The sequence below is a fragment of the Equus quagga genome, chromosome 8 (assembly GCF_021613505.1).
Source record: "Equus quagga isolate Etosha38 chromosome 8, UCLA_HA_Equagga_1.0, whole genome shotgun sequence".
NCBI lineage: Eukaryota > Metazoa > Chordata > Mammalia > Perissodactyla > Equidae > Equus > Equus quagga.
This window is the reverse complement of record NC_060274.1, coordinates 70340931-70485109: the sequence shown is the minus strand read 5'-3', so window position 1 is coordinate 70485109 and position 144179 is coordinate 70340931. Positions and strand designations below refer to the sequence as shown.

At 38.2% G+C, this 144179-nt stretch overlaps 2 protein-coding genes across 5 annotated transcripts; both read right to left on the bottom strand.

The window, feature by feature from the left end:
• Positions 1-7413: 7413 nt before the first annotated feature.
• ARL4A (ADP ribosylation factor like GTPase 4A) lies at positions 7414-9750 on the bottom strand. Of its 4 annotated transcripts, none has more exons than XM_046670529.1 (2): positions 9552-9750; positions 7414-8419 (listed from the first exon to the last, which is right to left on the bottom strand). In XM_046670529.1, exon 2 carries the CDS (start codon positions 8328-8330, stop codon positions 7728-7730), a length of 603 nt encoding a protein of 200 aa, XP_046526485.1. In that variant the 5' UTR covers positions 8331-8419; positions 9552-9750; the 3' UTR covers positions 7414-7727. The 4 variants fall into 4 exon arrangements, with proteins under 4 accessions (XP_046526485.1, XP_046526486.1, XP_046526483.1 ...); XM_046670530.1 differs by having other exon boundaries at positions 7414-8416; XM_046670527.1 differs by lacking the exon at positions 9552-9750 and adding an exon at positions 8883-9037 and having other exon boundaries at positions 7414-8416.
• Positions 9751-56971: 47221 nt separating this feature from the next.
• Positions 56972-126892, bottom strand: SCIN (scinderin). The gene is made up of 16 exons (XM_046670709.1): positions 126601-126892; positions 121393-121547; positions 117125-117286; positions 104693-104842; positions 85001-85093; positions 82633-82765; positions 82130-82218; positions 81088-81303; positions 78345-78466; positions 72166-72256; positions 68237-68407; positions 63820-63997; positions 63425-63546; positions 60588-60665; positions 58422-58482; positions 56972-57804 (listed from the first exon to the last, which is right to left on the bottom strand). The coding sequence occupies exons 1-16, from the start codon at positions 126797-126799 to the stop codon at positions 57680-57682; spliced, it is 2145 nt and encodes a 714-aa protein (XP_046526665.1). The 5' UTR covers positions 126800-126892; the 3' UTR covers positions 56972-57679.
• Positions 126893-144179: the final 17287 nt, after the last annotated feature.

Below are 144179 nucleotides of genomic sequence, written 5' to 3'. Positions count from 1 at the left end.
AGATTTAATTCAAAATGTCTGAGATAGAATCTAGGGATTGTAAAAAGCTCCTTAAGCCATTCTGAAGTATAACAGTTTGGAAAAATGTTGTTCTAGAGAACTCCATTTTGCCATTGACCCATTTCAGGGTATCTCCAGATAGATGACCGATTAAGGGGAAGAAGCACTTCTTGTTTTAATATTTAAAAAATACATTGGTCCACTGGATGTCCATGGTTTCTAATCACTTGCTGTTTAGTTATTCATTTTCTGCATTAAAAAGAAAGAACAAAATGACTACTGATATTCTTGTTGACATTACACGGAGCTGCTGTAAGAAGACGGAGAGCCCTTTTTCAACCACAGACTGTTCTATATCAGATGTCTTCCAATGCAAACTACATGGACTTACATTTTCACAAAACAGCTCTACTACAATAATGATTCTCAAATTAAAACTCGAAAAAAAATTGCCTAGAAAAAAATTCTCGATTGTAGCAAATAATCATGCAGTTCAGTTTATTAAAAAAAGCTCTTTAAGCCATTCTGAAGTATGGTATGTAAATTTTTTTTAATCTCAAGTTGAATATTTTAAATATATTGGCAGAACTGTATCTTAAATACCAGATTCAACATTTCTATAATGCAAATAAAAGATTTTGTGAAACAAATATACCTAAACACATACCAGTTTATGACATAATCACACATAAAAAATAATTAAAACACAAGAATCTGACTGCATATCCCTACCAAGTATAACCTAAGGACAAAAGGAACCATTGTCAAACCACTCATGGTACTCATACTGTTGGGAGTAGTAGGGGATCGTTTTGAGGCTACAGTGAGAACAGAGTGGAATAAAGCAAAGGAGTAAGTGTGTGCTGCTGACAACTAGGATTCGGGGCGTAGTGGAAAAGAGACAGTAGGTAGTATCACTGAGGTTACATAGAAACCCTACGATTCTGAATTTTAAGCTTTCAATTGGACATAGTAATGTGAATTAATGATGAATCTTTATTACAAAAAAAGTCCTAGTTCCATTCACTGAAAAGGTCTAGAAACAATGACAAATCGAGTAGTCTATAGTACCGGGGTCTCTACATACCATTTCCCATGAAATGGAACCTGGGATTCAAGAAAAACAACAGGTCTGGGGCAAGAAATGTACAAGGTAAGGTAGGAACTTTCTGTAAAACCATAAAGAAAAGAAACCATCAAACATTACCAGGATTATGTCAAAAGGACTCAGTTCTCTAAAGATGGGACAATCTAAGCTGAATGAGGATAATGAACTACAAAAGGTTGAAATATATCAAGCATGTTTAAATGTATAAGGTTATAATGATACGCAAAACAAAACAAACCTTATTGGTCGCCTTGGGAGAGTGCTAAGGAACCAACTCATTTTGAAAATTTGTAAATCAAGAGAAACAAGCATTTACTTTGCCTTTCCTTTAAGAATTGAACCTCAGAATAAATGTAGCATTGCTGGGAGGAAGTTTCTTATTAGAGAAATACTCTAGCTCACAAATGAAGATGGTAGAATATAAAATGTCACTATTTTGCAACTCTGATTGAATTAATGAATCTAGCCAGCCCTGTCCAATGCATTAGTCATATCCACCTATGGCTATTTAATTAAAATTAAATAAAATTTAAAGTTACATTTCTCAGTCACACTACCCACATTTCAAGCACTCGGTAACCACATGTGGTTAGTGGCTACCATATTAGTGTAGACACAGAACATTTCCATCATTGCAGACAGTTTTGTTAGATGTCACTGATTAAGACAATGACAATGAAGGACTGCAAACATCACAAAAAGACAACCAGACATAGTCCCTATGGATGGAAGTATAAAACACCACTACCCCTGAAACAGTCTTGGGGGAAAAAAAGAAAATTAAGAGTACAATGAAATATCTTAAGCACCACAGGGAAATGCGTTCAGCAAGATGCAGAGTGTAGGATACTATACAAAAATAAGTTGCAATAAAAGAGAGAACGGGAAGGGAGTGAAAGGAAGAGCCAGGGAGAGAGAGAGGAAGAGAACCTATAAAGACACATATATCAACCAGCCACAAAGTATGGCCTATTACTAGTTGGATCTTGATTCCAAAAATCTTTTTTAAATAACCAGGGAAATCTAAACACTGAATGGATATTTGATCATTTTGAAGAAGCATTATTAATTTGTTACGTGATGATATTGAGACTGTCTTTTAAAAGAGTGCTTATCTTTTAGAGACACATATCAAAATATTTATAAGTAAAATGTAAGTTCTAGGACTCACTTAAAAATAATACAGGAGTAGTGGGGAGAGGAAAGGTAGCAGAAAGGAAATGGATGGGAATATAGAGAAAACCAGATTGGCTACGAGTTGATAATTACTGAAACTAGATGAGAGATTCTTGGATGTTCATTATGCTATCCTACTTTTGTATGGGTTTGAAATGTGTCATAATAAAAAGTTGATTTTTATTTAAAACTAGAGCATTATTGAAATGAATCAACTTCAACATCTCTCTTTAACCACTCATTTTTAGAATGCTACACATTTTAGGATATTTAGCACAGTTCACAAGCAAAGCTCCCTTCTTTTGTGTATATGTATACATAAAAAATTTATAAGATATGACACTGAGAAGATAGTGTTTCTATTGGCATCAAAGTTCATTCAACAAGGTTTTACTGGATGGCTATTATAAGGCAAACATTGTGCTTTTTCAGCACTTTAAAATAAGGCCTGAATTTTATAGTATTGGAATTATTTAAAAGTTTACCTTAATTCAATTTTTTTTAAGCATGATAAATGACTGGATTTTCTTTTAGTTGTCAACTTCTAGTAATTATCAGAATCATCCAGAGGGCTTGTGAGAACACAGACTGCCAGGCCTAACCCCAAACTTTCATATCCTTAGGTCTGGAGTGGAGCCTGAGAATTTGCAATTCTAGAAAGTTCCTTGGTCATGCTGATGCTTCTGGTCCAGGAACCACACTTTGAGAACCACTGTGTTGACCCATACCAGTTCCAATCATTTAGAACAAGTAGTACAGTATATATCTAAACTGCATTACCTGAGTTAGTCTTCAAAGAGGAAGAGAAGGGATGAGGGACGATGATACTCCAGGTAATACTTCTGTTTTGGCACTGCTTTAACTTCTTCCTTCTTAAATACCCAGGGAAGAGAGGGCCCAAGAAAGATAGACGTTTATTTTGGCCAATATCCCAGTATTTTCTACTCAACTTGTTTATAACCCAATGCCTAATATGGGTAATCTCAACTCCAGCAAAACATAAGCAGAAGATACAAAAACAAGACCAAAAACTGAAAGTAGTTGGAAAATAACACAGCACACATAACTGCCCCACAAACACAAACCACCATCATCATCTCTGTCTGATGTGCCCACAAATAACGCAGGTTTCCATAGAAGGGTCAGCATATAGACCCCTACTTAACCATTAGATAAAATTTGTGAATTGACTGGTAACAATCTTGAGGCATTTTGAAGAACCACAAGTACAGACAGTTGCAGATTTTTAACTTCTGCAAAGTGAAGTATTCTATTTTGCCTTACATCTATATCGGAAAATAACCATGATTTTAAATTTAGTTTCGTACAGGGCAAGGTGAGATTATATTGTGCTAAAAGATTGGCGCTTTAGATGTCTAAGGAAATGACCCAGGCATCAAAAAAATTCAGGATGTTTAGTCTTTCCCAAGTTCCACCAAGCTCCCATTTTGTGCTATGCTACATGAGAGCTAAGAAAAACAAATTAAGAGCTTTTTCTACATATTCCCCTTCAAAATAAGTTTTCTTTAAATACATTTGCCAGAAAATATTCTGGCTATTAATAACAACTATCCATTAAATCTTTACCATGTGTCAAGTACTCTGCTAAATATCATACGTTGTTTCATTTAATCCTTTTAATCAATTAAACCCAAATGGTAGGTATACACCTCAGTTTACCAATGGAGAAACTAAGGCTGAGAGTGGTTAAATAAATTGTCTAAGATTAAACTAGTAAGCGGTGGATCCAGGGTTCAGATCTAGATTTGTATGGCCATTATCGACTTTACCGCAATGCCTCTCTACACATATGGATTCAACTGGTTAACAATAATAGCTACCACTTACCGAGTTCTTATCAAATGCTTGTGATGAACTAAATAGTTTATCTTATTTCATTCAATCCTCTGAGAATTGTGACAGTCTTCATTTGACCGGAAGGGCATTCACATCATGAGAAGTTTCAAGGAAATCACCAAAAGGTCACATGTGTAAGAGGGGGACAGCCAGGGTTTGAACTCTGAGCTGCCTCCAAAGCTCATGGTGTTTTTAGCTAATACACTTAACATCCTCCTCAACTAGCCCCCTGTATAGGTATTCCTACATTTCTAACTTGTATGTACAGAATTTGATACACACTCCAACTGTGGGTTGTTGAGACTATTATCTCTGATTGTCATCTTAATACTAACTTTATGATTATTAGTTTAGCATGTTCTATTGGTTCAATACTAAGCGTTAAACAGCCCAGTATTCCATATAATTTGTAAATAAATCTGGTCTCTAAATCAGGTTGCCCTCGCTTTACTCTTATCTGATTCTTTGAAACTGAAAGTACACTTAATACTCTTAAGTTTTCTTATTGTGATAAAATATACATAAAATTTACTATTTTTAGATGTATAATTCAGTGGCATTAAGTACATTCACAATGTTGCACAACAACCCCCACTACTCATTTACAGAATGTTCTGCTAAATTTAAACCTTAAATGTAAAATTTCAACCTCAAATGACGGTATACTCAAGATTTCAACTTGTATTAGCTAAATGTTGAGTGTTTCATCATCAAAAGTGTGAAGAAACTTTTTTCGTGTCTTTGTCATTGCTGATAAAACCACTGTGTTTATGTTACTGATGAAATTGCTGTATTAAAAAGAACCCTGACACATGCTACCACAGACCTCCTTCCAGGTCAACACAAATAATTAATGAAACACTCTTTAAGTGTCAAATGCCTTGTCCAAACAATAACAGTCTGAGTCCACGCCTTTCCCTCTGTTCAGAAACCACCATTCTTCAACAGACCAGTAAGCCTCTCTCTACGTATATATATTTATACTAATAACTTCACTTTTTGGCTTCCAACGATCTATTCCTTTTCCCATGGTTAATTCTTAGTGAACTTACTCTGGCTACTTATATAACTTTTTTCCTAAATGTTTATAATCCATCTAGAATAACTCTGGACATTTAACTTTTACATCTCTTTAAATATCAAAACTTTATCTTTGTAATCTTTGTTCTTTGATAATAGTCTGAATTTAGAGTTGTCCAGTCTTTGCTTAGTATTTGGTATTAAAATAACATCAAATATAAGAAAATATTTTAGAAATATACTTTAGAAAAGGTGTACTTTAATAAAAAATCAGATATAAAAGCATTGCCTAAACTCTTCAGGGTTCACTTTGAGAGTCATTATCCTACTATCTCTGAATGGCTCGAATAGGCAGTGGGGGAACTTGAACTTAGCAAACTGGTAAATCTTAAGACAAGTTTTGTAGTTGAAAATCTGTTTTATAAATAAAAGCTTTTACAGTGTTGACACTATTTTCTCTTTTTTGTTGCTGTTTACTAAGTACGCAACACCTAGATAACATGGATTTGCTTACCAAATTCCTAGGCTACAAAAGAAGAGTCAACGCACAAACTTTCACGAGATAAATAGTTAAAACAGTACTATTTTATCCAGCAAGTATGTAAAAAGTACAGGAAGGCTGAAAATCTAAATTGATTCACAGATTTTTGTCAGTGAGCTTTATTAATCCATCACCAATCTAGTGACGTTTGGAGTATATACACCGTGATTTCATATAGTGAGGGGTAAAAAAAGGGTTCTTCCAGAAAACAGCCTTCGGTGCCTCTGTCATACTTGAGCAGAACCAAACTACTAGAGGACCACGTATGTAACCAGCTGCCAAAGTTGTCTGCACACACCAAATTAAAAGCTTCAGCCAAAGTAGAAATACATTAAAACTCAAACACTGTTCTCCTAGTGGCTCAAGTAGTTTATTGGCAGTTATTATCCACATTTCTATAAATATAAACATTCTAAGTGACTATCACTAGTGCAGGTACATTTAACATATGAAAGCTCCACAGGAAGCTACTTTATTTTGTGTGTAACAAGAATCAAGTTTCCAAAAACTCAATTGTGCCACTAAAAAAAAACAAAAAACCCCAAACCAAAGCAAATCTCTGCTAGCAAAGTGCATTTCTCTTGGTATAGTCAGAACAAACAGGTGCTGGCTTTACACACAGAAATTATGTTGATTTGCTAAGACATGATCACTGGAAAGAAGTCTTTTCTTATAGATGAGAATTGGGTAAAGGTTTTTCCTCCTTTTAATCTCAACGGTTTTTTGGATTCCATTGTAAACAGCATCAATGAACTTTCACAAAACATAGCTTTGCTACTTTCTCCTTCATTTTCTATAATCGTAATTCTTATCTGAAGTACTGTATCATTTCTTCCTACCTTATCATCAGGACTGGATGGCCTGTGTAACACTGTTCCGTTTGTAAACAAGAAATTAAAGCTCAGAGAACATATAGAATAGCTCTTACATTTTCACTCCACAGTGCATTGTGTTGTTTATAAAGCTTTTGCTCCTCTCAAAACACTACAAAAATATATGAAATACTACTTCTGTGTTCAGCCAGCAAATATAAACAAAACAAATATTTTACAACTGGAATCCTTTAGAGACCATGTATGGTAATTACGTCCTCTTGACTGAAGTCATCAATTGCTTTCTTCATAAATCCATACATATCCCCAAGCATATGCATTTATGATTAGTCTACATGCCTAAATTTACTATATAAAAGAGTTAAGTAAATCTCAGGTTCTTCAAGTGAAAGTGCTTTTGACAACAACTATTTCTACAACAGCCCTAAATCCCAAAAAAGGTGTTTTAAACCTGACCGTGTAGAAAGATGCATAGCTATTTCTAAAAAGTAAAAGATTAACACACCAAAACATGCTTTATCGGGAAAACTAATCCATGCATTTGAATGTGTCCCAAATACCTTATTTTTATTATTTTAAGTTATATCAACTTAAACATTGTCTAGGATTAAGGTACAGCATTACATTACTTGAATCCAAAAAATGTCAAAATTCATTTGGCCAAAACTTAAAAGACCAAACACTTGTTCCTTGTCCCTTACTGGTTGGACCAATGTGATCAATACAACTGTGTGTGTATATATATATATATATATATATATAAAATCTACCTTAACATTTCCATTTATTAGCATTTTATCTTAACATACAAAGTTTTGTACGCAATCTCCTTGCAAAGGCTTCCCCCCAAAAGATATAAGCACAAAACACTAGGCAGACACTCTTCAAAGTTTTATTTCACTAACTTCAGGTCAAATTTCCACAACAGTTTTCTGGCCAACACTATCCCTGCTTGGCTTCCCAAAATGGTAGTACCAAGATTTGTGGGGTAGGGAGAAGAGACCATTTTAAGAAGGAATGCATTTACTCATCTTCCACAAGGCAACAGAGTTGGGCATCTGATTGTTCAACAAAACACAGCTTAAACAGCATCCAGGAGGGCAGGCAGGCAAACCAGACTGTAGACACGCTTCCATTTGTCAAAATCAGACCAGAGAAAAGCTACTCCACACAGATATAAAGGCATCGCCATTCATCTCTTCTTTTTCTGTTGCCGCAACATTTTTCTTCTTTTAATGATCATATCATGTAGTTTCTCAAGTCCTTCCTTCAGTCCATCTCCTATGATTGCACAGGTGGGCTGCAAGTGCCAGGGAGTCAATGAGCTCAGTTCACTCATTGCTAACAATTTCTCAATTTCTGAGAGAGACAATGAGTTCCTCAGGTCTTGTTTGTTAGCAACTATAAGTACAGGGACTCCTTGATTTTCTGATATCCTAGTTATCTTGTGAAGTTCAGTTTTGGCTTCTTCCATCCTTTCAACATCAACAGAGTCCACAACAAACACAATGCCATCTGTGCATCTGGTATATGACTTCCACAGTGGCCTCAATTTCTCCTGACCACCTACATCCCAGAAGTGGAAAGTGACTGTTTTAGAATTTCCCAAGGTTACCTTAATTTTTTCAGTGTTAAATCCCTTGGTAGGTACAGTATTTACAAATTCATTGAACCGCAGCCTGTATAATACAGTTGTCTTTCCAGCACAGTCCAAACCCAGAATAACAATGTGGAAGGACTGAAACGAAGGCAGGCCGGACAGGATAGAAGTCTGGTCTGACAGCCCATTCCCCATTGCCAGCTGCAAATAAATGTTCCAAATTGAAATGCTTTCTTCTTACTGCTTTAGAACTTCTCTTCCTAGGGGATCCAGCTACAAGACTGCTGAGAAGGAAAATGAATAAGTTATTCCTGTGAAATAATGTACTACAACGGTTTTTCTCTCTTTCTGCTAAAATAAGCAACACAAGGAACTTGATAAATAAAACTTGCTTTAGTAAACAAACCAAACGCGATATGAAACGTACACAATCCGAGGCAAAACAACAGAATACTCATTGTGATTGAAATTCTTTAACATTCACTGAAATTGCAGTGATACGTACTTTTCTCTACTACCCTGGGTCCCCAAACCTCGAAGACTTCATTCCGGACACAACCGAGTCACCAGTATCTGGTCCAACTCGCAGTAACCACACACGTATCTCTTCTGGCAGAAAACTCGTAACACATAATCCTATCTTGGGGATCTAATACCACATGCTTAACAGCAGACTACTACTCAAGGTCACTATTATCCTCCCTGCTCCACCCCTTGCCCCGCAAAAAAACCCGACAATGCTCTCACCTCCCGAATTGGAGTCTGGGTCCAAAGGAGAAAGCATTGGGAGGCGGTTCTACGCGACGGGGAAGCGCCCCACGGCCGCCCAGCTTAGCTCTCCACGCAGCTCTGGCAGCTGGGGCACTAGAGAGCGCGGCTTCAGGCTCTGGCCACGCCCACCCCTCACGGCCCACCCCTGAGGCCAAATCCCATTGGTCACCCGCATCAGCGCGTCCCTGCTGCCCCGCCCCTGCGCCCTAATTGGCGAGAGTAACCGCCGCTCCCAGCGAGGCCGAGCTGGGCTCTCCCTTGGTCCACAGGCACCACCTGTTGCCCTCAAGTTGGAAAACCAGGCTCCGGCGGAGGGAGCCGAGCGGCCCCTGCAGGGCCGGGGAGTCTCGGCCGGCCGGTCGGTCAGGTGGCTGCCGGCCCGCTCTCTCCGCCCGCGCCGGCGCACCTGCAGCGCAGCCCGCGGACGCCGGCCGGCGGCTCCCACATCCGGGGCCCGCGGTCACTGCCGGCGCCTTAACCCTTGGTCCACCGGCCTCCGTGCGTGGACGATGCGACCTGCGGCCCCCGCCAAGGCAGGCGCGCCGTCTCCGCTGCACGATGCCTCCGCCTCGCCCCTCCGCAGCCGGCCGGCCGGTCTCCCTGGCAGGGCGTGGCCATGCCAGCTGCCCGCCCGCTGCGGCTCACCTGACTAGCCGTCCTTCCCTCGTTCTGACCCCGCGTCGCTCACGGCCCTCGCGAGCGCGCTACTCCCTGCCGGAGGGCACAGCGAGGCGTGGGCGCCGGCAGGAGCCGAGACGCAGCTTCCAGGGGCGCCGGGTGGGCGCCGCGCGCCAGTCTGCCCTAACGGTGCGCGGCCGACCGCTCCCCTGCCTGCCGCGGCCCCGCCCCTCCCTTCGCTCCCGCGGGCGCTGGCCAGTGGGGGGCGTGCGGGAGCCGCGTCGCCTAGCAACGGCAAAACAAGGTCAAGTTCGAGCCGGCCCGGCGCTGGCTGGCGGTTGGCGAGCTCAGGCGGGGCTTCCGGCCTCGGCCCCGGGAGCCCCGGGAGCCGTTGCCGTCTCGGGCGTTTTCTGCAGCCGGCGGCTGGCCTCGGGCAGGTCCCACCCTGCACCGTCTATCCTCACGCCACTCAGGGCGTCCTCTGGGCGGTGGCGGGTGACGTAGGGTCAGGGATTTCAGAGGACATCCGACGGGCGGGCCCCTTATATAACGGGATGACGTGGTTGCGCCTCAGTGGTTGCCTTCAGTTGCCTGGGCCGGACTGGTATCTCAGTGCATCTTCGTTTTGCAAAGCAAAGAAGTGCTCCCTCTCCCACGTGAGCTTAGCAACATCCCCGTGAGGCGGCGACAAATAGAAATATCTTGGTTTTACAGATGAGGAAATACACTGGAAGATTAAATGGCTGTTTCTAATGACCCAAGGAAAATTAGTGGTGGTCTAGAACTTAAAGTCTACTAGTCATTAAATGCATGATAACTTTCTATTGGATAATTCTGACTCTCAATGCAGCAAATATTTACTGAACACCTCATGGACAGTAGGCACAATGCTTTGTTCTTGGAGATAGAATGGTGAGCAAATCAGCCACTGGCCCTGCTCTCGTGGTAAATCGGTCTCATGGGAGGAAAAGAGAGTAACCAAATTGCCACGTGAATAAATTTAATTACAAAATGCGATCAGTGATCATTTCAGGGTACTTATGACCACATAGAAGGAGGAGTACTGACTTAAAGTTCTGGAAAAGTGTCAATGAAGAAACATCTTTATGATGTAGGCTATAAGAGATTGGATCTTGGAAAAATATGGTGCACTTTTAAAAAAAATTGCTCTTTTTAAATATGGATTGAAATTTCCTCGGTTTTCTCAACACCATTATTGCTAGTGACATTTGTCTCCTTTATGACTAGCATGGGAACGGTACTTGTCAGACTAGATTTTTAAAAGTAACTGACATAAAACCTAAGGACTACGCACAAAGCATACTTTCAAGATGGCAACACTAATTTTGGAAATAAAGCTGGAAGTCTCAAATGGCATATTCTATCAAGTTATTTACTGAACCTATTATAGGTTAAGGCTTGCCTTATTAGTTATAATTGTGAAATCTCATTAGCCATTTAAATAATCAACAAGTGATAAAGGGCTCAGTGCAATGACTAGTCTTCTTAGAAATTTAACAGGAATTCTTTATTACACTGGAAAGACTTGCAAATTCTCATTAAATCAAGAATTAAGAGCAAGATTCCATGACAGCCTTCTGTTTACAACAGCTTTGAAATCAAGTGGGCCCTTCTCACATTAGTGGCAAGGGAGTGTTCCTGCCTAGATTTCCCTGGAGTAAAAAGGATGAAATAGAAAAATACTGAGAGCTTCCAGCTTTGCAGAATCACCTTCACTGAATTGCACTTTAGTATTACATATTAGGGTTATAACTAGAACAGGGGTTGACAAACTACAGCCTGTGGGCCAAATTCAAGAGCTTAAGAATGGTTTTAACATGTTTAAAGGGCTGCAACAGAAAAGATAAGATAAGAATATGCAATGTAAACCATCTGTGGCCAACAAAACCTAAAATATTTGCTCTCTGGCACTTTATAGGAAAATAATACTCCTAGTCTACCAGCAATAACAATGGTATGAAATTACAACAAATGGTATAAAAAGTGATGCAATTCATGGAATACTCTGTCTACTTGGTTGCACCATATTCCTATAGAAGGAATTCTGGTATTTTATTTTAGATATGCGAGAAAAATGTTCCCTCAGGCTGTAGTTCATAAACAGTGTTCTGAGCTGCTCTGGGGTGCCTCAGGGAGCTCCTGGGGGTTCTGTGAGGTATTTTAACTTTTTGGGGAGACACAGTGCCATCTGTTGGACCCTATTTAAAACTACAACTGTTAAGTTGTCTGGGTCTATACTTCATTGAACTTCAGGGTGTTTCTTTGGCCTGAGGCACCATGAAAAAATTACTAAGTCACTAGGGGCTCTGTGACCCACATAACCGAGAAGGGGTTAATATCTAAAACATACAACGAACTCATACAGCTCAGTAGCAAAAACACAAAAAGATCTGATTTAAAAATGGGCAAGGGACCTGAACAGATATTTTTCCAAAGAAGACATACAAATGGCCAACAGGTACATGAAAAGGTACTCGGCATCACTAATCATCAGGGAAATGCAAACCAAAACCACAGTGAGATATCACCTCACACCTGTTCGAATGTCTATTGTTGAAAAGACAAGAGATAACAAGTGTTGACAAAGTTGTGGAGAAAAGGGAACGCTTGTGCACTGTTTTGGGGAATAGAAATTAGTACAGCCATTGTGGAAAACAGTATGAAGGTTTCTCAACATATTAAAAGTACAACTACCGTATGATCCAGCAATCCTACTTCTGGGTATTTATCTAGAGGAAATGAGATCACTATCTTTTTTTTTTCTTTTTGTTGAGGAAGATTGGACCAGAGCTAACATATGTTGCCAATCTTCCTCTTTTTTTTTCCTCCCCAAAGCCCCAGTACAGAGTTGTATATCCTAGTTGTAAGTCCTTCTAGTTCTTCTATGTGGGACACTTCCACAGCATGCCTTGTTGAGCGGCACATAGGTCTGCATCCAGGATCCAAACTAGTGAACCCTGGGCCTCCAAAGCAGAGCATGCAAATTTTAACACTTGGCCACGGGGCCGAACCCCTGAAATCACTATCTTAAAGAGATATCACACCCCCTTTTACTGTAGCATTATTCACAGTAGCCAAGATGTGGAAACAACCTATGTGTCTGTCAACTGATGAACAGATAAATAAAACGTGGAGTACATATGTAATATATATATTACATATATACACAATGGAATATTATTCAGCCTTAAAAAAGAAGTTAATTCTGCCATTTGCAGCAACATGGATGAATCCAGAGGGCATTTTGCTAAGTGAGATAAGTGCGAGAAAGATACACGCTATATGATCTCACTTCTCTGTGAATCTTAAAAAGTTGAACTCAGAAACAGGAGGTAGATTGGTGGTTGCCAAGGCTGGGGGAAGGGGAGGATGGAGAGACGCTAGTCAAAGGAAACAAACTTCTAGTTGTAACAGGAATGAGATCCAAGGATCTAATGTACAGCATGGTGACTACAGTTAACAATACTGTATTATATACTTGAAAGTTGCTAAGAGAATAGATCTTAAATGTTCTCACCACACACACACACACACACACATACACACGGTAACTCACGGTATGTGAGATGATGGATGTTTTAACTAACTTTCTTGTAGTAATCATTTCACGACATAGACACATATCAAATCATAACATTGTGCACCTTAAACTTACACAATGTTCTATGTCTATTGTATCTCAATAAAGCTGGGAAAAAAAGATGTGTTAGAACAAGGATATTTTCCTGAGCTCTAAATGGCAAAAGAAAAATGGACGCATTTTATGTCCCTGAAGTTTATCAATATCATTCATACTCATGGTAATTTATTAATGCATCATAACCTTATTGTCTGAAAGCTTTTTTGAGCTAGACTCCATTTCCAATTGCATCTTCAACTCCTCTGCCAGATACCCAACATGTTCAAAACTTAATTATCATCTCATTATCACTCTTGCTGTCACATGGCCCTCCTCTTTTAGTCCCTGTTTTGGTTGATGGTAATTCATCTAATATCCCTGGGTAGAAATCTCAGAGTCATTTAAAAAATTCTCCTGTGCCCTCCTTTTGATTTAGCCCCAATGTCTCTTTAATCCATTTCTTTCTTTGCATTCCGTTTCCACTACTTACATTTCGTTCTCACAATGTCTCTCCCAAACTCATTGTTTCACCTCCTGACTGATTTTTCAGTTAATAGGCAATGGCACTGGGATCTGTCCCCTATGTCTGGCGTCAGAGGCTGTTCTTTTATTCTTTACACTCTAGGGAGTCCATATTTAGGTTAATTCACTTTGATCCACCATAGCATAAAGCTAGGGTACAGTTTTTGACAAGACTTTAAAAAGAGGATGTCAGAAGGGAAGTACAACGCAAAATTCACTTAGAATGATTCCTAGATAAGAATTCACTGGACCCAGAGGTCCAAAACCCGGCTCATGAGCTTCTTTTATGGGCAGCTTCAAGATCTAGCTCCACCCAATTTCAAGTCACAGGATATTTTGCCCCTGCTGTGGGAGAGACTTCATGGGCCTCTGGATACCTCATCCAGGCCCAACTGCCAAGAGGCCCAGTGGTAGAAAGGTGTCGTGTCACACCACATACATGGCCTACTTTCTATGTTCCTATTCCCTGGCGTTGGCCCTGCCTCTTCTGGGATGATTGACAGTGAGAATGTCCAGTCCACCAGGGCCCCAATAAAGCTATCATATCAGAAGAGGTGAGTCCTCCTTCTTCCAAGTTTTAGCTAACACTCTGTGTTATATTTGATTGCAACAGTCCAGTTCTGTCCAGTCCCTTTTACATTTCCATCTTCTATCATGAACATTTTAATCCTCTCTGTCACAGATTTCATGTCCTCTTCTTGGAGTGCTCCAAGGCTTAGTCCTTAGGTCTTTCTCCTTAGGTAATCTCATCTAGTGTCAGAGCTTGAATTACTCTCTGTTCTCCCAAATTTGTCTCCAACCTGGACCTCTTCCCTGACCTCCACAACTGAGATGAATATAAGCATCTCAAACAAGCCCTAACCCTACTTCTCATACTCAGCATTTCTCATTCTATTCATTGGTAACCAATTTACCTACTTGTTTAGATCAAGAACCTAGGAGTCATCTTCAGACATCACATCTAATCCATCAGCAAGTCCTGTGAACACATACATCCAAACCTGACCACTTCTTACCACTCCACTCCTGTCATTCTAGTTCACATCCATCGTGTCCCTGGTCGTCTCAAGTAGTCTCTCTGCATCTGCGGAAAGCTCTTCTCTCAGGCTCAAATGTCACCTTCTGAGAAAGACCTTTCCTGAACACCTTATCTAAAGTATCTTCCCTGCCCTCCCCTCCCTGCCACCACTCTTTATCCCTTACTCTGTTTGATTTCTTCTTCCTGGCACTTGTCACCACCTGGCATAATTTTTATTTGTCTATTGTGTGCCCTCACCAACTGCCCCTTCTTTTCCATTATAAGTTCTAGAAGAAAGGATAATGTCAATCTTACATGCCACTCTGTCCCAGTGTCTACTGCAGTGTCTGGCACATAATGGGATCTCGGTGAATTCATTGAGTGAATGTTTAATATCCTAAGAATACCTGCTCAGACAGGAACCCACAGATCTCCACAAAAACAGGGGATAAGTTTAAAGGCACAGCTCCATACGGAGAAAAAAAGAAAACAAAACAAATGACTTGTACTCATTTATTCTTAAATAGGCAACAGATCCTGTAGAAACAGCTTTGAATGCACCATAATTACAAAATAGAGTGCTTAGCTTCTCAGTGTAAAGTATCTGCATTAATAGTTATTTCAGTATTCCTGAGACTAATCGTCAGGTACCTACTATGTTTTTATAACTAATGGACCCATTCAAGAGGTTTTCTCAATCCCAAAGGAGGGATTGAGCAGGAGGACCCAAAGGGGTGTTCACATCTTTACAATTTTTGAGGCAGAAATTAATTACAATTTTGAGAACAGTAATTTTCCTCTATGTTTAAACTATTCATTTTCAAGTATTTTAGCTGAAGTTTCAGGCAGATTTTTCTGTTTTAAGCTTTTCCAGTTTTTGCTTTCTTTTCACCCAATATTTGCTACTTTGTTTTATTAGTGGTGGTCATCCTGTGGTGGGGGTAGGGGCACTTATCAGAGTACATGATTAACATGATCACACTGTTCTCCTTGGATAAGAAGTGAAAAACATTATCACCACAAGTCAAGAACAGACAGGAGTTCCTCTTTTCAATTCCGCAAAATGTATCCTATACTTCTAATGTCAAGGGTTCAGCATGCTCGTATAAAATATGTAGCAATCACTCTTACAATAACTGTTTAGAACAACCATGTATAATCCCAAGTGCTCCCTCTTTTGTCAAACACAGAATAATGGGATTAGATACCTAATTTCAAATTCTCTCATATAAACCAAACATCTGAATAGTCAGTGAAAGAAATTTGGTTATTACTCAAAATAGAATTGATATCATAGCACTTTCGGATGTTTTAAATAAGACAAAACAACATTTTAATATCTAATGATATGGTACATAATAGAAATATTGCCTCAAATAGTCTCCCATTATTAAAGAATTCCTAACAACTTAAAGTATCTTTAAATGAGCTTTGTGAATGCTTATAAAACAGATAAACAATAGATTAGTTCTCTTTGCAAGGAGCTACTTACGAAATAATTTTATTAGAACAGTTCAAAAGGACTATGACCTAATATCCTAGGGAAAATAATGAGAAGAGAAAGTTCTGTTACATTTCTCTTTAGCACCTTTTATTTATCTATTAATTCACCTACTTAAAAACAAATTCCACAAACATTTTATGGAGCAGTCGGCTAGTACAGATCTTTAGAAACCTACAACTTGATCTTTCCCCAAATGAGTGCATGCGTGTGTGTTTCTCTGTGTGTTTGTGAGTGTGTGTGTGTAATGGTGTTGCAGGAGTCGGCCAGGTGAGGCAGGTGCTAATTTGGAAGAAAGACAAAGGTTAAGTCAAGTAATTCAATATGAGTTACTAATCCTGAGGAAGGAATAACTAACTTATGTTGGTAAACAGACTAATAAACTACTTTTTTATGTCTTACGTTTAGAATTTAAAGGCAGCTTGAACTTTGGTTCATTTTAGAATTATGTCAGGCGGAATCTTTGCTTCCATTCTATGAGTTCTCAAGTACTGATGAAAAACAACATGCTTTACTGGAAAATTTGTTCTCGACAGATGTTAAGAAAAGATTATTGAATTAAAAACAAGATGACAGTTAAGGTATGTCACGCATGTTTGAATATCAATATATCTCTCATTCTATAAATAATATATTTTAGTTGCCTATGAAGAATATTACAAAACTTAAAATGAACTTTCTGTTTTGATGTAAAAGCTATAATTAAAGTCTAACCCAATAAACCATTAATATAAAGAACCTTCTATATTTTATTTTAAATTTCTATCCTTATTTTATGTTTCAGTTTACATTGAGGAAATCTTTGATCCCATCTGAGATGTATATTGAATGCTTCAATGCTTCCATATGTATGACATTAGTCATTTCAATTTAATGTTCAAGTTGCTGGGCGTAGAAAAAATGTTTTTGGTTAAAAATATAAGTCATGGTTGATAAAATGACATGTACAAAATATCATGGTTAATCCTTGAGATGATATTTTGATAGTAAGTGGGTATAAAATGATTCATAACTAAACCTGTCTTCAACAAACTTATTCTAGTAAAGTTGAGATAATAATCCAATGGGGAAAGAGGCAAGGGCTCGGCAGGGGCACACATAACTCTGGGGCAGTGTCTGAAGACATGCACTCACTTCCACTCAGGAGGAGTGGACCAGCGTCATGGAAAAGGTGATGTTGAAGCTGGGTCCTAAAAAAAATGCTTTGAGCCTGTGTGTGCTGGGGGAAGGCAGGGCAAAGGACTGGGAGACAACTGCATTCCAGGTAGAAGGAAACAGGATAAGCGAAGGCACAGAAGGAGAGAGTCAGCAGGTGTTCCAACGAAATAGCAAGTCACTTAGCAGTTAACAAGAATATAGGATTGTGTGACATGAGGCAAATTCAGAAAGAAAGAAAAAAAAAGGCCCCTGATAGTGGAGTGTCTGTGAGCCGCAGAGTCTAGCTCAATGCTTGTACAGAGTTTATCATAGCAAGGTGACTTATTAGACCAGAATCACCTGGTGAGATTGTTTGTTTAATTAAATTTCTGTTAGGGTTGAAAATTTTAGATTACAGCTGGATATATCATGATTGATTAAGTAGGCAACACATTTTGATTTACTCACACTGCTACAAACTGCTGTCGATTACAATACTATTCAAGAGCAGAACGTAGCAGGAAAATAATGATTGGAAACCAGCAGTAGGCATTAAAATCAAAACTGTCTTCTTGAGCAGCAATTGCTGTGTGTGGCTTTGTACCTCTTATGTCAATAATTTTTAAAAGTGGTAAGTTGCACATAAGAATTCCAGTGCTAATGAGGGACCTGGCAGAAAGGAGGGACAACAAGAGGCACATCTATATAAAAGCAAATCTAGATTTGCTTGATTTTGTATCTATTTTATGGCCAGACTCATATTGCCATTTAAAAAATAGATGCAGGAGAAACTACTTTTCTATATGACTAAAACTTAGCTTCCAACTTTCCTTTTTATTTTTCATTGAAATATTTGTTTTAATAGGACACGTCATGATAACGCTTGGTCTGTTAGGAATACAAATCTAATGTATGGTCAAAAGATTTTATAGTTTTCCCACCCAGATCTATTGAATCACACTCCCTCGGGGTAAGGTCTTTAAAAACTTCTGGAATAAGAAGTAACTGGAAATCATTGACTAGAGTTGAGGGCAGAAGTCAGTGCAGGATAAATTTCCAGAATTTCTGGAGTAGATGCAAGATAGGTGTGATTAGTACTAGAGAAGAGGGGAGGACAGAAACTTGGAGGAAAGCCTGTGTTTTCACATGTATAGCAACTTTTAAAATTGCATTACTTTATGTTATTGTTCAACTGTCAGGAGGTCAGAAGGGATGGTGCCAGAAGAGATGGGAGTCAGAAGAAAAGATGTGTTTGCTCTGGCAGAGGAGACTGCTTCTCTATTATGCGTACAATCCAGACCAGTGTGTATCAATATTGTGATCTTTGTGTACCGAACTAAAAGAGGGCTGGGCCGAGGCTGAGGAAGGAGTTGCTACAGTTCAACTACATTGAATCAGTACTGCTAAGATACATGGGTCTTCCTTTCTCTAGAAGGAAATGTAGGTCATCTCCCTCACAGAAGGCTGTACTGTCAAAGCTTACGGGGAAGATCGGAGATAGGAGTGGGAAGGGTGCCCTCTGTAGATGGCACAGATCAAAGGAAGAATCAAATAGAACCTTAGTTCTGGTAAATTCTTTAACTCGTCCCACACTGGTACTTGCCCTGATATCAGTCTCCCTACATTAAACCCAGCGTATTTGGGGTTAAAACAAAAACGCTCATTCCCTGCTTACTCCCTGGCTTCCTGGCTCCAAAATCCATTATCCTCCATGGAGACAGACACAGCCAAGAATAACCACCTGGATTCATTATCTCCTCCTCCTCCTCCTCGCAGCAAAGGAGCCACAGGCTGGTGGGAAAGCTGCTGACCAGCAAAGTCACAGGATCCCTCCTCTCTGCAAGTAGTCTCAAGGCCACACACAGGCTGGTGAAAAGTTCCTACGAGCAAGGCCATATGCTCACCTCCCCCCCACACACACACACCTAAAACCTCAAACTAAAACCCTTCCTTTTAGCTTTTCCGGGAGGTTGGGATTTCAATGTTAGCTGCCCTTTCTCCTTGCTCAGTGCTGTGCAATAATAAAATTCCTACTTTCTTCCACTACACCCTGTGTCAGAGATTGGCTTGCTGCACAACGGGTGAGCAAACTCACTTCAGGTTCGATATGAACACCTGGAAACTGACAGACATTTAGAAAATATTCATAGAACAAATAAATGAGCAAATTAAGTGTGCCTTAAAATTTCTGTGCCTCATTTCCTCCTTGGGGTTTTTCTGGGGGCATTGAATAAGATTACTCTATGCATAACACCAATAATTGTTCAATAAAATAGTACTTTATTGATGTGATTACTTTTATTTTTTAGCTTCCTGAAGGTCACAAAATTTAGTAATTAAACAGCATTTTAGTCATAAGTAATTAGGATTTAAAAACTATTCTAAGCTACTGAAATTCTTTGTTGTGAAACAGAGAAACTGAGCAAAGATGTTTCATAATTTCTGAACTTCCATTGAAGAGAAAGATAAAATTGCTGTCTATTTTCAAGTAATTTAATAAGCAAACTGAACCCTAAAGTTGATATTTGAGAAGTCATTTGCATTTTTATAGGAATAAATATTTGTTTAATAAGTGAATGAAGAGCAGTTACAGTTTACAAAGTTGTTTAAAAAGGAGTTTTCCATATTTATCACTTATCCTCTAAGCTGCCTAATAAAGCAAGCAAGATCTGTGTGCGTTATATCCTGATTTTATAAATGAAGACGCCAAGGCTCCATGAGGTTAAGTGATATATTTGCTGCAGGTCTCTAGGCTAGTGTTTGGAACTGTAATGTGGCTGATTCTAGGTTAGAGCTCTGCCTGTGACCACAGGCTGACTTGCTTTAGGACGTGGAATGCGAGGGAGGGATGAAGCTTCTTTCAGAAAGTTTCCACTGTAACAGACTGGGGCAGCGAAAAAATATGGAAGATCAATTGTCCTTGTTTTGAAAGTACATTTCCTGTTTTGAGTACAGTAATCCCTCAGTATGCTTCACTTATCATGAGGATATGATATTTAAGGATTAATAACTATCAGTCTGGAATCTATTGAGACTTGGCAGCAAATTTATGATGTTCTCAATCCAAAAGGATTTTATGGTCTTAAGACATATCCAGATGTAGTTTCAAAATCAGGAAATGAAATCAAGTTTAACTCATACAGAAACAACTAGTGTTGGGGGACTGTCCTGCTATCTTCCATTTAACGATAACTCTGCCTTTTAATAGAAAATTGAAGGTTTTCTTAATGACCTGTGTGTTACCTTACATTAAAGACCAATTGGTCTTTATATTTTCTTTAGAAGTAACTCTCTGTGATATAAATTGAAAGTATGCTGGATGGCTTATTAAACTTAGAGTTAATATGCTTCTTCAGGGATCTCAAAATTAAATCATCCCAAATACTCAGACTGAGAAACCACTTCTGTTATAAATCATAGCCTAAGACATCTAGATAGATATGTTGTACCGAGCCAGGTTCTCAAACATTTCTATAAATCTGAGATTAAACTTGTCTCCATGATACCTAAAGCATAATAAGGCAATATTGTGTTTCAGGAAAAATCTGAAATATTAAGAATCTGTATATTGAATTACTACGAAGATAAGTTTAATTCAATTTGAAATCCTGCTTTATATACAATAGTTTGTGATATGGACCACAAATAGAATTCAATCCTACTGTTTTTTGTCTCACACTGGAAAAAATATTATTCATTCTAAAACAGAAGTATAGAGAAAGTATAAATGATCCACCAAAATAATATCTTGGGATGACTGCTGACCTCAGTGCATGTGTGTGTTAAAATCTGACCATAACAATAGCTGCTAAACTACTAGTATCAGAAGATCAATTTAGAAATGTAATGTTTGTATCGAAGAAAAATGTAGTATTTTGTACCTAAGAGTAAAATTATAATTATTTCTTAGTTCACATATATAAATGGTAAACATATCTGGAAAATATTAAGAATTTTGTATATTCTATTAGAAAAGGAAATTATAGGGGCTTGCCCAGTGCCATAGTGGTTAAGTTCGTGTGCTCTGCTTTGGTGGACCGGGTTTCACAGGTTCGAATTCTGGGCATGGACCTACACACCACTCATCAAGCCATGCTGTGGCAGAGTCCCACATACAAAGTAGAGGAAGATTGGCACAAATGTTAGCTCAGGGTCAATCTTCCTCACCATAAATAAATAAATAAATAAAAGGAAATTATAAATGATGGACATGGTTAATATTTTCTACTTTCTGTTGGTAAATGGTTTTTCCATTTATTTAGTCAGAGGTTAGAGGAAGGCATTAGATTAGTTTGTAATTCAGAAATGAAGGATAGACTGTAATTGGATCTTCTGAAGTTCATATACAATTTGTAAACTCACAAAATATAATTATATGTAAATAAAGCAAAAAAATATTTTCCCTTCTTTGAAGAAATGGATATTAAAATCAGGCTTCGAAAATCAATTACCATTTAATATTTTGGGTCCAAAACTATAATTTCCAAACAATAAAAAATTCTATTTGTTTAAATTTTACTCAAATATTAAAGAGTATTATATTATTCAATGTTGAAATTCAAAGTTTTAATAAATTCCAAGAATATAAAAATATTTTGATATTAAAAAATCATATGCAACTGCTGATGGGAACACAAAATGGTACAGCTGCTTTGGAAAACTGTTTGGCAGTTCCCCAAAAGGCTAAACATAGAATTATCATATAAGCCAGCAATTCCACCCCTCAGTGTATACCCAAGAGAAATCAAAACATATGTCCACACAAAAAAATGTCCACAGCAGTGTTATTCATAATAGACAAAAAGTGGAAACAACCTAAGTGTCCATCAAATGATGAACTGATAAAACGTGGTGTATCCATACAAAGTAATATTACTTGGTAATAAGAATAAGAGAAATGTGAATGCATGCTATAGCATGGATGAACCTGAAAACATTATGCTAAATGGATGAAAGAAGTGAGTTCCAAATCACCGAATAGTGTATGTTTCCACGTAGATGAAATGTTCAGCACACGCAAATCTACAGCGACAGAAAGTGTATTGGTAATTGCCTAGGGGAGGAAGGGGGAGGATTGGGGAAAAATAAGAAGTAACTGCTAATGGGTGTGGGGTTTCTTTTCAGGGTGATAAAAGTGCCCTAACACTGATTTTGATGATGGTTGTACAACTGTGAATATACCAAACATCATTGAACTGGTAAACAAGGGAACAAAAAAGGGCACTAGCAATCTCTCAAAAATGAATCAGTTTGTGCAAGTAAATCATGTGTCTTTTAAAAAGATTTGCACACTTGTCCAGATACAAGGATGCTTAAATCTAGCATATTTATAGAGGTAAAAAAAATCATTTGCAATACTTCAGGTTTGCAGGATAGGCATGTAGGTTAAGGCATGTAGGCTATTACTCATGTAGTGTTCAGAAGAACTAACATTTTGACTGAATTCATTACAGTTCTTTTACTTCAAAGGGAAAATATCATCAGTCTTTAATAGATCTCCTGAGGGGGCTAGCCCAGTGGCATAGTGGTTAAGTTTGTGCAGTCTACTTTGGTGGTCTGAGGCCCGTCAGTTCAGATCCTGGATGCGGACCTAAACACCACTCATCAAGCCATGCTGTGGCATCATCCCACACAGAAGAACTAGAAGAACTTACCACTAAGATATACAACTATGTACTGAGGCTTTGGGGAGGAAAAAAAAAAGATTAGCAACAGATGTTAGCTCAGGGCCAATCTTCCTCACCAAAATAAAAGCATACCTTAATAGATCTCCTGAGTTTTTCAAAGATCAAATCAAAATATCCAGTCATCTAAAGAACAACTGGCTGACAAGCGAATAACTAGATGCACTCGCTGCCTATCTTCAGTTACATATGCAAGACTTCACAAAACAACAGAACGCCTTTGAGGGGTTCAGTTTAGGATTGTGTCATTACGTGCTTTCATCTCACAGATAATCCATTCCAAATAAAGTATAAAAATTGCACTGCTACAACATCAAAGAAGAGGACTAAACAAAGATTAAGCAAAGGTATTTGGCAATCCATTGTGCCAGTGCATAGAGACACAAATCTCAGTTTTGGCAGCTGTGTTTGTACACATTCTAATCCAGGCTGAACATTTGGACTCCTTACCAAGTTGAACACTCATGCGACTGGTACAACTTTGACATAAACTCAGACAGTGTTATGTATATGAATTTCTTTTGCAGCATGCTATTTATGTCTTGGAAATTGAACATGCATTTGTGGAAAGACAGAACATATCAATACAGATGTATGATATTTATAGATTGCCTTCTTGCCAACTCTGTACTAGGCTCTGGGGAAATAAAATGCATGATAATACTTTTTTTTTAAAGATTTTATTTTTCCTTTTTCTCCCCAAAACCCCCTGGTACACAGTTGTGTACTTTTAGCTGTGGGTTCTTCTAGCTGTGGCATGTGGGATGCCACCTCAGCATGGCTTGATGAGTGATGTCATGTTTACACCCAGGATCTGAACTGGCAAAACCCTGGGCCGCTGAAGCAGAGCTCGTGAACTTAACCACTCAGCCATGGAGCAGGCCCCTTCATGGCAATACTTATTTATAAAAAACATGAAAAAGAAATACAGTATGTTCTTTAACCATTGTTATAATAGATATCACCATATATTATTTTCCATCATGATTTTAGCCCTAAATACACTGTAAATTGTTTAATCAAATACATAGAACACTAAAATTTAAATTTGCTTTGTTTTCCCCTGTTGCCTCATCTATGCACTTAACTTTCAGTGACTTAAAAGGAATCAGAATGCCAGACTTCTCTTTCTGCATCCTGAAGAGCTCTGACAACAAATCATTTCACACATGGAAGGAAGAAACTGTTGGTTCTTTCTCAGATTTTTGAGATATCTGAAATTATCCACTAACCCAACTCTGGGGACTTCTGAGATCATGGAACCTTCTGCATTATCTATTAATATTCTGGAACCACAGCCCTGACTGAGGTCAGAATTAGCGGTGACTACATCGGAAGATCATATTTTCTTTCCAGAAACCCTCAACTCCAACACTTTGCTCTGCATGTAGCAGTCAGGGTTCTTAGCTGCCAACAAATGAAATCAGTTCTAGTTAGTTAAGAAGAAAGGGAATCTATAAAAACGTTAGGTAGCTCTGAATCTGCAGGAAGGCAAGAGAGCTGGTTTAGAGGCTGCACAGTCAAGAACCATGCCAAACTTCTTTCAAGAGTTTCCTGTACCGGGGTCGGCTGATGACGTAATGGTTGAGTTTGTGTGCTCTGCTTCAGTGGCCCAGGGTTCACAGGTTCGGATCCCAGGTGCAGACCCGGCACCACTTGTCAAGCCATGCTATGGCAACATCCCACATAAAATAGAGGAAGATTGGCACAGATGTTAGCTCAGGGCCAATCTTACACACACACACACACACAGAGTTTCCTGTACTAGCTCTGTTACCTGAGATCCCACTGTAACTGCTCTCACAGAAGTCAGCAAAGTGTGTTAGAGCTGAATCTAACAGATACTTCCTGGATTTTATTCTCCTTGATCACTCAGCAGCTTTGAGACTGTTGACACCTCCTCTCCCCAGATTTCTCTCTCTCTCTCTTTTTAAATAAAACAACAGCATAAGCATTTTATTTTTTCATTAAGCTTCTTAGTTTCTTAGTATCAAATGGAATGATGAGAATACAAGAACAAAAAAGACTATGAGTATGCAAATCTCTGACAAAGAGCAGAGACATCAAGGCAATTGTGTATTGTAGTCTTTCCCTCCTCTCCTCTCCTTCTTTGGCCTCTTCTCAGGCTCCTTGGAAGGCTTTATTTTCCCTACTGTCTGTCTCTTAGATGTTATTATTCCCCAGCCTCCGTCTTGACCTCAACTTTTCTTTCTCACTCTGCCTTGGGCTTCTGCATTTCCTCTCATGATTCCAGACATCATCTGGATAATGACGACTTCCAAATCTATGTCCTCTACCTAGACACATAGCCTAAACTCAGACCTCTGTTTCTAACACTTTAACCCACATAGCCTCAGGGACATCCCATAGGATCCCAAACACAGAATGCTCAACACTGAGCTTAGAGTTCCTCCCTCAAGGCTTGCTGTTCTCCTGTCCTGACTCTCTGTCCTGAATGACAACACCATCCTCCCTGCTGACTGAGTCAGAAAACTGCCACCACTCTTCACTCATTTATTTTTCTCACCCTTTATATCCAGCCACTTGCAAAGATCTTTCTACTGATTTACCACTTTAATATCTCTCCAAAATATTCGCTTCACTCCATCCCTGAAGCTACTCCTCTAGTTTATGGTGTTACTATTTCATGTCTGGATGGTTGCCCAGCTTCAGTGGTCTTATCTCCATTCTTGCCTCCTCCAGTCCATTCTCTACACTATAGCCAAGGTGAACTTTTTAATATGCAAATTTGGCTACTGGCTTCTTTATCTAAAATCTTTACTGGTATCTCACAGGCTCCAAGGATAAAGTCTAAACTCTTTAACATCTTTTAAAGTCTTTCATTGACCTTGAACTTGTCTGCTTTGTCAGCCTTAATCTTCACACACAGTGCACCAGTTATATGCACTGGATGAGATTACATCCAGCCACATGTAAATGGTGACCTGAACACCTGAATTTGGTGGTGTGTGTGTGTGTGTGTGTGTGTGACTAATAATTATTATTATTAGGTATCATATAAAGAAATCCAGCAGTAGACAGTTCAGGGCTAGAACAGTGGCTCCATGATATCATCAACCTCTCAAGCTCCTTATTATATCCTTCTACACTACCACTCACAGCTCATGGCTTTCCCTTTTATGGTCACTTCATGGTTACAAGATGGCTGCTCTACCTCTAGGAACACATTCACATTCCAGATAGAAGGTGAAGGAGGAGGGGACAAGGAAGAAGAGATAACACTTATACCAAGAAAACAATCAATAATGTGGGCTCCCCCCCCAACCCCATCAGGGTACTGACATTACTCTTCCCTGGGCCACTTGCTTATCCTTCTCAAGTATATCATCCTTAAAATATTGGTATATATAAAACAGATCAATGAGATTCAAAAGAGCTAGTTACTTTGAAGAAATGAAGGACTAGTACAAGGATCAAGATTAAAGAATATACAAAGTAATGGATCAAAGAAGAGATTCTAATATTTCTCTCTTTGACCTTGGCAATGAAAACTCTCTAATTAGAACAAAATAGTTTTATTTCCACTTTATGAAGTCTTACTCATGTTTTAAACTGACTTTCAAATGTTATTACATATCCTCTCACACTTTCCAATGTCTTAGCACTTAGCAGATACTAAATAAATCTTTGTTGGATTAAACATGTGCAGGGAAACTGGCTAGATATGTATGTCATTGTTCCTCATATTAGGAGAAAAATGGTGGAGACTGATAAAACTTGGCTCAGAAAATCTTTTCTATGGATTTTCATATTGTATTCTATAGAAGGCTAGAGACTCCATGCAGGTTTCTCAGGCCTAATTTTTTCTCAGTGCAGAATTCTGTAGTTCTTTGCTAAGCATTCTCTTATGACAGGTACTGATGGTTTAACACAGAAATCCTCACTCTTGGCTAAACATGGGCTTAAAGTCTAGATAAATTATTTATGAATTAATGCTTTCTGAAAATTAAAGAAAAATTGAAATATAAACTGAAAATTAAGATTCAAGAAGAATTTATATCTGTTAATTTCATTCTAAGTGAGACAGCCATCAGAGAATATGCTTTGGGAAAACAAGCCATATCTCTGAATAAAATGTACAATTTAAAGTTTCACTAATATGAATAATGTAAAGCACTGAGTGATGACATCACCTGTGGAGAAGCATTTATATTTTCAGTGAGCTATCAAAAGATTGTGAGAACATGATGAGAAAATTAAATAAAGAATGACTTCAAGAGAGTGACATCAGCATCATGGTGGAGTAAGCTGTTCTCTTAGCACCCCCCTGCAAGTTACAACCAAACAGACATTCATTGACCAATGATGGATTCCTTACAAAGCACAAGAGGACATCTGAGAGATCCATGCAGCCATACATCTGAAGGTGGGGTACTGGATCCCCAGGAAGCAGTGGAAGGAGGTAAGAGGATTCTCACCCACCACCCCCAGTGGCAGTGATTGAGGTTGTGCGTCCTCATGCAGCAGCCAGTGAATGACTGTAAGAGGAGGCTGGGGATAAAGCAGGCTGTGTGTGAACACTTTCACTTTCAGAGTTGCAGTCCAGCCTGCAGGAACACTCCACACCGAGTGGCATGGCTCAGCCACCACATGGGCATTCCTACCAAGCCCAGAAGCCCAGGTGAACATCCCATGAGTGCAGAGGGGGCCCATGCACATACAAAGGAAAGAAGCCCCCACCCCCAAGATCCCTGGCTAGCACACCAGCTTGACTGGTCCCAGCCAAGGCAGCACATCTGCACCAGAGTGCCTGCATGTGTGTGTGTGACCTGCCACATGGCTGCAGCCAGTTGGCAAAAGCAGATGAACCCTATAGGCATAACTTCCAGCAGACACAGTGGGCTCAGACAACACAGCTCCTGCCCCATCGCAGTGGTGGCACATGGAATCTGCAATCCGATACTACCACTATGCACCAGCAAAGGATCACTTCATCAAACTCGATGAAGAACTACAGTAACACTCCAGAGCAGAAGAAAAATGACAAGTTTCCAGAAACCAATCCTGAAGTCACAGAAATTTACAATCTAAATGACAGATTAGTCAAAATAGTTGTTACAAACTCAACGAGTTGCAAGAAAACTCAGAAAGACAGTTCAATGACCTCAGGAATAAAATTAAAGAGCAAGAGGAATTCTTCACAAAAGAGATCAAAAGTCTAAAAAAAATACCAAATACAAATTCTGGAGATGAAAAACACAATGAACGAGATAAAAAACCATCTAGAAACCTTAAAAAACAGAGCAGACATTATGGAGGACAGAATTAGTAACTCAGAGGACAGATATATAGAAATGCTTCAGGTGGAGGAGAGAGAACTAAGACTTTAAAAAAATGAAGAAATTCTTTGAGAAATATCTGACTCAATTAGGAAGTGCGACATAAGGATTATAGGTATTACAGAAGTGAAGAGAGGGAGAAAAGAGCAAAGAGCTTGTTCAAAGAAATAATAGCTGAGAACTTCCCAAACCTGGGGAAAGAACTGGACTTACAAGTTCATGAAGCCAATAGAACGCCTAATTACATCAGAGCAAAAAGACCTTCTCCAAGGCACATTTTGGTAAAACTGGCAAAAGTCAATGACAAAGAAAAAATCTTAAGGGCAGCAAGGCAGAACAGAATAATCCACAAAGGAACCCCTACCAAGCTTTCAGCGGATTTCTCAGCAGAAATCTTACAGGCTAGGAGAGAATGGAATGATATATTCAAAATGCTAAAAGACAAAAACTTTCAGCCAAGAATACTCTATCCAGTAAAACTATCCTCCAGATACAATAGAGAAATAAAAACTTTGCCAGATAAACAAAACCTGAGGGAGTTCATCACCACTAGACCTCCTCTACAAGAAATGATCAAGGATACCCTCATACCTGAAACAAAAAGGCAAAAGTTTACAAATCTTTGAGCAAGGAGACAAATAGACAAAATCAGAAAATTGCTGCTCTCCATCAGAACAGGTTAGCAAACAATTATAGCATAAAAGATAAAGGGAAGGAAAGCATCAAAAATAATGACAAACACTTCATTTTAATCACAAACTCAGAACACAAAACAGAATAATTTGTGACAACAATAACTTAGATGAGGAAGAGGAAAAGGATGGAACCTGCTTAGGCTAATGGAGATAAGAGGCTATCAGAAAATGGATTATTTCATCCATGAGATCTTTTATACAAACCTCGTGGTAACCACTCAACAAAAAATAAGAACAGAGAAACAAATCATAAATAAAGAGAAAACTGAGAAAACAACCACAGAAAACCACCAAACTGAAATGACAGCCAGAAATATAAGGGAAGAGAAACAAGAGAAATATAGAACAACTTGAAAACAAGAGATAAAATGGCAATATTAAGCTCTCACATATCAATAATCACTCTAAATGTAAACGGATTGAATTCTCCATTCAAAAGACACAGAATGGTGGGATGGATTCATAAACAAGACCCAATAATATGCTGCCTCCAGGAAACACATCTCATCTCTAAAGACAACACAGTCTCAGAGTGAAGGGATGGAAGACAATACTCCAAGCAAATGGCAAGCAAAAGAAAGCAGGTGTTGCCATACTTATATCAGACAAAGCAGACTTCAAGATAAAAAAGACAATGAGAGACAAAGAGGAGCAATATATAATGATAAAAGAGAGATTCCACCAAGAGGACACAACACCTACGAATATATATGCACCTAACACAGAGCACCAAAGTATATAAAGCAACTATTAACAGACCTAAAAGGAGAAATTAACAGCAACACAATAATAGGGGACCTGAACACCTGGCATACAACAATGGATACATCATCCAGACAGAAAACCCACAAGTAAATAGTAGACTTAAACAAAAAACTAGACCAAATGGACTTAATAGATATACATAGAACACTCTATCCAAAAACAGCAGAATACACATTCTTCTCAAGTGCACATGGAATATTCTCAAATATAGATCATATGTTAGGAAACAAGGCAAGCCTCAATAAATTTAAGAAGACCAAAATCATATCAAGCATCTTTTCTGACCACAATACTATGAAACTAGAAATCAACTGCAAGAAAAAAGTTGGGAAAGTCACAAATATGTGGAGACTAAATAGCATGCTGCTAAACAACCATTGGATCAATGAAGAAATCAAAGGAGAAATTACAAAATGCCTGGAGACAAATGAAAATGAAAAAACTTCATACCAACTCTTACGGGATGCAGCAAAAGTGGTTCTAAGAGGGAAATCATAGCAATACAGGCCCACCTCAATGAACAAGAAAAATCTCAAATAAGTAGTCTTAAACTACACCTAACATAACTAGAAAAAGAAGAACAAACAAAGCCCAAAGACAGCAGAAAAAGGGACATAATAAAAATTAGAGCAGAAATAAACAAAATAGAGATTAAGAAAACAGAAGAAAGGATCAAAAAAACTAAGTGCTGGTTCTTTGAGAAGATAAACAAAATTGACAAACCCTTAGCCAGACTCACTAAAAATAAAGAGAGAGAAAGCTCAAACAAAATTAGAAGTGAAAGAGGAGAAATTACAGTGGATACCACAGAAATACAAAGGATTATGAGAGAACACTATGAAAAACTATATGCCAGCAAATTGGATAACCTAGAGGAAACGGATAAATTTTTAGACTCATACAACCTCCAAAAACTGAATCAAGAGAAATGGAGAATCTGAATAGAACAATCACAAGGGATTGAAACAGTAACCAAAAACCTCCCAAAAAACACAAGTCCAGGACCAGATGGCTTCTCTGGAGAATTCTACCAAACATTCAAAGAAGATTTAAACTTATCCTTCTCAAATTATTCCAAAAAGTTGAAGAAGGTGGAATGCTTCCTAACTCATTCTACAATGCCAACATCACCCTGATCCCAAAGCCAGACAAGGACAACAGCAGGTGGGAAAATTACAGGTCAATATTGCTGATGAACATAGATGCAAAAATCCTCAACAAAACATTGGCAAACCGAATACAGCAATACATTAAAAGGATCATACCTCATGATTAAGTGGGATTTATGCCAGGGACACAAGGATGGTTCAACATCTGCAAATCAATCAATGTGATACACCACATTAACAAATTGAGGAATAAAAACCACATCAACAGCTCAATAGGTGCAGAGAATACATTTGATAAGATCCGACACCCATTTATGATAAAAAACTCAATAAAATGCCTATAGAAAGAAAGTACCTCAACATAAAGGAAGCCATATATGAGAAACCCACAGCTGACATCATACTCAACTGGGAAAAACTGAAAGCCATCCCTCTGAGAACAAGAACAAGACAAAGGTGCCCACTCTTGCCTCTTCTATTCAACACAGTACTGGAGGTTTTGGCCAGAACAATTAGGCAAGACAAAGAAATAAATTGTATGCAAATTGGAAAGGAAGAAGTGAAACTCTTGCTGTTTACAGATGACATGATCCTATAAATTGAGAACTCTAAAGAATCCACCAGAAAACTATTAAAAATAATCGACAACTACAGCCAAGTTGCAGGGTACAAAATCAACTTACAAAAATCCGTTGCATTTCTATACACTATTAATGAACTAGCAGAAAGAGAACTCAAGAATATAATTGCATTTACAATCGCAAAAAAAGAATAAAATTTCCGGGAATAAATTTAACTAAGAAGGTGAAAGGCCTATACATTGAAAACATGAGACATTATTGAAAGAAATCAAAGATGACATAAAGAACTAGAAAGATATTCCATGCACATGGATTGGAAGAATAAACTTAATTAAAATGTCCATATCACCTAAAGCAATATACAGATTCAATGATATCCCAATTAGAATCCCAAAGACATTCCTCATGGAAATAGAACAAAGAATCCTCAAATTTATATGGAACAGCAAAAGACCCCGAATAGTGAAAGCAATCCTGAGAAAAAAGAACAAAGCTGGAGGCACCACAATCCCTGACTTCAAAATATACTAGAAAGCTATATGAATCAAAACAGGATGGTTCTGGCACAAAAACGGACACCCAGATCAATGGAACAGAATTGAGAGCCCAGAAATAAAACCACACATCTATGGACAGCTAACCTTCAACAAAGGAGCCAAGAACATACAATGGAGAAAGGCAAGTCTCTTCAATAAATTGTGTTGGGAAAGCTAGACAGCCACATACTAAAGAATGAAGGTAGACCATCATCTTACACCACACATAAAAATTAGCTCAAAATGGATTAAGGACTTGAATGTAAGAACTGAAACCACAAAACTCCTATAAGAAAATATACGCAGTACACTCTTTGACACTGATCTCAGCAGTACCTTTTCAAATACCATGTCTATTCAGGCATGATAAATAAAAGAAAAAATAAACAAATGGGACTACATCGGACTAAAGAGCTTCTGAAAGGCAAAGGAAACCATGAACAAAAAGAAAAGACAACCCAAAAACTGGGAGAAAATATTTGCAAATCATATATCCAACAAGGGATTAATTTCCAAAATATATAAACCAGTCATACAACTCAACAACAAAAAAACAAACAACCCAATCATAAAATGGGCAAAGGATATGAACAGACATTTTTCCAAAGAAAATATACAAATGGCCCACAGATACATGAAAAGATGTTGAACATCACTAGTTATTAGGGAAATACAAATCAAAACTATAATGAGATATCACCTTACACCTGTCAGAATGGTTATAATCACCAAGACAAAAAATAGAAAGTGCTGGAGAAGATGTGGAGAAAAGGGAACCCTCATACACTGCTGGTGGGAATGCAAACTGGTGCAGCCACTATGGAAAACAGTATGGAAATTTCTCAAAAGTTAAAAACAGGAATACCATATGACCCAGCTATCCCACTACTGGGTATTATCTAAAGAACTTGAAATCAACAATTCAAAGAGATTTATGCACCACTATGTTCATTGCAGCATTATTCACAACAGCCAGGTTTTGGAAGCAACCCAAGTGCCCATCAACTGAAGAATGGACAAAGAAGATGGGGTATACTACTCACCATAAAAAAAGACAAAATCATCCTATTTGCAACAACGTGGATGGACCTTGAGAGTATGATGTTAAGTGAAATAAGCCAGACAGAGAAAGATAAACATCATATCATTTCACTCATATAAGGGAGATAAACAAACACACAGATAAAGAGAACAGATTAGTGGTTACCAGAGAGGAGGAGTGTGGAGTGGGTGAAAGGGTAAAGCGCCATATATATATGGTGATGGATAAAAATTAGATTACTGGTGGTGAGCACAATGTAGTCTTTACAGAAACTGATAAATAATAATGTCCCAGAGTACATCTGAAATTACACAATGTTATAAACCATTATGACCTCAATAAAATAATCAAAAAAAAAAAGAGAGAATGACTTCAAGTTATAAGTGAAGTTAAAAGTCATCTTGTAAATAAACTGTTACTTTAGCATTCTACTGAGAAGAGATTTTCACATTTTGAGGTTTATGGAATAAATATTCAGGTTCAAAACTGATTTGGCTTGAACTGAAGAAGCCTGAATTATGGCCTATCAAACATACATTGTACATCTGTTTTAACCATTGAAGTAAAGAACACATTCTCTTAAGAATGCATACTTCTCTGCCTACACCCTATTGGTAAAACCCTATTGATAACACCTGTTTTAGTTCCTTTCCCAACATCAGGGTCATGTTGGCCTACTCATTTTCAAATAAATGCCTCTTTGAAACTTTGAAAATGTATCCTGGGTGTCTTTATTTAATTTATTTGTTTATTTTTGCTGAGGAAGACTAGCCCTGAGCTAACATCTGTGCCAATCTTCCTCCACTTTTGTTTATATGTGGGTTGCTGCCACAGCATGGCTAACAAGTGGTGTTGGTCTGCACCCACATCCAAACCCACGAACCCGGGCTGCTGAAGCAGAGCGTACTTAGCCTAATCACTATGCCATGGGGCCAGCCCCGAGCATCCCGGGTGTGTTTAACATATGTTCTTTGTTCTAAAATGCTGTAAGACTGTACTGAAAACCATGCTTCTCTGGAACACTTTCTAAGGCCATGAGGGGTTATAACCCTCACTCCGGCTCAAGTAAAACTCACCTTATTTCTCTTCTCTATCAAATGGTTATTGGTTATTTTGCATTGACAGATATAAGGGAGGTCTCCTGGATTTTGCTCTGGAAATCTTTGTTCCCTAACCTAGAACAAATATTTCCCTTTTTTTCCCTTTCTTATTTTATTTTCTCCCCTCAGCTTTTAAGATATAGTTGACACACAACATTGTGTAAGTTTAAGGTGTACATGTTGATTGATACATTTGTGTATTGCAAAGTGATCACCGCCATAGCATTAGTTACTCCAACCTGTCACATAATTACCATTTGTATTTTGTGGTGAAAGCATGTAAGATCTACTCTCTTAGTAACATGCAAGTATATACTAGAGTATTATTAGCTATAATCAGCGTGCTGTATATTAGATCCCCAGAACTTCTCAACCTCATAACTGGAAGTTTTCACCCTTTGACAAATATCTCCCCATTTCTCCTACCCAGACCCTGGTAACCACCACTCTACTTTGTTTCTTTTTTTGGACTCCACAAATAGGAGATATTATACAGTATTTATCTTTCTCTGTCTGACTTATTTCAATTAGCATAGTGTCCTCAAGGTAGAACCAATATTTTTTAAAGAAATCATTTTGTGCGTTCTTTAGGGAATAACCTTCATTTCATAACTTCAGTGGATTTCTCCCAAAAAATGATAAAGAAAGCAATTTTTCTGATTTATGCAAAGCTGATACACTCTGTTTAATGGTTCTATTTTGTTTATCAGAAATTGTTTGAATGAATGTCCAAAAAATTTCTGAACAAGTAAATTCCTATATAATAGATAGTTGCCAAAGAGAAGTTCACATGAGAAAAAGAAAAAAACAAGGAGAAAAAGGAAGAAGCAAGGAAGGAAGCAAGAAAGAAAGCAAGGAAGGAAGGGAGGAGGGAAGGAAGGAAGAAATGCTTTTTCCAAAAGTGAACTATTTCTGATGACCTTGCTACTCAATTCATTTCTAGAATTTGTAGCTTATCCTGAGTCTGAGCCAGCATTTGGAAAGATGATAGGAGTTCAAATGAGAGCAAGGTCTAAACAGCCGCAGGAAATGCTGAGAAAATTAGAAAGTAGTAGCTACATAGATTGATTCCCACTTCTTCTCTTATAAAAATCTCTCTATTCTAGTAGAGTTTAGCTTTTCTTTGTTTCTGCGCCATTTTAGTGGGCTATCTACAAGCAAGCTCAGAGCCCCTACCGGCTCCACTGGCCACCAACAGTCAGTGGAGGGTCTGCCTTCCACGCACACCATTGCTTCCACGTAGAACTTAGACTCTGCTAGCAGAATTATTTTGGGGGCCTTTCTTGTTCTTTAATCAACACTTTGCTTTGGATGCTGTTTTTTCTCTTGGTCTTCAGTCCGCCATCTAATTCTGCTTATAACATGACACTTCCAGTTCAACTTCCAGGCTGGGCTGTGCTTCCCAACTGCAAGCAGTTTTCTGTCAAGGTATGAAGAACTTCGATGTTAGTTTCCCCACGCTTACACTCTCATACTGTGTGATGTCTTTCAAAGGGTGCAGAGGCTAGCAGGACCTTGCTCCATTATTTGTTAACAAAAGACCAAGTTATCGGTAAAGGTGGCAGTTTTTCCTCTCATTATCCAAAATGCTTTACTTCTTCCAGTCCAAATAAACTCCTTCTTTTATAACTGATTCTCCCTCAAAAGATTTGCCATTGATAACACACAAGAGCCTTCCTTTTTCCTCTTTAGGTGTTCTTGCAACACAACACGTAACCCAGACTTATCTCTGGAGGAGAAGGTAGAGCAACGTGTAGCAGACCCCCTTCACCCAGGCTGCTTACTGCTCAACAGCACCCCTGGCCTCCCAGAAGCACTGAGCCGTGTGTTCAGCAAGATACAGTCACCAAAGCTCTAAAGGATGCTGAGCCATTCTCACTCTTCACCTTGATCACAATCTCCCTTCTTAGAAGATTTCAAGGGCGTCCTTCCTGTTGAACTGCTACAAGGTCACAATCTTCCTAACTTCTAAGAGATAAACACGTAGATGGTCCATTGTTGATGTGCTCAGGATTTCTCAAGGTGCCCAAACAAGTCCTCTCCTCTCCTCTCCTGGCAACAGGGAAAGGGGCAGTGGTACAATCTTAGTCCTGGCAAATTGAAACTATCTTGATACAGGAAGACCTCCCATCTTTCAACTCCTCCTCTGAACCATATTCTGTATTTCAACTATGGAAAAGCTGCTTCAAGTTCTAGCGGAGGTCTGAGTAGGGATTTTCACTAACAGTGGAAGCAATTATACAGTCAGGAGCATTGGATAATGAAGGGGCATAGAGGGTAGGAGTATAGGCTGTGGAGCCAAGCTACTTGCATTCACATCACAGCTCAGCCAATGGTACTAGCCTGCACTCTAGACTAGATCAGGGAACATAACAAGGGAAGATATACATCCATCTAGGCTTTTACTCTGTGCAGAGTTATACCAGGAAATTTGAGTTGTAGTGTTAATTTGTACCTGTGAATGTGAATTCATTTAGAAAAAGGGTTTTTGCAGATAAAATAAAGGATCTTGAGATTAGATCATCCTGGATTAACTGGATGGGCTCTAAATCCAAAGACAAGTGTCTTTACAAGAAGAGGAGAAGACAGCGAAAGAGGCCATTAAAGGAGTCAGAGATTGGAGTTACACTGCCACGAGCTGAGGAGTGCCTGGAGCCACCAGAATCTGAAAGAGGCAAAGAATGATTCTCCCCTCTAGCCTTCGTAGCGAGCACGACCCGAAGGACACCTTGATTTTGGACTTCTGGCCTCCAGAACGGTGAGGGAATAAATTCCTGTTGTTTTAAGCCCCTAAATTTGTGGTAATTTTTATGGCAGCCTTAGGAAACTAATACAGCTTGTAGAATCTTTGTGACAGCAATAAAAGAAATACAATTAAATTATAAGTTTTGCAATCTTCTCCACGTCCCCTCCTTTCTAAGGAGGCAAGCATCTTTTGCCAGTTCGGCCAGCTACTGTTTGCTTATTGGTGTTGTTTTGTGCTTGACCATGTTGAGGGTTGGAAAAGAAAGTGACACTAACAGCAGGAATTGGGCTGGAAGCTGAGCACAGACAGTGGGAAGAGAACGAGAAAAAGTAGGAAAAATGAGCAGCTTCTGTGAAGAGTAGGAGATTTGGGGGAAGGTTTGCTCTATGTTCTAAAATATTAATCCTCCTTTTGTCGACTTTTTCTCAAGAGAACTTTAATAAACCCTGGAACTGCTTCAGAAACTCTCTGGAGCTAGCTCATTGTTTCCTTAAGATGCATTACATTGATTAGCATTGCTAAGGTCAGCAAGGCACTGGGGAGCATTTAAATTAGGTTGCATTTAATAATCAATAAAATAAAGATAGTTTCCCTTTGACAAAACAAGATGTGTAGGGGTGTGTGTGTGTGTGTGTGTGTGTGTGTGTGTGTACACTAGGGTACTCTTGATATCTCATATTCAGACATGACTACAGATGTTTGTGAAAATGAAAGATTCCTTACTTCTGTCCAGACCCAAGGGCACCCTGATCCATCCCAGACTTACACCGTCACGACCTATGCTTCCAGTTGGACAACAGATGTTTTCTCTTAGTTTTGAGAACTTTTATCCCTGCACGATTTGCCTGGGAAACTGACCCCAGAAGTATTACTCCCTCATCTAAAAATGGAAATTACTCGTCAAATCTGCCTTCTGGGCTCTGTAGTACTAATCCAGTTATAATCCACTATAGCCTGGCAGCTGCAGATAACCCAGAAACTCCTCCTTCTTTGGCCCCATAGCTGGCATATTTTAACACTGGAAGTACCGTATTCTACACACAGGGCACTCCCAAAACAACAGCAGCAGCAACAGCAATATCGTGGAACCCTCTGGAACCCCAGTAGCCAGTTTAGTAGGGAGTAATAGATGAGGCCCAAACATGAGAATACCTCTGCTCTGAAAACTTTGTTTTTGTTGGTTTCTGTTTGATACTGAATAAATAAGGCCATCATAAGCATAAAATACCTACATGCAGCAGTCTACATATCTGAAAACTCCAAACCACCTGTGGTGCACTCTCTGTAAAGTGTGGGACTATATATTCTGCATGGGTCAGCCTGTGGCCAGGACTTGTCACTGTGCCATTTTAACCAGCCACGGTGGCTCTATCAACATATTAAATGAGGTTCAGAATGGGGTCAGTGATTTGTATTATGTTTACTTGTGATATCTGTCTCCAGGTTAAATAGTAGTAAAATGGATTATTTAAACCATTTTCTTCCCTTGGATGACCATAGGGACACTTATTCTGGGTTTTCTCTCTTTTATTAATACAAAGCTATCATGGTGGTGTTATATACCCCGCCAAAATGGCACACAATCTCTAGCCCACCTCTTAACTCCCCTCCAGGCATCACCAGTTCAGGGAATCTCCTGCCTGTACGGGCAGGTCTAACTACCTGATTTATGGCTTCTGATTTTTAAAGGTTGTGTTCGAATAGAGCCAAGTCTGTACTTACCTGTCCCTTGTTTAAAGACAAAGCATATGTAGCAGTTGCCCATGTTCATCCCACTGAATTAAAAAGTACAACAGCTCCACCCAGAATGCTTTATAGCAATTTCAGTTTCTATTCCTCCTATTTCATGAGTTTCCCCACTTCACTGATACCCCTGAGGCAATCCATATCTAAAAGAAGGATAGGATAGACATGAATACCTCCAGTGCTCCTTTCCACAGGCAAAGCTAGAGAGAGCTCGAACTGGTGAGTCCCGGCATCACCTTTCATGACAATCACTCTTTCCAAGCTCCTGGCCCCTCTAAAGTGATAAAGACAATCAACTTTACTTCAGTTGCCTCCCTTCCTTGTCTCTTCTTATCCTCTGAACTCTGTCCACCTTCAGTTTCATTATACATGCCAAACCCTAAAAAGTGGAGCTAGACTATTTTTCAGAAGGTATTGTGTTACTGAGGACTCCATACTCAGCTGGTATTTTCAGTTCATTAGCAAGAGAATGGATCAGGAGAAATTTGCACCTCCATAGCATCTTTGGTAGGTCAATGCTCCAGTGAAAACTTGTGCACTTTCATCTTTTCCTCTGACCATTCTAAGGAGTTAAAGGCCATCCCTGTTGTTCTCACTCTGTTCCAGTAAGGGTTCATCAGTCCCCTGGGAGGAAAGATCTGACAAAATATATTCCAGCTATAGACCTAACACAAGCTAATGCCAGTGTCAGATAATTAGGAAAACTGAAATTAGCTCCCTTTTCTTTACTTGTGTATTTAGGAGCTGGCATTAGCCAGAATGATTTGGAGAACATCAACATTAATCTTAATTCATGAATTATTAAAACCTCAGGTTGAGTCATAGTAAATTTGCAGGAATAATATTTTAATTTAATACTATTTTCAATCAGTGCAGAAATAATGGAAATGCATTTTATGATCAAGCATTTTTAGTAAAGATGTTATTGTTATCATAGTAACATTAAAAATAATCCCTTTAGGTGCTGGCCCCGTGGCCGAGTGGTTAAGTTCGCGCGCTCCGCTGCAGGCGGCCCAGTGTTTCGTTAGTTCGAATCCTGGGCGCGGACATGGCACTGCTCGTCAGACCACGCTGAGGCAGCGTCCCACATGCCACAACTAGAAGAACCCACAACAAAGAATACACAACTATGTACCGGGGGGGCTTTGGGGATAAAAAGGAAAAAATAAAATCTTTAAAAAAAAATAATAATAATAATAATCCCTTTAAATAAGATAGACTTGGTCATATTAACTAAATTAAAAGATCTGTTTTTCACAGGGAACAGAAAACATTATGACTACCAAGTTCTTATTCCTGCATTAGGAGAAAAATGTATTAGAAATCATCATTCTGAAAAGATGGAGACCTGATGAATATATGCAAATATCATAGTCAATTATATATTGAAAATGACATCTTACTACAAGACTGATGTCAAATAACAGTCAGCTGCTTTTCACATCAGCATGAAAGAGAAACACAACACAAGTTGCAAAGTACAAGGAAAAATAATACCTCTGATTTGTCTTCCACTGATTGCGTTACACAGGGAAATTGCTACTCAGTATCTTCATTTCTTTGCCAATGCAACAAAGAAATTTATCACTTAAAAATTCAGTTATATTCTTGGATGCATTTCTGTTGGGTATATATTATGGAGTCGAGTTTCTGGGTCATAGGGTATGTATATGTTCATTTTCATAGAAAGTGAAAGTTTTAAAAAACCAATGTATCAGTTCATACTTTCGCCAACAGTGGATGAGAGTTCCACTTGTACCACATCCTCACCAGTATTTTTACATGGTATTGCCAAGTAAAATATTTGATTTTAGCCATTCCCTAATGAATAGTTAGGTTGAACCATTTTTTAGAGATTTAATCACTTTTTATATAATTCTTTGTTATGTGGATTTACAAGCCTTTTTTTTTCTCTTTCAGTTTGTTTGTCTTACCAGGGACAAAGAAAACTGAAATGAATGGTCATTGTGCATATGCTGGGCATATGTAGGCTTTTAAATTCAAATCCAGTTCAAACACATTAGGCTTAAAATAAATATTAGATTTTTTTCCTTTTAATTCAAAGTAAGTCTCAACTTTTTTTTAAGTAGAAGTCTAGTATCTCTATACAACAATATACATTTACGGTGTGTAGCTTTGGAAAATGATTGATACGAAAACTGATACTTGGCTAAATATGAACCAGTTGGACAGATGCTTAATGTCTAAATCTATATTGGGTTCCTGACCCTTTTTGGAGGCCAGATAGTACTACAAATACAACGTGGAGGCAATTCTCTTTCCCAGGACTGTAGAAATAAGTGGTGTGAAAAATTAGTTGATAAGCCATTTGAGATAGGAGATGAGAGCACTGAGAATTAAGCTTGAGTAGATAAAGGTGATCTCTAAATGCCTCTCCAAGGCAGAGGGTAATTGTAAGACTTCTGATTGACTGAGTCGAGAATGCACTTTTGGGAGCAGAGAGGAGAAATGAGAGTGACCTGTGCTAATAGCAGATCTGGATCCTTCCACCCTTCCTGCCTCTGATTAAATATTAGACAAATGTGCCAAAATATCAGTTTAAAGGAACAGCAACATATTAGCTCGCTTGGGAACACACACATCCCGCTCTCTTCCATAGGTGTCTGTTCTAACGTCCTTGATTTAGATTAGTGCATATTAGTGCAATGTTTCAGGTGAATTTTCTTTTTACAAAAATAACACTGTGCTATAGATCAAAAAGTTTTGAGCAATTTATATACCCATTAACAGTGTGTTTGTGAGCCCGTGTCCCTACAGTCTGATGACCGCTAACATTTTGATATTTAAACATTTACCTATTTGGTAGATAGACAAAAATATGATTCTTCTGTCTTATTTTGAATTATTAAATTATGAGTGTCATAGAAACCTTTTCAATATCTATTGGTCATTTTCATTCTTTTCTGTGAACTGTCTCTTCATTGTCTTTGACTGTTTTTCTACTGGGTTGTTGACTCTATTGATTTGTAAGCATTCCTTTTCAGTGAAAGAAATTAGTATTTATGTAGCTATAATTGTTACCGCCAAAAAAGGGGGTTCTTCTCTCCTCCGCAAGACAAGCCAACTGTCAAGAGGCAAGGTGGTAGGAGAGAAAGAGTTTTTATTACGACTTGCTAGCATGGTGGAAGGTGGTGGGGGGGAGGACCAATGTCCAAAAGAACCATCTTACTGAACAAAGACTATGGGCCAGTTAATATAGGGGCTGGTTTCCAAGTGGGACAGACATCCGGTCTTAGTTCCTGATAATCTTTTGTTTTACTGGATATGCATCAGAGACCAGAGCAATGCTCTATACCTTGATTTAGTTCAAAGATAATAAGAACAAGAACTTCAATATGTATAGTAAAGATTGTTGTTTACATGAGTTGTGCCTACATAATGTTAGCAGTATGTATACACATTAATATCTAAGTTTCTTGTCTGTTTTTGGCACTATGTGTGTTTTATATTTTCATGTAATAAAATGTATCATATTTTGCTTTTAAGCCTTCTGAGTGCATATGTTTTTGCTGTGATGCATTTAGAAATTATATAGCTGCGTTTTCATCTCTCTCCTTTTGGGCAAGCTAAAACTCTCTGCAATAGAATTGAATAATCATATCAGGCTCTCACAACATTCTACCGTATCATCTTGCCACCTATCCCATTTTTGAGATTGCCATTCAATAAATATTAATTGAGACCCTCCTATATGCCTAGCCTGTGCCAGAAATAGGAGATGAGAAAAGCCACTAGCTAAACTACAGAAACACAGTCAAATACAAATGCAATTCAAAGAACTACTAACCTTGCTCTTTACTAATTCTGTGAGAAAGTATTCTTTGAACACCTCTTTCTCACTAGCCTTAAACAAGTATAACATTAAGCTTGTCTCATAAGATGTTAATAAATATAATTTTGATTATTTGTGATCCATTATTATTCCTAGAAATAGTTAAATGCCTTCCTATATCATTCTTGTTGAATGCCGAAGAAGTGCTACCTTTATTAGTGTACAGGTTAAGCTGTTGTAGCAAGAAGATTCCTTTTTAGGTAAATGTCCTCTTAGGTAAAATGTCAGTACTGAGTCACATGGCCACAATCAGCTCTAAGTGAGGCTGAGAAATTTCATCTCTACCTGGACATATTTGCTAAAATTTTGGTGGGTTCTATGATTAGAAGGAATTAAGGGATTTTGAATACTAGAGCACACTCAGCAGCTTCTACCGTAACCCATTTGTATGGCAACTCAATTATCTCTTGTTTCTTTTGTCCCACATGAAGGGCACACCTCTATTCCAAGGGGGGACAATGTATAGTCCAATCCAGTTTAGCTTAAATCTAGAATCTCTCCATGGTGCAAGCTCTTTCCATGAGTTCTGATGAGGCTTCTTCTGGTTCTGTGACATAAAAACTAGTAGATAATTTCACTGCTACTCCCCCTAGCCCCCACACCCCCACAAACACAAATACACAAATACACTGATATACAGCGGTGGAATAGAACCAGGATAACTGCAGTAAAAATTCCTATTTGGAAAAGAGAAGAATAGGAAACACACAGAACAACTTTTTTATAGCAATGCTGAAATCTTGCTTGGAAGAAATTGCAAAGACTCCCCTTATTAGCAGTAGAGTAAGTTCCTTGATGAAATCCTGGCTCTGCTTTCTGGGAAACAACATGTCCATTGTCCTCTTGGTCTCCTGACTTTGTCCTTTGGAAAATTCTTCTCTGTCCATAACCCCCTGGGACATAGCTACTATGCATGTTGGAAAGCATAACTTTTGTTCTACCTTAAACGTGACAATGGACAAGAAGTTCTAGGCTTTGAGGTGAACGCAGCACAAGTTTCTCAATTGTCTGCTCATGCAGCACTAGGATCTCAGGAGGTGCTTTTTATGGTCAAACAATCACGAACTTTTGTAGAATAGACTTGTAAGTTCTTTGGCAATGTAGTTTGCTCAAAAACATAGTTGACTTCTTGTCTGTTTGGTTCCAGATAGTTGTATACGAAAGAAACCACAGCCAAAGGCTTTATCCAGATATAATCCTGACAATGCTAACATCCCTCTCTCCCTTGAATTAACAGCAGCTACACTGGGTGGGAAAACAACACCTTTAATCTGATTTTGGATTGGCTTGTATTCCTGGTTGAGAACACTCAAGAGAAGGCTCTTGAGGAGGTTCCAAGTGACGACTTTATCTAATGTCATTTTGTTTACAGAAATAGTTGACTTTTCCAAGTTGCTAATCCCTTAGTCAATTTAGATTAAAGGCCATCTGCTGAGAATAGAGCAGAGTTATATCCCCTTTCATCTCTGCTTTAAACTGACTAATTCTTGTCTGACTTCATCTCTCTCTTGTAGTACATTGCTAAAAGTTGCAGGGAACAGCCAATGCACACTAACATTCTGAATTTCCCTAACTCCTTTTCTAGGAGGTTTCAGGCTTGATAGGCATATGGTCTGCTTTCTTAGTTACCACTGGTAACAGTTTTATGTAATGTTTTACCATAAAAAGGACTACTGGCTTCCCAGCCCACAATATCTATTTACTCACTCTTAGCAAGTCTACCATTATGACAGGGCCACATATGTTTGATTATTTTTATGTTAAACTTCATTTCTAACACCAGTTTTTATATTAATTAGGATATAGGCTGAACTACTTGAAAAAGAGACTCCAAAATACTGCAGTTCAGATAAGATAGAATGTCCTTTCTTTGCATCTATCAGCCTTAAAATAAGCAGATTCAGTCATAGTAGGGAAGGTCAGCCATCCTATGTGAGGAACACACCTCTTTTCCAAGGTGAACAATGTCGAGTTCAATCCAACTGCATGGAAACGTGCTTTCTATCCCTGGGCCCAAGGTGGCTATTCAAATTCTCATTGTTTCCTAGCCAGTAGAAAAGAGGGTAGAAAAGTAAAGGAGAAAGAGCTCCCTTTTTAAGGAAGTGACTAGAAATCTGCCTTTATAACTCAAAGAACTTTTGCTCATGTCATTGGCCAGAACTTGGTCAGATGACCACACCGTACTGCCAGGGACAGAAGAAAGTGCCCTAAGTCAGGGAGGTAGGTTTTCATTACTAAAAGGGAAAAGGGAAGAATGGATAATAGAGACCAATTAGCAGATACAGATATCACATTAATATATTTTGTTCTTTTTTTGCTTGTTTTTGTTTTTTTGACATCACTTTGGGGGAAATATGAATATTTAGAAACAATATTTTTTGCTCCAAAGTTACATACAAAATTACATATTTTCCATCTAGATTTCATATCTTTCGAATATTCGGACTGTTTACCAGCACCAAGTCACTAATCAATAAAAATATTTTTTCTTTGCCAGTACATTCTGCTTTTTCATTGTTCTTTGTGCTTTAAGTTGCACTGTTTTTTCAGAGCTAGAGAGAATCTCTCTCTAAACTCCTACCTTCTACTTTCTGAAATGTTCAATAAAATTGAAATTTCTTACCGATATGTTCGATGGTAGGGAACTATATATGGGTAAATGCAAAAGGTGAGTGAACACATAAAATGGCTACCCATATTCTTATAAGAGGTAGGTTTTATCCTTCAAAAACGGAGAAATTTCCCCTACCTTCTGCATAGATGTAGTTCTTATATTTTTTTACTTTCTCCTTTGCATATATAACAAATCTCATTAAACACAAAGTACTTCAAATTAGTTATAGTTTCTGGCATTGAGTTTTTCTCACCATCACCCCACCTTCAGCACCATTACTGTTTTATTGATTCTACTCAATTCTTGAGCTTTTCTCAATATCTCTTCCTTTTATCACTAAGGTTTCCATGAGTAGTTGAACAGTTATGCTTATAAATTGCTTCCTCAGCATATCCACTTTTGGCCCTATCAGTGTATTTTGGTTTCGTTCAGACAGTCTTTCTGTCTTCACCATATTCTGTAGGTCCTGAGACTGTGCCACGCTCTCCTTAACCTCCTCCTTCTATGCTCATTTGGCTTAACTTGAGCCAGCAGGTGGAGGGCCTCCTCCTGACTCCCAGCACCCACACTAACCAGTGGAGGCTACCTAACACGTGGATGTAAGGCGAGCAGGCAGGCAAACGCATGCTTAACTATTAGAGAAACTGAGGTTAAAAAGTGATTAAGTGATTTACCCAATACACCCAGCCCAGCTAATCATGGTTAAGCCAAGATTCTTCCCAGTGTCTTTTAATTAAAGAACCCATCGAGGCACCACGCAGTGTTCTTTAGTATTGCACTGTTACTGTAATCAACCACACCGCTTTCAGACAAAGCAAAGGCAGTCTAACAGCATCAGTAATCTGTCAGTCATATTTGGCTATGAGGTGTCATCATGGGGGTGCCCAGGAGGGGATCTGGTGCTGCCAACAGTGAACAGTTTACTTTCTGAGGGTAGAACCACGCATAGAAAATTGATTGAAATTATACCCTTTTCTTTTTGGTCTCACTTAACAATCATCTTAAAAGCCAACAAGCACAAAATACATTTTTTAAAAACCCGTAGAGCTGCATATTTTTGGATCATAGAACATTTTAACAAACTACAGGGTACCTGTAACTCTTATTAGGAAATAGAACATAATTTCTGTATTTTTTGTGGCTAAATCTTTTTTCATTAAAAATTGGGGAATCATTATTCTGTGACTATTTTTGCCTACACATTCTTCTGAGCTTGTGGCAGCTTTGGTGCTGAAATATGGAATGATTTGCTCCTGTGTATCATTTATGAAATTCCTTGAGAAATATATTGTGTTTGGCAGCGACCTCTTCTCTTAAGGAATGTCATCAAGAGAATGTAACAGGGTTATGATAATGTTATGTGAATTCTAAAGGGACAGTTAAGCATTATATCAATTTTCAGCTTTGAGTAACTGATGATCTCTCGGGGTCTGAAACATTACAAAGGAAAGAATAAAATGCAGACTCAAATGAGCAGCAACTGATTCAAGGATTGTAAAAAAAGATGTTATCTCTGGTCTCCCCTATAAAAATTCATGTAAAATAATACCTGACCTTATAAAATATGACGTTTTTTGAAGTACTTTTACATTCAGGAGTTAAAATCTCAAATAACGATTCTTCTCATTCAAGCCTGGGTTGAATGCTACATACCATTAGAAGCCTGTTGGCTAACCTCACTGATGACCTGCGGAGAATATTATCATCCTAGCAATGTCCCTACTGGCTCTTTAAATACATAAAATTCACAGGTGTCCTGTGACTAAGAATAGAAAAACACAACTCTCAAAATCACAGCCCCAAATCATCTTATTAAATTAGATCTTTAGTTATTCAAGATATTTTGGTTTTTGTTAAACTTAAATGAAATATCCTACCCACTCCCTTATCTCCATAATTGTCCCACATATATTTTTGCCTTTCAAGTAGTGTTACTGTCATTGTGTAGACAGCCACTTCCTTATGTGAACCTGCCATGAGAGATTTCTTTCTGCCCCCATTTATAAGGTTATCAGGTTAGAACAAGAACAGCACCTTTACAAGGATTAGGAAAGAGATGAAATGTTGACTAGATTTCCCAGCTATGATTATATTTGTTTTCTATTTTAGAAATAAGGGTTTAGGCTGAAGGTAGAATTGATGGAAGAGAGTGGGAAAATCTACCAGCTTCCCAGGTTATTAGCTTTTCCTTTCTACCGTGTGGTAGGCAGAAGAACAGCCCTCCCAAAGATGACCACATCCTGTCCAGAACATGTGAATAGGTCACCTTACATGGCAAAGGGACTTTACAGATATGATTACGTTAAGAATCTTGAAAAATATAGGCGGTACACTCTGACATTGGTCTTAGCAGCATCTTTTCAAATACCATGTCTACTCAGGCAAGGGAAACAAAAGAAGAAAATAAACAAATGGGTCTACATCAGACTAAAGAGCTGATGCAAGGCAAAAGAAACCATGAACAAAAAGAACAGACAATCCATCAACTGGAAGAAAATATTTGCAAATCATATATCCAAGAAGGGATTAATTTCCAAAATATATAAAGTACCCATACAATTCAACAACAAAAAAACAAACAACGCAATCAAAAATGGGCACAGGAAATGAACAGATATTTTTCCAGAGAAGATATACAGATGGCCAACAGGCACATGAAAAGATGTTTAACATCACTAGTTACTAGGGAAATGCAAATCAAAACTACAATGACATAACACCTTACACCTTTCAGAATGGCTATAATTACCAAGACAAAAAAAATTACCAAGTGTTGGAGAAGTTGTGGAGAAAAGGGAACCCTCATACACTGCCGATGGGAATGCAAACTGGTGCAGCCACTATGGAAAACAGTATGGAGATTTCTCAAAAATTAAAAACAGGAAGACCATATGACCCAGCTATCCCACTACTGGGTATTATCTAAAGAACTTGAAATCAACAATCCAAAGAGACTTATGCACCCCTGTGTTCATTGTGGCATTATTCACAATAGCCAAGACTTGGAAGCAACCCAAGTGCCCATCGACTGCTTAATAGATAAAGAAGATGTGGTTTACATATACAACGGAATACTACTCAACCATAAAAAAAGGCAAAATCATCCCATTTGCAACAACCTGGATGGATCTTGAGGATATTACGTTAAGTGAAATAAGCCAGACAGAGAAAGACAAACACTGTATGATTTCACTCATATATGGAAGATAAACACAAGGATAAAGAGAACAGATTGGTGGTTACCGGGGGAGTGGGGGCTGGAGGGCTGGCCAAAGGGGTAAAGGGGCACATATTATGGTGACAAATAAAAATTAGACTACAGGTGGTGAGCACGATGTAGTCTATACAGAAAATGATAAATAATAATGTACACCTGAAATTACACAATGTTATAAACCATTATGACCTCAATAAAATAACTGAAAAAAAATTAAGAATCTTGAGGTAGGCAGATTATACGAGATTATCCAGGTGGGACCAGTGTAATTACAAGGGTCCTTCTAAGTAATGGAAGGAGGCAGAAAAGTCAGAGTTAGAGGAGATGTGACTTGTGGTAACATAGCAGAGGTCAGAGAGGGAGAGAGAGAGAGATTTTTGAAGATGCTACTCTGCTAGCTGTAAAGATGGAAGTGGTCACAAGCTGAGGAATTCAGAGGCCACTAGAACCTGGAAAAGGCGAGGAAAGTGATTCTTCCCGCAGAGCCTCCAGAAGGAACACAACCCTGTTAACCCATTTTGGAATTCTGAGCTCCAGACTGCAAGACAATATATTTGTGGTGGCTGAAGCCACTAAATTTGTGATAATCTTTTATAGCAGCAACAGAAAATGAATACACTATGATTCAACATCAATTTTAAATATAGAATATCAAAATTGTAGTGTTTAAAAATTATTTTAAATACGACCTTATACACATAACTGTATCCATATATTTTATATCTGTTAAACTCTAGGTCTTAGGTAGGGTCTCTATTTCAAGATGATAAGAATACGGCAAATTCAGTTAATTAATTCAGAGACCTTATCTGGTCCTTTATAAGAAACCCATGGGAAAAAATGAAGCAGCTGTCTTATCATGTGGTATCATCTCATTTTAGCTTGGTTCCTTATAATTTCTCTGTAGTAATATACTGCTTTACTTGCATTTTGAAATGCATTTTCTCTAGGTTACGGAGTCTCAGCCTTGGCACCATGGACATTTTGGACTAGATAATTCTTTACTGTGAGAGGCTTTCCTGTGTATTATAGGATGTTTTATTAGGAAATTATCAAAAAAGCATAGGTTGCTGTTTCCTTAAAATTCACACGTTTATAACTAAAGGAAGTTGACAACCTCAGCAAATAATTCTCTCATGGACATTCTTGGCTATCTTCTTGCCTCACTGGCATCTTTTCTCCTTCTCTTTGCTGACTGCTCCTCACCTCCTGCACCTCTACCTGTTGGAACATCCTAGGACTCAGTTATCCTCTCAGATGTCTTCTTCACCTACACTCACATCCAAGGGCATCACATCCACTCCTATGTCTTAAATGTATCTATACACTGACTCATAGCAAATGTATGTCCCTGGCCATGAATTCTCTGTTGAACTTGAACAGCCTACTCAACACTTTCAATTGACTGTCCAATAGGATAACCATCTCAAAAATTAACATGATCAACTCCTGTTTCCTAGGTCAAAGCTTCTCCTACCACAATGTTTCCCAGCTCAGTAAATGGCAGCTCTTCTAAGAGGTGATTTCACTCATTTTCTCACACTCACTATCAATTCCATTATCCTCCTATTGGCTTCACATTCAGATCATATCAGAATCCACTCACTCCTCGCCACCACCACCATCAGCTCTGGCCTGGATTATAAACAAAGCTTCCTAACAAGACTTCCTTCCAGGCTTGCCATCCTCTAGTCTCTTCTCAACTCAGCGGCCAGAGTGAGTTTTTCAAAATGTGAGACAAATCATGTCACTTCACCATCTCACTCAGAGGGAAAATAAAAGTTTCACAGGCTCTATGTGATCTATGCTTCCACTCACTTTCTCACCTCAACTCCCACACTTTCTCCATCTCTCTCGTTGCACTGTAGCCACGCTGGCTTCCTCACAATTCCTTGAACAAGCCACACAGCTTCTCCCTCTGCTTGAAAGGCTCTGCCCATCTCCACCCAGAGACATACCCAGGCTCTGTATTAGTCACTAGGGCTCTCCAGAGAAACAAAACCCACTACAAATACATATATACACACCTATACACATGCATATATATATTTATATAAAATGAGATTTATTATAAGGAAATGGCTCACATTATTATGGTGGCTGAGAAGTCCGACAATATGCCTTCTGCAAGCTGAAGACTCAGGAAAGCTGGTGGTGTAAATTCCAGTCCGAGTCCAATTGCCTGAGAACCAGGAGCACTGATTGTGTGAGTCCTAGTCCAATGGCAGGAGAAGACCGGTGTCTCAGCTCAAGCTGTTAGGCATAGACAGCCAATTCACCCTTCCTTTGCCTCCTTGTTCTATTCAGGCCCTCAACAGATTGGATGATGCTGGACCCTATTGGCGAGGGCCATCTGCTTTACTCAGTCCTCCAATTCAAATGCTACCTTTCAGAAACACCTCCTCACACATCCAGAAATAACGTTTAACCAGATATCTGGGCATCTCATGGCCCAGTCAAGGTGACACAAAAAATTAACCATCACACACACAAACCTTCCCTTCCTTCAGGTCTCTGCCCAAATGTCACCTTGGAGAGCGCTTCCTTGTTCCCTCTATTTAAAATAGAATCCTTCATCTCACAATCCCTATCCCTTTCTCCAGCCTTATTTTTCTTCATAACATTTATTGCTGCATGGCAGGATATGTATTGAATTTTTGCTCCTTTTCTGTCTCCACCCATGATCTGCTCTCTGCTGTATCTCCAGCACCCGGACAGCCTGGCATGTAGCAAATACATAATCAATTGCACTTATTTGCACTTTATTGAACCTCAAAATTGGAAAACGGTATAAAATGCTTCTAGACGAGGAGCACAACCACGTTTGACCTGCCTAGAAGCACTACGCTTTTCAAACTAAAATATAAGTCAATATGATTGTATTTCTCAGTGTTTTCAGGAACTAGTGATCTTTCTTTATAACATAGACAAAGAGTGCCCTCTCCTGTGTTGTTTAGATATACACATCTCCGAAGGTTTTTAAAAAATTTCTTAATTTTTGTTTTAATCATGCAGAACACTGTTTTAATGAACTTGAAGAGACAAATAGATAATTTCCATCCTTAACGCTTTAAAATCAAAATCTATTTCCAGAGTAAACAGAAAGTAAATCTTATGTTGTTGACTGGTGTAGATTTTTTTAACAGAATATTCACTACCTCAGATTTGATTTGAGACAGAGGTGGCACACGGGCAGGACTTTTAAGTCAAAGGGATGTTTGTCAGTTATCAAATACTTGTTTGAAGGCTAGTTATAGTTTTTGCTGTTTCTGCATATGAAAATAATATAAGAATGCTCCCTGGCCGGTGAAGCAGTGTCCAGAGCTAGACAGATCTGTATTTGATTTGCAAAAGGCTCCTAGTAGGTCTCTATCCTTGCTACACATTCTAATCACCTGGGAGCATTTAAAGACTAGTAATACCCCGATCCCTTTGCCAAGCTTGCTTACTTCTTCCTTTCCAGTGTTTGGGCTTTAAGTTCTTTCCCTGCCTTATTGAAGTGGCTCTCCATGAGGGACAGTTTTGCTTCTCTCTCACCCCAAGGACATTTGGAAATGTCTGGAGATATTTAATTTTTTTTTTTTGGCAGGGGAAGATTCGCCCTAAGCTAACATCTGTCGTCCCTCTTCCTCCTTTATTCTTCCTTTCCACTGTCCAAAGCCCCAGTACATAGTTGTGTATAGTTGTAAATTCTTCTGGTTCTTGTATATGAGTTGTTGCCACAGGATGGCTACTGACAGACAAGTGGTGTGGTTCCATGACCAGGAACTGAACCCAGGCTTGCCAAAGCAGAGCATGCCGAACTTTAACCACTAGGCCATCAAGGCTGGCTCTTGAGACATTTTTGATTGTTACAACTGCAGGTGAGAGTAGGGGAGGAGGGCGCTACTCATATCTGGCAAGCAGAGGCCAGAAAAGCTACTAATCATCCTGTGATGCACAGGACAGCCTCCCCAAACAAAGAATTATCCAATGTCAGTAGTGCCAAGGTTGAGAAACCCTACCTTACTATGCAGACCTGGGCCTCCACTAAAATATGGAATTGAGAAATGAGAACCAACATCTGCATCTTGTTCCAGATTTTAGGAGGAAGCATTGGTCTTCCGCTCTGAAACATGATATCAGCTGTACATTTTTTGTAGATATCCCTTTTAAGATCGAGAAACTTCCATTTTATTCCTAGTTTGCTGAGAATGTTTATTATGAATGGTTGTTGAATTTTAGCAAATGTTTTTCTGCATGTATTCAGAGGTTTATGTGGTTTTCTCCTTTTAGTCTGTTAATATAGAGAATTCTTGATTAATTTTTAAACATGAAAATGGATTCCTGGGATAAAGGCCATTTGACTTTTTACAAATTTTTTAATTCAATTTGATAAAATTTAAAGATGTTTACACCTGCGTTTTGAGGCATACTTGTATGTAGTTTTCCTTTCTTATAATCTCTTGGTTTCGTTTTGATGTCAGGGTAATACCAGCTTCATAAATGAGTCGGGAAATGCTCTCATCTATTTTCTGGGTTTGTAGAGAACTGGTTTTATTGCTTTCATAAATGTTTGATAGAAATCACCAGGGAAGTCCAATTAGGCCTAGTCTTTCTCCATCAGAAGGTGTTTATGAATTCAATTTCTTTAATACGTGTGTGTTGCTATTTAGGTTATCTGTCTGTTTCTTCTTGAGCCAGCTTTAGGAGTTTCTGTCTCCCAAGGAATTTGTGCACTTATCAATGTCAAATTTACAAGCATAAAATTATGTTTCTTATTTTCTTTTTAGTGTCCAGAGGTTCTATGGTGATACTTCTCTTCTATTCCTGATAATAATTTATATTTTTCCCCTTCTCCTGTATTAGTCTGTGTTACTCCTTCCCTTCTGCCTTCTTTGGGCTTAATTCGCCCTTCATTCAGTTTCTTAAGGTGAAAGCTTACATCATTGATTCAAGCCATTTCTATTTATTTAATGTTACAATTTAATGCTCTAAATTACCTTTTAATCACTGAGTTAGCTCTATCCCACACATTTTTGAGGAAGATTAGCCCTGAGCTAACATCTGCTGCCAATCCTCCTCTTTTTGCTGAGGAAGGCTGGCCCTGAGCTAACATCGGTGCCCATCTTCCTCTGCTTTATATGTAGGATGCCTACCACAGCATGGCTTGCCAAGCGGTGCCATGTCCACACCTGGGATCCAAACCGGCGAACCCTGGGCCACTGAAGCGGAATGTGCGCATTTAACTGCTGCACCACTGGGCTGGCCCCTCCCACACATTTTGATAGGCTGTATTTCAATTTTTATTCAGACAAAAATATTTTCTAATTTCCCCTTACATCCAAATATTTGGAAATTAACCAGATATCTCCCTGTTATTAATTTCTAGTTTAATTCCATCGTGGTTAGAGAACATAGTTTGTATGATTTCAATACTTCAGATTTATTGAAACATTATGGCCCAGAATATTTTCTCTCTTGGTGAGTAACTTAAGTGCCTTTAGAAAACAAATATGTACGCTGCTATTATTGGTGGAGTGTTCAGCACATGTCAATTAGGGTTAAATTGGTTGAGAATATAGTACAAGACCTCTGGGTCCATACTGATTTTCTTCTTATTCTGTCCTCTGTTGAGAGACGATTTCCCTATTCCAACGTAATTCCATGTTGTCTTCTATTATTTTCATAGTTTCATTTTCACATTTAAATTTTTGAACCATACGGAATTTATCCAGGAATATACAGAAAAACGTGAATCCAACCTTTTTCTTTTTTTACCACCAAAGTACTTCACCATTAATATTTTAGGTAGCACAGTAAGGATAGTATTTAAGAGAGAAAAATTATATTAGAGACTATATAGACTACATAACATACTTTAAAAATATCTAACATAAGTCTTTAAAACCAAAAAGGGGGCAAATCATAGTGGAGAAAAAAATAAGAAAACAGCAAGAAAAAAGTTTGGAAAATACATTTTTTTGAACTACAACATACCACTCCTGTATATATGTAATGAATACTAATTTTCTTTACTTGGACTAGAATTTCATCCCTTTGAATAACCTGTCCAATACAGAAGTTATTTTGAAGCCAATTCTCTAATGGTCTTGCAAAACAAGCAAACAATAGCTTAGACGACAAAACAATAGTTCACTTTACCTATCTTCCTTCTTTCCTGGTCTTTTGCTCAAAGTTAATGCCATAATCTGATTCCCTATTTGAAATTTCTGGGATGTCCTACCTCTGACTAGAATACTTATTTCTGATTAGCACTTGGTTTTCCTGGATTCGCTAAATTTTTTTTTGTTTCTTTTCTAGTCACAAATTTCACACAAAAGTGAGTGCGCTATATTTTCTGAAGCAAGGAAATGTCTGTAAAGCACTAGTAGCTAAGGACTAAATACATTTCTTTTGAGTTTTCATCCTAAAAATCTTTGAGGAAAATCAAATAGAGAGGAAGGAAAGCTAACATTTCATATTAAAAATTAATAAGCAATAGCTCCAGTCAAAAAGAAATAGAAAATTAATTATGAAACTTTTATATTTATTAATTAGGCTGTAAGAAACTGCATTTCAAATCCAAAGACTAATTTCTACCCAGGTTTATATCTAACTAGTTTTAAGACTACACAATATCGTAGACCCTTCTATAATCCACCAAATGTCCACCTTTGTAGAAGTAGACCGCTTCCCCTCCCCCCACACTGATTTTACATGAGTGGCAGGTGTTTCTTCAAGCCATCTCAGCTTTGTGTGTGAAAGTAAAACAGCAACTCCCTAGCTCACCCTTTCCAGGTAATTTTTACAAGTCCTCTTTATCCCTTCGCTCCACCAGCTGCCGTTCAGTTTACTCAATGTAGGGCTCATAAGTCTTCTTGATGGAGTAGCTGTAGTTGCTGGTAAGTTCTGTGACAACTCCAACTGTTTCAGGGGGGCATTGCTGCTCAACAGAGATGTTCTCCTTGTATTGCTTGTGCTGATGACATGGCTGTCTCCTCAGGTGTCACCATTACTGCCTCCAAGTACTTGGGTTTGGGATTTGGGGAAGCCATCTTTTCATAGCTCAGGCTTAAAACGGCAATTGTGTTTAAGATGAATTTTTTCTAGTCCAGTGGTGATAGCAGGAGAGAATCTCCCTGCTTCTTTAGACTTTAGCCTCATTATATCAGGCACACCCCCACTTCTGGGCCTTTGGACTTCAGATTCTTTCTGCCTGGTGTGATCACAGGTTCGTTCCTCCCACCTGTCAATTCTCTGTGCGATATATCATCTACACAAGAAGGCCTTCCCTAACCACCCTATTAAATTGCACCCCACCCCACTCTCACCTAGTATTTCCTGTCCGCCTGCTCTGTATTTTTTTCCTCCATAGAACTTGTCTTCTAATATATTTTATATCTACTTATGGACTTTGTTTTCGTTAGCCTCTTCCCTGGAATATAAACTCCATGACAGTTGGGATTTTGTTTCATTCACGTTGGATTCAAAATGCCTAGAACGCTGCCTGACACCAAGCAGATGCCTCATAGACATTTACTGGAGGAATGAAGAGTCTCTGCAAGTGCATCTTCTCACTGCTTCCTTACCTCCCACCCACGCCCCATTCACCCTTAGGCCATAATGGAACTGAGGCCACTTCCCCCGGCCAGGACCCAGGCCAGGACCCAATCTGAAACACGCACGCCCTTCCTTTCCCCAGAGCAAGGGTGAGAATTCCTGAGCCCACTCCGGGCTCTGACTCTCCCTTCCATGGAAGTGTAGCTTCCCCTCCGTACCCAGCCACCCCCTAACGTCCCGCCAAAGCTGGTTTCTACTTTACTGGTGCTCCATCTTCTGCCCCAACTCCTGTTTTCTGGGGGCTGTTAAATTAATTCAACAAGGAGGCCATTAGGCTGAGGTGGCTTTAATTCTATGGCAGCCTGCATAAGCAAACCAAAACCTAAGACTGTAAATGCCTCAAGGTTATGAAACTGAAATCTAAGGACAACAAATCACAAGAGCCAACTAGGCTTTAAGCTAGAGCCAATCAATCATTTCCTTATTCTGCTTCCCCCTCTTCTCTCTAAAAGTCTCTCCCTGAGCTCACGTCGGTGGAGCGCTCCTAATCACTTCCGGTTTGGCGCTGCCTGATCCAAATAGATTTTTGCTCAAATAAACTCTTAAAACTTGTAATACGCCTCAGCCCATCTTGAGAGCATGTTGGGAGGTTGTAGCAGGGGAGCTCAGCCTCTCACAGACCCTTGACGGAAGAAGGATCCTCCTCTATCAGGGAAAGTCGTCCTCTTGGACCAAGAGGGCAGCTTCGGGAAGGTCACACATGAGCCGTGATGGAGCAAGGGGACACTGCCTGGCTAGCCAGGTGAGCTGAACCAACTCTGGCGATCAGTGGAGTGACGGATGTCACAGCCAATCGCCCTCATATCCTTAATATGCCTCAGTTTATCTTCTAACAGGGCCCAGGCAACATATGCACTGCATGATCTTTAAAATCTTTCACAATTATGTTACCATGGAAAAGTTTAATTTTGACTACTTAATAAAGATGCATTAAGAAATATTAAATTCATATTTACTTATGCATAAAAGTATTTAACCTTAAAATTAACTGTGTAATTAGCTCACATATCACATTTAAATAAACTGTCACAACAAAAAACCTTTTCAAAAAGAGATGTATTTTAATAATGAAAGACAGCATTAGTGAAGTTTTTGGTACATACCTTTTGTGATATTAAACATGTACTGTCATATATATCTAAGCGAATCAGAATACAAATTATTTTGTCATGAAGGAGCTGTGCTTTCAAAGGCTTTTAAAACAGCAAAAAAGGTCGTTTCCCTTAGAAAATGATGTTTAGGAGTCAATGGTCTCAAAGTCACATTGACTAGAGAAGAAAACGGCAACCGACTTTTAAAGCTATCTCAACATAAACCTTACTGCAAATATACAATTCTTTTGAACACAATACATAGAAAAGAGAATAACCTCAAAGGCATTATGGTTTTCTTCTGTGGCATGTTAAAGAATAAGTCTGGCTAATGGCTCCTGATTTATAAAATTTCCTGACAAACTCGCCTAGATTGTGCATAGCTTTCCACTTTTAAAAGGTCATATAAAAAGATATCAGTTTCCAGCAGAGCTAATATTGGTCCATAGCAAATGTTTAGGTTAGTTTAAAATATTAACATATGAAAACTTCCAGTTTAAAAAGAATTTCAAAACAATACTAGGCATTAAAAAATAGCCATATGGCTGAGGTTAATTTTCTAAAGTCAAACAAACAAAAACCTTTTTTCTTCCAAAACAGCAATGGGACAGTTGGCCCATAACGTTAGTTTGCTTTTTCTTACAAAGGTCAATTTACTACTTGCTGGAATCCCAGCCCAGGAACCAGCCTGTGAAAGTGGGTGGCTCATGGCCCTGTTTTACGATGACAATTGGAGTCCTCTTGTCTCTTCCAGAAGGATCTGTCTCAAGGTAAACTTTGGCTAAAAAGAGTTGCAAAGACATACAAATTCAGTTAGTTTTTATTAAACTAAAATAACTATAGAATGAAAAGTCTTCCAATAAAAGTAATAAATCAAATTTTTCTTGCCCCCAAATAGCCAAATACTGTTCCATATGAATAATTCCTTATTGATTTCTCTCATCTGCCACGGAATGTATCATGAGTCTCATTATTGCCTAAAAAATTTCCAAATTTTATGAAATTATCCTTATGGCATAATTATTATGTTTTTCAAAAAAAAAAATTGTGCTAGAAAGAACAGCATTACTCACCCAAAGGAATTTTCTAAAAAATCTAGGTTATCACAGTTATGGAGGTTTCACTATTTCCATAATAAACAAGGTAAGTGAATTTAAATTTTCCAGAATAACTGATATAACTACATTCTAAATTAGGTAACAAAACCTATTTTTCTTGTTCCTATTCTGAAATTCTTTGGTTTAAAAAATTCGATTACTCTTTAGTCTGAAGATGAAAGCTAAGCTTCCTCTCCATTTTGATATGTCGTTTTGGAGGATATGATGAAAAAGAGCAGTTAGAAACTTGGTAATAACCATTCGGAGCTATTGCCATAATTCTCCAAGGGATTTAGCTTACCAGACTTCAGAGATTCTGTTTTCTCAACTTCATTAGCATCTTTGCCAATCCAAAGAAAAATCTGAAAAACGAAACAGTAATCACATGTGCTGTTTGGTGCGTCTCACACATCACTCATTCAATCTTCACAACCCCGGAAGTCAGGAGGCGCAGGGAAGGTCAGCCACTTTCCAAAGTGTTTATACTTATTAGGAGAGAAACTTATATCCAGCCAGTCGGACTCCGGATTTCACATTCTGATATTTTAGGTTTACACCATATTTTCTAGTTTATAAAGTGAACTTTCTCAAAAAAAACATATTCACTCTTTTTTGTACCCACCCCTGGGATGTGTCAGGCAGTCATTATTCCCATGTTATTATTCTGGGGGGATCACACTGAGCTTGTTTGTGGGTACTCCAGACTCCCTTTATGAACTTTGACGTAAGCCTAGTGTTCTCCTATAGTACTGTATCCTGTAACACTTTGGTAAAAGTGCTATAATATTTAGTTTTTAAATATTGAGACTTAGGGGCCAGCCTGGTGGTATAGTGGTTAAGTTCTCGGACTCTACTTTGGTGGCCCAGGGTTCACTGGTTCCGATCCTGGGCATGGACCTATCACCGCTCAGCAAGCCATGCTGAGGTGGCCTCCCACAGAGAAGAACTAGAAGGACCTACAACTAGGATATACAACCATGTACTGGGGGACTTTGGGGAGAAAAAAAAAAGAGGAAGATTGGCAACAGATGCTAGCTCAGGGCCAATCTTCCTCACCCAAAAAAAAAAAGTTATTGCAGGTTAAAAACCCTCATAAAATTATATATTCTCTAAGTATACTTCTTATGAAATGTGTAGGTTGGATACCCCAATGTTGAAAAATTCTCCTGAATTACCTTATATTTAAATCACTTTAAAATTACTCGTTGGCAGAGAAATTTTGGTCAAATTAGTTTTGATTGTATTCTAATTCACACTGAAAGTGCTGGAATCTTTGCTGGCAGGGCACAGAACAAACCATGACAGCAGGGTAATGTAAATGAAAGTAGGACTTTAAAACTTGAAATGTAGTGGGGGAAATATTCTAAAGTATCCATGACTACAGAAATAATAGAGTTGACTAAAATGGGAATAATTAAATTCTTCTGAATAAGGAAATGCCATTCTTATTTTATAATCCTAAAATACACAAAGGTGTTTTATTGACATGAGGTTTTAAATTTCATATCTAGTAACAAATGATCCATTCACTTGGGGAGAATCTGTGCCTAGATCTCAAATTCAAATATGGTAATTCTAGACCAAGAAGCTAAGGGGAAATGTAACTGAGCAGACCCCAAAGGTAACAATCTCTGTGGTTGACTCTAAGATCAGGCCTAATTCAGGTAAGTGTTTCATAACTGTTCTATGATTCAGTTCCTAAGATTTATTTTTCCCTTTCACTATTATTAGTTTACGCAGAGACTAAAGAAAAAACCCAATTATCAAATGTGGCATGTCAAATCACCATTCATTTTCTCCAAAATAAAGATATATATAACAGCAACATATTTTGCTGTGTAGATTCAAAACTATTCTCTGTTTTTTCCCCAGGGGAGGGGTCCCCTATGACTTCTCATCAAATTTCAAGAGAAACTCTGAACATTTCAGTTTCCCCCGTGGCACTGTACCCACTAATGCACTGATTAATTAAATGAATGGGTGAATGTTTGACTAAATTAGGAGTGAATTTTAAAAATAAGTGAAAAATAGAAGTTTTTTGGCCTAAAACTATATAGCCAAAGATGATAGCTGTGGAATTATTTCCACATTAAAAAACCAACTTGCCATGCATATCAGTTTTATTTTTTGCCAGACTGTGTTGAGTCTCTCTTCTTTTTTTGCTGAGGAAGATTCATCCTGAGGTAACATCTCTGCCAATCTTTCTCTTTTCATATGTGAGCTGCCGCCACTGCATGGCCACTGACAGACAAGTGGTATAGGTCCTTGTCTGGGAACCTAACCTTGGCTGCCAAAGCAGAGCACACCAAACTCAACCCCTGGGCCACTGGGGCTGGTCCAAGTCTCTTTTAAATATAGCCTAAATCTATCAGTCTATTTAATGTTAGATTTGCCATTTTTCAAAGCAGGTTTTATCAGCTCCCAACTATAAATATACTCTCTTGTTATGGACAAAATATAGTTTTACCTGTTCCCAAGTATCTAGTAACATGACATCATCTTCTGCTAAATCCTCCTGGGTGAACTCTCCTGGGACCTCTTCAATCTGAAATGCATGAAAAAGCTTTATGACCAAATAGTAAAGCAGTAATTTCCTAACACATAGGACACAAATGCCTTGTATTATTTTGGAGCATAGCAAAAACAAATTTTGGTAGTCATTTTTTTCTTCCTTTTGGGTGATAAAGATTTAAATAATTGTTTATCTGTTTAATTGGGTATCACAAACTGATGGTATCTCATTTGGCAAGCACAGTGCTTAATATAAATGTTGCACTTGAATGCGTCAGGTGGCCATACACAGTCAAAGTGACCACAGTTCTCCCGACGTCCAGTTCCTTATGACACACTGCTTCACAGATTTATGTTGCCTTCCTATCCCTGCAGATATCTGAGTTTATGGTCTGAGTATTAAACTGTCTTTCATCAGGTCAAGATTATTTTAATAAAATCAATAGGTCTGGTCATTTTAATAAATCAACAATTTTTAATAAGATGAGACTATAACAATATTCCATATGCAAAATTTCATTATTTTTACTTTTAATGGGCCAGTATTTTTTAAGAATTCTGGTTGAACACCCCATCCTTAGGAAGGTGTGTAGGGTCCCAATTCTTCCCTCCCCCCTCTGCCATGTGACGTTGCTGTGCGGCCCCGAGTAGGGGGAGTTGACTGTGGCCTCAGCCCTGTCACATTAGCAAAGGTGACTCAGCAGGGGCCCTCTTGTGCTCCTGGGCTCTGTCACAAGAAAAACAGGCACAGAACCCAACCTACAGCCCAAGGAGAACCTCCCAGCAGCCCAGCCCAGATAAACCTGGCCCCTGGCAACCTGCAGCCCTCTGGCCACAACAATACCTGTTTTTTGTAATCTGATGAGATTTTGAGATTGTTATAAAACAACAACAACAAAAACCTATCCATTTACAGAGGGCAAGGAATTTGCTTGTATTATCTTTTTACAGAATATTTACCAATCGCATAACGATTTAAACAAACAAAAACTTTAAATATCACTTCCTCTGTGCCAGGCACTGTTCTAATACTTTATATGCAACAACTAGTTTAATACTCACAACAAACCTATGAAGTAATACTAGGATTATGCCCATTTTACAAATGAGAAAACTACAGCACAGAGAGGGCAAGTAACCAGCCTAAGGTCACAAAGCCAGTAAATAATACCACCAAGAAAGTGATACACACAGGCAGATTGGTTCTAAAAGCACCAACAGGCTCTGTTGCCTCTTATGAATTTACATGTCTAGAGCCTGCTTTCTGATAGCGATAATAAGATAAAACACCTGTTACTAACGATCCTTTTCATTAAATTGCAAAGGGAGTAGAAGGGGATCCAGATAGCAAACAAGAAAACGAGTAGGTGCAGAGAAAAAGTATATTTCGATTAAATATGTGCATGACAAATATCTTCATTGGAAACAAACATGTAATTTACAGCAATATTAGCAAATAATACTTATAAGGAGTTATAGAAGCATATGCTGAAAAAGAAGTTTGGATGCAATATCAAATTAACAGTGTAAAGAATAAAACAACAGATTTTTCTGACAAGTTTATAAAGTACAGGGGTTTCCTGCGAAGTAGTGAGCAAACTGCCATACCCAACAACCAAATCCATCACAATCCACGATTTAGATCTTTAATTTTCTTTTTGTGAGGAAGATCGGCCCTAAGCCAACATTTGTTGCCAATTTTCCTCTTTCTGCTTGAGGAAGATGGTCCCTGAGCTAACATCTGTGCCAGTCTTCCTCCATTTTGTATATTGGATGCTGCCACAGCACGGCTTGATGAGTGGTGCTGGGTCCGTGCCCAGGATCCGAACCCGCAAACCCCAGGCCACCGAAGCTGAGGGCGTGAACTTAACCACTACACCACAGGGCCAGCCCTTAGATCTTTAATTTTTAGGTCAAATCACTTACAAGCTTCAAGTGTGGTTTGTACATGAGCAGTTTCTTCTTCAAAGCGTTTTATTTCTAGAAAGCAATGTACCTGGGAAAATGCTCAGGAAATTTTCATGTGTGTGTGCTGAAAAATAAAGCTTGTAATTACAAGGATGTGGGAACCAAATCTTTAGATCAAATTTTAGATCATTCTTTAAATGAAAAACTTACACAAAAGCCTAGCATGTCAAGCAGAGACAGCAGGATTTTTGTGGTTAAACTGAGATAAGGGGTTGCATGCAGCCCAAGATATTTCAGAGCCCAGTATAAAAATCACTCTTGAACACAGATACTTTCACTTCGAACTGCCTGGAATGCAAAGACTGTGAATGACTGAAAGAAAACATTCTTGTTGATTTCAGTTAATTTGCAGGTGCGAATATAGCTTTCTGTGATTTTGCCCAGTGATGATACTATTTCCACGATAATTTTTTATTCAGTCAAATGGTGAGATTTTTTATTCCCCTGGGACACTGAAGTGTAAAATTTACATAGTTTGATCAAAAACCACTATTGTTGTCCAGAGAAAGTATCAAATTATTAAATGAGCAAATCCAACCACCTACATAATCATATAGTAACTACCACATGCTGACACAGGTGCAAAGTAGCTGATATTTTTAAGAGCAGCTTGATTGCTCTAGTACACCACAGTATTTCTAAGCTGTCACATCCATTACGTCATCGACTCTTAAAACGACTCTGTGTAGAGCAGAGAGATTATCATCCGTGGTTTGCAGGTAAACTGTAAGGAGACCGGTAACATGACTGCAGTGGCAGAGCGGACCCCGGAATGCCTCTCCCAATACTGTCCAGTCCGACTCCAGCGCTTTGCAAGACACTTACAATGAATCTTCCGGTTTTGTTTGAGCAGCCGTAAAGCCGAGGCGGATGGTCTTCAGCCTGGGTTTCTAGCAGTGGCGAGGTCTGGTAGTCTTTTTTCCCTCCAAGGGAATTCCAAAACTCCTCTGTGGAGAACACACTGAGTTATCCGATGTATTTCCAGGAGCCTGTGGTCCGTATTGCTTTACATTAACAAACAATATTAGTTCACCTTGTGTTTAATGTTAAGGAGTTACTTAAATATAGCAGGTACCATCACCCACTTTTGCAACTAATGGAAGGATTTTTAATCCCTATAACCTTTACAATGTGACTATGTGTGGAAAAAATAAATTACATGATTTGCAATCACACCAAATACAAGCTCTGGTCAGCGTCCTTGGCCCCACAGTACACACCTGGTTCACTGCCTTCCTGAATCCTTGTGGTTTTGCATTTGAGGACACTTGCCACATACTCGGCTCCTTTCTCTTCCTCCTGGCTGGCACCTTTGCCTATCCAGATGTAGCCATTGTTTTGTCGCAGTTTCAGGACAAAAACATCGTTGGAATTCAATGAATCTGCATCAACATCGACCTAGAGTATGAAGAAAACTAACATAATGATTCAAATTCATTGCTGCTCCCTCAATAAACATGTCCCAGCACCTGTGACAGTGACAAACCATCCACAGCCTTTTGTCCTGATCCCAAGATATTAATTCAGGGAGACACTGGGACACTACGATGGCGTTAGAAACATCAGGGTAAGAACACTTTGGTCTGTGTCACTTTAATACTCAACTGCCCTCAGACAGTAGGCACAAGGATCTAAGAATAAAATTAGCCAAACTTAAGTGATGAGGAACAAAGATAATATTCAAGGAGACCATAAGGACAAGGACGAGCTATAACCGGCGTTTGGAAAGAGGGCATAATATTTACAAATGACAAAGGTGTTCAGTTTTTCTTTCCCCCACTAAAGAGGTTTATCAAATAATCAAAGGGACACCGAAAATCATAAAACAGGGACTGGAGTCCAATGTGGGCAAAGAGATAATAATAAAGATTCATGAAAAGGTTCTCCAGGTTCAGATAAATTACAGCTTAAGTTATAAAAGACTATTTATAGGGGATTAAAAACATAGCATTGACATACTCCTTCCTTTCAACTGAGAAGCTGTGCACACTGTCTGAGATTGGCCAGGTTAGCACAGTTCTTTTCCAGGTGGGCTCAGAGCAGTGAGAGGGACCCAGAAGAGCCCAGACTCCGCCCTCAAGATGAGGCTGAAGGTGGAAGAACCTTTGGGCAGGGACAGGCATGTACAGAGTCTCAGATTTGAAGGTGAGACCGAGGGTCCTAGGATGGGCTTGTGCCTTTGACTATGTCTATGACCTTGTGATTTTGTGACTTTGTGAGAACCTCTGTCTGGCCATATCATTGTGTGACTGTGACAGTATGTGTATGACTTTCTGCGTGACTGTGGGATTCAATGTGATGTGAGAGATGAAGAAGAACCAGTAAGTACGACTGAGATGGAGCAGCCATGAGAGAGGAAGAAAACAAGGCGTGGTGTTCTTGAGGCCACATGAAGAGAGTGTTTCAAGAAGGAGCTGGTGGGGCCGGCCTGGTGGCGCAGCGGTTAAGTGCGCACGTTCCACTTCAGCGGCTTGGGGTTCACCGGTTTGGATCCCGGGTGCGGACATGGCACCACTTGGCACCCATGCTGTGGTAGGCGTCCCACATATAAAGTAGTTCCTCAGCAAAAAGAGGAGGATTGGCAGCAGTTAGCTCAGGGCTAACCTTCCTCAAAACCAAAGAAGGAGCTGGTGATCAGCTGTGCCAAATGATGCTGTTAGGTCAACTGCATTGAGCTGCTGGATGAAGGTGTCAACTATGTGGAGAGCTGGATTTCACCAGGTTCATCAGCATCCTGTCCCCAGAGAGAGCACTAGAGGAGGCAGGAATGGCTGATGGAAGTCTTAATGACATGTCCCAGGAGTTGGTAACGTTTAAGGAAGAGGCTACAGTCATCTATCAGTGGGAACGAGGTTTCATGGACTAAGCTCAAAGGAATCTGTCAGATATGGTGATGGAGAATTACAGGAAACACGATTTGCAATTTCTAATCCAAACGTCTCCTTATTGGTACAAAGGAAAGAGCTTGGGTGATGGAGAGACAGGTGACGAGAGGCCCATGCCCAGACTGATGTGAGATCAGAGATGGAGTTCCAACACAGAATGTTATAAAGCTTTAGCCTCCCAGGAGATGAAAACAGAAAGCCTTATAAACAATGATTTCAGAGAGGCTGGGAATGTGAAGGCCAGTTTGAGAGGCTGCAAGGAAATAACGTCTCACAGAGAAGCGCCCACTGGGAAAGAGACCACTGCAACGATTCTCATTGACTCTTCCATCTGAAATCAACTGAGAAGGCCTGTTGATGACAGCTTGTCAACTTGACGGCTTTAAAAATAAATTAGTCATAATTGAACACATGAGAATCTGTGCACAGAATGTTCTGGATGAGATCAATTCATATGATGGCATTGAAACTATATGGCTGAATGAGATCACTCTGAAGAGGGCCAAGACTGAGCCTTGGAGCGCTCAAGTGCTTAGAGGACAAGCAGAGGAGGAGAGTCCAGCAGAACTGGACTGGAGTGAAAACACTCTTCAGAAGAGTGGCCCTGAAGTTTGGAAGAAATCCTGATACAAGCAGTGTTCCAGAAGCCTGGTGAAAAAAACCCAGTGTTTCAAGAAGGCAGGAAAGGGCAACTGTGGCAAATGCTAGCGAAGGTTAAGAAAGTGGGATTGGGGAGGAGACTTTTGGCTGAGGCAAAGACAGGTCACTGGCAAACTAGATGAACACCATTTTGGTGGAGTGGCGGGAATGGACACCTGAGCGGAGTGGCTTTAGAGAGAACAGGCTCAAAAAGTAGGGACTGAGTGAGTGAAGACAACTATTTTGAGGATCTGTACTCTTAAGGATGGCAGAGAAAGGATGTGGTCTGTGGGAGGCTCAGGGTCAAGAGAGAGTTTTTAAAGAAAGGATGAAAGTGTTTTAAAGGCATGATTGTATTCCAAAGTAAATAATCCAGGACCAAAGAATAAATTGATGATACAGAAGAGAAGGGAGATTATTGCCTGCAATAATGCTGAACTGGAAGTGAGATATGAACATGGGGCAGAAAGAAATCCAGAAAAGTCTTTAGAAAGGCCAGAGGGCAGGGGATCCTGGAGAGAAGCTGGGTTGGGGGGAAGGGGTACTACAGAATTTGGCCTCAGACAGGAGTCACATTTTATTTACTTATGTAATAAATATGCATTAATTTATTTACCAATATATTACTTCATACAAACATTATTATTATTAATTTATGGATAAGAATGTATTGATATTAATTTATTAAATAATTTAGTATTTATATATTAAAAAGAGAATACATATGTACAGATGCAGCCAAGTTGGTGAAATTGGAGGGGCATAGAGAAGGTGATTCTCGTGTGGATTCTGCGCCAGTTATCAGTAGAGAGCAGGGACACTGGCGATTTGGAGTGGGAGGAGGACATGAAGGGTGTGCTAGATGGAGAGGGTATATGGCTTCAGGGAGACTTGTTGGAATGTGCATCTTGGAGTGAGGGGGTAAAGGACAGGAGATGGCTGTCAGAGATCAGATGTTTGAAACAGGTTTCTGAGGTGCTAAAGTTATCACCAATGACAAGGTTTAGTATAGGACCATGGAGTGTGAGATGAAATGGGGTCAAGGACAAGACTGCTGGATGAGAGAAGCCAGAGTGATGGAGATAGTGCGACAACGGCTGAAGCTGTCGAAGAGTAAGAGGGGAAGGACTGGCAGCTCTGGAGATGACAGTACAAGGGGGCTGAGGGAGGGAGAGTCTGATAGGAAGGACAGAAGTCAAAGAGGCAGGGGTGAGCAAGGAGGGGACCCTGCCCACCCCCATCTCTGGTAAGAGGGCACTGGGGAAAAACACAGCTTCCACGTGAGAGGGCTATATGGGAATCTGCATCCTCAGGGGACAGCCATAGAGCAAGAAGGCGAAGAGGGAGGTTGGAGGTAGAGGGACGCGATGACTGACCCAGTTTGAAGGGCTCAGCTCAGTGGCTCGTGTGAAGGGGAAGCGCTGGCAGGTGGGTCCAGGTTGGGGGGTTTGCAGAGCATACAGGGCAGTTTATGGGTGACGTGGGAGACTTGCATTTCAATGGTGACTGAGGTGACCAGGATGAGAGGTGTGATGGATCATCCCAGAGGTCAAAGCACTCAGCCATTGAAAAAGCCAGGCCTGCTGGCCTTGCCCACACCTGGAGGCCTTCTTGTCTTATGACACTGTGATACCAGGTTTGATTTCTTGCACAGCTGCTGTCAGACACAGCTTATTTGGCCAGTTGAGTTATGGTTCTGGCCAAGGGTGGTGAAGCTTGCTTCCCACGTTCATTATACTTGTACAAACAAAGGCCTTCCCTCTTGAATTTCCCCAGTGTGGTCACCTGACCATCACCTGCCATCCATCTTGCTCCAGGCCTTTCAAAATAGAGCTTAAGCTGCCTCAGGCCTTTGACAGCCTTATTTGTTATATTATTCTTAAAATTCATTTGTTTTTGTACAACACAGTTGAAAAATATGAGAGGCCTGGTATCTCGAGTTAACTTTTTACTGATTCTCCTACTTTTAATATTTTTTATTGTGAACACTGGATTCGTTATAGAAATGAAGGGAGTTTACTCGCCAATTTCTTACAGACTAATATTTGTAGATGATTCAGGTCCACTGGGAAGACCATAAGCAAGGCACGTTTTATTGGATGCACGATATTACCTCCACGATTCTGGTGATAGACGCCAAGTTTCTCCGGACTTGAAAGAGGCGTGTAGGGGGAGCAGGCGTCTGACCCCCTTTCTTTGAGGTTCCATCCTTGTAAATAATGAGCGGTTTGTCTTTGAACAAACTCAGCAGGTGAGCAGGTTCTTTGCCTTGGGACACTCGAATCTGGGGGTGAGGATGATAAAAGAAATGATAATGAGTGCAGTGAAAGACTGCTGTCCTTCCAAATGTGTTCTTATTTTTCTTTTTGGAAACAAAACAAAAAATAAACCACAAATCAAGAGCTGTAGGAATGATGATTAACAGAAAATAGCCGTTAATAACAAGCAGTTTCCTCACTGACTTAAGAATCATTTGTTACTCTGGACACAGCACCCTGAACAGCTTCTCCTCAGGGAAACAGCAGCATACTGCAGCACTTTCTGCTTCCAGAGAGCATAAAGACGTAGGTCTGTTTATCTACGTGTCCTAAAGACAGAAAACAACAAAGTGCTGACGTATGCCGTCTTTTACGAAAATCACTCTTTCCTCAAGAGCACCAACACTTTACAGATGTTTAGAGATATCCTTGCTTCTCACATGGTTTGGATCTTGTTCAGAAGGTTAAGAGACAAGCATCCAAATGCTTCAAAAGATAAGACAACACAGAAGCATACTCCTTATTTCTACATCCCTACAACTGTGAGATGATAAAATAATCATAAATCCATGTGGGAATGGATAAAAGATTTCTATCCAAACATCAGAAACTGGCAAAAATAAATGGAATATACTTTCTACTTTTTAACTTACCTTTAAAATGGTAATAGATTTGCTTAAAAGTACAATATAAGGACTTTCCAGGATAAGAAAATCAAAGAAAATAAATGGTAAATTATTTAATTTCACCTATTAGCTTCACACCAGATAGTGGATTAGAATGAATTTCCTATTTCTTCCATAAACTATTGATGTATTTTTTTACATAAAGTGTTCAAATTTTGTGCTGGTCCCCTATTTTTTTTCAATGATTCTGCCTTATGCTAAAATTGAACTGTCTCACCTAGTCCAATGTGTCTTTTTCTAGAAGCCAAGTGAATGGGAATACCGATGCGCATACCATTGTAGGGCGGCCTAGGGAGCACTGAAAATAATTAACTTCACAGATACCTTTCAATTAGCAGACATTCATAGAAGCAAGTAGAAATTATGAAAGCGTCTTTTGAGTCACAGTCCCAAAACTTGGGGTGAGATCAGTTAGGAATATCTACAACTGTTGTTGGCTTAGCATTTCCCATAACAGTGAGAAAACCTAAATTGCCAACCTAAAAGAAAGGGGGCCACTGATTAAGACCCAACTTCCACTGTGAAATGAGAATTAAAGAGAAAAGGTAAATCGAAAAATTTGCAACACTGTTAATATACACTCTGCAAAGGAATGTTTAAAACAGCAATAAAGGACTTGAGTTGTTTATGCATTATTGTAAACTACTGCCATCTAGCGATTAAATTAAACACTACCATTTCAATGTCAATTTAGGATTCACCAGGCTAACAATGAACGGAAATTTATTCATTGGGCATATCAAATATTTTACTATGAAATACAGAATTTAAAAAGCGCAATACACATCTTCAAAGTTTTTGCATAATTTAATATAAAAAGTTAATATGCATCTTAGATCTAAGTTGCTTTATATATCCATTAACAAGGTAGAAAGGAAACCAGATGGAGAACCAAATTGAGCCTTCTCATCTTAGATTTTATGTTCTAAAGTATCAGGCTTACCTCTCTATTTAATTACTACCTTTGAAGAAGCAGTTACACATTTACAAAGATTTGAAAACAAAAAAAAAACTTGTGCACCACACAGAATCTTAGCTCACTTAACATCAGGCCTGAGGAAGTTAAACCGACACAGCTCTGCAAAGGGAATGCTCATCCTGCTGTATCAGAAATGTCACCACACTGGCCAAACCACCACTTGCTCTCAGTCTCGACCACGATCTGGAGGATGCTTTTCCCAACAGATGGGAGCAGACTCCTTCCCAAAAACTAGCCAGAGAAAATACACAAGCAAGCAGAAAAAATCAAGTAGTGTGGGCTGCTCCAGCTAGGAAGCGAGCGAGGGAATGGGGGGCAGGCGGGTGGAGAGAGAGAGAAGGCATGAATATGAATGAACCAGGGAGAGCTTGCTGTAGGGCCAAGAAACAAGCCAGCGCCACCCCTGGGGTTAAGAAGAGGAGTAGACACACTGGAGCACACTGGAGGGAAACAGAGTCTCCTTAAAGCCTATATTTAACTTCCACATCAAGGAATTCAATAAGCAAAGAGCAAGAATTTCCTGTGGTTACTAATAAGTGTGCTGAAACAAGTAGCAGATACACCACCCCAAACATAAGAAGAGGAGCAGCTGAGCTTGAGAAAAGAGGAATGAAGGGCAAACCCGGCTGGAAAGGGTCCCTTCGACACAATGAGAACTAGAACTAGATGCTGATATCGGATTCCCATTGGATGATATTCAAACTTTTATAATAAATAAGTCAACACATATTTCTCTCTCCCATCTTTTTTCTATTTCAATCTCTCTCTCTTTCTATACATAAATATATATACTAAAAACTTGGCTCATTTATACTTATATGGAATTTACACTCTGAATTTGGATTCAGTCATTTTCAACAAATTATTTTCAGAAACACCCAAATAAAGGATTCATCTCTCTCCTCCCTCACATCATCCTCTCCTTTCTCTTTCCTCTTCTCTCCTCTCCTCCCCTCTCACTTTCTCCTCTGTGATCTTCCTCCCTCTCTTCCCTTCCCTCCCTTCTGGTTTTTCTCCCCTCCCCTCCCCTTTCTCCTCATCTTTTCCCCTCCCCTCCATTTCTCCCCTCCCCTTTGGGTGTTGGACTTTGTTTCAGTCAAGATTCTACAACCCGGAAGGGAAAAATAAGGATCCACGCTCTCTTATCAAGGTTTCTTTCAGTTCGCCTGTGCAAAACATAACTTGGGCACTTTTAGGATTTGAGAGTGTACAAAATATTGTTCTATTTTTTTACTACTAATTAGAATTATTAATCTGTGCTTGTTCTCTACTGCTGTATTTAATTCCTATTGCTGCTGTAACAAATTATGATGATTTTAGTGACTTAAACCAGCACAAATTTATCTTACAGTTCTGGAGGTCACAAGTCCAAAATGAGTCTCCCTGGACTAAAAGCCAGGTGTCGCTGGGCTACGTTCATTTTTGGAGGCTCTAGGGCTGAATCCATTTCCTTGTCTTTTCCAGCTTCTAGAGGTTACCCATATTCATTGGCTAGGGGCCCTTTCCATCTTTAAAGCTAGCAATTGCTGCTTGCATCTTTCCCAAACTGCCTCCTTCTAACCCTGCCTGCCTTCCTGTTCACTTGTAAGGATCCTTGTGATTATCCTGGGCCCACCCAGTGATCCCAGATTACCCTCCTGTTTCAAAATCTGTTGATTAACTACCTTAACTCTATCTCCAATCTTAATTCTCCTTTGCCTTGTAATAAAACATATTCACAGGTCTTGAGGATTAGGATGTTGACATCTTTGCACGGATGGGTATGGGGAATAATTTTATCTACCACATCTGTTTAACAACAGCTGGAAAGTGGTAACTCAGAAAAGTTTTAATGTCTAGTGACTGTCACTGACACATGATATGATTCAAAAGGAAAGATTCTTTTGGGCTCTTAAATCTGTTAATAGTTTTATTTTGTTTGTTTTGGTGTTTGTTTGCTCCCTTTTCTCCTGAATCTGAGAATATGGCATGAGAGTAGGAATATTTGAATTTCAAAATGAAAAAAAGGTAGTATTTAGAAAATGTCAAATTCCCACCCCAACTTGGGAGGGGGCTTAACTAGGCCGTGGGCTAGCAAAATGTTAACTTGTCTAAGTTTTGGGGGCAAACATATCCCAACCTGCACAGCCTGTCCTCCAAGGGACCTATCCAACTGAACAGTCAGGAAAGCCGATGTTGTCAGCTCGTCTCTCGTGGCATTGGCTCCTTGCCTGGAGGAACAGAAGTAAAATAAATTAGCTTGTATTTAAGTTTTAAGACCTTCTAATGTAGGCATTTCAAGCAGAAACTTGTTATGAAAGATCAAAAGAAACCAACTGTTTTAACCTGATATGCCTGTAGAAGCTAGCATTTTTTGCAAGTACTAACACTGAGCCATGAACTGTCCTGTGTATTGTCAAGCACTACATACAGTGAGTATTTTTATCTCCATTTTATAGGTAAAGAAATGGAGGCTTAGCTCCTTACACAACTTAGCTAAGTAATCAAGTCTATCTGATTTCAAGTGGGAGCTGCCTAGTTTGGAAAATCATCTCCATAGTAAAAATAGTCCATTTGCGTAGGAGACTCTGAGCCAAATCAATTAGGCTGGATATTACAGGCATTTTGTCTTCCCATGAATATTTGGTGAGCATAGTACCAAATGTCTGGACCCAGAAAGATTGAGAAAATAATCATCAGAAGTAGGCAATGGCTGGCCCCATTATGTCATTCTAGGAATTCTTTAAAGGAATTATTAATAAAACCATAAGAGAAGCTAAACTACCAGTGATCCAGAGAAAGGTCAATAAATCAATTTGTCCATTCATTTGCACTTTCTCTTTCTAGGGTAGCTTGTGGCTGTAACTCCCATCACTAGCTTAACCTTAGAGGCACTCTTTGGGAGATGTGCTTGTTTGATGAGTTTGTGGGTGGGTGGGTGAAAGCAGCCACAGCAGTGAGCATTGTGTGCTTTTAGCCAATTCTCCCATGTTTATTTGACTTGGGGTTAGCAGGAGGAATACTAATCCTGGAATTAGGTTTTGAAAGTTAACCATAGCTCTTCTTCTGAAACCTTGAGAATGACCTTCCTGTTCTATAACCAGAACAGATTAACAATAACCTCCCATCCTGGGCAGCAAACACCCGCCACACACACACACACATGCACTCCCCTAAGCACTGGGTGCAGGGGGCGCGTCTTATTTATCTCAGAATATCTCATTGCACCAACATAGCCAAATGATTGATATAAAAATGCTCTATAGTGGAGGGCAAAAAAAAAAAAAAAAAAGAAAAAAAAGGAAGTGTGTGTTCATGTCAGGCACACCTTTAAAAGAAAATTAAAAATGCTTCCTCTAATAAAGGCACCCATAAAAATATAGTCTTTTAATGTTAATAGCGTAAATTTTCCATGAGCCTATAATGCTAACAAACACTTCTGCAAGCCACTGGGAACACAGGGTGGGGAGTAACACCGAGCCCAGGAAACAGCAGGCTGTGTTACCCCCTGTCATTCCTTCATCCTATCTGTGTTTTCCTGGCTAGTCTTCCATTTTGCTTTTTTGTTTTGCAGGAAAAAAATTCAAACAACTAATAGACAACATCACCAAACTTTTGTCTCCATTTTTCTTTTTGTTTTCCTGGAACAATTCAACCAGCAAACCTGAAAAAAATCACCAGACTTTTGCCTTCCGACTCTTTTTTTTATTTTTTAGCTGAGGAAGATTCACCCTGAGCTAACATCACTTGCCAGTCTTCCTCTTTTTTGCTGAGAAAGATTTGCCCTGAGCTAACATCTGTTGCCAATCTTCCTCTATTATGTATATGAGCCACTGCCAAGCATGGACACTGACAGATGAGTGGTGGAGGTCTGTGCCCAGGAACTGAACCTGGGCCACCAAAGCAGAGCACACTGAACTTAACCAGTAGGCCACTGGGGCTGGCCCAATGACTCAATATAAAATACTTCACTCCTTATCTGGAGGCCCTCCTCCTCTTCCTGTCAAAGTGACCCATGCTCTCATCCACACAGATTCAAACTAACTTGCTTTATGGATCCATGACCCAGGGGGTCAAGTGCTCCACTACAATCAAGACATAATAAAGTTGCTCTTTGCCTCTAATTTTGAAATCCTATGCTCAAAGGAAAAAAATCAATCTACTTTGACATGATTTCTTCTTTATAAAGCTGTGGTGCTTGTTGCTCATTAAAAATAAATGCTGCATGAAAATGGAATTTACTGCTTCGAAAGACTCATCATTGCCATTGTTCAATGTTTGTTCAATTTCAATTACCTGACATTTCAAAGAAAAGATCGGTGCTGAAACTGTCTCCTATCGTTTTAGAATATAAGTGCTTTCAGAAACAAAAAGACAAATTTGTGTATTCAGAAGTTGATTTAATTCTAATCTTTCACCTTTAACTCTGCCTCCTAGATTTAACCTGTTTACATCCTGGCATTGAAATTATCCCATAAACTGGAAAGTTGTTTAATTTGAAAGCTAGTCTTGAAGAGAACTGCTTATTTTTTAAATGCCTCTTCACTACCTTTATGGAAGCTTTGGAAGGTCCACAAACCACACAACATTAACAAATGCACATATTTAACATCTGTGGCATTATATGGTAAAGGCATAAAAGGACTCTCAAGTATCTAAGTTACATTCTTGATATCTCAAAAAGTCATACAGTCTCATCATAGGTATGCTGAACACATCAAATTGGAAAGAAGAAAACTAAATGACCCCTCCCCCATCCCCAGTCTCAGCCCAAAGATGGTAACTATTAACAGTGTGGTGGACCCTCATTATCTTCTCCTTCCCTTTGAATTTTTTATGGGGGGCTGGGGGAGCCTGGAGGCAGACTTACTCTCCTCCAGAGTTCTTTATCTTAGTGAATGAAACATTACCACTTCTGCACGGACCAGAAATCTGGGAGTCATCCCTGACTTGGTCATCTTCTTCGTTCCCCATAACCAGTCTTTCAGATGTCAACTCCTTAATTCCTTGCAAATTTGTCTCATCCTCTCCCTTCCCGTTGCCCTTATATTGAGTTCTGGCCACATTATCATTCAGCTGGATGATTGCAACAAATCTCCAATAGCCTGGCTGCCCCCAGTCTTCTCCCACCAGTCCACTCTTTAGAAGTCAACCAGACTAATTTCTCCAACCTGAAAACCAATCACGTCCCCGAGCAAACTCTTTGGCTGGCTCCCAATGCCCTGAAAATAAAGTTTACTCCCCTCAGATGGTTAGAAGGCCATTCACAATTTGGCTTCTTCTAATTCCTCTAGTTTTATCTTTTGCTGCCTAACTTTGCTCCAGCCACACAACATGATTAGTAGATAAGAGCACACTTGTCCCCACACTGCTTGGAACAACTTCTCTATCTGCTTGCCTGCCTGGCTCCCACTTCTGCTCCCACTTAGACGTCCCTTCGTCTAGGAGCCCTTCACCAGTAGCCTGGAGTGGGCTTGGTTGTCTGTCTAAAGACCACTCAGTTTGTTCTTATCTTAAAATCTTTCATACTTCATTGAAATGCTTGTTAATCATCTGCCTCTCTTTAAACTGTAAGTTCTTGGGGACACAGGTTGTATTTTTTTTTTTCCACCACTCTATCTTTAATCTCTAGCACAGTGCTTGGCACATAGAAAGAGCTCAATGAATCCTTTCAGATGATTTAATGAATAGCTAATGCATTTAAAATTTATAACTGCATTTAGTCTGTTTTAGTTATATCTGAGTAACTATTTACGTGGATTTCAAATTGTTAATTCTTCAAATTATTCTCTTGAATTCTTCGCTCAGTCTTTCTTGTCAGATCTAAGTGCCACAATCAATTATATTTTTTTACATACAAAAGAGAATTAAGAGGAAGACCAAGAAAGAGAATGTAAAAGAACAGCTGACTGGGAACAAGTAAGTTATTCCTGGAAATGCCACACTTTGCACAAAGACCTCTCTAAATTAAAATTTTAGAAAAGGAAATTGCAAAACAAGGACATACCTACAGGGTATACCTGCACTCAGGCCTAGAGTTAAAGAGAGCTGCAGGTGAGGGTGGGAAAAGCGGCTTTACCAGATACCGCAGCTGTGACTTTGGGTTTAATTACTTAATCTGTCTGATTCCTCCCCTCCCTTCCCTTTTTTTCTTTTGAAAATAACCTGGTTATGAAGAAAACAGATAATACATGGAAACACCTGGCACTTTGCTGGCACAAACATGTTACCCCAAAAATGGTTGCTATGAAGATGGCATCTTCAATACAGAATATGATGTAGGCTATATAGAAGTCGAAAATATAGTGATGTACTTCTGAAATGTACAGAATGTTATAAACCAACGTTACCTCAATAACAAAAGCAAAGAGAAAAAAACTTCAAAGAGCAGGCATTCTACTCTATAGACAATACAATGTGGTTTTTGTAGACTATATGTGTTCAAATATTCGTGAGAATATTATAACATAATAAAGTCAAACAAACCCATGGTACCAACATAATTCAATTTGCTTTTTAAGAAAGAATGACAAACTCTTTCAGTAGAACACACCATACTCCTGGATTTCTGAAGTGTGAAAGTCCTCTTCTAACTGAAGATTTCTGAAGATAACTGAAGATTGCTGTGCTTCATTGAATCGGTCGGACAATGCGGCTTCATAGAAGAGGTTTATGTTTGTAATTCAATTTTCTCCCTTTATGTTTATGAAAAAGCCTTGATAATATACTAAGTTTTCATAATATACTAAATAGTGTCTCAAAATTTTTGTCTCTCTCACATCAAGCACCATGTAAGACACAATGTCGGGCCGGCTCTGTGGCCGAGTGGTTAAGTTTGCGGGCTGCGCTGCAGCGGCCCAGGGTTCGGATCCTGGGCGCAGACATGGCACCGCTCGTCAGGCCACGTTGAGGTGGCGTCCCACATCCCACAACTAGAAGGACATGCAACTAAGATATACAACTGTGTACGGCGGGGGTGGGGGGGGGTGGTTTGGGAGTGGCAACAGTTGTTAGCCCAGGTGCCAATGTTTAAAAAAAAAAAAGACAATGTAGTTTCTCAAATTGAGTTTTCGGTTCAATGATGGCATTCCTTTTTTTCTAAATTCAGTGAGTTTTTTATTATTAAAACAAAAAGCACTACAGACATTCATCTTTGACAGGACCTGATGTGGCTGAGGGGTTAGAAATGTCCCCGGGTAGAGTGGTCTTCATTATGCTGGCTGTGGGGTACATTAGAATCTCAGGAGTCCTGCCGCCGACAGTGAGAGAGTGAGATGCATTTGGGTTGAGGTGGAGGCCAGGCATTTGGATTTGTGAGAAAGTGTCCAGCTTCCTATATGCAGCCAGTGTTGAGAACCACTGCCTAAGGCAGGGCCTGTCAATCATTAAAGAGCATACGAATCACCCTGTGATCTTGTTAAAATGCATGTTCTGCTTTAGGGGGTCAAAGGTGAGGCCCAAGATTCTACATTTCTAACCAGCTCCCAGGTGACCCCAATGTTTCTTGTTGCCAGACCACACTTAGGGAAGCAAGAGCCTACGGGATAGGGATAGTCACCCCATCCCCTGAACTTGATTGGGCTCAAGGCACTGGTCAGTGTAAGCAGTTAGTAGTCACGCTGTGGGGACCAATATGACTCTGTCATCTGGCAGGATACGGATCAAAGAGAAATGTCCCCAGCACAGTCTGTGCACTTCACTTACTTGGTTGGATATTTCCTGTTAAAGCACAGCCATGGATGGCACTGACTCTAACTAAGTCAACTTACTCTTCAACTAACTCAAACACTATGCAAAACCATTAGGTTGTGGATACATTTTTTTTCTCCATTATTGCTAGGAATTTCATGGTTTTCAAAGAATAAGGATGCAATTTGAGGTCTCTGGCATATGAAATAGAATCGTAAATCATACATACATCCCTCAGAGGGTTTGCCTCACTGCAATCTTGCAGCTCCAATCAGGCTGGGTCTCTGCGGATTTTAACAATAAGGAGACATGGTATCCAACGCTGGCTAGCTGGAGGGTTAGCTTGCCTAGAACGTGAAATATTCAACAATGTATCTACTAAAAGAATACTATTTGAATATCAAAACCTTTTTCCTAAACTAGAGAGGATTTTTATCTAACCTCTCCTGCTTGTGGACAGCAGCTACAAAACATAGTCGAGATCATATTGAAAGAAAAATTACATGCATGCTATACAAATCTCACCGGGGTAACTATACGATAATTCTACCCCATATTGCATGGAATTCAATTTTGGAGAAAAATCTGGCCCCTGTGGAACTTGAGATCTTGTGAAAGAGAAAAACTTACCAGGTGTAGATAATCTGTCCTCTGGGATAAGTGTAGAGGATAATGTAGCAGTCACCACCATAGAATTCGCCATAGGAGTTTTGGTCAATTTCGATCCTACCATTGTTTTCAACACGCCAAATCTGAAAGGAATGGAATACGCATAGCAAAATTAAAATTCTTGATCTAATAATTCTTCCTAGAATTTTTAAAAAAATTTTTGGTTTAGATCTATCATTAAACAACTTTTAAATTACTTTTCTAACTAGTTTAAAAGTCAAGCAACAGGAAGAAATTTTATCAATTTAGCAATTTGTTTATTCACTTTTCAAGTACTTACATTTCTTTTGCATCCTCCACAGTATTTAGCTCAGTTCTGAGCCTGGTGTTTCATAAATACCTACTGTTTGATGGATAAGTGAAAATAACACAACATTCTAGTGGAATAACAAACCAAAATATTCAGCTCAGAAATATTTCTCTTAAACTTACATAAAATTTTTCATCAGTTGGGAGATAATTTTTTTTTATTTCTTTTCCCTGTGCTTTAAGGCATGAGACTATTATTTTCCCAGGCAAGAGCGGCAGATTGTGACCAAATAATAGAGATGCAAATTGCACAACTTTTATTTTCAGAAGGCATTATCTAGGCACAAGACTGAAAAGATAAAAGCAGGCAGAGCCAGTTTTTTCCTACTTCCTCATCCTCATCACTGATTAAAAACACTCCAAGTTAGAGAGATGAGAGTTGTAGATGAAACAGGAAAGTAACATACGAGTGAGAGACCGCCAGCAATATGCATGCGCACACGCCCTCCTGCCTGGGCCCTGGGGAGGGGCAGGACAGACCGTTTGCCTTGAAATTTGGAGATGAGCTTTGAATGTGGAGAGGACAGGTGTAGTGCTCTCAGAGAGAAGCCTTCCTGCACCATGCCGGTGAGAAGAGGAGAAACGGCTGCAAGGCCTGGCTAAACCCAAGAGCCTAGAGAGAGCCCCTGGCTTTCAGCAGCCCTGGGGTGGCACGGAGGACATCTCAGAGATGCTGTGGCCTGACATGGAGACATAGCCGGGACACAGTTGGTGCTGGGGGACCAGTTCTGCCACAGGGCCCTCTGGCTGTGCTGAGCTGCAGAAAAGGACATCTGAGCAGAGGACACATCCAGACCCAGAAGTAGGTACCCCACTGACAATGGCCATGAGGGGGATTTCTCCTTCTGCAGTTCCCACAACACCTGTACAGCTTAGATTCACATTTCGTGTTTTTGAAAAAGAGAAAAAAATTACTTCCTAAATCTCTTTACTATATACTTTGGTCCAAGCATTGTGCTAAACCCTGGGAATACAGAGATAAAATATTCATTCCTGGGACCAGCCTTGTGGCCAGTGGTTAAAGTTCCATGTGCTCAACTTTGGCAGCCCAGGTTTGGGGGTTTGGATCCTGGGCACAGACCTACACCACTCACCAGTCATGCTGTGGTGGCATTCCACATACAAAATAGAGGAAGACTGGCATGGATGTTAGGTCAGGGGTAATCTTCTTCAAGCAAAAAAAGAGGAAGATTGGCAATGAATGTTAGCTCAGGGCAAATCTTCCTCACCACGGAAAAAAGAAAAAAAAAAACCAAAAGATTCATTCCTGACAAGAGGAATTGACAAAAATGACAAGAAGTCTAGGAGGAGAATATTACTTATGGTTTGAACATAGAGAAAAGCCATTTCAATGCAGAGGGGAGGCTTCTCAGAAGAGAGGCAGCTTGCGACATAACTGAGTTATAAAGGAGGAGTGGGAATGTTAGCCAGAAGGTGGAGGGGAAGAGCCCTCAAGGCAGTGGAAGGTGAGGCCGTGAGGAGAGCAAGGATCAAATCATGGAACGCCTTGTAGGCCTAGCTGAAGATGGATGTTCTCAGGAAGATTGTGGAGAGCTATTAAGATATTTTAGAACAGGAAGTGACATCACTCAGTTCTCATTAAAGTTAGATGACTCATGGGCGGATTGAGTATGAAGAGATTTGAATTAGGGAGAATTATTAGAGGGGTTTGTTTTAGCAATTTTTGTCAAAAAAAGGGAATAATCAACAAACTCATTTCAAATGTTCTAATCTGTGATTTTAGCACATAACACATGCCCAATTTGGTTTTGTGAATGCCTCTAAGGTGTGAGGGAAGGACAGTCTGATGATAGCTGGTAATCAGAGCAATACACCCTCACTGGACAACCCCAGTTCCGAGAGCAGGAGCAGTTCTGGATCAGGAAACAAGATGGCTTGGTTCCACGTCAGGTCTCTAAGGTGATAATTAGGGGTGATCTTGCACATATCACCTAACTTCTTGGACTCTCAGTATACACACTGTAAAATAGGACTGAACCTCAGACAACATCTCTTCCAGCTTTAAATTCCCTGATTTGAAGTACAGTCTTGGACCATCTTTAGTAATAAGTAAAATTCACATTTTACAAAGTTCCTATTTTTCTGAAGTTATATTTCCACACATCCTGGCATAAATGGACTTGATAAAAACAAACTGGGGACTGGCTACACAGCCTAGTGTTTAAGTTCGGCACACTCTGCTTCAGCAGCCCAGGTTCTGTTCTTGGCATGGACCTACACCAGTCAGCAGCAGCCATGCTGTGGCAGCAACCCATGTACAAAATAGAGGAAGACTAGCAATTGGCACAGATGTTTCCTCAAGGAGAATCTATCTCAGCAAAAAAACCCCACAAAAACAAAACAACAAAACGAATGAACGAAAACAGGTAAATACCTCCACTTTGCCAGAACCATCATCCACCATATTGTGCTGGGCTGCCATTTGCGGAGAACTGTGTAATTTTGAGGCATCAAATGGAATCTGTTCTATTCGAGCCACCTTCTCTGTGACATACACTTTCCCAAAGCCATCACTCTGATCTTTGTCTCTCCAGTCCTTAAAGAACTGTTTGAAGATTGGTGTTTCACCTCCTTCTGGAAGAACTTGAATCTGAAATTTAAAAAATAATAACAATAATAATAAACAGGAAATAAGAGATTGAGGAAAAACATTAATCTAGTAGTGGAGAAAAAACGAAGGAAATTCAAAAAGATTGTTCTGGTTTCTATGATAAGTGACATAAACTTAGAAGCTGGGATCCTTAAATGAATGCAAAAGGAAAGGTTATCAAATATGAAACTAAGATAGTCCAACTCTGCTTTTTCTCACAACTAAAGTAATTGCTACTGGATTTGGACGTTTGAGGTAAGAATAAAGTTCTTTTGCGTGTTAGCGTTGCAATCAAACAAGTTTGACGGTCGTCCACATTAGGTTCACAAGAAGTCTGTGACCTGGAAGAAATGATCTCATTGTGTTACTTGCACCAGGACATAAAAATGAGAGAAAAGATGAGGCTGAGAGATTCAGAAGGAAGGGTAACTAGCCAGTGGCTAAGTTGATCTTGATGAAGCCAAATACTATCTGGGTATTAGTCCACGTCTGCACAACTTGTCCTAAGGAATAACTGATAAGTGCTCCCAGTGAATTCAGCCATGGTTGATGATCTTGACTTAAAGGCTGTGGAGGAAGTGGTGGGCTCTTATTCTTATCATCAGCTCCAGGGAAGGTCTGATTTCCAGTTTCTGCAAAATTCCATCCTAAACACAGACAGAGTTCCAGGGACATACGACAAAACATGGCACACACGTAAGGAAAGAACGACTTCACATGCACGTGTTACTTTGAACCAAATTGTTTCACGAGTTTTGTGGAAATGTCATGAGTTCCTGTATTTCTCTTTCTCTTTTTTTCCTAGCCCGTTCATTTCCATACATACTTGGGTATTGGTGGAATAATTCATTTGCCTTAGGAATTCTTCAGCTGTCTTCATTGCAGCCTTTCTCTCCTGGGGATTAGCATCTTTACCTAAAATGCAAGATAAATTAAAGAGAGAATTTCAGAGAGGGAAGATATTATATAATTAAGAAATACTTGTGCACCAAAAATAAACATAATTATAATTTAAATATAACACTGAGGGAATGGCAAAAACGTCCTAGTACACTGAATATATTTAACAATATCCTAATGAATGCTAAATATACAAAAAAGATTCTTTTTATATTCCTCCAAATGCTTTCTTTAAGACCACCATCCCTGGCAACTGATGCTGATAGGGAGAAAATATGAGTTTGATGTCTGCATTTTATATGAGCAATTTACAGATCAAGTCTCAGAAAGGCAGGTTTTTTTTTTAATCAGAAAAGATGTTTTCTGTACCTTTCTGAAAAAGTATCTCTAACTCTGAAGAGCAGCAACAACGTCAATGGCATCTCTTACCTTTCCACACAAAAATTTGTTTTGCAGCACCATGGTCCAAAATAAAGCATTCTTCAGAAAGCAGCATTGCCATGGAGAAGGGGTTTTCTTCTGCCACCACGGTCACACTCATGGATCCACTGGCATCTGAAACCTAACATAAAAACCATGAGCTCATTTGGGGATGAGAAAAATGTGCTAAAATCAGATTATGTGACGGTTGCACAACTCTGTAAATGTAATAAAAACCATTGAACTGTACACTTTAAATGGGCGAACTTCACGGTATGTAAATTGTATCTCAATAAAGCTGTTTCAAAGAAAACAAACAAAATCCACGAGCCTGGGCACTGGCCTGGTGGCATAGTGGTTAAGTTCATGCACTCTGCTTTGGTGGCCTAGGGTTCACTGGTTTGGATCCTGGGCACGGACCTATACACTACTTGTCAAGCCACGCTGTGGCGGCGTCTCATATACAAAATAGAGGAGGATTGGCACTGATGTTAGCTCAGAACTACTATAAAAAGTTAAGTTTTGACACTGTTTCTAAAAGCATTAGACAATAATACTGAGAATAATAATGGCTAAGGTGCGTTGAGATGCTCATATGTACTAGGCACCACGCAATGAATTTTATATGATTATTTGTTTGAATTTTTACAGCAACCTTTTCAAATAGGTAATAATCTTACACTCATTGTACACACACAAAAAGCTGAAGCTTAAACACTCATTCATTCACCATTTATTGAGTGCGTGCTGTATGCCAGGCAGTGGGCTACGGAAGGCATTGATGCATCACAGTTTATGCTCATAGATTTTTTTCCAATATAGGTGCCTAGATTCTTGAAGTTTTGAAATGACTACAGAACATTTTTTTTAAAAGTTGGAGGTGGTCTTACAAAATTGGAAGTAATATTGCCCAGGTTAGAATTCACTGGTTTTCAAAGGCCAGCTTGTAGGCTGCAAGGTAGTCACCGGGGGCTTGTTAAATATGTAGATTCCAGGGCCCTCCCTAGATCAGTGGTGGAGTTTTGCAGCACTGTGGTAGGCCTGAATTCTCTGTTTCTAGAAATTGCCCTAGCTGACTCTGCTTCCCAAAGTTTTGTTCAGCAATCCCAAATTAAAGTATTTTCAAATCGGCTTTAGACTTTAGATATATGCAGTACATTAAAGATCCACTAGAGAGAGCAATGATTCAGAATAAACATGTTCACATTTTACAATATGTTTTCAGTCCATCACGCCGTCCAAGAGGAAGAACAATTTTATCTGATGATGCCACATAAAAGATATTTGTTAAGCTGTTGAAAATGGGTTTTAGAAACAGTAATGAAAAAAATAAGCAGCCATGAAGTCTTTAGATAACAATTTCTGCATGGCTTATATTAAAATTATCAGTATTTAGCAGACGTGGTAAGCACATTTTCTTTTGCTATCTAGGAAGAAAAGAATCCTCTTCCCTTTTACTAAAAGGAAGTTATGCTACACAAGTGAGTAACTTGATCTTCATTTAAAATCACAGAGTTTATGAGCTAGATGGTCCCTTTAAGAACAGTAAATATAACTCCTTCCTGTAACAGACGAGAAAACTGCTCAATTCTGCAAGGAGATGATGGTCTGCTCCAAATCATGTGCTTAGAAAATCACAAGACGAGGGAATGCTTGAAGGATCCCATTGGAGTAGTGTCCTCAACTGGTAGAGTTTGTGACTTTTGTCACCCTCGCCAGCAATAAAATCATAACATCATGGAGTTGGAAGGAACCTGAGTAATCTAATGTAATCTCTTTTTTTTGTTTGTTTCAGATAAGAAACCTAAGACCTAGAAGGGCCATGTCTTGCCCAAGGTCACCCAGCCCATCCTTCACCACAGAGCTGACATGGAACTAAGTCTGCCAATGCGCAGGACAGGGCTGTGTTGATCCTGCTTCCTTCCAGCTGTTTGATTCGACAGCCTTGCCCTCCTATAAGAAAGAAAGCCTTCATTATGGCTAAACAGGATATTTTAGATGAGGTGAAGATTTTTTAGTTTATCAAGATTTTAGAAGAAAAAGCTTGCAAAGTATTTTTACTCCATGAAGTAAACATTTTATTGAATGTAATACATAGAAATATATCATGGCAAACTAGTACAGCAATAATATGTAACTCTAAGTCATACTAATAAGTTCACTTACTTGCTGTTTTTAATAAAAATAAGAAAATGTAATACAAAAAGGAATTTTAATAAATATACTAGAGCAAAGAACAGATTCTATCTACACATTTCTCTTTGAGGTCAAATGAGGAGAATTACCAACCGTGGCAAAGAGAGTCCCTCCCGATACAGGCCCCCCCAGCTGCATCCAGTCCAGTATAAACGACAGAACTCAGTGACAGGGAACTCACCATGTAGAGTTTAGCCATTTTCCTGTTAGTTATGTCTGCTACAGTGTCATCATCATCACCTCCATCTCTAAGCACTGGCTTTTTCCCTAAAACCTGATAAAAAGGGAACAACAGATAAAAGATAAAGACCTCTCATTAAACAATGCAGAATTAAAAAAAGAAAAAAAGAAAACCATCTCACATTTCTAAAGACATAGATCATAAAATATTTGCAATTAAAATGACCAGTCTCAAACATTTCTCATCAGTCATACTACATTGGCCTTTCCCCATGGGTCAAATCAACCAACAGCATTAAGTAAATAAACACTTAGTCTGCTGGTGATATGAACGTCCGAGAAAGTAAAATCCCTAGGTGTCCATATTATTGAAAACTAGCAAGAATTAGTTAAAATATGAGTTCTAAGTTTAGTTCTGCAACAGAATTTCTTCTGTGACTTCTGCTTCTAGAAGCAATCTATAGGTTTAATTAATTTATTATTACAAAGCAACATTACTATTTGAATGTAGGGCACCGTCGTCATTATTGACATATTATAGGCAGGGTACAGTGCAAGTTTTTGATGACCATACCATGCTTTGTTTTCTCCTGTATCCTTGGCCCTTAGAAGAGTGCCTAGGGTGTAGGAGACGCTCAATAAGTATATGTCAAATGAATACATTTATTCTTTGCATGTATGATACAATCCAAAAGTTAAGTATTTAGTAGAAAGTACATCTAAAACTGCCTTGAACTTCTGTACATTAAAATAAAAAACTATGTTTATATAAAGCACTTTAATTAAATTAATTGACATAAATAGCATAGGATGTTAAGGACAGGAATAAAATATAAACTTATGGTAAACAATGTGACTTTTATAACATAGTTATAAATTCAAGTTTAGAACATGTAAAGAAAGTATTCAGTTAGATTCAACAAATGTTTGATATACTATGAAATTCCTTGCATAATGTGTTTTATATTCAACATTCCTCCCAATATATAGTGTGAAAATACATTCTGTGAATACCAACCAACAATAAAAATGTATATAAATTCTAATCCTTGCATGAATATGGGCACAGCCTTGAGTCTAGGAATACAGTAAAGACCTTATTTTCTCTGGGAACATGCCCATCTTTTTGTTTACACAATGATAAACAATGTTTTAATCACTGTACATAGTAAAAGATTCTAATATAGTTTTTCTATTTTGCTAAACGTAGGATCAAGACAAAAATCAAAACACTTGCAATCAAAAGCTTTTTTTTAAAAAACATATTTACTCTGGTAGAAGTAGGTATGTTTTATAAGAGCAGTGAAAGGTCTCTTCATAGACTGTTTTGCAGTTCTATTCCAACAAAGACAGTAGTTTGGCATCAACAGTTTGGGTTAAGGACATATCTAACACTGGGAAGTCTCCCAGGGGCTGAGTCTGAGATTTGGGGCACGCTCTAACTTGCAATTTTCAGGCAACAATTCCCATATTAGCTAAGGACCTAAATTAGCCTCTCAAAGGACTGTAGCATAGCTGGGAATTGAATTCAGGGATTTACCAGAAACAGACTTAACTCCAGCAGTAGAAAGATGCTGTATATTGTCAAGTTTCTCTAAGGACCATTTTAAAATTCAGTCCAACAACTAAGCATTACCAGATTCCTCACTGGGGTATACAAATGAGTTTTCAATCACCTTATCCAACCCTTAAGAACTTTATATCCTGCCTAGAAAGAAAAAAAATAATTAAATATGTTCCCTTTCTCAACTATGCCATACATTTTGATCTTTGAAATAAACTGTAAATATAGCTTTTCTTTTTCTCTACAGGTACAATAATGCCTTAATTTAAAACAATCATGTTAGGGTTCTCAAGCGATTAGCATTCAGCTCATGTAATCCTTTGTGTGTGAAATCACATATATTTTGACAATTTAAAGAGGAAGGGAAACAGAAAAGCCATATCTGAGGATGGTCCATAAAAATTTCATCTATCGTTCTAGCCAAGACCTGCTCCCTTTTCCTTCAATTATTTTCTGTAAGTTTCCACTTAGAACTATCATCATTCTCTAACACGCTTCAAATCGAGCTTATCCATCCACAAAACTGACCATTCTCAATTCTCCATTTGCTTCAGTGAATAGACTCTATTCTCCTCTTCACCAGACTTAAAATCATGTGGTCAGCTTTGGTTTTTTTTTAAAGTTTGGCACCTGAGCTAACATCTGTTGCCAATCTTTTTTTTCCCCCTTCTTCTTCTCCCCAAAGCCCCCCAGTACATAGTTATATATTCCAGTTGTGAGTGCCTCTGGTTGTGCTATGTGGGACGCCACCTCAGCATGGCCTGATGAGTGGTGCCATGTCCGCGCCCAGGATCCAAACCAGTGAAACCCTGGGCCACTGAAGTGGAGGGCGTGAACTGAACCACTTGGCCACCAGGCCCGCCCTGGTCAGTCTTAAATACTTCCTGTCCTGCACTTTGAATCTCCTACCCACTTAGTCATTAAATTCTATTTTTTTATGACAATGTTTTGAGTCATTGATTCCTGTCTATTCCTTTATTCCCACCTTAGTGAAGGCCCTCACCAATGTAGTCATGGGTTACAGCTTGCTGTCAATTCCCTCTTTCCTTCAGTCTCACATCATCTTTTCATCCAGAAAGGTATCCTGTACACAAATAAGGAAGGCCCCTTATTTCACTTTACTCCCATACTTCAAGAACATGACTCTAAAAGATAAAGATTTACATGTTACATCTACAGCAGTAGTTCTGAAAGTTCAATGTCCTCAAGCAACATCTGGGTGATTTGATAAAACACAGATTGCCATCTGCCAGCTCTTAAGTCCATACGTCTGGGACAAAGCCCAGGAATCTGCACACCAGATGATTCTGAGTTGGAAGCTTTCTGGACAGAGCCAAAACTCCTCTGTCTGGGTTTCAGAGCCCCTCCAGAGGCTGGAGGTCACCTACCCTGAATTATTTCTCACCATTCTCCACCCAGTGGCCTTCTCTAACCAGGCTGATGTTTTCAGTGTCCCTGTGGGAGCCATGTACTTTCCTTCCCCAGGGCTTTATCCAACGCTCTATGTAACTTCTACCTAGGCTCACTGGCTATGGTAGAAGCAAAACTGAGCAATTATTCTTTGGTTGGTTCCGCTAATTATAATTAGCACAGTAATAGTTATGGCTTATTGAATGTCTATTATGAGTCACACTCTGTATCAGGAGCTCCAGACACGTCTCATTTCATCCTTATGAGAGCTCCCATGAACTAGACACTGTTATCAACATTTTACAGAAAGGTCACGGAGGCTCAAAGAGGTGAAGTGATGGTTTCACAGAGCTGCTAAGTGTCGAGGCAGAGATTCTGGCACAGTTCCCTTTACTGTAACTTTTCAGTAACTTTTAGAATTATTGGTTGCATATTTCCCTAAATCAAGGGAAACCAGGCAAGTCTTTGAAATGGACAAAAAAGTTCTCTCCATAGATGGTGCCCAGGGGACCCTTCTGGTGATCGGATGCCACAGAGGGCTGTACCTTTCCTTTTCTTTGAGTAATTTTCTAATTCAGTACAAGACTGATGGCAGCAAATGCTTTGCCTACAGAGATGCAGAGCAATTTTGTCTGGTGGAGATGAAACTAATTTCTGTCCGTGGAAGAGGCCAGCTTCGCATTTATTAGCAAGTTCATTTCAACATGATTGCCCATACATTCGTCTGTTCTTTGGATTCTTCTTTAACTAGTTATAATATCCTATTAGTTCTCTTATTAATGAATGATGTAAATAAAATCTTTGACATGGGTTATTTTATATTTGTATGAGATCCAAGATTTTACTTCTTTGAAAACTACCCTTTAACATCTAGTACGTCTCTTGTCTAAAGCACATGTATTGGAACTTGTTTATATATTTATTGCCTTTCATTATGTATTAAAGGTTTCGGCTAACACTTTTCAAGTGCCATTACAAGCCATGGCAGGCACTTTAAAAATTTTATTTAACAGACGCTTACATATCACTAAGTACCACTCTAAACACTTTACATTTATTGTCATTTTATCTTTGTAAAAACTCTATGAAACTCTAAGAAACAGACTAAGTAACTTGCTCAAGGTCATGTAGCTAGTTAGTGACAAAGTCAGGATTTGAACTGTGACTCCAGAGTGTGTTCTTAACGAACCTGCTGGGCTGCCTATTGTAGGTACTTTAAAAGGTCTTAACTTAATTGTTCAGGCCTTGTCTCTGGAGATAAAGCAGAAGACGTTTCACAGCAGACTGAATAGGACCACTTTTAGCTCTCCCATTCTGATTAGAACAATACTAGCAAACGCACGTGCGGCATTCTATTCTCCATGGTCACAGGGTTCTGCCTTCCTCTCCACAAAGTTCTGTTTTCATCTTTTTCTAAGTCCTCTCTTTCTACTCCCCTTTCTTGCTGGTTCTGCCTATGCTATGGGCATTAAAGGCTGAGAGAGGAAAGTTCTCTCATCATATCAGAGGGTTGTGTGAGCAAAGAGCCCTCAAAAAAAAAGATATAATGGTATTCAACAAACATGAGAGCTATGAATGAATGTAAAATAAAACAATAATACTTCCTTACCCATAAAATTGTCAAAGGTTAGGAGAAAACTGACAATATCGAGTGTCGGGAAAGATTCAGTACTCTACCAGGCACTCTTGAGAGAAGGAAAACTCTCAAAAGTGATTAATAGCAGGTAACAGAAACTTTAAAAGCATGCCAATTATTTAATCTAATAATTCTATTCTAGTAGATTATTCTAAGGGAATAATTAAAATATATGCAAAGAATTAGCAATGAATGTTCATCATAGCATTTTATAATATCAAAAAATACAAACCACCTAAATGCCCAACAGGGATGGGACTGGAAATCTGTGGGTATATGATTTCATTCTCTGCCTGAATAGATCTTCTTTTCTGCTGCCCACTCTTTGCCTTCGATAGGAGTTCAAAGAAAAAATATCAGAAGGAACTTATATTAAATTATTACAGCAAATAAACAAGCTAGCTTTAGAATCATAATCCTCTAGCTTCAGAACTTCTAGGTGCTGGCCCGGTGGTGTAGTGGTTAAGTTAACGCACTCTGCTTCAGTGGCCCAGGGTTCATGGGTTCAGATCCTGGGCACAGACCTAGCACCACTCGTCAAGCCACACTGTGGCAGCATCCCACATGAAAGAGAGGAGGATTGGCACAGATGTTAGCTCAGCAACAATCTTCCTCAAGCAAAAGGAGGAAGATTGGCAACAGATGTTAGCTCAGGGCCAATCTTCCTCACAAAAACTAAACTAAAATAAAAGAACTTCTAAGTTCTCGTGACCTGTGTCAAGATCATCCTCAGTGTCTTGTTGTGCTTTTTCTATATGACCCATTGTGACTTTTTCTCTTAATACATAAGTAGGCCTATGTGCAAATTTGGCTTTTTTTAGAAAGAAGGACCAGGCAGTAGGAAAAACTTGGCTATATCCTCATAATTCTTACTTATTTTTCACATCTGCATCTGTCTTTATTTACTTTGAAATTTTTAGCCAGCTCCACCTATTCTGGATATGAAATTCCAACATTTACAATCTTCCTCACTTAACATGCACTTTCCTTCCTTTAACTTTCTACAGAAAAGTCAAGATGTTTGGACACCGTACAGTAAGTATTTGGAGTGAATAACAGGAAGAGAAGGGATAATATATGACCTGGAAGAAGGACAATACATAACTCAAAACTCCAGATCACTTCGGATAAAAATATTCTAAGTTGGCGTCAAGTCCTAAAAGCATTGAACAGACAGGCTATGTGCTTCTCGATTCTGATCTCAGCATGACAGATTAGGAAAATGAGGCTGAGAGATGTTAGGAGTTTTGTCTTTGGCCCAAGTCTTATAAAAAGTAAAGCAAGGATGTAAACCCCAGTCCTAACAACTATTGCAGTGCTCCATCAAGAAGTGAGACACGGAATTCTTCTTATCTTAATCACTTCAGTGTGAATGGCTCTGCTTCTACTTTCACTAAAAACAGAGTAAACTCTCAGGTTCCGAGAGCTAACATTTTAATCACTCATAATTCTAGCGTCTTATTTCCTTTCCCTAAGTGGGAAAAAAAAATCAATAGGATGCAAGCATATGGTGAATAGGAATTCATTGTAAAAGTGAAGTATAGCCTTGTTGTTATGGTGTTTTACTTGCTTCAAGGCACTTAATGCCTTAGGTACAACAAATATTTGATAATAGGGAAGATACACAGAGATATAAAATAACAGGCAATTCTGAGGAGTTCTACGACCTCGTTTAGCTGGCTCCACCTTATTTGGATATGAGGTTGCAACATTTGCCCTCCCATTCTCTCTCAGTGATTTGCTTCCTTGCCTCTGAAATACCTTTATCTCTTTATTGATCTATCAAACAAAGGGAAATTTAATATATCAAATAGTGGGTAAAGATATTTTAGATGAGGGAAAGCATGTGAAATACAGGTTTGGATAAAAGGATAAAGTGAATTGATTGTCTGCAAGCGAGGTTTGGCTATTTAATTATCTGGGCCAGGGCCATCCAACAGGGTTTTCCGTAACTGAAATATTTCATATCTATGCTGTCCAAAATGGTAGTCCTAGCTACCTGTGGCTATTGAGCACCATGGCTATGGTGTGACAAAGTAAGTGAATTTTAAATTTTATTTAATTTTAATTGATTTAAATCAGAACTTAGCCACCTGCATCTCACGGATGCTGCTGTTGACAGTGTAGCACTACAGGACTCAGGGAATGCCATGGCTTTGGGGAACTCACCGCGATGCAGGTCTGATCCTCAGTGTCACTGTAACATCAACAGCTTAGAGACCAGATTTAGAGGGCCCAACTCACAAGAAAGTTAACTCATAAGTTATTATACCATGGAAAGCTACTCACAAGTTATTAAGATATATAAGCCAGAATGCCAACTTATTAAACTAGAGCAGTTGTTTTCACTGGCTGCATATTAGAATCATCTTAGGAATTGTGATAAAGAATGCTGAAGTCTGGATCCGAGCCCCAGATATGCTGACTGAAGCCCCATCATTGTGTATTTTAAAAGCCCTCTGGACCTGGTTTGGTGATGCGATTCAAGTGTTCAGTGGCACCAGCTTTGTTAGCCTGGCTCATCCATCTCAACCATCAGGATGGGGCCAGCAAGCATTTCTGACATTCACATTAGCTTTTCAGGGAACTTTTCCTGTGGACTAATTATCATGGTCTGGTGGTCTGGAAGCTGTCCCAGGGCAAACCTCAGGTAAAGATTTTAGGCCATCCGCCTTTTCTGGAGATCATTAAACTTTTTTTCACAAGATCTCAAACCCATTTGGACATCTCTACCTGATAGGTTCTTGAATGGACACTTCCATCGTTCGCCTTTGGGCTTCCTAATTTCTGTGCTTCACAATGAGCATCCTCCTCCTTGTCTTTTTGACAATTCCTTCATCTGGCAGATAAGGCAATCTGAGAATCTGAATCTGAACCCACTATTAAGTGACGCTGTGACCTTGTTTCCACATTTTAAATGGTACAATAATTAATACCATTCACAATTATCATGATGATTAAGTGAAATAATGTATGTGAGGCGATTGTCACTATACCTGGCGCATAGTGAGAACTCAATGAAAGTTAGAACCTGCATCCTCTCTTCGCCCTTACATATGTAGAGTGAAACCTTGCCCTGGTCAAAGGGTCATTCTCTCTGCTTGATATGCCCCTGCACGTCACTGCTCTGATTCTTTGTATGATGATTTCACCATTTTGAACTTCCTGCCATACACCTCCCTGTGGATTTGCACTTAATTATTATTTGTTCACGTCTTGATCTATTGATGTCATTAAGTAGCTATATGTCTTGATAGTGTACCCTTGTCAAAGTCTTCTATGTTAAGTCTAAAACTACCAATTGAATACAGATCTATGTAGGCCTCTTCAGAAAAACCTTTGAGAATAGTCTCCTGAGCAATCAGCAAGGGAAGAGCTGATATTACTGAGAAGGAAAAATAAGACGTAATAACGTCTTCCCTTCTTTGAAGTTTTTCCACAATTACAGTATGTATGATGCCATTAGTCCTTTGTCATCAAACTAATTCTCTGATCTTCCTATGGATTTCAATCGTATCTCCCCATTTAGTCTTGTACATATGACCTTATTTTGGAGGCAGGATGTATCAGTTTTGTAAGATTTATAAATAGAGTGTCTATGGTATAGCAGCACCATGGCAAAGAGTGGGGCTGTAAGGATGACTAAGTTAGCTGTGGTCCCTGCCCTCAGTGAGCTTTCAGTGTGGGGAGGATAAAGAGGTTTCACTTGTCCTTGCTAAATCCCAGTGTAGGCACTGGCTGCTGGAGCAGTCTGCAGAGAAGGATTCTGAGGCTTCCAAATTTGGTAAGAAAGTTTAACACGATCTACCAGTTATTACACTCATGGGCAGGTAGAAGTGGTGGACATATTTCATTTATTTTTAACCCCAAATATGTGAAAATGGCCTGTAAGGATTCTCAGAGTTTAGAGAGTATCAGGTCCACAGAGGAACACCCTCCCCCTCTCAAGGCTGGCTCTCCACCATCATGCTTCTGGGCTTTTTCCCTCAGTAACGTATCACTTATTCTCATCAACTTTCGAGATTACCAGAAAGGTTGAATACTGACAGTAAGAGACACAAAACAAAGGGTCAAGCCAGTCTGCTGAGCACAAACAGTGTGCTACTAAAGCTATGACTTACAATATGGAGCACATAAAATAGGCATGATTGTCAAAAATGTGTGGCAAAATTTTGGAAGTTATAAAATAACTTCACAGCAGATGGGCTTCCCATGTCTCTGTATGTTTAAGATTGCAAGCTCTGGAATGAAGACTGCGTGGGTGTGAATCACAGATCTCTCTTTCCCATTCCCAAGTGGGCAAGTTCACAGCCTCTCTATGACTCACTTTCCCCATCTGTAAAGTGAGGGTGTAGAGACGCTATGGGTGCTCTGCCCATCTCACCTTGGTCTATCTCAGAGGTCATCTGCAAATAATGTCTTAAAGGTCAAAGCCTTCTGCTCTCTGCCTGATGGCATTATCTGGTCCACTGAGCTGTACTGTATCCAAACACAAGGCAGGCTGGAGGTGCGAGGGAGTTCACACCAAAGGACCAACCCTCAACCAATGAGTGACGGGAATTACTGGCTAAATCCTGCAGCCACCTCAGCCTTCAGTGGGTTGATTCTGAAGTGTGTTGCATACTGTTTCTCAGAGGGTCCCTCTGGGACTAAGTCCAAGTTGATGCAGCAGTAAATAACTTACTGACAAACTATTGCCTCATTTTACCCCTACTCAATGCTTCCAGGATCATCTTCCAAATAACGATCTGCTCCCAAGTCCTTGTCTCAAAGTTGGCTTTTAGAGGAACACAAATGAAGACAAGGGATAATAAATGTGTCTGCTTCATAGGGCTGTTGGAAGAATTAAACTCGCTCATCCTCGTAAAGCTCCTAGAAGAATGCCAGTCACACGGTAAGCACTGGATGTTGGTCATGGTAGGGCTTGTTTTTACCTCCTCTGCAGCAAATGAAATCCATGACAAATTTGTTTCTTAGATGATGGAATTTCTGTGCTAATGGTAAGAAGCACTTGTATCATATAAAGAAAAATGCAACTAGAAAGAGTAAGAAGTGAACAGAAAATTCAGCCTACCAGTGAGCCAACTGCCCTCACGCTTGTAGGGCATAACGAGATGAAATTACGCTATCACCTAGCATTGGAGTTCCAGGACTGTGAAGATCACAGCAACTGATATTCGATTATAGTGCATTTGCTATTCGCTCAGAACAGTGTTCAATCAACATATTTGCCTTGCCTACATGCACTCTATCAGACTTCATTAAAATCTATCTTCAGTTTGGGTTTGCTTTTTTAGTTGCAAGAATTCATTGAAACAGAGCATTGATATTTAATTTCTCATTTATGCATGGTATAGGACTTCATTTCCTAATATATTTGTATGGCTTTCTTTTGTTTTGCAAACAGATACTAATACGTATTTTTTACAGTATGTTAGTACTTTTTCCTGATTAGTAGAATGTTATGGAATAGCCAGAACTGAGGATTTTCTATTGGTTTCCACTAAGAGTATACTGTATTTACATGAACAAGCTATGCTTTCCTTATAGTCATTTTAAAATACTTTTTTATAAAAATACATATATAGATATATCTAAAAACAATGTAACTGTAAAACTGTAATGCACGGATACCCTTGCAAACATAATAGTAATTCTAATAGCAATAAATGAGCAATAGCATTGCAATAACACTGCAGTTTTTTGCAGTAACATTGGTTTTTCATTTGCACAAGTACTGTCAGTATAACCCAATTCCACCACAGTGTGATTCTTGGCTCTGAAAAAACAAGACTTAGAAGCATTATCCAGATGGCCTATATTTTAGGGAGTTCTTTCCAACATGTGAACATATTTTCTTATGATAGTAAACAAATATTAATTACTAACTAAATACTAAGGAACTGTGACTTGCTAAATCTTGGAGTTGACCTTTTAATATCTGGGCTTGGCTAATTATTGGGACAGAATGTGTCAGAGGAAACTGATATGAAATTAATATTACTGCTAATTATTATTATATATTTAAAAAACTATTTAATTTATAAAATGAATGTCAAGGGAGTTATGAATCACTGAATCTCAGAGATCTAGTCATTTGATATCTGAGTTTGCTAATTCTTAGCATAAGGGATAAGAAGAAATTAACCTAAAATTACTGAAAGAAAATATAGTCTTACTGTTAGTTTTTTATTATATATTATCACTAATATTATAACAAACATTAGGAGTAATATAAATAGAATAGAAACTTGTGATTCTAGTTTAATATTTATGTTAATTCAGATGTTGACTTTGTCGGGGCAAAGATCGATCCTTCTATGCAGTGCATCTGTCTTAAAATTGCATTATCCTATTTACAGCTCCTATCACTAGTTCCTCACTTCGGCTGCAAACTGAAGGGAACATTACCTCATTCAGAAATGATTGCCAAGTGGCATTAATTTGGACTGATTATATAAAAGTGACCCATTATCAGTAAGGTCACAAATCTTCATGTTGAACTTTGGTGCGACAAGGTGGAAGATTATTTGAAATATTTATTATTATTTTATTGCAGCATATGGTTAACAATACTGCTACTATATTTCTTATGTTTGTTCAGAATATTTCAACTTCTCCCACTGGATGAACTGGTGAGGAACAAAATGGCTATCTGAATTAAATACTAGAAATCCAAATAAAAGATTCATTAAAATAAATGACAACAAATGAATGGTCCTCAAACAGTGTCTGACACATAGTTAGCTATCAATAAATAGTAGATATAAACAGCTATAGCAACTACAGTGCTCTTGAAAGCATCATAACCTACAGCATGCACTGCTTGTCACTATAATCCTTGGGATTTGGGGTGTGTACTAAGTATCATTGCCATAAAGCAAAATGGAGGGAATGATTTAATTACAATGCAACAGAGGGAAGAAAAGGAAAGATTCCTATCTACTGGTACTGTACCTCATACCTCCTCTCTACTCTATATGTAATGTAGCCTCAAGACTAATCGAGAAACAGTGGTAAATATTTTGATCCCTTTAACTTAAAAATCTTTGAACGGTAAACTCATAAATGGACCTCCTTTTTCCATATGACTCTCATAACGTTATTTCAGTCAGACAACAAACACAGAGGAACCTCTCCGACGTGCCAGACACCATGCTATATGAACGGAAAATTCCAAAGTGTTTGTCCTTGTCCAATTTCCCAAGGACTTAGAAAAAGATCCCAGAAAATAAAGGAAGGATAAACAAGGAAGTTAAAGCTACTTGGACAGCACAGAAAGAGAAGTGTGCCTCTCTGAGAAAACATGTTTGTTGTCTCAGTGTTAGTATCTATTGACCAAATTAATATCTCAGGCAACTCAAATTTCCACCCTTACAAAGTACAGAGTTATGATTATCAATGAGTAAATATGAGGGCAACATAAAATAGTTCAATGAGTGATGTGGGTGTGTGTGTGTGTGCACATTATACACCCACAAAACCACCTCAGGTCTTATGTTTAAGGAGCTCAAAACACCCATGTTTGTTCCCTGATGCTAAAAAGCAATATGATTTTTATTCTTATTTAGATTATTTTCCTGCAAATCTTTAGACTCTTTAAAAAAATACTATATAATCATTGTTCCAAAATGATCATGATGGGGATTTCCAAAACAGCTCCCCCTTTCTATAATGGTGCTTCTTTGGTTCATTTTATATTATTCTACAAAGATAAACAGAAATAGACTTATCGAATCAAAGATCAACCCAGAAATAAAAAAGTTCCTCTCACTCTCTATAGCATCATTTTCAAAACGATCATGCTTGATTTAAACATACAGTGATATTTCAGTTAAAAAATTAAAATGTGATCCCACGTAAATCCAGTAAACCCAAGATTACACTATGAAGCAAGCTTTCCCACAGAGAAACGTAAAGGAATGTTGACACAATTCTAAATTTCTAAATTCCACTTTGATCTATTTCTTCATCTTTTGCTTTACATGCTTAAACGTAGGAATATCCCAATGATTAGATTATTAAATGTTCAAAATCACTCCTGATGTTACTTTCTGTAAATTTAAATTATATAAAAACTTGGGAAGCATTAGCCATTTGCATAGCCTTTTGATGTTAAGTTTTGGGGAAGAATAAGACAAATATATTTGGTGATTTAAAAAACAAAGCTCTACATCTATGTAGTGCCATGGAGTTCAGGGAGCATATTCACTTTTAACTCAGTTCTGAGAAGCACCAGCACTGGGACTGTGGGCACCAGCCAAGCAAAGTGGTCAGGGCCAGTGGACAGCAGTGTTACACTAGAGAGCGAGAGAAGGAGTGGGCCTTTGTGGTTGCAGGACACTAAATGGAGAGGTGACCTGACGCAGGAAGGAGGATCCTACAGATGGAGGTATCCCACTACAGCTCCTGGGAACACGCATTTTTATTCACTGAATGAAAACTTAGACACCAGCTATTGATTTCCTACTGTGTTAGGTACTTTCACCTGGAGAATATGCAGTCTATCTAACACATGGGAAGATACTGCAACAAATATAAATAAGCTCCGGACTCCGTTATTTCTTTCCAAAATCTTAGTTCTAACTATTCATCTGTAGAAAGGAGAGGAGCAGCATACATGAATTATCCTTATCTTAACACTAAACTGCTCCTTTACAAATGCAGCTGGTTTTAAAACTTAATCATGTCTTCACCAACAATATCATTTAAAATGCAGGGAAGCTTTTTAGGCAATACTATCCTCTAGAAAACAGGAAAACAAATGCTATGGTTTTCTGGTACCACATAGTTCACAGTTAATTGTATTAATTCTCCAAACATGAATGAGCAAGGAGTTAGCACTGTGAGGGCTACACAGATATAAAGGCAGTGCCTGCCCTCGAGGAAATTGGAGTAGCATTGATAAGATATAATTTTCTTTGGCAAAATAGTTTAGGAAAATATGATTAAAATTTTATTCTTTGACTAAACAGACATTCCTAAAGGATAATTTAAGACATATCTGCTGGATCCTGAACTCACCTCCTCCCACAGACACAACAAATCTACAACTATATATGGAATAATTTCCTCTGAAAAAGTTCTGAAAACTGGATAGGCAGAACTTCCACATCAAAGAATAAAAGGGCAGCAACGAAACAGTTAGGAAAGGCAGACACACGTTCTTGCCAAAAACAAAAAGACAAAACAACAACAAAAAAACCCACCCCAGGTGAACCGATCCAAAAATGGGAAGGATCCCCAAAATACACAATTTTTCCCTGAAGAGCAAGGGGTTTGTGCTCCACATCAGACACCCCAGCCCTTATATACTGCAAGAGACCAGCCCCCAAAATGCCTAGCTTTGAAAACCAATGGGGATTATGACCAGGAAAATCATAAAACGGTAAGGAATGGAGAACCCTCTATGAAAGGATTCACATGCAGATTCACTGGCCCTGGAACTCAGCACAAAAACACCAGATTGAAAAGCACCTAGACCATATGTGAAGGAGACCCACTCACTAATCTTAAAGCATCTGCCAGAGGCAGGAAATTACTGGGACTCTTTCCAGGTTGGAAATACTGGCAGGCGCCATTTTCGCAATCTCATTCTAACTTGCTAAGGCTGGCATTGTTGAGCGCCATTTTGGAACGCTCCCTCTAACCTGCTAGAGAGGGTGGGAGTGCCCTGCTAAGAGTCCTACCCACCCCAAGGCATCAGCAGATATACGCACCTCTACATTCGCAGCAGCATTATTTACAATAGCCAAGATATGGAAACAACCTAAGTGTCTGTCGATGGATGAATGGATAAAGAAGATGTGGTATATATGTACAATTGAATACTAGTCAGCCATAAAAAAGAATGAAATCTTGCCATTTGTAATAACATGGATGGACTTTGGAGTATTACGCTAAGTGAAATAAGTCAGATGGAGATATGTTTTCACTCATAAGTGGAATCTAAAACAAAACAAAACAAATGAACAAGCAAAACAAAACAAAACAAAAACAAACCCATAGATACAGAGAACAGATTAGTGACCACCAGAGGCAAAGGGGGTTGGAGGGTGGCCAAAATGGGTGAAAGGGGTCAACTGTATGGTGACAGATGTTAACTTGATTTTTGGTGGTAGATCACTTAGTAGTGTACACAAATGTCAAATTATAATGTTGTACACCTGAACCTTATATAATGTTATATACCAATTTTACCTAAATGAAAAAAAAAGAAAGAACTATCTGCACTATTCAACTCTAGATTTTACTTATAAGATATCCAGCTGAATATCTGATCAACTTGTAAAGAGAATAACTGAATAAATTATTTTATTTTCAAGTTGTCAATTATGACGTATAGTAACAAGATGAACACAGTTCCTATATTGGGAGATCCTTCAGAGGTTACTCTAGTCTATGTGCTATTATCGTACGGTCTAAAATACATAAATTTTATCATGAGAAGGCTTCCAACTAATGGTGGTATCATTCTGATCATGCCTTCTGGCGTTTGAGGACCCTCACCATCTGTTCCCACTCTCTGACTCTGTTTTAGAGCTAGCGTGTGCTTTTCTCCTCAATCACACAATAAAATAAGTAGAGTTTTTGGACTTTACTGGGAAGCAGCCTACTGCTCAATAAATACATTAACTGAGACATAATATGATAGTCTAATTTTTCTTCCAATTTTCCTTTTTTTTTGGTCCACAATCTGAAACAATGATTGCACATGATGGTCTAGGGAGCCTTAGTGTTTTCATAAAAACAAGAAATCTAGTAGTTCAGCAACATAACATGTGCTTACAATCTTCCTGCAGTATTTTTACTGCCAGTATTCTGCCGCCAGCATCTATAATGATTACAGACTTAACAAGTTCATTAAATTACATTGGAAAAAAGTCTTTCCAGGTAAGACAAATTAGTTGTTTTTTGTTGTCATTTCAAACAAGGTCTTCTTCATTCTCTTTTTGATATCTACCAGATGCTATCTTTTTATAATGAAAGTCTATAATACAGATTGATAAATTATTGACCTTAGCAATTTTTCCTCAGGGAATATTTTAGTCTCCCTCCTAACATTTAGAGAATGAATACGGCCAACCAAGAAAATTTGGGACCTTACTACTAGTGAGCTATTTAATTCTCCTTCACATTCATTGATAATTTATTTTAAATATGAAAAGAAGAAAGACCAAGAAAAAAGCTTTACATAATTTATACACAGCTTTTCATGGTAAATATGTTTACAGTGATGAGAAAGAAAGCACAAAGTAAAATGCAGCTTTAATTAGTTTCACTTACAGGATTATTTTCGTATTTAAACATATGCGCTTTTGAGAGTGCTAAAGATACAGATAAGAGGCTGACCACACATCCTGTTTCTCCAGACAGTCTTGTTAATACATGGCCTCTCCGAGTCCTGTCTGGTTGGTATCCCCTATTACTCTCCTAAGTGTTTTGGTTTGAAGGACAAATTTATGATCAAACTAGAGATCAGCCATGTTAAAATTGTGTGAAAAAAATGGTGTGGACAGCTGAAAAACTTCAAAATAAAGATCAACTTTTCAAAAAGTTCTCAGAAAAATTATTTTTTAATATTTTTTGTGTTGAGTACTTTAATGTGTTAGAAAGACATGTTCCAAATATTCAGTATCGAATATGAAGAAATCCTAACAGGATCATTTAATTGATTGAAAAGTCCTTGATTTAAAGCCATTACTAACCTTCATATATAGACTTCCTTTTTTTTTTTTTTTTTGAGGAAGATTAGCCCTGAGCTAACTACTGCCAATCCTCCTCTTTTTACTGAGGAAGACTGGCGCTGAGCTAACATCCATGTCAATCTTCCTCTACTTTATACGTGGGACACTTACCACAGCATGGCTTTTGCCAAGCGGTGCCATGTCCACACCCGGGATCCGAACTGGTGAACCCCAGGCCGCAGAGAAGCGGAACGTGAGAATTTAACCTCTGCGCCACCGGCCCGGCCGCAGGACTTCCAAAGTTATTTAAGATAAATAATTTTTACAGATTCTCATTAAAAATGAGACACTTAAAAGGTCAAGTTTAAAAGACATTTTGAAAGATTTTTAAAATCCGTCTCTAGCGAAGTCAACAGTTGCATCAGAGTCTCAGCAAAAGAAATGGCATTTCACTATCTTAAATGAGGTAACCTTCTGTGTGTGCATGCTGCAGACCACTCCAGACCACTTTGGAAGATTATGAACCTTTTCTAAGAAAAATATTTTTTAAATGTCTAAAATAAACTACAAAGTATTACAATGGAAACCAATTATATTGGACTACAATTATCAAAATATCAAAATATATTTAAAAAGTAAACGTGATAAAGTAATATGTGAGCTTCTTCATTAACTCATGAATTAAATTGTCGAACAGCAGGTCTAATCACCATCATGATTACCAAGCAGTGATGAATAGATATGATACTTTGAGGTTATCTAAAATAACTCTAATGTGGTCTGAGAAGTCACAGCTACTGCTCACGCTACTGTGGTTTGTTGACTACATTCACAAGTGGAGAAAATGTTCATTAAGAGGTTAGTGAAAAGAAAGTTGCAATTCTTTTCCCAACCAAGTTCATGACCTCTTTGAATTCTATTGTTTTAGGTACAACATTAAGAAAACCTAGTGGTCCAAACAGTTTATCACAGGTGCACAATTAACTCATCAAACTGCTACTGACCCTTGCAATGAAGTACACAAAACAACATGTGTGAAAACAAAAAGCCCACTGAAAGCTTTTTAAGAAAAAAAGTGAAGGCTCTCGCTGAAAACGCAGTTCAGTTCCCTGTGTGTGTGAGCTGTCAATGAAGTGCAGCACATGGTGAATGTGTTGAACGGCAACACAGTGGGGCTTTTCTAGAACTTTGAAAAACCAAACAATGAAAACTCCTAAAACACAGACATGGCATTTTATGTGAAGCAGTATGTCCCTTATCCCTATCACTAATATCTTATAATCAGTTATATTGTCACACACATTTTTCTTCAGGTTTGCATTTTCTTATTTTACTTTAACAGTGTATTCATTGACTATTTATACTTTTCTTTCTCCAAACTTCAAATGAAATCCAATAATGGACACCAAAGACTACAAATGGTTGGAATTAAACACAGATATTGCCTAAGAGATAAGACAGAATTACAGATCATTGGAACTTAAAGGGACCATAAAAGCCACTTTGTCTAACCTCTCACTTTAGAAAAGAGGAACTAGAGACAACTAGAAGTTGAGGTTAGGGACTTGCTCAGGCCCCAAGACAACCAGAGAAAAGCTCAGTCTGATAGTTAATGCACCGCCCCTCCACCTCTCGACAAGGGCAAGTCCTGTTCCTGGGCCCACTTCTATCAAAGCATAGCTATTGAAACAAGCGGTTACAATCAATTAGCAATACATCTTATTTACAGATTTTTGCTTCCAAACATGGCAGTAAGAAGACTTAACTGGTGAGCAAATCTCTAGAACAGAGGCCTTGAAAGAATAGTAAAAGATCAAGAATTTGTTTTGAATAGTTTATAAGGTCTAATTTATTAGCAATATTATTCTGACTACTAAAAACCCAGTCAAACCATCGCTAACTTTGTTTTTTTAGATGGCCTTTTTTTCTGATTATAATAGGAGTACACATCCATTATATTAAATTTTGAAAATACAAGGACGAATGAAGAAGAAAATAACAAGCAGCCTACGCCAACAGTCAAGACAATATTGGTAATATTGGTAATATTTCAGCATATTTCTTTCCAGAAATATATGTACATATGAATATATAGTTATTTACATATAATCTTACATATTAAGATAATATTGTATATAAAATTTTATACCCTGCCTTCTCTCTAAGCATTATACCATGAGCATCTTCCCACTGAATTAAAATTGTTTCCAAAACATCATTAATGTGAAAGTCTATGTTTCGTGCTTATTAAGTAATGAAATTTAAAGATAATATAATCAGTAAAATTATCTCATATAATTTTTGATCACTGGATTATGTAGGCTATGACTGATCAGGTAACTCTAATGCATTACATTGCTCTAAATCAAAATTATTAAAAAATGTGTTCTCTAAAGACAAGGTAGTGTTTAGAAAAATTTGAATGCAAATGGCTAAAATCTTTACGGAAAAATGTATAATATCCCAAGAAATTACAGAAACAAAAATCCAAAGAGATACCAGCTGCTACTATTAAATGCAGTAAGATTCCAAAAGCTATTACAACAGTCAATCATGATTGGGCTCTGTAAAGTCCTGAGGGAACACAGTACTTGTGCAAGGGAGCAGCAATTAGTGTAAATATTTAGTGCCTGGTACACTGGAGGACTTTAATAAATGTTGATTGAATGAATAAATAAAAATCAATTTACAAACAGGTATAGACATCTGAATATGATTATACTCTTTCACTGACAATCTTACTTAAAGAAATATATACAACATATACACTCAGGTACACATTGCACTTTTCTTAAGGGGGAAAAATTGGTCACAATTAAATGTCCAAAGCTGGTAATGGTTAAGTAAATGATGTAGGTAGAAAGAGCCATGGAGACAATTTTCAGATTAATTTAACAACTATACTAAAATTATAAGTGTCTTGCCTATAATTCTTAGTTTAAAAATGATTATTTAAAATATTGGTATATTTAATCTCTTGGTATAAGATTTTATTTCATTCTTTAAATAAAATAATCGCTAATTTTAAAATCGAAGAAAATCACTGCATTTAAAAAAAAATGTTGAGAAGCCCAGATGAATAACTTATTATTTTTCTTCCAAAATATATTCCTATAGTCAATATCAAAAGTGTTGTGCATCTCTTTGTTCCTGAATACCACAGAAGATATGGTCAAGGTTTCCTGGAAAGTCACATGAATGGTGAGAGAAAACAATCTTGACATTCTATCTTCCTAGTACCATGAGTCACATAACTCTGATATTTCCTCTTATTAATCTTAGCCTAAGAATTAGAGAATTTGTTAAAACTAACACACACACACGCACACACACACACATACACACACACACGACTTAGAGTGGTGACCCTTTAAAAAACAATGTAAGTCACAATACCTGTAAAAGCTCTGATGGTTCACTTCCTTCTTCCACCACAATTAGTTGAGATCTTCCTTTCCTTTCATTGTCCCGAATGCCAATGGCAACCTGGCTTGCCTTCAGACGCTCATATTTATTGCACGAGGAACCACACCATTGGTAAATTTCCTAAAAGAGAGGGACAGATCTTTTGACCTCAGAAATATGTGGAAGACATTCAGCACTGTTGTAATACCCATTGTGATTAATTAGGAAAAAACAAAAAGGTATAAAAATAAAGTTATTTGTTATTGAGGTATATATGATTTTACATATTTTATTTATACCTCATTCTGTATCCTGTTGCTTTCAGTTAGCATTATAAAGTAAGCATTTTTTTAAACTATATAAATACATATCTCACCACTCTTTGTGTATATAATCCACTAAGCAGAATTTATGAAAGTAAACTTGTATAGATTACTTAAATTTAAAATAATAAATTTACCATATTTCAGAAAGGTGGTTAAGAATCTGTTCTGCTCTTGATGATCATAAAAATTGATACAACACTTCTGTAAAGCAATTCAACAATTCTTATGAAGAGGCATAAAAAGAGTTAAAACCTCTGACCCAGTAATATCACTATCCAGAATTTATTTTAATAAATTATTCATAAAGGGAAGAAAGAATATGTACAAGTGTTTTCATTGCTCTGATTATATTGGTGAGGCACTGACAGACATTAAATGTTCAACAACAGAATAACAGTTACGTAAATTATGATACATTGAAAAATAGATACTTAAATATCAAAGTTATACTTTAACAGAAATTTAGAAAAATAGAAACAGAACAACAGTTTGATATTTTGTAAATTAGGCAGACTACATTAGCTGCCATTTAGATTAAAACATTTTATATTTTAGACTTGGCTACAGTGTTCAGAAGGTATAGAGATACAAATGTAAATAACACTGAAATATCATTTTCTCCATTAAATGTAGTTTAACAAAAGAAAGAAACACAAGTTTAATGGTACCCAGGCCTGGTGGGGGTATGGGAATGGGCATTATCGCACACTATTTGGGTGGTTAAACTGACATAGGTTTTTTTTGAGAGTAGTTTGGCATCATATCAGAAAATTACATACGCTTTCAGAATCAGAAAATTCCATTTCTAGAAATCTATTCAATAGAAGTATTCAAACATGAGATACAAAAACAAAAAAACAAACAAAACAAAAACAAATGTTCATCAATAGGGAGCTGGTTATATAAACGCCATTACATGGACACTGCAGACTACTCTTCAGCAGTTAACAACTGAGGAAAATGTTTGAATACTGATGTAGAAAATTACCCAAGGTGTATCATGAAGAAGAAAATGAAGCCCACAGAATAATACAGTTCCATTTAAGGAGAAACAGAACCAGAAGCTCTGTTTCTGCGTTTGCAGAGAAAGATTGTTAAAGGTAGACAGTTTTAACACATTGGCAGGGGCACGCACACACAGAAAGAAAGCCTTCAACTTTTACTGTATCTAAGTCAGTGTTTTCCCTTTTTTTAAAAATGTCATTCACATTTATTAGGTGCCTATTATGAGCCAGATGTTGGGGATAGAGAGATAAATGAGAGAAAACTAGCAAGGAAAGACTGACATGTAGACAACGAACACTAATAATATCTTTGCATTACACTTGGTTTTCAAAATGTTTCCACACATACTTCACCGAGTCAATTGTGGAGAGATGGTCAGCATAGTGGTTAGGGGTAAAGGAGACAGACCTCAGTGGCCACTAACTGCCTATGTGACCTTTTATTTGCAATTTTTAAAAGAGCAAATAAATTAATAACCGCAAAATAAAAGAGCACCCAAGCATTCAGAGAGACCGGCTCTTTTCTCTGATTAGAAGACATTTCCAGTCCAGAGTTGTTTCAAAAATGGTTTACTGATTGCCTAAAATGGCGCACACTCTCTTCCAGGTCCTAGGAGCACAACTTTGAACCACGTAGGCTTGCGACAGTCTCTCTGACCCCTCACCCCACCGTGTTCCTGATTGACCTATTCCATATTCCTTTTTAAGAATAAAACATACATTTCAGAAATTCAAGTCTTTATAAGAAGTAAAATAAAAAGGATCATGCCTTGCAATCTCTTTCACTCTAGAATCTGATTTAGTAATTCAATATGGTCAAGGGATGTTTCTATTCTGTTTCTAAGGGAATCACACACTGCCATTGTCCCTCTCTACCTCTTTTCTACACCTGGGTATCTGAATATGAGGCTCACATTTGGAGGCAATTTAAATACCGTGCCCCGGTTAGCACTTACAAACAGTGAAAACAGATGGTTCCACTAATCAGTCAACGCCTATCACTGAGCATTAAAGTCAGGTGATGGAGTAGGAAGGCGATTTTAAAAAATACAGATGCCTGAGCCCTCCCCTTAGGGACTCTCAAGGGTATTCTGGGCAGCGTGTTTATTGAATGCTCCCCAGAGGATTCTAGCATTCAACTAGGGCTGAGAACCCTGGCTAGTCACCCTGAGCACGCTGCACCTGGCACTCATTACAGGGAATCTGTAACATTTAATCACCCAAAGGAGCCAAGCAGGCTGCTCTGCTGAGTACACCTGGGCTCTTAGCTCAGCTTCCTTTCCTACCGTATTCCATGGTATTTTGCAAATGATTCTTTTTTCAGTGGATCTGAGAAAGCAAACTTCTAATATTTACATTACAGTGAAATAGAGGAAGTATCTCAGAAGTTAGCTGTCTAGATTTCTCAGACTTAGCAACTTTCACCACTGACTTGCTCTGTATTTTTATAATCATCTAACAGATGTATATGTTCTCCCTATCTGAGTTGTATAAATGACCTCTCATCTACTTCAAACAGATTATATAAAATCACACTAAATTTTAGCAGCATCTGTAAATCATTATGGAAGGTTCATAAAATGTGTTTAAAAATGAATTGTAAATAATGATAATTTAATGAACATAATTGTTATTTAACATAGAATTTTACAATATTCTATAGATCCCAAAATATTTTCTATGATATTACTTTGGGTTGGGAGATTTTACGTGCAGTAGCAATTCACAGATAAATTTAGTTGTACCATTGCTTACAGACCACAGCCTACCTTTAAAATAGCAAAACCATATCTAGGAAATACTCATCAAAATAATAAAATTTTTAAGAGCAAAGTTTTCCTTTTAACTGGAAGATGACTGAGTCCCTACAGCGTTACACAAAATTTCTTATACAGCTCGAAAAAGAATGCTTTGTATTCTGCTTATTCTTTTTTCATTTTCACCTTATTTTGTGCTACTATTTCTACAAAAGTGACACATTATCTTATTTACTAAATTTAATTTTCAATGGTTAATTCAGGCAAGAAATGCAATAAAATATGGACTTTAATTTTAAATTGCTAAAAGCCAGAATTATTTAAAAAGTTGTATTAAAAAATCTTTTTCATTCAATGCTAATTAATTTTTTATGCAAATATAGTTCATTCAATTCTGGCAGAGCACAACAAAACATGCTTTAAAATTTTAAACAGAATTTTAGCAATTCATTAAATTTGAGCAATTTCTATTCCACCACATGTGGACGATGTGTTTAGGACATCTCACTTTAACAGAGCTCTACTGTGATGAAATAAATGTGTATAGTACTATAAATAAACTTTACTGCCCAACACTTACTCTTTTCAGAAGTAGTTGGTTAAAACCTCAACACTCTGTGCACAAGGAAACTTTGTACTCATTTGGCCCCATGCTTCAAAAACTCTCCTGTGATTCAACTTACCCTGTTTTTCAGAAGGAGTGGGCTGAAAAAAAGAAACTCTGCATAGAGCTAAAAAAAGTCTGAATGGATGTGATAGCTTGATATGTATTATTACAATGAAAAGTTTTCATTATAATTTAAATTGTTTTATTTATAATACTTTAGTGGGCTTTAGATGAAAACCCTTTCGTAAATCTGATTTAAGTGTACTAGACGCCGAAAATTGTAAAGCAAACACAGTTTCAGAGGCAACTATTTTACCCTCTAAGATCCTAAGGAATTTAACAACTCAACACTAAATATTATATTTCTTTGGGAAAAGAGCATAAAAACTCCATGTAAGTATGGAAGTATCCATTCAATTCAGAATGAAGTCCACTTAAATTTTGGTGGAAATTTTTTGATGAACTATAACCCATGAACACCCTCTAGCAGAAGTTTATGAAACTATAATTAACCGTTAATATGCAAACTATTAAAGGAAAACAAAATTACTCTGGATAATTGGAAGAGGAAGAAATGAGGGAGTAAAGACAATCTGTTACTGGCAGTTAGTTTGGTCCCCTAGTAATAGGAAATAAAAGCAAGTGAGTGATACTTATAGAAACGACACTGGGAGCAAACAGAGGTTTCTAAAATTTCCTTTAAACTATGTGGTCAGGTTAACAAGTAAAACATCAAAGTGCAGCCAAACCTCATTTGGGGACAGGAAATAAGCGCAGCAATAAAACAATGCTCCTGATGCCCTTGATGGGAAGCTGGATTAAAGGCGCACCCCAACAGCCCATGTGATGTTCACGCATAACGTGCAAAGAATTCAGCATGGATTTGCTCCTCTTTTGTCCTTTTCTCAGTTATTTATTCTAAACACATCTAAAATTTTATAAAAGGAGAAGTAGGGGCCAGACCTTTTCCTCTCCCTTGCTTCTACTTGCTTTATTTTCACTGGGTTTAATTTTCTCTTAGATCTAGTTAACCAAATATAGAAGTTCATTCTCATCTCCCTCTAGGCTGGAGGTTCTCCAAGTATAGCTAAAAAATAATAATGACTTGTGAGATACCTCTGGGAATCTATCTTTATCTTAAAACTTTAAAACACGACTTTTTTTAGTTTTGGGACAAGCAAATGTTGATTTATATCCTATTTTGTTGTTCAAAGCCAAGCCAACACAATACCCTTCAATGACATATACATATGTGCTTTAAAAAACATCTCTGCCTGAAGGATGGAAGATGAATGCAGCAACACTTGAAGGCTTGATGACCAGAAAGGAAAAAATTGCATGTGAACCAGGAAAGAGCAGTGGTGATGGAGAGGAGGAGAAGAATCAAGGGATATTTCAAAGGTTAAAGCCTGCAAGGCTGGAGAACAATCCTCTGACTTGTTGGTTCTTCAGGCATGTGATCCCTGAATTTTCCAGCCCCTTTAGACTCTTCTCATATTGAAGTGGTTCTCAACATTCAATGTACATTATAATAACATTGGGATGGGGCTTAAAAAGTATTTACACCAAAGTCCCATCCCAAAACTTTAAAATCAGAATCTTTAGGGGTCAAATCACAGGCATTACTATCTTTAAAACCTCTTCCAAATGATTCTAATGTGAAACCATCATTAAGAATTAAGTATAAATCCTAATACCTTGAAAACTGTTTTTCCTAGTACCCTCACCCACTCTCTAGTTACAATGTGTGTGCACCTCTACCCCAGCACTTCTCACAATCTACCCTGTCATACTCAGACTTGTGTATGTGTCGGTGCCTCTCACCACTTGACAGCACCTAGAGGTCAAAGGCTGTCTGTTTTTCACCCTTATCCTCCATGCACCCAGCGCACACTAAACACACAATAAATGCCATTCATCCCTACTTTTATTGCAGGGTAAATTTTACAAATTTAAGATTAGGTTTATTTTTAACATTATCTTTTATTCTTGCTTCCAGGTTCTCTTCTTATAAATCCAGTGGGAATGATCACTTCAGGATAAGGACAAATTTATTCATAACAAAGAAGATTTTGCTCAGTTTTCAGTTTTAAAATAAGAATCTTAAGTTATAGCAGAGACAAAAGTCTGAAAGTCAACTCAGTTTTACTTTTAAAAAACCTTTATTTTTCTAAAGACTTTTGAGAGGAAGAGTGAGGATGCAGTCCAGAAAGTTGTTTTTGCATATCTAGAACCAGAATCTTGGCCTTAGGGGTTAGAGGATATTACAGAAACCATAGAGTAGGCAATAGTGTGAAATGGTGTAAGACCAGTTTGTCTGGTCCAAGAAGGGAAAAATAGGAGATTACAAGGGAATTAGGAAACTTGGTCAGATATAAAGAATCTTTAAGAAGATCTCGGTACACTTCCATCCAACATAATTGTCATATACTCATCCACGATCCTGAGCATTAGAGGAGGAACAACTGTGGGCAGTGTCCAGCCAGTTGGACCAATGGGCACTGGTACAATGTGGTTACAGTGTCCCACAACTGCAATGTGGCATGGGAAAAGCAAAGCAGAGCTCCTGAGCAGGGTGCAGTAGTGGCTCACAGAAACAGAGTCTTGCAGTGGATGTGGGCACAGAAGAAGACCAATGTGAGCCCATGGATATTTTCCAGCAAATGTCTTGGGACAGATGCCAAGGCCCAAACCTCAAAAATGAATGAAATGTCTGCGCCTCAATGAAAGTCAGAGAGGCGTGAGGCCTGTAGACTGCAAACCAGACTCACGTCTGTTCTCAACCCTGACCCCCATCCCCAGGCCGTTATACTACACACGCATTCCAAACCAAAGGATGGAAAACGGGATGAGAGGGATAAGTCTGAATAGCTTTAATGGTAAATAAAATTCACTTGAATAAGGCAAGATTATTTTATTTTTAACCTTCTTGTGGAATTAGAAGTTTGACAATAAAAGCAGGTTGAGTGATAAATGAAAAAAGAAAATTACATCTTTATCCACATGAATGCATGAGACTGTATGCGTTATGTTGGATAGACAGACATTTGTTCAAACATCTGTTGAGTGACTGTAAGCTCTGGGCCTTATGCTAGAAACAAATTGAGTGAGTGAGGTTCATAAGTGAATGGACAGGCAATGTGGAAAGTGCTGAGAGGCAAGACTCTGCATGGTAACAGGAGAGTGAAGATAAGGGCATGCCCAGCTCTACAGGAAAGTGACATGGGACAGGGGAGGGAGAGGTCAGGGAACACATTAGAAAGAAGATAATATCTGAGTTGAATATTTAAGGATGAGACCACATGAGATGCTTGCTGGAGAAAGGTGATGCAGAAGAGGAGAGGACTCTAGGCAAAGGAAACAATGTGCACAAAAGGAAAAGCATGGCAACTTGAGGGACAGTGTCATGCACAGGGTACTGAGGCAGCATCACAGCAATGAAGAAGTGGGAGGGATTCAAGAGACACTTAGGAGGAAAAGAGACTAGACACAGTGACTGAGTGAAGGTGCAGCATTACGGAGAAGTCATCAGGATGACTCCTGGATTTGGGGTTTGAGGGCTTGACTGAGCGGTGGCTCCATTCACAAGATAAGGGCAAGAAAAGGAGAAATTGTTCTGGAATGAGAAGATGAAGTTGATGAGTTCCATTTTTAGACTTGTCGAGTTTGAGGTTCTCATGAAGCACGCAAGGTGAAATAGCTGGGAGGCAGTCCGAAATACTGACCTAGGGCTCAGGCAAGAGGTCTGAGCTGGACTCTAAAACTGAGATTTACCAGTAGGTAGTAGGTGAAGCTTTGGGCAGGGATGAGTTTGTTGAGGAAGAATGTATAAAGAAGAGACAATGATCAGAAGTGGAATCCTTAAGAAAAAAAAAAACCAGCTTTAGGGGGTAGACAGAGCATGTGAAGAAGAATGAGAGTGGTTTGAAAGGGAGGAGAAGCAGGGAGCCAGGGGAGAAGGGAGGCTGAAGCAGAGAGGAGTAATCCAGTGTCAACTGCAGCACAGGGATCAAGTGACAATGATCAAAGTGTCCACTGGATTTAGCAGACGGCATTATGCCTGTGGGAAGAACAGTTTCAAAAGACTGGTGGGCGTGAAAGTCAGGAAACAAAGGTCGAAAACCAACTAGTAAATGAGGAAGTGTAGGCTGCTTTTCCAAAGCAGCAGACTGAACAATGAGAGAGAGCTGACAGGGCATAAACAGTAAGGGGCGTAGGCAAAGCTGTGTGAGTGACCAACAAGTGAAACAGGCAGAACACCACGATTAGTAACTCAGCAAGAAATTCCTAATCCTGTGAAACCTAATTCTCCACTAGTGGCCGGCTCTGATGTGTATTTCTAACAGAGTTAACTCCCGATCCCCAACTTTGAGAATACGGGCTCTGTTCATTACCATTCACATTCGGTAGTTACTGATGCTTTGTTGCAATATATTTAGATGTGATTTTACTAGTTAATTTCTACAAATACCTCCTATCTTTAAATATAGTGGGAAAACAATGATTTATAAATTCACCAACATTAAAATATAGTCCAAAGCATTTTTCCAAAGATTCAGTAAATTGCAAATTGCTGAGATCTAGCCATGTTCCATATTATTTTCTGAAAATACACTACACGTAAGACAACTTATTGAAATCATCCTCTAAAATGTTGATGATTTTAACTTTCCAAGTGATTAAATGCATAATTTTATAATCTCATGCTTTAGCTCGAAGGGATGACACTGTCACATCTAGGGAATATTTACTGTAGTCTAAAATCCTATCGGCAAACGTTTCTAAGGTATATGGCATATCATATTCATAATAGTGATTGTTTACCAAAAGTTGACTTCCCTCAAACACAATCAAGATCTGGGATTTGGGTTTTACTCATAACCTCAGTGTTGGCCAGCTGGCTTTAGTTGGGTGACAGCTTTAGATGTCTAATCTACCTTTTTCATACCCGGGTAATAAAACTTGAAGAAACTGCAGTGACTTCCTTTTGCGTCCTCCAATGTAGAAGGTGGTCATGAAATAATTAACTCAATAACTGCTATTAAAATATTATGGCAGAGAAAATTTTGGCCTCATGCCTTCTTAGTTCACTATGACATGCCCCCAAAATAAAGTCCCCAAGGTAACTGCAAGATCTTATCACCATTTAGAAGCTTTGGCAACATACCAACAGGTTAAAGGTTAGTGGCATAAACACAGATCACGTGGGTATTTGTTCGTGTCCTTAGGGATCTAGTGCTTGATTCCTACTAGGATATGCTTTTGGGGTGTAGGTAATCTCCACAACATAAGAGATAAACTCAAGTCCTCTGCAACACATCATTGCACATGTCTCTAACCAAGCCTGAGAGCGGGTGAGAACTTGAACGTTATTAAAGATAATTAACTATATAAAATAAAGATAATTTACTATTAAACAGATAAATGTCCTTGAACTTTATAGTAGAGACTCTGTCCCTAGTATATGAGCCTGGATTTGTGGGTTATACTCCCACAGGCAGACATTACCTATGGGAAAAGAGCATATGTTACTAGAACTAAAATCTGGCTACCAAAGCACCCAACTATCAAGCCATTGTGGAAACTCAATACTTGTTCAATAAAATAACAAATGATTTCATTAATACTACTACTTTCATCAGATTCTAAGCCAGATGAGACATAATTCCGAATTCAGCAGATTCTGAAACTGTTGCAAGATATTCTGTTATAGGGCCATATCATCTTATATACTACCAAGTTTGCTTAATGCAGAGAAAAGGATGTGAACTAGGAATAGAAAAACCCAGGTCTTGTCCCAGGTCACCACTCAAGCTGTATTAATGCAAGTGACTTGCTCCCACCTTCTAAGGCTTTTTTTGCCCCTTGTGAAACTGGGATGATAACTGCCCTTTCCAGATGTGACTGTGTGTCAGACGAGAGTGAATCATAGCCAGCTAAGGTTAGCAGTGTCATCAGAAACCAGAGGCAAGATGAAAAAAAAAAAAGGAAGTTAACGTTTAGAAAGGTTAATAACGTGCTCAAGATCAAAGAGCAGATAGTTGGAAAGCTGAATTGACACTATTCATGATAATTAAAGAGATTATTGCATTGGTGGAGCAATTATACTACATATAAAAAATCTTTTTTTTACACAATGTTATAAACCTTTATTATTTCAATAAAATAATTTTAAAATAAAGTAAAATTAAAAAGACAAATACCGTCTATGTCTTACATGTGAAATCTAAAAAGGCTGAACTCAGAGAAGCAGAGAGTGGTGGTGACCAGGAGCTGGGGAGGTGTGGGCATGGAGAGATACTGGTCAAAGGATACAAATTTGTTGTAAGATTAACAAGTTCTGAGTATCTAATGCATAGCATGGTGACTATAGCTAATAACACTGTATTACATACTTGGAAGATGCTAAGAGAGTAAATCTTAATGTTCTCACCAAACACAAAGAAAAGAATGGTAATTATGTGACAGGATGGAAGTGTTAACTATTGCTATGGTGGCGATGATTTTGCAATATATAAATGTAACAAATCAACACGCTGTACATCTTAAACTTACACAACGTTAACATGTCAATTATATCTCATTAAAGCTGGAAAAAAAGAGGAAAGCATTAAAGCTGCCAGAGAAAACTGACAAATTACATACAGGATTATCATGATAAGAATGAGAGCTGACTTCTTATCAGAAACTGGTGTAGAGAACACATCTCTAAAGTGCTGTAGGAAAAAACTATGTCAACCTGAGTTGGTCATCTGTGTCTTCTCTCTTTAAAAAGTTTTTTTTTTTAGAAAAGAAATATTTTCAAGTAATGGCAGTGAAGAATGACATTATCAATGGGAAGTGTCTCTCTTGTTCAGGATCCTAGAGATCATCTAATCAGATACCTGACTTTATAGATAAGAATCTGAAATTACAGTAAACTTGGATGAAAACTGAGGTCCCCCTTCTCTATGAAAAATACTATCTTATATGTAAAAATACTCGATAAAGGGACAAAGGGCTAAAAACATAAGCGGTTGAGATGAAAGTTGAGATAGGCAATTAATTACTGTGCATGGGCTGTGAGGGGCTCTGAACGCTCTAATGGTTTTTAGAACTGTGAGGCGTGATGATTCAAGGGGTATCTACTCATAGAAGTTATGGCTGTGGCTGCAGGGGAGCGGACAGCTGGAATACTATTTGTTTTCTGCCTGGACCTGAGGGTCCGGACTTGAGCCTGGTCAGGTGAACGGGTTAGCAATTAAAGTTGAAAAGGACTTTTCCATGAAATTCTTCGTGAGATTCAGGGCAAGAGTACTGCCATTTTGGGTGGAAATGTCTACGTGTGATACTGAGAATTGTACTTTGGGCATTAACATTATGATCTCAACTGTGCACACAGGCTGGTGTGATCCAAGACAGTTGGATTATACATTAACGGTAATAAAATTCTAAGTGTACACTAACTTAGAGGAACTTATAAATGAAGTTTACAGCTTGGGGTCCTTTCCCAATCATTTATAACCTTAGTACATTTCATATCTGTGCTGTTACCAAACTGATATTGCTTGAACAGAACTTTGACTGTGTAGCTCCGTTTTCAAAATCCTTAGTGTCCCTCCTCTCTGCATGTGGAATAAAGTCTTTTAGCTTCTGTCTCATGCTTTTCTCCAAAATACTGCTCAAGGAGAGGCAGCAAAACAAAATGCTTAGTTGGGAATCAGACGTGCGTAGGGTCTACCTCTGGCTCCATCATTTACTGGCTGTACAACCTTGAGCAAGTTCCATAGCCAGCCAAAGCCTCACGCTAATCAAAGCAATAAAGGTCAGAGCAAGTGCCCGTACAATGCTTGGCCCAGCAACATTAGGGATGACGACTAGAATGCTGATGTATGTGGTGTGATGAGAATGATGATCATGAGGAGAAGGACATCATAAACGCGCTCTGTGCTTTCCTGCCTTCTTCGTCTTTGCACGTAGTTTTTCAAAGGCAGGGAATACCCTTTATTTCTGCTTTTAAAACCTTACAAAGTTTTAAAGACACAACTTAAATCCTACCTCCTTGAGTCTAGCACAAAACTTTGCAATCATACTTCTTTGTCATGATAATAATCATGAAGTATACCTGACCTTAGAGGGGCCTCTTTTCCTGGAAAAAAACATGTCAGATATTGATCATCCCATTAAGATGATACTTGATATTTGTACTTGTGCCTTTTTCTCTAATAATTCTAAGAGAACTAAAATGTGTGAAGTAGTATGATGTATGTGTGTCTGTGTAAGGGACATATTAATATCTGTTAAAATATTTCCCAAAAACTCTTCAGGCAGGCTGTTTAGATTCATCCTATGTCCATTTTAAATTCTAGAACCTTTGCTTTCTGAGGGAATCAATTTCCCCCTTAAGCAAAGTGTTTTCCCACACACAATTAGGGACAAAAATAATTAGAGGAAGCTCTGTTCAGAGAGAAGGGAAAACATTAAAAATTATTCAATTTCTGTTCTATGGTAGGAAGAACTAAATCACTACTCCATTCTAAACCTATCAAAGAAAAGAAAAACTTTGAAGTCCTACTTTATGTGGCATTTAAATACTTGCCAATTACTCATATGATATAATTGCATCTCACATAAACAAGATCTATTTCTAGTGTGCAGACAAAGTGATTACCTTCCACAACACGTACGCTTGATTTGACCTGAAGACAATCACTTTCCTTTAGACGTCTACCTGTGTATATCAAACTTACAGTGCCAAGGTCAATGATGAAGCAGTCGCCCTTGTTGAAACTGTCCCAGGTAAGGGGAACTTCCGTGGCCCTGACCACTCTGCGACCCTTCACATGCAGGAGCCTCTCGGCGGTCAGGTCATTGGTGAGAACGTGATTTAGTCCAGATGCCACACCTCCAGCCTGATGGGTGCGAGGAAAACAGGAAACAAATCAAAGTGGATGAAGCTTCCAAGTAGACAGAGCAAAGTATAAAACCACAGATGTTTGTGCCAACACTGCCTGGCAGGCCAAGATAAAACAGCCACCTAAGTGCATGTGAAAAGTTAAATATGCAGAGAGAATTCCTTGGCAAATCAACATGTTTGGTTGCGTTTTTTTTTTTTTGTTTTTTTTTTTTTAAGGCTCTTTGGTCTTCCTGTATTAACCATTCAATTGAATATTGCAAACGTCTAAAACCTAAAACCTACTACATAAACAAAAAGAAGCAGCCATAGCTCTTGTCTTTTGGGAAGCAATGCTTCTCAAGTCAGTGAGCGAGAAGGCAGAAAAGGCTTTTAGGGAAGATGAAGGGGAGGCAGAGATAACAAGCACAGATGAGGAGCACCCAGGGAATAAGATGCCCCCAAATTCCCACTGTCACGGCATTAGGGCGGAGAAGGGGAGTCGAGCGCTGGCCAGGTATGGGCTGCTCCTGTTTATGGTACTTGTTTTTACATTAAAAATCACCTGTCTTATTTACTTATGTTTTGGTGAAAAGAGTTTACTAAATATGCCAGGCCTAAATATTTATACTCTAAATTAGGAGAGAGGCATCTTGGCTGCATATCCCCAACGAAAACAAAACAAAATAAAACTACATTGAATTAAAAAATGCAGAGGAAAAGATATTTACTGTATCAAGTACATCTTCTTGTATTATTTGAAATCAGCATGTACCTTTTCATTTTTTTCTAATTACGTCTTGGAACAATAATCTTTATTTATTCTACAATTATCAGGTAATGTGCATGCTAAAGGTGCAGTGTAAACGAATCTCTGTCATTTACTGATCAAAGGCCTCCCATGATAATATAGTATGAAAAATTAACAGTATAAGAAAGCTATAAAATAATCCAACATTTCAATTCTATTATATAAACATACACAGTAAATCCAAAGAAAGAGAAGTTAAGCTGCGTATGCAATCATTAACACCTTCTTTAAATTTCCATTGACTTTGAATTTCCCCAATTCTCCAGGAAAGGCCCTCATGAATAGGAAGGTTTCATTAATATAAGCTAACTGTTGACTTCAGGACAACTATAACCACAAATTTTAAGAAATATGTAATAATTTCCCAGACCATAACTTTACAAAGGTTGCCATACTTCTTAACTGAACAAACTAAGCATTATACAGTAAAAATAAACTGAAGTTTTCATCTACATACTACCGCTCTTGGCCATTTCAATTATTTTTTTAATAAGAAGTACATTGTGATCTAATAAAAAATAGTATAAAAACACTGTCATCTGAAAAAGTGTTATAAAATATTGAGCAGACTTAGACTGAAGATACATATATAACATTAGGTCCACTTCATACGAAATTATAAACTACACAGTCTGTGAACATTTAACAGTATTTAAAAAATCAATTCCATCTACATTATATAATAAGGTACACAAGAAAAATTTCAACTTTCATATATGTCTGTATGAGACAGTAAGCAGTTCTTCTGTGAATACTGTTTGAACTGACCCTAGTAGTTCCCTGTCTCTTTCTACCTTTTCCACAGAATGAAAACAAGGCAAATGAGCCACTAAATCAGTGGCACCATAAATACAGTTTTGCTGGCCAAAGATGTCTGATCATTGCTGTGTACAATCATGGCTGAGGGTTGGGTCTTGTTGAGCTTGGGAAAGGTGTGACTAGCCAGAGATTTATTATGAGGAAGATTTATTATAAGGAAGTAATGGTAAGTAAGAGTCCTCTATAACCCCTTCCCAATTCCCTATAAAACCTTAGAAAAAAATCTGAAGTCAGTTAAAAGAAATAGGAAGATGGTCTTAATGTTGAATCTTTACATTACGTATGGCAACTAACCATGGTTGTTGCTGACTGAGTAAGGGCAAGGCTTTCCCAAGTTTTGCCCATTCCAAATAGACACAATATCCTGTTTCACTGAGTAATCTTAAATAAAAAATTCATCCTGACATTTGAACCATTTATGTAGGTTGAGAGCATCATAGTATAATGGTTACCATCTTAGGCACTGGAGGCAGATGGTCACCCAGTCACCTACCAGCTATTAGACCTTGACAAGTTGCACAGTCTCTTGAAGCTTCAGCTTACTGACCTTAATAGGGTGATAATGATAGAAAGTGCACCACAGGGCTGTTGTTTGGATTAAATGAGATAATATACATGAACTGCATAGCATATTCCTATAAGCATGAAATTAAGTAAAACATAATATGTAGTCTTTGCTATTCTGGGTAGTAAATTATCTTTGAATCCAAATTTCCTATCAAATATTGTGGCAACAGCACACCTTGTCATCTGCTCAGTGTCACTAATGATAAGATAGTGAACTGATGTTTTTGCTGATAAATCTGACTTCCTTTTGCAAACATCCTCTTTCTAAAAAATGGTGATTTATAGTGGTTTTAACGTTGATAATTAGAAGATAACTGTCAAATCACTTTTATCATGTCCACTTTTAAGTATATATCTGGAAGTTTGATTTCAGAAGTCCTGCTAATAGCCAGAAGGATTAATATTACCAACATAAGTCCCTACTGATTGCCTATGTACTATATAGGTATTTTATTATTTAATTTAATCCTTATTCCTTGCAACACCTATACAAGGAAGCTGTTGTTATACCCACTGCATATTTGAGGAAACTGAGCACAAACAGCTTATGTACTTGCCCTGAGGCAAACATATCATATGTGGCAGAAATCAGTTGATAACCAGGATGATGGCACAGTACGTGCTTTTAGTAACAAAAAACCCAGCTTATTATCAAAAAGTTGCGCTCACTGACATAAAGGAAGTTTCAAGATCATTTGACATAAACTGTAGGAACTCAGGTGTATCAAAGAAAATGAAACTATAGGAATTAAATAAAATGAGAGGTAATAGTTTCATATTTAGGGTGGTTCATAGTCTAAAGTGAAAAAATGATTTCAAGAGAGAGAAGAGAATTTCTAAGTGTTTTGTCCTAATCTCAATGGCATCACAAAATAGTCACCTAAGGCTCTGATCAGGTACAAGCAGAAATAAACCCTGGCATCCAGGCAAATTTGGGATACATTTAGAGTTCTGGTTTAGCTCTGAAGTTTTAGGTTTCCACTAGGCTAACGTGCCTGAGTCAGCGACGGTGGGGTCTGCAGAACACCATTGGAGCACATTTGATTTTGCAAAGGATTGTTTCTGGAATGTCTGTCTAGGGAGAGTACTCCTTACAGTTCAGCTGAACACTCCTGGGGGTAGGGAGGATGGTGAAGGATGGCCAGTCTGCAAGGGTCACTGGGAGATTTCCAGAAAAGCTATCCTTTACTGAAGGTTGCTTTTAAAGGACAGACTATTTAACTTTGTTTGTTTGTTTGTTTTTGTTTTCAGAAGAAAAGCCATCTGGTGATTAGCGTTTCAAGCCAAGACACACAGAAATTTACACCAACTGTGTGTAAATGTGTTTGTGCCACTGTATGTGCATTTGAGCTTGTGAGGCTGAACCACACCTATGTTCAACTCAGTGGTTTCATCTGTAACATTTCCAAGGTCAAACCACACTATTTTAGAAATGGATGTATAGTTCTTTGCATTAACTAAAGTTATAATTATTATAAATACTGTATTAAGATATTCCAGAACAATTGATATTCCAAAATCATGGGTTATTTGCAGCAAATCCAGAAGATTCTCTAGAATGGCAAAAATGAAAACTGTTAATACCCAACTAATCAATATTTAATTACTGAAGTAACTTTACAAAATTTAAAGGGCTTTCTTGTGACGATATAACTGAAAGCTCTTAACTTTATTAAAAATTAACCTATTAAATGAAATCAAGTCAGAATATTTCATATATTACAGAACATATTCCACAAACATTTATTGAGTGCCTACTGTGTCCAGTAGGTCCTGGGGATCTATCAGTGAACAACACAGATTAAAACAAAAACAAAACAAAACAAAAGATCCTGCCCCCAATGAACTTCCATTTTATGAAGACGTGAGGTGTGGATGGATAAGAAGAGAAAGGCAGTCATAACAACAACAGTTTGAGAGCCGCTTACCTTGTACTTCAGACCTCCTTTGAAATAGCCAACAAAATCAGTAGATTCATAGCCTTGAAGTTCTCTATTCTGCACTGGCTTGCCACCCAAATAGTCATCCATCTGAACAGCGAAGATGGCAGCTGCTGTACTTTCATCCTGAGTACACTCCTTTCCTGAAATAGCAAACGACGGCACTTCATTTATCAAGCAAGGAAAAAAATTAAGGCAGAATTTCTGATAGGAAAAAACTCAGAAATTTTCTTTGAACATGCTCAGGAAGATAGAACAACACATTCCAATACGATTCAAATTCACTTGGTACAGTCAACAAGATCAGGCTATGAAAACATTCTGCAATCGTCTTAGCCTTTACCGGCATCAATCTTTAGGTTTCCAATATGTCAATATGTTAATATTTGTAAGGAAGATGAATGTCACAGGCCATTGCTAAACAACTTCAGGAAAGCGGGTGGTTTTTAGAGTGGAAAAAGGAATGTAACCTGACCTTACCCCTGTTTTTGAGTCCCAGTGTCCCCACTTCATTATCCTATTGGTATAAGATAGTATTTTCTGAAGGAAAAGGGACAATAAAGGAACTAATATGCTAACATCTACTGAACATTAATATACATAGTATTATCTCAGCAATTTAACACACAACCCATTTAATTTTCACAATTCTAATCCAGATCACACGCAGGCAACCTCACTGAGGTTGAAACACCAATTCTTAAGAACCAGCATTTCAACGTACACAGTGATCAGAGCCAGGACAGTGCTGAAGGGAACTCAAATTTAGTAAAAGACACTTCAAAACCCTTAGTACATCTGAGCTGTGTAAAAATCATAAGTCACTCTAGAAATAATAATAGCTAACATTTATACATTTATAGAACACTGGCTGTGGGCCAGACACTGTGCTAATGTTTTACATGGATGAACTCATTTAATCTTTAAGTAACTCCATGCAGCAGAAACTATTTTCTACCAGATTACAACAGAAGAAATGGAGGCTTAGAGAGGGTGAGTAACTTCCCCAGGGTCATAAAGTCGACCTTACGTGCAACGTGACCCAGAGGCAAGCTTCTGTCACTCTGAAGCACAGGCTCTTAGAAGTTACAATACTAGTAGATATTATTTTATACTCAGACTCTCATTAGCAGTAAGATTTTGTGGTGATCGGGGTATGTTATTTGCCTCCATGGATACCTGATACATAACAGTCTAGACGCTATAACAATACTATAGTTCACCTGAAACCCCAAAGGAGAGTGTTCACCAAAGTTGAAGAAAGGAAATCAGTCGGTTCTATTAAAGAAAGAATTAGATTTCACAATTCCTCCCTTACTGTTAAAGGAAATCTGTGTAGCAGGTATCTTCTCAGGAAAAAAATCAGTAGCGAGAAGAGTATTTGACACGGTATCAATTTTGCGAACTCGTCGTCGTCAAAGGAAATTATTTAACACATATAAAAAAAACACATGCGATTTTGCAGTCCGAAAGGACTCTGGTGTCATTCTTCTGCCCACTTTCCCATCCATAAATGAGAATACTAATAGAGGCACAGACGTGGATTTGCATAGAGATGCTTTAAGAGGGAAACTTAAGTCAAGGTTAATATCAAAGTCTTAAGGATGATGTATTTGACATAAACATTTTTACTTGAGTACAAGTTGAAACCTGAATCCCTTTAGGTACACAGAAATGGACAGGCATGCAATTAACGAACGAACTGGAAGTAAGTTAATTAAACTATGCCACCATTTGTTGATGCTTATGTACTTTGCTAGGCCAGGGACTATCAGCACGAATAAATCAGTCTTCGCTCTAAAGAGGTTGAAAAGTCTTAATGAAGCCAATACCAGCCTTTGAATGCGAAAACTAGAATCGAATTCAGTTGTATCATGATGAAATTCTAGCAAGTGTTCAGAAAGTTATGAATTTTCTGTATGAATCCTGCTTACGACTTCATTTATTTTCCCAATGCCAATTTTACCAGTCTTTCATGTTATATTGTTTTTTTGTTGTTATTTTATATTATGTTACATTATGCTATATTTGTAAGTATATTATATTTGTATATATGCTATAATCTTCCTGAAATTGTTTTGTGGATGTAATGATTTTACATATAAAACGTAGATTAAAAAAGAGGTTTAATAACTAGGCTAATCGAACATCCATTCATGATAAAAACTTTTCCCAAGTTAGGAATACAGGTGAACATCTTCAACTTGATAAATAACATCTATAAAAACGTACAGCTAACATAATTCCTTTTTTTTTTTTTTTGGAGATTAGCCTTGAGCTAACATCTGCTGCCAATCCTCCTCTTTTTGCTGAGGAAGACTGACCCTGAGCTAACATCCATGCCCATCTTCCTCTGCTTTATATGTGGGATGCCTGCTACAGCATGGCTTGACAAGTGGTGCACAGGTCTGCACCCAGGATCCAAACTGGCAAACCCAAGGCCGCTGAAGTAGAATGTGCAAACCTAACTGCTGTACCACTGGGCTGGCCCGCTAACATAATTCTTGATGGTGAAAGACTGAACACTCTTCCCCTAAGATCAGGAACAAGGCAAGGATGTCCACTCTCACTACACTTGCTCAACGTAACATAGAAGTTCTAACTATTACAATAAGATAAGAAAAAAAAACTTACAGCTAGGATATACAACTATGTACTGGGGACTTGGGAAAAAAAAGAGGAAGATTGGCAACAGCTCAGGGCCAATCTCCCTCACCAAAAAAAAAAAGAAAAGAAACATAGAGATGAGAAAGCAAGAAATAAAAATGTCTCTATATAGAGATGACAGGATTGTCTACATAGAAAATCCTAAGGAATCTACAAAAAAATTCCCAGAATAACTGCATTCAACAAGATAGCAGGATAAAGATTAATCAATAACAAAAAGCAGTCTCATTTTTATAAGGAAACAATGAACATGCAGAAATTGAAATTTAAAGCACAATACCATTTACAATCACTCCAAAGAAACTGAAATACTCAAGTATATATTTAACAAAACAGATATTTATATGCTATGTACTATGCTGATTTATATGCCAAAAATCACAAAATGGTGATGAAAGAATCAAAGACCACAATAAACATAAAGACAGAGTGTTCATGGATTGTAGGACTCAATATAACACAGCTGTCAATTTTTCCCAAACTGATCTATCAGCATAATGCTATTTCGGTCAACACCACAGCAAGGTTTACTATAGATTATACAAATTTACTATGAAATGTATATAAAAAAGCACAGGCACTAGAATAGCTAAAATAATCTTGACCAAGAAAAATAAGATAGGAGGTATAACTCTGTCTGATGTTAAGGTTTACTATATAGCTACAGTCACCAGGACAGTGTAGCATTGGTGGGAGGACAGACATAAATCAATAGAGCAAGTTTCCCTCAATGGTAACATTTTGTAAAACTATAGTATAGTTTAGTATACTACAGTATACTAAAGTATAATTATAACAGTATAATGCTATTACCTTTTATGAAAATGCTATTACATTTTTTGGAATTGGTGAGCACTAAATGAATAATTAAGAGTTAACATGAATCTGTAAACCCTACAAAAGACAGTACTTAAAGAACTTATTTGGATAAGAAAGAACATACAGAATTAAAAAATTGTGTTCAAAGCCCTCTTGCAGTCTTCTGACAAAGTCGAACTCAACTGATGCCTACAGCAAGATAGGAAATTTTCCACCTGTTAATTCACCAAAATGACAAATGCAGCATTTCAGACACTTTTATTCATTCCATATCCAAGTTCTGGAAAGAAAAACCAAGGTGAGGACATTATTCTATCCGGCATCATTCATTGGTGAACATGGTTATATATAAAGGTTTCAGCGTTTTCTGATATAAAATATAAATAGATTGCCATCTATTATAATAGGAATAGCGACATCACACTAGGAAACCAAAATGCGTTTGGAACTCAGATTCAGCCTCCTCAGGCAAGCATAAAATTTTGATATCTAATGCTGTAATGAGAACAGTCCTTTTTCTCTCTCTCTGTATTGATCATTTGGAGTGTCTGCTCCAGATGTTCACTAACATTGAGAACAACACTTCTCAACGCTTTCTACCATTTTGTTTCTTAAAATCTCCTATTGTTAGGAATAAAAATGATGGCTTTCAGGGACTTCATAATGTGTATGTGTGTGTGGTTTTGTGTGTTTTCTCAATAAGGTCAGGAGTAAAACTAAAAATAAAAATACGCAAGTCCAGGGGAGGCAAGCTATTTTAAAAGACGACAATAAGGCTCAGATAATGGGCACGTTGTTAGACAGTGTGCCCACTGGCACAGGATCTCACAGGGAGAGTGGGGAGGACATTCAGGATGTTTACCAGTAAAAGTAGAAGGTGGAAAAAGTAGAACACACAAGGCCCAGTGTCCTGAGAGCCTGGCGCCAGCGCGGCCCAAAATAATTACTACTGCTGAAGGAGCCGTTTTCTTCCACACTGCGTCCTTGTTCGAGTAAAAAAATAACAAGTTTTTTAAAATGACTATTATAATAAAGCAACTCATTTAAGTAAATAAATATGCCATATAAAGATATTTATTTATATTGAAGGTCTCCGGCATCCTAATAAACAGGGATACCTATTGGCCAAGGCTGCAAGCAGCACAGTGTGGGCGGGATCCTGATATAAAGTGGCCCAGAACATTAATCGCCGCAATTAGCAGAGAAATACAAGATGGTGGTGCCCAAGGGCAAAAAGTAAAAATAAATTAATTAGGAAAAAAAGGGGACGGCTTCTAGCCAGCTAGGGCGGATGCCCCCAAACTTGTTTGACTTCATCTCTCTGACGAGGAAACCAGGACTGAACTTGTTGGAAGGTGAGCGGGATTTGGCCAGCGCCAGGGTGCGCGGGGAGGCGGCCCTGGGCGGGAGTGCGGTTTGGAGACTGCAAGCTGAAAGGGGCTAGAGGAGCCAGCCCCAAAATCCGGGAGCCGGGCACAACAAAGGTCAAACCCAGTGAGGTAGGGCTGCTTCCGACTTCGCTGCGCCCGGCGTCTGCAGGAGCGGACTCCAAGGGAGAAGGTGGGCAGCCCGAAATGGGCTGCCCGGCGGGGACGCGACTGGGGTGATGGGTTTCCCACCCTCAACTCCAAACTGCAGAGCTCAGCGCCCCCGCAGCGTCGCCCCTCCGAGACCTGGGCGCGCCCGGTGCCGCTGCCAGCCGCGCCTTACCGAGCCAAAAGTGCAGGCGGTAGGTGAAGCCCCGGCTCGCCTTGGCGGTGTGCAGCACCAGGTAGGCATCCCCGACGTAGAAGTCGCCGTACAGGCTCTCGGGCACGGGCACCAGCTCCAGCTTCTCGATCCTCCAGACCTGCAGCCCCGCCTGCTTGCCGGCGCGGGCGAACTCCTCGTGGTACAGCCCCTGGGACATAGTTCCGGCACGCGATGCTCCTGGAAGAGGGCGCGGGACCTTAGTGACCTGGGACTCAGACTAACCCGAGACCAGCAGGAGGAACCCTGTTGGCCGCGGCTTTATAGGGTTCGCCCTGCGGGGGGGCGGGGCCCCAAAGGGAGGGGCCCAGGCAGGAGTCGCTCCGGAGGAGGCGATCCGCTGCTTCCCGGAGGGCAGCGCTGAGTAACAACCTCCTACGCCGCTCTTGCAATCTCAGAAATCGTGAGATATAGAGGGAACTTACAGAAACTCTTGGAAATGCCTCCTCCTAGGAAGAACATTTCCAGTGGCAACAGATGGAGGAGATTAACAATAAAATCTGTGATTGGTGCATCGATTTTTAAAAATTGACTGTCCAGGTAACAATCTTCTTAATTAATCATCAACGCCGTCATTTCATTGGCCCACCTCTTCCTTCGTGATGGCTGCAGTTTCTCTCTTAATCTTCCTAGCTTGAAAGTGCCATGAAAAACAGCATGTCAGGTTTCTTGGAAAGGATGGAAACTTCGAAGGTTGGCGGTCCTACCCGGGGAACAGAGCTCTGTAAGTCCCCAGGGGGTCAGGAGCTGTGGTTAAGTTCATTGCCACCTGCCTCCTTTGGCCAAGAAAGTTCCTGAAAAAACAACAGCCCTCCTCCTGGGGTTTTCTCAAGCTGGGCTATTTGTGACTGCGACGTTATGCTTGGCCTCCCTTGTGAGTTACCTATTACCTGGTTTCAAAGTGTTGATTTTCTCATTGTTCGCCCTAAAAGTTTTCGCTTTTGGAGCACGGGCAAAGCTCTGTAAAATACAAATGGAAGTTTACTCTTTATTTTGCATTTATTTAACCGAAGCTGATATGACAAAAGATTTTACTGTTATTGAAAAAGCAAATCGCTCACAATGTAAAGAGTGAGAAAGCTGATTTTTGTGCACGTACAGTTTTGTCACTGTTCTGCCAAATTACAAGAGACCCGGGAAGGTCACTAATGATGTACAATTCGATTTTTTCCTTAATTCATTTATGTTTCTAAATAGATATTACATGACCACAGTAAAAAAATTGAAAGTAGGTGTTCAATAAAAATCTATCTCCATTTCACCTGCCACTCAGTTGCTTTCCCCAGAGGCAACTAAGTTACCAGTTTCTTATTTTTCCAGAGATATTTGATATTCTTTCATCTACAAGAATATAGGTAATATAGTAATTTTTATTTTCTAACAGACATGGTAACATACACACAGTACTCATAGAGCTGCCTCCTCTTACTGACCACATAGTATTCCATCTTGTAAGTGTGCTGTAACTTATTTAATCTGACCAGGTTCACAGGCATTTAAATTTTGTCTATCTTTTGCTAGGACAGTGTTGCAAACAACGTTTTTTTAACATACTTTATTATGCACATGCATTAGCACTGTGAGATAAATTCCTAGAAATATGATTGCTAGAAGGATTGGAATTAAATGATTTTGATGATGGTGATGATAATGATGAAACCAATCACTACCATTTATTGTTCTTCTGCCATGATGGGGCATGGCACAGATCACCTTCATTCAATTCCTGTGTCCATCCTGGTTCTGAGGCTTTTGACAAGTCACCTAACTACCGCTTGCCTCAGGTTCCTCATCTATAAAATGGGAAAATAATAGTATCCACCTTAAAAGACTGTTGTTTGGATTAAATGAGATGACACAAGCAAAGCGTTTGTGTCTGTTACGTAGAAAGTGCTCATTAACTATGAGCTATTATTATGTGGTGGTGAGCTTGCTGTTAAGCCTCTCAGCCCTTCTCCATCCTTCCGCACCTTGCAGTCTTCCCTTCAGGCCCGCCTGCATGAGCTAAAGCAGCTGGGCTTTCCCATCCGCTAGCTTAGGGTTTGGTTGGGAATCAGAGGGAGAGAGGAAGGTGAGATCACAGTGTTGGCTCCCTCCACCAAAGGTCACTGTACCTTTAAAGACAAATAACTCTATGTGACTTTTTCTCTCCTTGGGGGTTCCAGCACCTGTCCCCTCAGATGCACCATCCCTTTTGGTTTCTCTACCCTTCTACTTCTAAGTATAGCCTCTTAAACAGAATCTGGAATTTTCCTATTTTGTGTGTGTCATCTGTTACAGGTTGAGATCCTGATCAAGAAATATTTTTAACGACATTCTCGTTTTTGCCTCCTAACCCAAACAATGAAACATAGGCATGATAAGGCTCATTTTACACATGAGGAAATTGAGGCTTTGGAACTTGTCAAAGGTCACCCAGCAGGTGAGTGGACAAAGAGGAATTCAAGCCCACCGTGTCTAATTTAAAAGTACATAATCTTTACAGTTATTCTTTCAATCCAAATTATTTGGCCATGATTTCTCACATAGGTATACTTTATATTTTCATTTTCTTCAAATTGTCCTTAGAGAATCTTCTGATCTAGGGTGTTCCATGCAGCACCAAGAAGTTTAGTTTTAACTTTGTCACTGAGCTGTTGTATGTCTTGGTTTCTTGCCTGTGAAATGGGAATCTCTTCCTCTAGGGAAAAAATATGAGAACAGGTGAGCTAGACTTGAGATAATTTAAAAATCAGAGTCATCACTTACATTCAGTTTCAGTTTTAGTGATCATTCTTTTCCCTTTAGAGAAAGAATTCCTTTTAGTGAAGAAACAAAAATAAAAGGAAATAATTTCCTTTTAGTGAAGAAATGAAAAGGAACTTTAGTATAGGTAAGGGAAATTTTCTCTTGCTTAGCCCAGGACTAGGGCAAGACAAGGGAGGCACCTGCTTGGGATGCAAAATTTACAGGGCACCAAAAAGGCTCAGTAATCAAGATCAATACTATTTTAAGGCACTATTTTTAAAAAATCAAAATTAATGCAAAAAATCATGATAAAAACGAAAGTTGAAATAAGGCAGAATTGTTAATAGCGCTAAATGGGGCCATATTGGAGGCTGAGGCAAAGGAAAGATACTGATATTCCTTTACTTAAAATGTTGATATTTGGCTCATTTTTTACGATTATTTTTTATGATTTTTAAATATCATTTTGATATTTAAAAAAGCATTGCATTAAAATATTATTGATTTTGATTATGGTTGTTATTTTTGCCATCCCTCTTAAATTTTGTGCCTGAAGGAAGCACCTCCCACCTATCATCTAGTTCTGTCCTGGCTATGCAGCCTCCAAACTCAGATTTACCTCTTCCTGTTAGACCTAGCTACCTACTTGATCTGCCAAGGTCAAGTTCAGTGTGTTCAAAACAATCTCATCATTCCTTCCAAACGTACTTCTCCTATTCTTCCTAATTTCAGTGACAATGTGTTTGAATTCTGACTCAGCACTCTCATTTTATCTCCACATTCAATCAACTAGGGTGCCCAGAATGTTTCTCTCACCCATCCCAGCTGCCTGCTCTCTTGCTATTTCTCTGATTCCCATCTTCAGGTGAGGCATGCAGTGGAGCCAAAATGAGCTGGTTTACAGTATGGGCTTGACCTAGGTTGAACCCAGGCTGCTGCCCTCTCCAGCTGATTGAGCTTGGACAAGTTACCTAACATTATTATACTGTCTTATTTTTCTCATCTGTGGAATGAGAATAATGATAGAAATTACTTCATAGGATTGTGATGAGTTTTAAATGGATGAATAAATCTAAACCTGCAATAGTGCCTGGCATACACTCAGTGACAGTAAACTCAACTGAGATTGATGAGTGGTTAATTCACTTCTCCAAATTCAATCCTATAAGAGTAGTGTTTCCAAGTCTAGTTAAGACCAGACCGCCCATTTCCTATACAACAAAAGTCGCTAAAACCAGGTGCCAATTTCCTTTCAATGCCTTTATTTTTTCTCTTTCTCTCATTTCCTAGGTTCTTAAAAGTAGATTATTTTCTCCCCTTAATGTTATCGCCCTTCCTCCACTATCTGCCTGTTGAATTTTTACCAGTTCTTTAAGGTTTAACTAAAGATTCACGTCTTCATCATCATTATTGCCTTGGCTCCACTAAATTCCCACATGTCCCTAACGCTCTTCATATGCTCTTACATGATAGCACTTACCACACTCTGACGTGTGTTTTCTCTCACAAGGTTGTAGGCTCATTCAGAGACTGTGTCTTGTTGTTTTATTCCCTGACCTTATGGTAGTACATGCTGAAAAGTTGTGGTTGCATAGTTGATTTTGGATTAAATTACATTTTTTTTTAATCAATGTACTAATCCTGTCTCAGTCCAGGTAAACCAGCCAAGGCAAATATGTCTTTTACCGAGAGTTCTTCTAGAATGTTAATGCCTAAGGGGAAGTGCTGCATAGTTTAGTCCTTGAAATAAATAACAGCATTAAATAGTGTAATTGATTCATTGTGCAATTCATTGGAGTGAGTTGGTTAAAAAAAAAAGTTGGCTTCAAGTGATCTTCGCTTCCCAAGTCACAGGATCTTAGAGTTGAGAGGCATCTTATTTTATTTTATGCATCAGGACCACAGAACTGTTGAAATTAAGTACATGAGAAAGACAGCAATTGCACTGTTTTCCAGGAGAGGAGTGTGCTATTTATTTGCTTTCCTTTCATTGTGAAAATTGAGACTGTAATTAAAGTTACATTTCTTTTACTGGTAGTGCTGCTAAATTGTAATAACTTATGTTTGATTTACTAAATGATTTTAGGGTTTAAGCATAGAACCTGGAGTTAGAAGACTTGAGCGTTGTGAGGATTAAAAGAGAGAATGTATGTCAAAGCCCTGTGAACACAATCAATAAACTCGGTTAATGATCAGCAAGGGCACTTAGCCCCAGTACTTATCAGAACTATGTGATTATTAACAGCGAAAGTGCACTCTAGGGAATTGTGTTTTCATCCTTCTTGTCCATACTAGACAAACTAGAACTAATTTTTTTAATTCATCTATTTTTTTTTTTTCTTTGAGGAAGATTAGCCCTGGGCTAACATCTGGTGCCAATCCCCCTCTTTTTGCTGAGAAAGACTGGCCCTGAGCTAACATCCATGCCTATCTTCCTCTACTTTATATGTGGGATGCCTGCCACAGCATGGCTTGCCAAGTGGTGCCACGTCTGCTCCAGGGATCTGAACTGGTGAACCTGGGCCACCAAAGCGGAACGTGCAAGCTTAACCGCTGCGCCACCAAGCCGGCCCCCTATGTATTTTTTTTTAAAGCTCCAGTCAGGATCTAGGACTTTCCCTTTCACGAATCACTTCTTTTTAAATTATACGTAATACTGTAACTATAAAGGAATAGTCATGGCTTAATACTAAGGTGAGGGTTTTATTGGTCTGGAATGTCTGCTATTCTGATAAATAATGCACATTTTTTAAACCTGCTTACCACAGCAGGTTGATTCAGCTCTTTCTTGTTAATATTTTTATTATATATAAAAATCATTTATTTTATTTTTATTTTTATTACTTACGAAATAGCCAACTCCTGTGAAATCATCGAGAGAAGACATCATCACCACTTTAGGAGTTTACACATTAGAGATGCTTATGACCAAAAGAAACCGTTGAGGATCCAAGTTCTCATGGAGATTTATGATTTAAAATGATAATTCTCGCTTTAGGCTTATGATTATGCAAATAGAGATTTAAAGAAATTTGGGGGCCTAACGAGTAGCACAAAGACAATTATTGGAGATGAATATAGTGATTCTAGTTCCATTATTTCCTGTATATTCTTTTAGCTTGTGTGCCAAAAAAAGTATCTTTAACTCAGGAAGCATTCCGTATGAATTGTAAAACCTGGGTTACTAATTTACTATTTTATTGCCATCTGATTTAAGTATGTGTAGAAAAATACTTGTTTTTATGACTTGAAATCTTGCTGTGTTACAAACTGTCATCAGAAAAACATTTAAATGATTGTTAAAGATAATGTGCTTTATGTTGCATTTATGTTGGCCTTTCTTTTTTTCTAGTTTCAAAGTTTATAATAACCCAGGAAACATATTTACTTATCGAATCAAGGAAACAGCAAGAAAAACACAGCTTGGTGAGTATTTAAAGTAAGAGAAGGCAGGAAAACAGAGGAGAATGTTTCTTCCCCTTCAGCTATATTCCTACTGATCGTCTTAATTACTATCCTCTTGCATTTAGGGCCTTCATTATGTGACTGCAATACTTAATTTTTAAAATAATGACAAAAATTGCAATATACATATTCCTTATCAATAAGGCAAAAAAGATAAAAGTGCCTCGTTTTCACTTAGAGATATAGCAAAATATTTATGAATAAAGCGACACAATGTCTGGGATTTACCTTGAAATACTCCACAAAGAAAGTGGAGGAGGGATGGATGAAAAGAAATTGGCAAAGTGATAATAATTGTTGATGTTGAGTGACAGGCATATAGGGCTTCACTATTCACTTAGGCCAACTTTTGCGTAAGATAATAATAATAATTAAATTAAAATTAATAAAATTAACAAAAAATTTTCCTTAAAAAATAATACAGCTGGGCTTTGAGTGGTTTTAAAAATCATTTTGCTATAATTGCCTTCTGAACTATTTGTGAAATGAATAAAGCTCTGAGAGCTGCATGGCTGGAAACATTTGGAAGAGTTCAGGAGGCCAGTCCAAAAGGCCAGCTGCATTCGGGTTGATGGATGGCCTGACACATGTATCCCGTTTCTAAAGTAACTGGCAGATGTGGCTGCTTTTTCATATACGTGGTACTCATTGGTGAGTTTTCTTCCTCTCTGAGTTTGCGGGGGGCAGCTCCCGTCTACAGATGTTGCTTTCCCTCTCATTGAGCAATTTCCAAATTAAACTCTCAAGTAATGCATATCTATTTTAATCAAGTAACTTTCTTAAGAAGAGTAAGATGTTTTCTTTTCAATTTCCAAAAGATGGTACTGAGATGAGAACAATTGCCCAAAAGGAGATTAGCGATTAATGATTAAACATTAAAATACTAGCTGAGCATTAGTAACATTTATTTTGAAAGTTCATGATAATTTAAACATTTTATATTATGCGTACTAAAATCTGAAGGAGAGTGTTGAAAGGCTGATGAGAAGAATCTGGAGGTCCCTGCCAAGCAGGCTTTCCAATATGACGATATAACTAGCTGGCTTCCTTCCCTTGTCATAGCAAGTAAATTAAGCTCATTTTTTAGAGAAGGATCACATCTTTCAAAAGGTCGTCCGAAGGTTAACTTTCTTTTGTTATCTGGATGACCAGGGTAGATTTTCAATTTATATAGCCTTCAACTTTCCCTCTTGGAATTCTGAGACTAAAAGTGAATCTTTCCTACAGAAAAGTGCTCTGCCCATCTGTTGAGGGACGTTTAAAAGTTTCATGATGAAATTGACATAGAAAAGGTTTAAAGTTCTCGATAAAAGGAGAATAGTTTGAATATTTTAACTTTCTGTTTCAATCAGTGAAAAAACTGAATGTTCCTCTACAGTCATTAAAAAAGTGTGGTTTATCTTTGCTTTAAGTTTTTAATGTTGTCTTAGAAAACAGAAAAGGCATTCTTCAACTTAAAGAGAAGAATAAAAAAATCCTTCTCTGTGGGTGACAAATTCTGTAGATAAATGAATGAGTCAAATTCTTAAGCAGTTAAGGAGATAGAGTTTAGCAGAATTGGTTCTCCAGTGATAAAATTAGTGATAAAAGAGACACTTGAAAGCTGTTTCCTGCCCTTTGCATGCTTATAATTCTTAGAGGCACTGAGTATAGTAGTTAGGAGTGTGAACTTTGCATTAAAAATAAAACTACCTGGTTTTGATTTCCAGATGCTCCATTTATAAGTAGTGTGGCCTGTGACAAATGAGTAACCTTCTCAGTCTCCCCCTCTGTAAAATGGTGATGATGAATAAATACTGAACACATATCTATGAAAACCTAGGCACATTGTTGTAAAGGTCAAATTAGATTGCACATAAAATGTGCTAGAACACTTGTAGAATGTGCTCAACAAACAGTAGTTATTATTTACTCTGGGATAGCATTCACAATTAATTTAAAATATATAGCAATGAATACATACGACTGGCAAAATAATAGTTTTGCAAAGGAACTTTAGAAACGTATTTCTTGTACAGAACCAAGTAAAACTGGAGTGTATATCTGCACAGTTGAATGACTCCGAAAGTTGTTCTGAAATTCTCTGAAAGAGGCAAAGTTTTCTCATTGGAAGACTACTTTCTTTGAGTTTAAAATTGCATCTGGTTTGAATCAGTCTTGGAAATCACTGCTCTTTTTTTCTAGAAGAAGTGCTTTATAATCTCCATATAAACCTAATGATGACATCATTTTATTCTTTTTGGATAGTCACTTGATTGCTCAAAACTTTCACAAAGAGAAATATAAGCAGCAGGTTGTAGCTGGGATTTTCCCAGTTGACTGTAAGAATGTGAGGAGGCCCATGTCTAGCTCATCACTGTACAACTGTGTGCGAGTGTAGAGCATTTCTCCTCACTGCTGTCAATTCTTAGTGATTCTATTCCCACTGACCTCAGAATTAAATCGATGTTATTGTGGCTCCAGTAAAAAGCTTCTCATCATACAAGTGCCAGTATTTTCTCTAAAAGCTATTTCTTATCTAATATGATGTTAATATTTTAAATTCTCTGACCCTCCGTTTTATTTCATAGAGGTCTTAATTGCGAGGTCAAAGATAGAATTTAGCTACCCATTGTTGGAGAAGAAAAGGAGTCCCAGCCTTTAAAATATGTACAAGAAGTCGCAAAATGCTCATGTGATTCAGAGAAGAGAATCTAGGATCCTTGGGATCCTGAGAGCTTGACAAAACTAACCAGGCCGTGTGTGCTGCTGTCCTCTTTCAGGCTGGACCTGTTCAGAGAATGTTAATGAAAAGTCTAAGAGATGCAAGTTCTGAAGACCAACTGTTGAAATCAGTTCCAGCTCTAACTACTACTGTGGGACTTGGGCAAATTGTTTTTAGTCTCTTTAAAAAGGGAGAATACTCATTTCCAGTTCATAGAATGGTTCTGGCGATTAGTTCAGTCAACCCATGTAAGGCTCTTAGGATAGTGCCTACCACAAGATAAGGGCCCAGTAGATATTAGCTATCATCATCATCATAATTATAAACACACAGACTAAAGCATGTATAGATATATATAAATACACATATCCACACACATACATATAAATATGCATTTAGGCACCAAAATAGTATGCCTTTTGGTTTTATCTTGTAATTTTTGCTTACAATGGACTACTCTTTCAGATAAACACATATAGATTTATTTCATTAAAAAATTGCTGTCTTCTAGCACATTATATTGATGTACTATTCTCATGCTGATGTATCTTTAGTTTTTCTTTCCAGACTTTTTGCTTTACAAATAATACTTAAAGCTATTGGTTTCTGTACATAACTTTGCATATGAATACCATTTTTTCTGAAAAATAGATTCCTAGAGGTGAAATCAACGGATCAAATTATATTTGTATTTTAAAAATTTGGTAGATACTTCTAAAGTATTCTCCAAGCATGTCATACCCATTTTCTACTTCTAAAAACTGTATAAGACTATCCATTTCCACAAATCCTAGCCAGCACTAAATGCTATCTATTTAATTATTGCACATCCAATGGGTATGAAATTATATTGCCTTTGGTTTTATTTTTTTATTTTATTTTTTTTAAAGATTTTATTTTTTTCCTTTTTCTCCCCAAAGCTCCCCGGTACATAGTTGTATATTCTTCGTTGTGGGTCCTTCTAGTTGTGGCATGTGGGACACTGCCTCAGCGTGGTTTGATGAGCAGTGCCATGTCCGCACCCAGGATTCGAACCAACGAAACACTGGGCCTCCAGTAGCGGAGCGCACGAACTTAACCACTCAGCCACGGGGCCAGCCCCTGCCTTTGGTTTTAATTGGCATTTCCTGCTAACGATGAAGCCGAGCATATTTCCTTATATTTTTTTGTCTGTGTATAGGTGTTCTATGACTTATGTGTTCATATTATTTATATATGTATCTATTGTATGGTTTTTTCCTTATATGTCTTTAATCGTTATGTATATTAGGAATATTAATTTCTTGTCTCATATGTGTGTTTCAAATATTTTCTCCCAGATGGTTGATGGTTGTCCAGACTTTTTCCTCTTTGAGTGGACCTTCCCACACTTAGCTTAAAATATTCTCTCATATTTTGTCTTCTAATAAATTTATAGATTTGTTTTTGCTTTTTAGATATTTAATCCACATATGAAATACTTTTGCGTTAGTGATTGTCAATATATAGCTTTATATATATTGAGTAGCCAATTTCCTCATAATTAAATAAATGTGAAATCAGAGATAGAAATTGAGAAGTGGATGGGACTTTAATGATTGTTCAGTCCATAGTCCCATCTTGCTATTCAGATGACTCAGGCCTAACAAAAGAAAACCGAGTAATTTACTCCAGCACCTACGGTAATTTGATTTGAATATTAAGGTTTGATGGCTGGTCTGAAATTGCTTCATTCAGCCAGAGCATCACATGGGCCTGGATTAAGCAATTTGGCTGGTACTAGTTTCATGTTTAGCTTCCTCTTCTAGATATTTTTGCCCTTCGTTGAAATCATAGGCTTTTACAGCATTATTTTAAATAGATAGGAAGATTTTTTTTAATCCTTTTTCTTTTAAGATAACTTTTTTCTGAAGATCTAACTGAGAGAGTTTCTTCAACTTCTGGTTTGGCTCAACCCTTCTTCTGAAAATAATAAAGTTTAATTTTCCATCTATAAATGTCTATCAGACATGAAGATACTCAGTAGGTCAGGCTTAGTTAGGAAAACATGCAATTTCATTCCTAGAACATATATATTGGGACACTTGACAAAAAATTTAAAGGGATAATCTGTGATACAAGTTTGTTTTTCAGAGGAATGATTTTAACTTGGTTTTAATTTTTGTTAGCATTACTTATTAGCATTTATTGTTTCTTTTCTACTTGTTAAAGTAATGCATATAAATTGAAGAAAATTTGGAAAATATATGAAAGTATAAGGAAAAATTATATTCTGACACAACTTTAAATATTTTCTAGTCTATATATACATATGTGATATTTTGAACAAAATAAATACCATATTCAATGTGATTTTTCTTGTTGAAATTTACTTTTATTATTTAAAGGAGTGGTTGAAAATTATGAGATTTAATGTTAAAATCTGGGACGACTTGTGGCAGCTCAGTTTATAATCTGCTCTATAATGTTCGTCCTAGGGAGAATGTATCCTCTCACATGATGTTAATTTTTCTTTTTCCTGAGGAAGAGTTACCCTGAGCTAACACCTGTTGGCAGTCTTCCCTTTTTTTTTTTTTTGTACGTGAGCCACCACCATAGCATGGCCACTAACAGATGAGCGGTATGGTTCCATGTCTAGGAACCAAACCTGGCCGCTGAAGCAGAGCATGCTGAACTTTAATCACTAGGCCATCAGGGCTGGCCCTCACATGATTTTAATTTTTAAAACAGTTCTTAATTCTGAACCTTTATATTTTATTCCTTACTCTTTGAGAAAGCTAAGCAAGCATAATAGCCAAACTGTGAAAGAAAGTCGTAACTCTAGAAAGGAAGCATAGTATTTTGCTTCAACAGGATGGGATGAAATGAATAAGCAATATATCAGATTCAAGTTATTGAGCAAATTTTCCCTGTGAGGGGACAAGTATTTGAAAAAAATAAAGAATACTAATGTAGCAAGTGGAGCTAAGAAAACCTAATGAACTGTTGTAGAATGTGTGCTTCTCGTTGTAGGAGATAAGTCAAAGTCAATACAGCAGTGAGTGGAGGTAAATGTATGGTTTTGAAAACAATATTTAGAAAGTAAAAAAGAATTAAATTATCTAAGCCTTTGTAGGGGAGGAAGAACTATTCCTCTACCCTCTAGGTTGTTCTGCGTGGCCTAAGAATTGAATTGACATGAGACAGAATAACAGGAGAAAATCAAACAAAGTTTAACAACCTGGATACATGGGAGAAACTCAGGAAAACTGAGTAACTCACCAAAATGACTGAAGCCACCACCTTAAATACCATCTTCAGCTGAAGACAAAGGAGGATATTGGGGGTAGTGGTTTGGGACTTCAGAGAGGAACAAGGCAGTTCACATGGAGATGGAAAAGCAAACATTTGTCTATCAAATTGATAGACAAATGTTTGCTTGGCCATCCATAGATGATGGGACCCAAGAGAGGACTTTGATCAAATGGGCCCTGCTGGGTTCTTCCCTGTCCACCACACCTAGTTCATATTATACTAGAGTTATCTATGGTGATAGCTCCTTCCTGGGGCAGGCCTTCTATCTTAAGTTCCTTTAGGTATTTGGGGGAAAGTTCAAGTTTCTTTCTGAGTCTTTTGTTTTTTAAAAATAAGCAAGCCAGCCAAAGAGACACATTTGGGGTGGTAAATTCTGATTCTCCACACCTTCAAATAAAGAAGATAGAAAATATTAACAGAAAAACAAAGAACAACAAAACATGAAACAAGGGGACAGTAAAGGTAACATCACTGAATGAAATGAAAGACAGAAATGTGATTTACAAAACTGAAAGCTACTTTTTAAAAAAAGATCGGTGAGCCAGACAGACATTTGGAAAACCAGATCATCAGTAAAAGAATGTGAATGAAAACAAACAAAACACAAAAAGAAGTAAGTGAAATAACTAAACATATAAAAAAAGCCATGTTGCAACTTATCAAATTATGTCATAAATAATAATTTAACTGTACATTAGAAAGCCAAATTAAAAGGACAAACAGCATAAAAACGTAGAGTGCCAAAATTAGCAAAACATGAAAAAACAACTTGAATAGACTCATAGCTGCTAACTACATCGTATGACTAACTGAAAAATTTCTCTCTTAGAAAGCACCAGACAAGGAAAATTTTATAGGTAATTCCTACCACATATTCAAGGAATCATGCTAATCCCTAGTTTATACAAGTTGAACGAAAAAATAGGAAAAAAGACAAAAATGCCAAATTATTGTTATGAGGCCAGATTTTATTTCCCTTGGCTGCATTTTCTCAAGAAGATTTTTGCCTTTCAGAATCATTAAGCAAAGAACTTTCTCCTAGTTCCCTTTCTATTTCAATTTTCTATTTCCATTTCAGTTTAAGAGGTCTTCATAATTGTACTTTGTGATAGTGAGAATCAGAATTAATCCCTTCTGCTTTCTACCTATCAAGTAAGAGCAGTTTACAAGCAAAACCTATAAAGTAGGGCTGAGAGAGAACAAAAGTGTTGAATTTTATTCCACTACAAAAAATTTAATATGAATAACTTTTCCCCCTTATTAATTTTTTAACTAGTGAAGAAATAGCATGTTTCTATAGTTACTCACAAAAACTGGTGTGGTTTTTTTTGGTATAGGTTCTTCCTATTCATTCTGCAAAACAGAAAAAAACTCTTTCAGTATAAAGAAAGAGTGATGAATCCTTAATTTTAATTTGCATAGCCAAAGCTTAGCTATTCAATAGAGATGAATTGGAAGATTTAATTTTGAAGTTATCCCTGGCATATAGCATAGTGGTTAATAGCTCAGGCTTTGCAGTTAAGAAGCCTGCATTACTGCTTAGTTACTAACTATGCTGTGATGGTGCTAGAACAGTTAAATTATAATTTAAAGTAAAGAATCTTCAGCTAAAAACTTAAGCAACATAATATATATGATTGACAAAATTGTCTTTAAAATAACTTTTTAAAAACAAATTTATTGTACTAAGTGACGTAATGCTGTAGAAAGATTCTATTTGCTATCATTTAACGTCCTGAGATCCAATGAAAAAGACTAAAATTTCTGGTTGGAAATGTTAAGAAAAATGACCCAAAACTTGGAAATAAGGCTAAAGAAGTACAGTGTGACCTGTCAGCATCCTCCTGGGGCAATGTTTAACAAGCCCATTCGATATCTAAATATCTGATATTTAAATATCTAAAGCTACACCGTCTAACATGCTGGCCACCTTTTATATCTCTGTCTGTGGTTACGGAACACTTGAAATGTGGCTAGTTGGAATTGAGATGTGCTGTAAGCGTAAAATGGACACCAGATTTTGAAGACTTAGTATGAAAAAAGAATGTAAACTATCTCATTCATAATTTGTTATATTACATGTTAAATTGATAATATTCCTGATATATTGGATTAAATAAGTTTATTATTAAAATTACTTTTACTTTTTCTTTTTTTTAATGTGCCTACTGGAAAATTTAAAATTATATAGCTGGCTGGTATTTTATCTTTCTTGGACAGTGCTGAGCTAGAGAACATAGCCTTGTATGACTCACTATTTACTATTAATTAAGGCCTGGACTCTGTGAAGTTACATGTTAACTGGTAGATTTAGTTCCATTGAGGATGTAAATGATTTCTCTCTCATAGAAACCTTTGTCCCACAGGTTTTGTCTTTATTGTCCTGAAGGATAGAAAGCAGTTTTATAAATAAACTAAGAATCTTATTACAACATTTTTTAAATGTGTGTATAAATGTCCAGAATCTCAAAATGGTCTTTTAACCAGCTTTGCCATCTTTTTAATTCCCTCATTAATGAGTTAGTAAGCCTTTGCCATATGTTCACTCTAGTGGATTTAATAAGCATGGTTTAGAAGAGTTCATTTCCAACTAATTTTGTACATCAAGGAAAGTTTTGTAACTTTCTGAAAATTATACTTTGACGGAAAAAAGTTCCTATTATGTTGTAAAATCTTTGAATTAGCTTGGCTTTTACTGCCCTTCTTCTGTAAGCTGATTGCAAGATATTTTTCTTAAAATTCAGCTATGATATAATTTGATATTTTTCTGAAAGTCACTTTACAAAGCACAATTCACAAACAACTTACAAAGAAAAATATAACCAGAAGTTTATAGCATAACCTTTATCCACTGTCTGCAGAGATGGGAACACAGATATCATAGATGTTTATGTTGATTAGACCATTTCTCTCATGCAGCTTTGAGCAGTTAATCATTAATGTTCAAGCAAACCTTAATGTTAAGTGCCTATTTGTCTGGCACTGATGAAAAGACTTACCAATCATTTAAGCACAAGCATTTTCCCTAAAAACTTCATTTCTTACTTCATGGGATGATATTTTCATTTCTAGTGCAATGAATAAGAATCTTAAAAGTTTAACGTCTCTGACAGATGCAAAGCAGTGTAACTGCATACTACTCCACAAAGGTATTAATTTAGAAATCAAAGCTGGATTTCACCTCCTTTAAGCTACAAGAGAAGAGATAAATAGAATATATGCATAACCCAGTACTCTTCAACCGTTCGCAGATAACTTTATTTTCATTGGCTCCTAAGAGTGGAATCTATAACCAGGTCAAGTGTGCCTTACGCGGCTCTCAGACTATTCCAGTGAAGTCATTCATTCAATAAATATTTAATAAGCACCCACTATGCATCAGCTACTCTACTTGGCACTGGGACATAACAGTGAGCACACTGACAAATTCCCTGCCTTCATGACGCTTCTCTGTGAGTAGGAAGACCTCAAGTGGCTGAAGAAGAATAAATAAGGAGAGTAGTAGAAGATGAGAGCAGAGAAGTAATCAGGACCGGATAGCAAAGAAATATGTAAGATATTGAAAGAACTTTGGCTTAAGAAGTAAAGACACTGAAGAATTTTGAGAAAAGGAATGATGTGATAGGAATTGCATTTTACAAGAGTCAAAAAACTCTACTGTTGTGTTAAGAATAGACTGAGGTGGAGGTGGGCCTCTGGGGGACCTCCAGATAGGAGGCTATTGCAATAATTCAGGCAAGAGATGATGGGGATTTGAACCAGGGTATTTACTAGAAGTGGTTAAAGTAGTTGGGTTCATGGTAAAAGATAAAGTTAAAAAGAACTAGATTTGCTGACGTAGGGTGTAAAATAAAGAAGAGACAAGCATGACTCCGTTTTTATTTTTATTTTTTGCTTGAGCAAATGGAAGAATGAAGTTGCTCTTTAATGAGATAGGCAAGACTGTGAGAGGACTGAGGAAGAGTCTTAGGGCTGAGTTTTGGATATGGTAAGTCTGAGAGAACTGCTATACATCATGGGGAGATGTAGATTAGGTTGTCATACGTAAGAGTCTAAGAATCTGGAGTTCAGGAGAGATGCCAGGGCTAGGAATATACATTAGGAACTCTTAGGCACGTAGGTGACATTTAAACCAACAAGAATCAATGAAATCATCAAAGAATGTGCATAGATAGGAAAGAGACGAGAGCCAAGAACTGAGCCATGGAACATTCCAACCTTTCTACCCACATGTCCTGAGTAAATCTAATGTATTTAATCCAGTATTTGCCACATTTATTTTTCTAAAGAATACATTTCCTTTTCACTGATCACCTATTAGAATTCCAAGGAACTTGAATTATGCAAAACATCCTTTGGGAAATGATATAACTCATTGCCTCATCTTTCCACTAAATGTTGCTTATGTAAACAGAGCTATTAAATCCTTACTTGACTTTATTCTAATTAGTTTTCATAGTGAAGTTGGAAAGAAGATAGGAGAATTCATTTGATAAAAATGTCAGTGGCATAAGGTTCTCCTCCCTTGTAGTTTTCTATTTAAAATGGTAATTATCGGGGCTGGCCTGGTGGCACAGTGGTTGAGTTCACACATTCCGCTTTGGCAGCCAGGGTTCACCGGTTCAGATCCTGGATGTGGACATGGCACCACTCGGCAAGCCATGCTGTGGTAGACGTCCCACATATAAAGGAGAGGAAGATGGGCATGGATGTTAGCTCAGGGCCAGTCTTCCTCAGCCAAAAAAAAGAGGATTGGCAGCAGGTGTTAGCTCAGGGCTAATCTTCCTCAAAAAAATAATAATAATAAAATAAAATGATAATTATCAAATCTTGATCAGAAACAAAAAAGAAATTTCAAGTCATTTGTTTTCTTTCCTGCAAGGTTTTTGAACAAAATTTTAGAAAACGATTTCAATATGTTAAAAGAAAGGCTTTCCCCCACTGGAACTATAAATTCTCCGAGCCTGATGATCTTCAAGAGGAATATATTTTGTCTCTATTAGTTGGAGATCTTCTCTCTTTTAGTATATTTGAGCAGTATATTTGAGTGTCTCAAATAAATTTCCAAAGATGTATTGGAAAAAACTGAAAAATAAAGATTCAGATTTTGGATAAATAGTCCATAAACATGCAAAGTAAATTTTGATTGTTTTAGTGCATGTCACCTTGGAAATATGAAAATGAAGTTCATACATATAACACTTGAATTTTTTTTTAAGAGATAAATAGTATCACAGAGCATCTGGCATCCTAAGATTCCTGAAATAAAATCTACTTCTGGGAACAATTTAAACCTTAAAAAAACATTGCTGTGCCACAAATTAAACTTTCCCACTTTTTGTCTTTAGATAATATCCTCCTGGAAAATTAC

Coding starts and splice junctions, on each gene's coding strand:
- ARL4A (XM_046670529.1), bottom strand. CDS start 8,330: ATGGGGAATGGGCTGTCAGACCAGACTTCTATCCTGTCCGGCCTGCCT.
- SCIN (XM_046670709.1), bottom strand. CDS start 126,799: ATGTCCCAGGGGCTGTACCACGAGGAGTTCGCCCGCGCCGGCAAGCAG. Junction 117,287..121,392: donor AAGGAGGTCTGAAGTACAAG/GTAAGCGGCTCT, acceptor CGCACCCATCAG/GCTGGAGGTGTGGCATCTGG. Junction 82,219..82,632: donor ACAAATTTTTGTGTGGAAAG/GTAAGAGATGCC, acceptor CTTGCATTTTAG/GTAAAGATGCTAATCCCCAG.